This window comes from Accipiter gentilis, chromosome 9 (assembly GCF_929443795.1).
Source record: "Accipiter gentilis chromosome 9, bAccGen1.1, whole genome shotgun sequence".
NCBI lineage: Eukaryota > Metazoa > Chordata > Aves > Accipitriformes > Accipitridae > Astur > Astur gentilis.
Window position 1 is genome coordinate 12,957,960 of NC_064888.1, and position 144,179 is coordinate 13,102,138.

Below are 144,179 nucleotides of genomic sequence, written 5' to 3' on the forward strand. Positions count from 1 at the left end.
AGGTTTTTGAATTTACAGAATCACACTTTGGTTGATCTCTCAAAACATGGAGTTGGATGCAGCCACAGATAGATGATGACAGACTACAGCAAGGCAAAGCCAACATAAAACTTCACTTTTGCAGCCTCTGTTCTTATCAGTGGGGAACTAAGCTATGATACTACTCTTCCTGACCTCAAAACAAAAGTAAGACCTTCTACAAAGCAAGATCTGATATGAATACTTTATACTTTCATTAGACTAGATGATATTTCTCTTGATTGGTTTACACTGTGAGCATTAAATGGATTCTCTTCTACTCTTATTTCTTCCCAATCCAAACACTCAATAAGGTGATTGAGAAAAGAGAACAATTTCTCAGTGGTGCAATGAAGATAATACTCTCCTGCATGGAAAATTCTGTTAAGTCTGCACATGGAAAAACCTCTAAGTGCTGTGATTTATCTATAATGATTACCTAATTTATGTAATGAAATGGTAAATCTTATTACCTTTATGCGCTTTTTTGTTGAGTTTAAGCGGTATTGAGCAGCAGACTTTAATGGTCTGACCTAAGGGTGAAAAAAAATACATTACCACTGCAGACAGATAATGCAAATAGCTGTATGTACACACCAAATGGGTTAGAGTCCACAGGCATTTTGATTACCGTATTTACCATTGAAATCCTTGAACAGAGATCTGTGAAACCAAGGATCATCGTGACTGATTTTTACATCTGTGCATAGCTTTGTCGCTAGCATAGAACAGGAATTCATTTGTTCTTTTCCATCATTACTAGTAGATATGCCAGATACATTGTGAAGATTTTTACCCTTTGAAATGTTGCATGTTGGCAGGCAATACAAGCAGCAAATTCCAGCTGTCTTAACCCAAGAAAGAGACTGTGCACTCTTTTTATAGCTACATCACTTAATGAAAATATAAAAGATTATCATGAGGAAAAAAGAGTATCTCTGTGTCCATATGCACAGGAGTGTAGAATAAATTGCTTTGGACAGGCAAAGCCATTTAATTATTCCCTCCCTACTAGACCTAAATAAGCGAGCTGTTGATTGCACTTGGCACATTATGGGCTGGACACATTAAAGGGAGAAGAAAGGTTGACTCTGGAGCATAAGTGGAGCAGAAAGGACAGAGGTAGGTGATTTCTCATCAACAAAATCTCACGTAGGCTCAATATTTCTGGAAATCCCTGTGGCACAGTTCTACAGCCAGGGCTATTGATGGTGGCTGCTCTAGCATCCAAGAGGATTGAGGTATCTTGCCATCATCATTTCATTCTGATGTAATAGGTTTCACATAAAAAGTACATTCGTCTTGCACACCCAGGCACTTCTACTTTCCTATCAGTGTGTTTATGGATAAGGGATAGTGTCTTTTGCACAGTTCTCCCCCATCTTCTGACCCACTGAAGCACCAAAGCCCTAGGATGCACATTAACAAAAGCAAACATTATTATAGGATCCCATGTGTATTCACTTGGGTTTTATCTGGTGTTGCCGTCTCCTGTCCTTCCTGGACAGGCTTCTGCTATGCTCCTGAAGACACATCTTGATATTCTCTAACTCCCTTTGTGCTGTTCCTCAAGTTTCCCTCAAGGGGCCTGGGAAGCCTGAATAAATAGAATTAGAAAATGCAAAGGGAGCAGAAGAAATTCAGGTACTTACATGATGACGTTACTCTAGTGTTCACTCCCCCTCCCCACAGCTCTGGCAAACAGTTCTACTACTCAGAACAGACTCTGGTAAATGAGAAAACTGGGCAGCTGACATGACCAGTTTGAAAGACAGCTTCCACATGTTTCTCCACACTCATTTTTACACATACAGTGATTCTTACAAGGTTTCTAGAAAATACGAAGCATGGCAAATCTACTGCTCCTGACCTTTGGACATGTAGCTTATTTGTTTTTCCTTATCTCATATTCATTCTCTACATCTTGTGTAAAATAAACACCATGGAGCAATCATGGTGGGTCTCCAAGGTTTACAATATCAAACATCAAATCTGAAGAGGTAACTCCAAAACCTCTGTTTTTAAAATTTAAAAACTGCTCTGTGAATTTGTGTGCTTTGGAATACTGCAAAATGGTAACTGGGTGCCACAAGGTAATACAGTAATTAAACTGTGGAATATCGGTGGTAAAAAAAAAAGTCAAGACTGATTGAAGGTCAGAAGATTTACTTTCACCTGTTTCACTATCCTATAAACAACTTCTCATTTACTTCAGTTCTGGTGACCTGACTTTCATATTTCCTTTCTCCATAAGGGTAGAAACTTTTCCATTAACATGTTTCTCGCTATTCAGAAAATACAGTATTTTTATATTGGCAGATGGTTATCTACTGGAAAAATATAATAGGAATTTTTTTCAGAGGAGCAGGTTTCAGAACACAGATTAAGGTAAAAATTAATCATGCTGTACTACATGTAACAGGCAGTAACAGAGAGGAAACACTACTGAACAAACCAAAGTATTGACATGCAACCACATGCTGCAGTCTAAGTCCTTTGCTAAATTCATTCTCTCCTTTCCAGTTGTCAAGCTCTGTTTGTTTTCTTTAACTGAAATCAACATAGAGAGAATAAGAATAATAGGAGAAGAAAGGAGACAATCACATTAGAAGAATATACTGTACCTTCTGCAGTAAAGGCACTGAGACACAAAAGAAAGACAAAGAAAAAGCCACATAGTGCCAGGAGCTTCATCCTTCCAACTAGTCACGAGAAGACTTCAAGGAGGCTGAAGCAGCATTCCCATCTGCCTCCAGCACAACCTTACCTTTTTATAAGGTAGCCAGAAAGGAATGCTGTGTTCAGAATGGGTGGAGATTTGGCCTTTGTATTGCACTTCAAGGGATGAAAAAAACCTGCCCTTCCTATTACAAGAAGCAGTTTAATCAAAATCAGGCAGCAGTTAGCCGCATTAGAGAGTGTCCCACCAGCTAAAAAGGAGCACCTGGCTTTGAGTATTAGAACATACAGGGATGCTCCGATGCAGTGTTTGTCCTGTGGTTCACAGCAGCCTCCTTAGGTGACGTTGTGTGCTCCTTTGGCTGCTTGGAAAGGCAGAGTACAGCTGAAATGAAGCTGTGTGGACAGCGAACTGAAAAGGCAAACCAAACCCAGAGCATTTAAATCAAAGCAATTGCCAATGTATTGTTAACATGATTAACAAGACAGCTGGTTAAGCAGCAGATTTCTGAGTTAATAATAAACTTCTCGGTATCTATTATATCTGGATAATTAAGCCTGTTACAGAGATTCCAGTTAACAATCAAGATTAAGAAGTCCATCAAATTCAACACAGTGTCAAGGTTCAGAGAGCATACATTAAAAAAAAAAAAAAAAGTCCTTCAAGCAGGAAGGAGCTGAGTCTTTTGAATAAGGCAAAAGTTTAGGTTTGGCAGCATCTAATTCTCACAGCTTATTCTGGTAAGATTTGGGTCTCAAATACCAACATATGCTGTAAGCTATGTAGCCTTAAGAGCTGGGAGCAGTACCTGGAAGCTGCGGGGGCTTGGAATTGGCAGCAGGACAAGCAGCTTCCCTCCAGTGCACATACATTGTCCTCCTCCTTCCACCCCCAAATCTCAAAGGTGTCGTATTTCAGGTTTTGGATTTGGCTTGTTTCTTGCGCTGGATCAGCAGCCTTCCGAATCAGGTCACCCCTTCATCTACTAATTTTAGCCCCGAAAACTTATTTCTACGTTCCTACCTAGCAATATCCAAATATTGAGAAGATTGCTAGTGCCTGACAGACTTTTCTTGCCAAGGCTGACATTAGCAAGGCGCTAGAATCAAATCACTGACAACACTTGCTACAGATAGTGTTATCTTCAAAGTACTTTATGAATAGCCCTGCCTCATCACTGGCACACCTCAATCGTTCAGACTGTAGTAAGGTCTTTAGTTCGCATCACTGCTAAGCTTCTCAGAAGCTACTTTTACAGTTCAGTTGATGCAGAGAAAAATGAATGGGACGACAGAGCACTGATGCTACTTTTATGATCTCAGGGTTCTTTTGAATAGTTGAAACGTATGGATGTAAGCCCTCATCTTTTACTTTTAAAATCAACATTTTTGCCCGTTAACACAGAATCAATCCTTTAATACGTAGGGAAGTTCTATACTCCTCTCTAAAAGGGGAACAGTCATTACTATTACCAAAGTAGATTTTGTCAGTTAAGTGTTTTATAAAAAGAACTAGTTACATAAAATATATAAACTAGAACTACTTATGTAAAGTGGAAGCAGTATAGGAAGGACTTTTTAACACAGAAATGTCTCTGCAGTCCATTTTATTAAGTGAATCAAATTTACGGCTTCAGTGTACCAACAAAAGTACTACATTCCTTTGGATGAACTCTAAATGGAGAGGAAAGTGTGGCTCACATAGCTTTGAGCACAGAATGAAATCTAAACTGGTAATGGTGGAATCTCTTCAGCCTGGCTTTCCTGAAATAATCCTTTCCATTCCATTAGCAACTTTCCATTTTAGCAGACCAATCTTGATTTTTCTACCAAAGAATTTCAAACTTGCATTTGTGTCAGTTACATAGCACAGCCCATCCTACTCCAATTCTGGAAAACCTTTGACTGTATTTCTGTCCAGTCTTGCTCAGGAAAGCGCTCACTTCATTTTAACAAGGCAAGTATAGGCTGTTAACCTACACCAAGATCTCAAGATGAAAATTCTCACTTTTCTAGGCTAAGTGATACTCTTGTAAAGATGTGGTAGTTATCCCTTAACTCCTGTGCTACCTGACAGCAAAGCTGAAGATGAGAGGGGGCATGGGGAAGAAAATTGGATTTTTATATAGGACATAAGACTTTACAAACTATTTTCATTCTTCCACATATTAAGGCAAATTTTATTAATTAAATAGAAGAAAAGCAGGCTAGATGGTAATTCACTGTCAGCAAAGCTACTCCAAAACATAAGAAGGAAAGGTACAGGCAAGGAAGTTGTGCTGAAGGTCTAGCACAGTGTACAGTCCTTGCAATTATCTCCTTACTGGTGACTAAAACCAACAGAAACAAAAGAGTTTCCTGCTGTTTTTGTTACATCTTTTCTTTCAAAATATCCAGTGAGAGAGTTTGAGCAGTGACAATCTCGCTGCATATACCAAATACCTGCACAGATAGCATAGAACAAGTAGACATGATGTTTTTCAAGGAAAACAAACAAAGAAAAAACAACCTAAACTGAGCATGTAAAACAGAGCTGGGAAATTTAATGGGCTAGTCAGCCTAGTCAATAAGGCACATGAAAGGATAGGTAGGAGAGTCATTTTTTCTGCGATATTCAATCAGGCTGCCTCAATAGTGGTTTCAGTGAAGCAAGTACCTATCTCATTTAGTGACCACAGTATTTTATCTCCATTACACTTTCTGAGAAAGTTCTAGGCAAGCTCATATATACATGATGACATTGCAAAATATAGGAAACAATTATCATTGCAAAGGGAGCCTAGATAAAAGCAGTTAATAGAGATTCTCTGTATGGCTCTGATAATTAAGAAAGTAAAAAATGATATATGCCTAATTCCACAGAACTCAACCCACTGCACTTTTAAATCTTGGACCAAATAACACTCAACCTTTGAAGTCTTTAATTGTTCTATGTATTTAAGCCTGTGAAAACCTAGAAATTAAAATATCCTAAATTTTGGTCTCAATAAAGTCAGTGAGGCTTTTTCTACCAGGTTGAAATTCTCCATTATGTTTTTGGTGGTGGGTTTGCTTTTTTGGGGGGGGTGGGTGGGTGGGTTTTTTTGAATCCCAGGTCCTACTGAAATGTCTGGGAAAGACGGGGAAACAGGGGATGCATGTGTGGAGTCTGAAAGCAAGAAAGGAAAAAACATGTTACTTTCCCCATAATGTGTTTTAAGACGTATCACTACATATGCTTCTAGTTGAATTAATTTGGCTTTTTTACAGACAAAAATTGTACAATGAACATGATTGAAAGATTTTTTTCCAAAAGCTGTATTGCTTTGGTTTTCCTGAAGGAAAAAGAAAGAAAAGGTATTGCTTTACTGACAAGTCAATTTTGTGACTTGGCATAACCATATATAGGTGGCAACCACGTAAACAGAATGTTTTAACGGTAACCCAGAAAAAAACCCCTGGTTTGTAATCAAAAGACGCTGTCTATCTAATGATAAATGGTTAAAGCTCTCATGACAAAAAAATCTCGTTACTTATTCTGACTGTAGTCTTACCTGTGAGTCACAGCCCAGCCAGAGGTGATACTGCTCAGTTTGGGGTTAAACATGATACACTGTCCTTTAAGGAGAACCATTACTGGACAGCTTTACTAGGCAAGCCTCCTTACTGTGTATAAACCATGCATACCTTACTAAGGACTGCGCCCTTGAAGAGGAGCTAAAGGCTGATAAAAGGAAACATCCTACCCCAGAAGGTGCCGAAGGCTGGACGATCACCAAAGCAGCACGAACTGGGGGAAAGGTAAAGGCGGCGGTGGCAGGGAGAAATCACAACCTCCCACTCAATCCAACAGCAAGGAGCATGCGTGCCAACGTACACAGCAAGCGAGACTAATTTAAATGTACCTGGCCAACAGTAGATGAGAGGGTGACTACTAACGAACAAATGTAAATTGAGGCAGGTTTTTACTAATCATGTAACAGGATAAATACGTTGTAGTTCTTTGGTGTGGTGTGCCAGCCCTGCGGAGTCATCACCACCTGGCACCCATCTCTGCACAGTTGTGAAAGAAACAAGTATCTCCGCTCTGCGTGTAACACTGGCTTATTGCACACCAGGTACTGAACTCTGCTTGTGGGACGACATGACCATTTTGAAGCTTTTTACTCCTCCAAACAATTTTAATTTCACTGATTTTAAGGTGGTTATTTCTGAAACTTATACTGAAGGTCTTCTCATGCTCTCTGTTAACAAGGAACTAGCATCTCCCTCCCCCCAAGAATGACTCTGTTGATATTAGGATATCTTTGTTGATAACAGAAGAATAAAAAAGGAAAATCACATGACTGAGTGCATCTCATCTCTGCCTCCTAAAATGGCAGCTGCCTCACCCAACTGGCTTTCTTCCTTAAACATAAAGGCGAACTAGAAATGAAAAAAATCTCATAAAAGGCACATATTAACTCAAACCTACTAAGACTTTATACCTACAGAATTTTTCATGTCTTTTTAGCATTGACTAGAACCCTCACCTTCTCTTCCTGTGTGCACAATAAGAAATAAAAAATGAAGACAGAAGAGGAGGAAGGTAACCAGGTAAGGTGGGAAATGAGTTGCACAAGAGAACCATTTCCAGCTACATTCATTTATTTAAACTGGAAAAGTGTTGGAATGTTAAAGGCACTACAGCTGCTGCCAACACTCACCTCAAAAAAAAGAAACATTTTTTTCCTGAAACATTCATAACAGAATACTGGCAACAGGAGTGTTTACAAAGACTTACTTTCCTAAATATAGATAACTGCATTGTAACTTTACTATCCACCCCAAGCAAGAAAGCAGCATGTCCTACTTGGACACCCCATTTGTTTTCTTCTTGGGAGAGGCAGGCTGCTACTTGGTCTCCTCTGTTACAACAACCCAAGCCCTCCAGCTATTGTGATGGGAAATAAGGCAAACCTGTATACTTCTCACCACACACCCAAATACCCCACAGAGGGGAAATAGAGCAGGCGGTGGGAAGCTCTGCTGTCTGCCCAGGGGAATAGTTTTAAATGGTTTACACTTCTGCCTTTCAGCCTGCTCTCGTATTTCTCATTCTGAGTTTGGAGAAGCCAAACCAACCACTTGCTTAAAAGCTATTGTGCCAAAAAAAGCATAAAGGAGTTCGCCAGATGAGTCTGAAGTATTGCCCACAAACCTCAAAGTCTGCTTGCTACCAAGGGAGGCTGCCACTGCCTCCACAGCTTTGGCTGAGCAAACAGGAAGATGTCGTTACCTGCAGAGTGGTTTCGGCCCTCAGATGAGAGAGGATCAGTGGTTGCTACTCTAGAGCGTGGCAAAACAGTCACTTCTCTATTTTCTCTTCTCCAGTGTGCACAGCATCTGCAGCCTAGATACTCTCATCCATTCTGCTGAAGACACATCACCTTCTGCAAGAGAAACTATCCTTGGTCTTATGTTGATTCTTAATTTCACATAATCTGCCTGTAACCTTTGCCATTGCTGGCTGCCTGTGTCCCCTACTCAGCATGTCTGTGCCAGCAATTTCGCTCATTTAGGTTAGCTTTTTAAGTATCTCCTCACTTGGTGTTCATAGTCACCTCCAGTTTCTGCCCTTGAGTCTGTTCTCTTTTCATACTGTTTTTTTCCCTTTTGCCACTCCCATGCCTTTTTCTCTGTCATCCAGTTCTGCCCCAGTTTCCTTTTCCCTTTATTACGACTGGGTAATAGGTGAACAATATTTTTTTTGTTTCAACTGTTTAACTGTTTTGGTGTTGTTGTTTGGGTTTTTTTTCCATTTAAGCTATTTTTTTCCAAGGCATGAGTCTGCTTTTTGGCAGAAATATTTTGACTTTTCAATGAAATACATACGCATGAGAACCTAAGTGTGTTTGGTTTTTTTTTTTTAACCAGCCTCAAATCATATACATGTTTGGACTCCACCGTCATTCCTCATGGGAGAGAGAGATCAAGCATAAAATTTCCCACTCATCACATGGGCTAAATTGTCCATTCAGGATGATCTCACATAATACATTGCAGCTAGAAACCTGCTGATGCATGCACCAAGCTGAAACAAGTTAGCTTTTGAAATCTTGGAAGTTGGATCTCTCCACTGGGAGACAGAAGGGTTTGTCTCACCATCCCCAGTCTCCCCACTGAGCTGAAGTCACTCTCGCCCACTGCTGGGAAGCCCACACCCTCCCTGGCCGCAGCGGCAGCCCCGTTTCGGTTTCACAGCACACCCGTGCTGCCTGGCCTGTTCATCACAACATTCACCTTGCTGGAGCCATGCCAAGTCTCATCAACTGCCTTCCTGAACCCATGTATTCCCAGACTACTTCCCCATCACTCCTCTTGACTGCAGTTTTCCATTCCCTTCCTTTTTTGTTTAAGCAAGCCTTGCGTTCTGTATATACCAACAAATACATCCACAAACTTCAGTGACATGTCTAATTATGGCTGGAAGGCTCAAGTTAATGTAGGTTTTGGTTTACTTCTTTTTTTGTTGCTATCTACTGAAGTGTTTGTTAAAATCCCTTGCTTTTCAAAGGGGCCTTTTAGCAGGACAAACTCACTAAGAAACACTACAGCTACAGCAAAAGTTGAGCCTGTAATTAAATTAGCATCTCATAGACTGGGACTACAATAAATGGACTGCAGTATGCCCCCACACACTATGGGAGACATCGACTTAAAGTGCTTCAAATAATCAATTTTAAATTATGATTTTAAAAAGCAGATTTTATTATCAGCTTTTAATCTTGCTTTACATTTGTACATGTTTATTATTTCTCTAAGGAAAGGTTCAAAGTTGGTTGATATAACCATAATCGTCACGTCAATTTTTACAAAATATGGCCTTTGCCTACAAGGCACTACTACTTTTAGCATACCTGAAGGAGGTACAAATACTTCTTTTCACATTCACGGAGGTCAGTACATGCTTATTCTGCTTTCAGTATTTGTAATTTTGATACACTAGGTTCACCTACCAGAGAATTAGGTAAGTTTTTAATTTGTGATTTTTGCAAGGCTCACTTAACTCCTGCCTATACAGCTGACTCTCTCCCCGTTTCCCTGGCATTCACAAATTCCTTGCTGTTGTGGTAGGATGAGTTATTCTTTGATGTCACTGGCTCTACCCTTCCTTCCTCCCTCCACTGCTAAGATCCTACGCAGGTGTTGGCTATCCATTACCTAGGCTAAGATAAACGCCTGCCTTTACCACACGGGCTGATTTTTCTTCCTTCCAATATTTATCCTTGCTGCTCCTTCTTAAGTCACAGAATAGTGGTAGCAGGGGGGTTCTTGACTCCATCTTTGTCAGAGCTCTTTACTCTGCCTTCTGCCCTTGACTGTGTTGCCTTCTTTCCCAAAGGGCACACACTCAGTTGGCTGTCAACCACGCTGTACCCAGTCCCGTAACCACTGCTCTTGAAAGCAGGTTTGGTTATTTCTCAGGCCTGCTAATTTTCTATTTCCTTCCTTTTCAGCACTACAGCCAGTGCTTCTGAGTTGTTACCTACATGTATATAAAAAGGACAACCGTCACACGTGATTATGACCATAAAATGCTGTGGGATTTTTTGCAGGTCCAGGCATGACTCAATGATACGTAAACAGGATTTGGCTAAAAATTCCCCACCTTTTACAGGAATTCCTTATTTTGTTACGTGTGCCAAAGAACATTAAATACAGGGCATATGTTTATCCTGCAATTAAATTAAAATCTGATCCTAAATATTGGCTACAGCTGATGTTTCTAAGGATTTCCATGATGTTTCAAGTAATTCTACTTTAAATCATGATCTAAATAAGCAGTTGCGTAATTTTTAATAAAGTGAAGAACACTTATTAAAAAGTGTTCTTCACAGTCAGCTGGTATAAGCAAGAAGGCCAGACCTGACTCATGTACGTTATCTGAGTTTGCACAGCAGAATACAAGCTGAAATTTAGATCTCACCTTATGAAAACATTTAATATAATCAGCTTTGTAATTTTCATCCAACTTGCCCCACCTCTAACATTGCTGGAAGCTGTGAGGTAGTATGTACTGGCCTTCACAAAACCTATATAATAGTACACCCATAAAACAGTAACACTGGGCATGCCTGGTGTCTTTATACAACTTGACTTGCTCTCCAAAAGACAAAGACAATTCCTCCCTATTTCTGCTGACATTAAACAGCAGGACAATTTTTTTTAACTCTTCAATATTTGAAAAGAATTTGGTAAGGCAGCTTATTTTGTCTTTGATAAATGATCTTCAGTTTATAGCAAACTTAGAATTTAGAAATAGTTGCCATAAATTCACTTTGAATTTTGAAATGGACTCATTTTGGGGAAAAAAAAAGAAAAGAAAAGAAAAGAAAAGTGCATTTAAATAACCCTTCCACGTAGTAATTAAGAACTGGATTTTTCTTTCAACATTCAACCACCTCAGTAACCTTTAGTAATTGTAATAAAGTGGAGACAGGTTCTTACAACACAGGAAATAGAGTACATCAATCTATGGCAATCCTCAGTGAGGATGGCTGTTCGGACCTGTAATCTGGCACTGGAAGGCCAGTTGCTACAAAGGCAAGTAACCAGCTGGCACAAGGCTCCGAGATCAGTCACTAACACAGCATTGACCCGTTCCCATTTTACCAAGCAAGAACAGACTCTGAACACAAGTATAACACGGAACTGACAAACTCTAGAAACACAAACATCTCATTCATACATACCCAGCATGTCTCAGCATGACGACTTTTAGATCTAACCACCTCTCCTTTGCCAATGACAAATGGGAATAGGTTCAGAAAGACAGGCTACCTTTGTTAATTCCTTCACTCAGTTTTGATGCCATTCGGTCTGCTCTTGCAGACATCATCATTAAGCTTCCGAACAAATCTTTAGCACTACTGTAATGCGTTTCTTTTTACTAACTTGTACACAGGAGCTAAGCTTTAACTGAAAGATAGCGTTTTATGGTTTTTTTGTATGAATGAACAGTCTTGTAATATATTACGTATTCCTACTTCTTGCAAGTGGTCCTAACACCAAAAAGAATTACTGGAAATCTGTCTTTTAACTACCACCATTTTATTTAGAGAAATAGCACAAAAACATCATCTTCTTGGAAGCTGAGTTAGCCAACAAGGAAATTGCCTGGGGCGGAGGAGGTGGGAGGGGAAGCTTCTGACCACTATCAGGGAAAAAACCAGAATTAAATATTTAACTGGAAAATCCAAGATTAAGTGTAACTTCCATGAAAAATACTAGTTATACATTTTTCTAAGTTGTACAGTGGTCTAGGTATCTATGGAAGTACCAGACTTCTTCCTAGACATTAACTCACCACCACTGTGCTGGTGAGATAGCAAAGACACAGCAATTCTCTTGTATCAAGGTAATGGCTTTTGACTTATACATCTTCATTTACTGAGCGCAAGCCTAAAATCACTGCACCACCCTATCTAGACTGGACACAGGATGTTACGCATCTACCACCACTACCAATTCACCTTATTCTTGACTGCAGTGATGATCCGTCCAGAGATGACGACCATTTTTTCCTCCCAAGCAGCACAATACATCCTCATCTGTCACCATCTTTTCTAAGAAAAATGATGCAACAAAAAACCCCAAACTGCAAAACCAAACAAGAACAACTGCATTTCTTAAAGCAATACATCTCTTCAGGATTTCTGAAGAACTTACAAGAGCAAGAGTAACTTATCAGATTCCTCCCCCGCACAAGACAACGTAAGGAAACAAAATTCCAGATATGTTTGCAAATTCTATTTGAGCCCCAAGGGAGTGAGAAGAAATACAAGCTGAGCTGAAATGCAAACAGCTCACTCTCCTATCATTTATGTCTCTTACAGAGACAGATTCAGACAAAACTTGGGCTCTTAATAAAAGCTTCAGCAGAGTTCTCCTATCCCATCAAATTTCTAGCTAAAAGTAAAACCATTGTTGATGAAGTACATGTTTGTTCTTCCACTCCTTCCTAGTCACATAAATACAACTGAGGTGACAATAAATGCTTTAGGGGACAGACTGTGTTCATTGCATTGAAATGGTGCTCAGTGAACTGGATCATGGGATTTTGGCTCACACAAGCTCACAGAAGTAGTCAACACTGAATCAAACGATGGAACATTCTCCTCAGACAAATACCTCTGTCGGAGCTGGCAGGAAGAAAAGTTGAAACTCATACCATCATAGAAATGCAGACAGCCTTAGCCTCTAAAAATCTCAGTTCAAGTTCTGGACTCCATATTACCAACTTATTTTGGTTGTGTTAAGTGATCAGCATATCCACAATGTACAGAAGAACAAGAAAGAGGCCACAGTGGCCAAGTAACAGCATTTATACCCACTCAGAAGAACAAACTCCCTCTGTTATCCCTGCAACCACCTCCTGTCAGGTAAGTATAGACAGGGTTTATCTACATTTCTAAGAAAGAGATCAATCACAAAATCTTTCCAGATGGCCTAGAGGCTGACAGCTGCACAGTATTTTCTGCTTTGGAGGCTTGCCAGCTGAATTAAATGCCTTATCTATTCAGTAAAAAGAAGAGTGAGATGCCTGCCCAGACATCTGTCATTGTACCCACTTCCTCATACTAAGTTTTCTGGAACTAAGCATTGGGCAACCAGACTAGTTATTTTGTAGGAAAGACCCAATAGTGTCTTGTATTCTTCTGTCATCTTTCTGAAAGAAGGAAAAAGAAAGCAAAAGAGCTTTCTCAAGAAGCAGCAGCTGAGAGTGAAAGGACAAATCTTTCAGAGCCATGGTAAGTGGCAAGAGGGATAACCCTCCCTGTTTAGGCACCTGTGTTTTTCCCCACTCTGGGGGAAAAGGTGACATGCAGCAGGAACAGATCTGCTTCTGTAATGAGAAGGTTACACAGCTCCTCTCACTACTCCATCAGAGAGGTGTAAGCTCTGGCAGATGAGCTGTCAAAAACAACTTTCCTAAATCACATCTTGTTTGAAACAGAGGACCGGACTACCAAAGGAAGAAAACATTTCCCTCACGCATAGCACACTTAGCACTGCATCCAATGTAAATATTGTTGGACTGAAGCCTTGCCTTGTTTCAGTACACTCTCTGTTTAGATGTCTACAGCTATCAGATAAACTGGCCCTCATCACATCTAAGGCCTTGAAAGGCCAGAGGGAGAAATCACAAAGAAACCGGGGGAAAGGGGACACATCTGTTATTCTGTCTTCACTGCATTGCCTGCCGGAGGAAAGTTAAAAACAAACAAAATAGATACAGCTGCAAGCCCCACCTTAATAGACCAAGGCTCTCCAGAAGAGTGACCTGTGAAGAGACAGCAGAGTGAACAACACAGAGCTTAGAGACCACAAAGACCACACACGAGACGCAGGGGCACAGCCGCCAGCTCTGAAAAAGCTCTGTGAAAGATGTTTTAAACCCTGCACCAGGTCTGTCTCCTAAGTGATTATAAACTCACCATAAACTGCTAGGAGAAATTACAATCTCAGTCTTGCTCTTCATTTTGGTCTTTGCTAGTTACTATATCCGAGACGCTGTCACTACTGCCCCTAATATTGTGAGCACAACTACAGCCTGCAGTTTCTACACTACATACCCTTCCCCTTTGAAAACAGAGGCCAGTTGTCCTGCTTTCAGCTGGGATAGAGTTAATCGTCTTCCTAGTAGCTGGTACGGTGCTATGTTTTGAGTTCAGTACACAAAGAATGTTGATAACACTGATGTTTTCAGTCCTTGCTAAGTAGTGTTTAGACTATAGTCAAGGATAGTCAAGCAAGAAAAAGCTGGAGGGGCACAAGAAGTTGGCACAGGACACAGCCAGGGCAGCTGACCCAAACTGGCCAACGGGGTATTCCATACCATGGGATGTCATGCCCAGTATATAAACCGGGGGCAATGGAGGGCAGGGAATCGCCGCGCAGGGACCAGCTGGGTGTCGATTGGCAGGTGGTGAGCAATTGCCCCGCACATCATTTGTACATTCCAATCCTTTTATTATTGCTGTTGTCGTTTTATTAGTGTTATCATTACCATTATTAGTTTCTTCTTTTCTGTTCTATTAAACCATTCTTCTCTCAAACCATGAGTTTCACTTCTTTTCCTGATTTTCTCCCCCATCCCACTGGGGGAGCAGCTGTGTGGTGCTTAGTTGCTGGCTGGGGTTAAACCACAACACCAGCACATACTCCCAGAGAACCATGCTGGTTCACCATTAACTTAGTCTAGGTTGAATTAAATTAACTTTGTATCCTGAAAGTTCTTAATGCTCCCTGTCTTCTCACAGCTCAAAAGTTAATTTCATTTATCTCTAAATTTAACAAGATGATTTACTCCACCTGTTTTATTTTCCTTATGCCACAAGCAGCTGCTTCAACCTGGTTAGAAAAAATTCTCATATACCAAATGTAGATTCTTCTTAGAATTGCATGAGCTTTTAACTAAATATTAATCAATCTTATGTTAGCATACCACCTCCAGAAATGACGACTCTATGAAGACTGCAATTTTAAGAATTTATCTAGTTTCCTTCTGGCAAAAAGACACTCTGGAGCATACCTTAATTTAACAGTAAGAACTCAAACTACTTTTTTCAAGATTTCAAAAGACCTCCTTTGTGGCTTTTGAACTTAAGTATTAGTAATGCAAATCAAAGGATGCATTCCCTTATTCTCCTGGATGATTCAGAAATACTTACCTCTGCACTCCAATTCCTTCCCAGGCCCCAACTCAGCCTGGCAAACAGCAACTGCTTTTTTTTCAACTGCAAAGACATAGTACAACATTTGCTGCTCCTTTCATAAAATTAATGCCTTAAAGGACACTATTGTACAAATGACTCAAACTTCCAGCTGATAAAGTCACAGGTTAGCAGGCTACATAGTAATCTGTGTTTTCATTCATCTCCTGTCTCCAAGTGTTCACCTGACACACTTCTGTCTTGCAATTTTGTATATTCTTCAACTTTATTTGTTAAAGACACTTCCTTCTTCAGGGTGAGTCTGAAGATGACCCTAGTTCATTGTTTCTAGTCCTCCATTTCCAGTTTGCTTAAGAACACTTTCTGCCTTCCCACTTCTCACGCTATCCGAGGTGGCATTTATACTGAATTTTAGCTAATTCCCTGAACCACAGGTGGAACCTGAGGAGGAAATAGCTTCTTAATCCCTGTGTGTGCTGGAAATACTACACTTTCAGCTGGCATTTTTTTGGTGGAGCTCTTTGTCTCTATTTGTCCTGGTTTCAGCTGGGATAGAGCTAACTGTCTTCCTAGTAGCTGGTACAGTGCTATGTTTTGGGTTCAGCATGCGAAGAATGTTGATAACACACTGATGTTTTCAGTTGTTGCTCAGTAGTGTTTAGACTAAAGTCAAGGATTTTTCAGCTTCTCATGCCCAGCCAGGGCACAAGGAGTTGGCACAGGACACAACCAGGGCACCTGACCCAAACTGGCCAACGGTGTATTCCATACGATGTGACATCCCATCTAGTATAGGAACTGGGAAGTCGGGGGGGTGGGAAGGGAATCGCCACTCAGGGTCTGGCTGGGTGTCAGTCGGCAGGTGGTGAGCAATTGCCCTGCGCATCATTTGTACATTCCAATCCTTTTATTACTTGCTGTTGTCATTTTATTAGTGTTATCATTATCATTATTAGTTTCTTCTCTTCTGTTCTATTAAACCGTTCTTATCCCAACCCAGGAGTTTTACTTTTTTTCCGATTTCCTCCCCCATCCCACTGGATGGGGGGTGGGGAGTGAGTGAGCGCTGCGTGGTGCTTAGTTGCTGGTTGGGGTTAAACCACGACACTATTGTACTTACACATTCTCTGCCAAGGAAAGTACTCCTGCCACCCAACACCCACATCTGTCCCACTGCCCCAGTTAGATGCCACCAAAGCACACACGCCAATATGAAAGGGCACACAGGCAAAATATCAACCATGTTGCTCTTGAAGCAATTCCTGCTTCCTTGGACTACCTAACCAACATGGAAACATGGCACACACCTCTGTCCACCTTTATCAGTATGAGTGACCAATGTGCTTGTATTCACTGCAGCCACCAAACTAGATTCTCAATTTTACTATACAACAAAGAAAACAAAACCAATAAAACCTTTTCCACCTCACCCCCAGTTTATTCCCTTGTAATTCATGGATGCAACTATAGTCCAAGTGACAGACTTGCTTCAGTTGACCGAGGAAATAAGACTCTCAAGTGCCACTACTGTGTAATTACTAAACCGACTTTGATATCTCAAGCCTAAAAAAGGCCATAACGTGACTGTCCAGCCCAATCTCCTGCATAATTTCTACCAAAATATTGCTCCCAGGAACCACTGCACTATAGCAGGAGATCCAAAACTGACTTGAGGACTTCAAGAGAACTAACCACAAGCCCCATTAACACCTATGGCAAATTTTGAAATTTCCCCCCTGGAACTGTGTTCCTGGGTTCTACCCTGTTTTATCATTATTCTAATAGGATCATGTTTCTGGCTAATGAAACTTATTCCCTTTTTTTTTCCCTGCTATGCTTACATAGAAATACATATTTCTCCTGTATTTCTTCTCAGTTAAGTGGCTGCTTAAGCTTCTTCACGCTAAACAATACTAAACTTCTTAAATCTCACTTGAAAACATGAAAATTGTGTTTTCCTTACGTACAAGTTTATTTACTTGTGTATTGGTTTTATTTGGCAAGGTTTTTGGTAGCGGGGGGGGGGAGTTACAGGGGTGGCTTCTGTAAGAAACTGCTGGAAGTTTCCCCTGTGTTCGAGAGAGAGCGAGCCCATATTAGCCGGCTCTGAGACGGACCCGCTGCCGGCCAAGGCCGAGCCAATCAGTGATAGTGGTAACGCCTCTGTGATAACATTTTTAAGAAGGAAAAAAGTTGAGACGGGGAGAAACTGCCGCCGGAGTGAGGAGTGAGAACATGTAAGAGAAACAAGCCTGCGGACACCAAGGTCAGTGAAGAAGGAGGGGGAGGAGATGCTCCAGGCGCCGGAGCGAAGATTCCCCTGCAGCCCGTGGGGAAGACCCTGGTGAGGCAGGCTGTCCCCCTGCAGCCCAGGGAGGTCCACGGTGGAGCAGATCTCCACCCGTAGCCCGTGGAGGACCCCACGCCGGAGCAGGTGGGTGCCCAAAGGAGGCTGTGACCCCGTGGGAACCCCACGCTGGAGCAGGCTCCTGGCAGGACCTGCGGATCTGTGGAGAGAGGAGCCCACGGAGCAGGTTTTCTGGCAGGACTTGTGACCCCGTGGGGGACCCGCGCTGGAGCAGTGTGCTCCTGAAGGACTGCACACCGTGGAATGGACCCATGCTGGAGCAGTTCGTGAAGAACTGCAGCCCGTGGGAATGGCCCACGTTGGAGGAGTTCGTGGAGGACTGTCTCCCGTGGGTGGGACCCCACGCTGGAGCAGGGGAAGAGTGTGATCAGCCCTCGTCCTGAGGAGGTGAAGCGGCAAAAAATAACGTGTGATGACCATAAACCCCATCCCTGTCCCCCTGTGCCGCTGGGGGGGCTTGGTGGTGAAATCCGGGAGGGTAGTTGTGCCCGGGAAGAAGGGAGGGGTGGTGGGAGGGTGTTCTGAGATTTCATTTTATTTCTCATTACCTTGCTCTGGTTGATTTGTAATAAATTGAGTTAATTTTGCAAACTGAGTCTGTTTTGCCCGTGACAGTAATAGTGAATGATCTCTCCTGTCCTTATCTCGACCCGCGAGCCTTTTGTTATATTTTCTCTCCCCTATCCAGCTGAGGATGGGGGAGTGATAGAACGGCTTTGGTGGGCACCTGGTGTTTAACCAGGGTCAACCCATCACAACTTGAAAGAAGAAACCATGAAAAATCTGATCTTGATTTTGTGACTGATTTCTCTCACTCCCTTTAAAAGTAGTTATCTAAAAATATCCAGCAAAATTCTGTCGTGTCTTTACTAAAAGTCAGTAAGGGAATTGAGTTATGTATAACCCTCTTCAACCTGACCCAATAATGAATCTAAAGAGGAAAAAAAGAGCCTCTTGTAACCAATCGTCAAAGACATGGTGAGCCCACTAAGGAGAGGGCAAAATACAGTCAGCAAAATAAATTAAAGTAACATTCCTTATTCGGGGGGGGGGGTGGGGGGGGAAAGCTTTACTCCTCAGCTAGTTTTGGATTTCTATGAGTTTATACCCTCCTAATAACAACCATTTTCCCTTCCTAGTTTACAGAAATGCATGAAACAGGGCATTAGGAATTAGAGGGTCTAACCACAGGGTTGATGAGCTTTTACAGATCTGAAATTTAGGATATAAAGCACCCAATTTCCTTCTGAAAGTATTCAGTGTTTAGGAGGACACAAACCAAAAATGTTCTTCCTCAGCTGTATTTGGTCTCAAAGCTGCTGAGCAAGACATACGTAATGGACCGTAGTACCTACTTAAAAGAATCTCTCAGGTTTTACAATTAGGCCTCTTCAATTGAGGAAATGAAACCCCAAAATAAATTACTTACAGTAACATCACCTTAATAAGTTCTATTGATAAATCTAAACAATTTTTTTAGTTCTAGAAAGTTTTCAAGTTGTCTGTTTACATTCCAAGAGTAGCCTGACAGTAAGCCAGCACAAGCTCTCAAGACAATGCTCTCCCTGAAAAAAAGGGGCACCTGCTCTTATGCCTATCAAACTACCACATTTTAGATTTTCAACCCTCCCCAAATTAGAGCCATCTTAATTAAGATAAATCTTAATGCTTCACTTAAGACTTCAAATGTAAAGAAACAACTCTTAATCTTGTTTTCCTTTTCTTGGAGACACACACTGGATAGCACTAACAGATTATTTTCCTACTGATACAATCTCATCCACAGGAGTCAACCCACATCTTTTCAGAAGACTGAGCACAAATGAATGCTCATGCCTCCTCAGGCATTATTTTGCCTTTTTTTTCTTAAAAGGTTATTAAAGCTTCCTGCAGCGTGTTGTGTTCTACACCTTACTGTTTCAAGCAATCCAGGATCCCTCTCTTGGTTCATAGCCAACCTCTAAAACTTTGTCCTCAGAATCTAGACAAAAAGAAAAGTTGGGCAAAATTCCTTTATTACAGGCACAAATACTAGAATTTTGTTGCAAGAGAGCTCCCTGTAGATTTCAGGATTTGAGGACAAGCACGCTGTTGTGTTCAGCTACAGCAGTATGCAGAAATTGATTAAGCATATGAAATTGCTTAGAAAGTTAAAACCCTCTAAACAGGCTACTTACACTTGACATGACCCAGAGACATCTTCCATCTACGTACTAGATCTTCCTTCAGCTGTAATAGTGCCAGAAACTGACTGTGCTGTATAATCATTAAGCACAAAGGAGTTGCAACAAGGCTCTTCACAATCCAGTTTCTTCCCTATGATTGAAGAGGCTAAAAATATCGCAGCATGACAGACATAAAAGCAGCACCGGCTGTAGTCAGTAGCCAACACGTTACCCTAACACAACCACTTGAAGCAAGTGTAGACAAGGATCTTCCATCTGGGAAACATCCCAAAAAAGATTATTTCCAGTTTCACTGGCTAGCATCTTTGCAGGTTTTTTTACAGAGGAATACACATTCTCTTACAAAGAAAACCGTAGCCAAAAAAATATTTGTAGTACTCTTCACCAAGTTATTAGTGCAGGGGTACTAAAATATTTCTGTTAACACAGGGAAAATGAGAGTAGCCAACTTGCGAGGCTAGAATTTTATTGTTCCATAAGTCAATACATAAACTTAGCATATTTACCAGAAATTGAAAGTTTGAGTTGTTGACATTAGCTCAAAACTTCCTTGTGCCCAAGGACTCACCTTTTATTCCAACATATAACAATAGAGTTTGGGAAGTACAAATTTCTTAATGTTAAATCAATTTCACTGATAGTGAACATTTCTTTTAGACCAAGCTAAAACATACCAATTTGGAAAACAATTAGAAACAGACTAAAGCATACAACAGTATGGTAAATTTATGATACTTAGGTTTACAGCAGACCATCCTCAATTCCTTCTTTCTGTGCCAACTGTACAAGCTTCTAAGAGGTGAGCACTAGCTCTTCTGAAGAAGAGAGCTTCATCTGCAATACTGAAACGTAGTCACTGGAAGACAGACACATGTCTATAGCTATTCAACAGTTTGATAGACCTAGTATCGAAAGAACCTAGCTATTACATCCAGTCAACATTGAAGCAAGGAGTTTTCATGTGCACTCCAGAAAGAGACTGAAGTTCATATGGGACAAATGCTGCATAGTTTCCTCATCTTGTCCCCTTTATACTTTTTGGTCACCTCACCTGTCAAATCCAATGCATTTCTGACAATTGCTTAAATCTTTCTGAAATTTCTGCCCAGATAGAAGTCATTACTGCATTTAGTGCCATATCCGACTTGTTCAGTTCTTCTTAATGTGTCACCAAAATATCATTTATGCAACCTTAACTGAAAACTGATGCATCTCAACAGCATTTCATGAAGTAGCTTGTGTCCCTATCTGCATATGGGATACCAGTTTAGAAATTACTTCCTTTACTATGAAGTAGCAGTAAAAAAAGAAAGAGCTGAAATGCTGTCAAACCCATTCAAAGGCAGATAGACTATTTTACCCATGTATTAAAAATAATTTACTTTCCTCAAATAATATACAATCAGAAGCAGTTCACACTATTTTAAACACAGAGCTGGAAAGCATTTGAAGAAAAACTATGAAATCTGAATCACATTGCACTGAAACAATATGCCGATATCCTTTAAACTTCTGATTTGCAGCACAACTTCTTGTAACCATGAATTTTTACTTCAAATGTGCACTAGTTAGACTGTCAGACAGCTGCAAACAGGAGTCTAGGTTTACTTTCTCCTGCCACCTCCACCACCTGCCAGCATAGTGGCCACCCGAATGAAGATGTTCAGTGTATCTGTGTAGATACCCATGCACCTAGGAAACAGGAAATCGAAGTTAGTACTGTTGAACAGAAAGAGTATTATTTGGTGTTTCACACTATTATGCTTCATTTTTAAAAGCCTACATGAAGCACTTGTAACAAAACCCAACTATGACCATCCTCAGTGCTTGGTATGTCAAAAACCCCCTGTATTTTTGTGACACCATCTCTGCCAGCAGGAACTATTTACAGAAGTCATAACAGACAGTATGCTGTTCTCATACAGTAGCCCTCTGCTTTTACGCTGTACTTTTATCTGTTTATCTCCAAGAATTTTAGAGGTGGTCAGTGTTATTCTATTTTAACTGTAAGAAACTAGAATCAAGAAGGTAAACAATTCACTTAAGATCACAGGCAACATTTACAAGCAAGTTACTTGTTAATCAGACTTGGTCTTTACTGAGAGTCAATTAATCCTTCTTTCCCTACCTATCACACTGTTGAAGCTTTTTTGTTTAGTGATAAAGACTAGTGAATATTAAGCAACTATGAAAGAGTTAACATTTTTTGTCTCAGCTGATATTGACAGGTATTTTCAATAAGCAGCTATAAATTCTCCCAGAAATGCTTTAGAAAACAAAAATACTTTTTAGAAAGTACTGCTGGAAGCATGTGACACCACAAGTGCAATCCTGTTTCTCTCATTTCAGGCAGATACTTTCAGTTTTAGCTCCACTAGCTATTTTCACATTGTATTTTTAAACCCTGTGATTCTTCACATTTAACAACAATACACTTTTGAACAGTAAACCAAAGGTCTGGCTGTTTTTAAAGCATACTTCAATATAGCTTGAAGTAAATTATTACACAGACACCGAGATCAGCTGTGTTAACACAGAATACTTACGCATTGATTGGATCATATTTTGTTACTCCATAATATGGAATAGTTTCTGCACGCTTGATAACATGCTGCGTATCATAGAGAAGGAACATGCCGAAGAGTACCAATCCACCATAAACGGCTACTGAATATAAGCCAGCACCAAAAGCAGAAGTAGGAGGCAAGAACATGGATCCTGGAGAGGAATGTACAATAGTGTTAAAGAAGGCTACTATGTGCATCTCCTACTCTGAATTGGGTCAAATTTCAGTTACTGTAGCACATGTTTTTCAGTGAGTATTCAATTCTCAGCTTGTAGTGCATTTTTGATACCAAGAGCTTTAATACACGAGCTGAAGATGTCACATATACAATCTGATCCAGTAGTTTTGAACACTCTAGGGAAATCATGTGTACTTTTCTCATGTGAAAGTACTTCTGTCCCTAGGACTACAACAATGCCTAGAAACATGTAAGGGAGAAGAACAAGTGGATCGAGAACTATGATAATGTTTATTGTCTTCCCTAGACACTAACTAAAAATACAAGCCACCACACTATTGGCCATTTGTCCAATTAACACTTGCCAGAACTGTAAATTCATGTTTGTTTTCACGAACAAGTTTAAGAGTATTTTCTGCTGTGCTAGAGTTGCAAGGGCTTTTTAAGGCAAATCTTAACTGGACAGATGAGCCTGCAATTAAATGCAAGCTGCATTTTAGCAGCTTAAGTTTATAACCTACTTTATCTGACAGTATTAAAACAGTACTTTACCAATTGAAGAGGCGAGAACAAAGCCTAAGCCTATTCCAAGTGGTCCTCCCATGTTCAGAAATTTTTCACTTGGAGCACACATAGCCACAGTCGAGAGCCCTCCAACGATTCCAGCAGTATACCAAGCAGCTCTGATCAGCAAAGGACCACCCAAGAAGGCTAGAGGAGCCACCACTGCACCCATGACACCTAGTCAAAGGAAAAAAAAAACACCACCTGTAAGATTTGGAACAGTTCTGGTAAAAACACCACCCGGCAAAACAAATTTTTTTTTTTTCCTCCAGTCAAATAACATGGCTCAAACTGATCTACTTATGTGACAAAATACCAATACACTTGATTGTGCACCTATCTAGAAGGGAGCTGTAGTGGTTTTATCCCAGCTGGCAACTAGCTACTATGATGAAAATTAACTCTATCCCAGCCAAAACCAGCACAGAGCACAATAAATTGGCAACCTTAAATTCCATGACCTACTTTATCTAGCTCTGGAGAGTACTTCAGGAAGCTGGTCTTTGGAAGACTAACAAAAGTCAACACATTGATCTGTTCAAAACAGAGCTGGTAAGAGATATTTAGCATGGACTAATCAACTACATAATAGCCATAGGAGCACTCAACAATGAAAAGCAGGACAGATTTTCTGCTACATAACTAGTTAGGCAAGTAAGTTAAACTTTTTGGTAGAGTTTCATTGGTATGAAACCTCTATTTAGCCCATTAATATCACATTAGGTTGTTTAACTTAATAACAATCGCTAAAATAACCACAATTTCTTCTTGGTGGAAATGTTAGCTTGAGAGGCAAATAAAACTTCCATGACTAACATCTACATGTTTTTCCTGAACCATAAATTGTTTCTGCCAAAACAGTTTTGAAAAGTCATAGCCATTGTTATTTGAAGTAGGTATGAGTGAGAAACCGATCTGTACCCACAGCTTACATACCTGATGGGAACATGTATTCAAGAAGCTGCAGTTTAATACTAAAATCTCATTTTTTCTAGTCAAGTTTTCAAATACTTTCCTACCCTGTACAACTGCGGAAGGGTTAATCATAGGCAATAGTGCTTATGCAAGATATAGTGGCAGAAAACAGTCACGAATCCAAAGCAGCTATGAAACCAATTAGTTTTATCCAATGTGGATATACATATCTCAAGTTTAACTTGAGCACGACTTTTAGAAGATTATGAGAAATATTAAGAGTTATGTTAAGAATACTTGAGAAATATTCCTGACATTCAGGAGTTCTCATTGGTCTCTGAAAAATACAAGCTCTCCTACAGGAGTATGTAAAAATTTACCTTAAAGTGAAAGTTTTGTTAAGGTAAGAATCTGGTCACGCCGAAGCACCGACATCTCTATAATGAACAATAAAACCACATACCTGAATGCATCATCCAAGCCAAATGTTTAGCTGCTGGACTATTTTCATAGGATATGGATCTGACCAACATGCCAGCACCAATCATAGCTGCAAAAGTTGCACCTATTGCCTGTAAAAACAGCATTACAGAGCTCAAGTTCGCATTAGGACATATGGTGTCTGTTCTAACCCCCTACTCTAAAAGTCAACAGTGCAATTCTGAAAAGAGCAACCTAATCCCTAACTGGAGCATTTGTCAATTTTACTCTTGTAAGGTTACAGTCAAATCTTTGCAGATCCTAGCTTGTAAACTGAGATCATTTTACTTTCACTCAGTCTTCCAGGAATCGAAGTTTAGCAGTAAGATGGCAACAATCTTTTAGCTGTGTAAGGCAAGAGAAGGAAAACACATGGTTCTGCCCCCTACTCTAATCCTCATTAAGGTACCTGAAATGTCAGCCTTACTTTTTTCCTGTACATTTCTCCACCCAAAGCCAATACTGGCTTTTGCTACCAATGTTTTTTAAAAATCTCATTGCCTCTTCTTACTGATGATTCCAAGCAGAATCACCCAGCAGCTAGCAAACTGGTCAGAAATGTACAACTCTGGTTTATCATCAAGGATGCATTATTAAATTAATCTCCCTAAAATTATGTAGGTGTTGGCATTTAACTATTATCATATTCCACTTAACATACTGAATATGTACTAAGCAGACACCTTTTGTTAGCAGTTTGCCTGGATGTTTTGTCTACCAATATCATTTCAGCCTTGGCAAACAGGAAACTGCTCTCAAAAGAGCTATACAGAAGAGCACAGGGAGGAGTAAGAACACATAGGGACCTCAGTTTCCATTTTTAGAAAGCATTAGAAATAGTGTCATTAGCCTCAGATGGCTATTTGTATGAGGTTCTTACTTGCATATAGCTGGTAAGGATAACATAGCATTTTTTTGCTCATGTAGTTTAACTTTGACAAACTACCAAAGAAGTATAGAACATACATGTCAGCATGTAATTAGAATCACCAAATCTTAAATCACAAAACATCATTAGGATACTTACGTAGTCTGTATGGATAAGGACAATACTGTAAGTGAAGTTTTGCCTTACTTTTCACCAAGTAGTCTACATTTCACATTTTTATATCAACCATCTCGTCTGGGGTCTTCTCAGTAAATGTTTTTATTTTTTTAACAGAAGCTTACCAGCCAGGAGCCTCTTGTCATAAGGCTCATGAGTGCCGGAGATCTGCTTACTGCTACAGCAGACAGTGCCGTCAAGCCAATGCTTCCCGCAAAGTACATGTAAGTAGAGTGAATTCTGTCTTTCACATATTGTGGCCAAATACTGAAAAATAAGCAGTCATACACAGCTGTGCAATTAGCAATATCAGAATGAAGACCAACTAAAAACACAATCAAGCTGTTAAATATATTAATAGCTATGGATATAAGGGAGGTTTCATAACAATGGTATGGTCTAGCAACTTCTGCCATGAGTTTACCTCACAACAGGGAGATGAACTTTCAAATCATGCTGGTCTAACATAATATAACCCTCTAGAAACACTGCAAATTAAAATAATGCCAATTATAGTTCAATTCTAAGAAGGAAGCATACATGGGAAACAGAATAATGAAGGCTTTTCAACTATGGAAAAAATAGAGAATGGTGCATATCTAACAAACTGGTTTAAGGAAAAATGTCTACAGAATGTGTACTGGGCAGTAAGTAGCCTGCTGAGCAGCTCACAAATTGCTGAGTCACAGTGCACATGACTACCTGACATCACAAGACATGAATGTCATTTTGAGAGCTCTAACAACAGCAACAGACCTGGATGTGAATGAGAGTTTCTGCAGTATGATTTGGTCATACTACGGACAGGAAGCTTTCCCAGCTAACCCCGAACTTAAACATAGTGCACACATTTTCTCCCACTTTACAATTTTGACCCATTACTTCAAGGCTCGTGGAGAAAAAAAATTAGATAGCTGTACCAATGAAAAGCTTCTCATAGATACAACTAGCAAGCATCCAATATGAATGTGGATTGTCATTTCCAAATATAAATGCAGAGTAAAGCAAAGCAAAACATCTCCAGCACTCATTTCTTCTCCCAAGCCCATGCTTATCACTAACCACCTTTTAAGTCTAAGTAACTATATGGTTCTGCCATCACAGCCAGGTTCTTGTTGGCCAAAAAGCAATACATCAAACTTTTAAGCAAAACATTTATTGGAGCAGAACTTATACCCAGATAAGTAGCATGTTCAAAGCAGATTCTCTTTCCAACACGCTGTGTTAAAGTTTAATGAACAGTCTCACAGGAATACCAGGCAAAGTACCCTTAACAATACATTTTACAGAAGACTATGCTTCATAAATTATCTGTGCCACACCTTGTAAGACATATTTATATACTCTTCACAAAAGAATTTCAAATTTTCAAAACCAAGGAACTCACTTAAGTCAATATCCATTTAAGCTAGGATAATTTAAATTTTGCTTTCAGTTATACACTTTAACATCCTGCACTGAGGCAAGAGCTTTCTGTTCAAAGCTTAAAAACCCCACAACTGCGTGTACACTGGGCGATACCCGCTAAAGAAGAGTTGGTAAGAGGAGGGAGATTCGCTTAATATACTCTTTACTTAAAACAGTAAGCTATCTTACTTACACAGCTCTTTCAATAGCTCCAATCTCACTGGACATGCCCATTCCATAGTAACAGAGGGCCCCCAGGCCAACAGCAGCCCCTCCAGCAACAATAAATTTCCCCAGGCGATCAGCTATATAAAGAAAAACAAACAACAGAACAATCCACACTCTCATGAATGCTTTTCTTGGAGAGTTAATAACATCCTCACACGAGTGTTGTTTTATTTGCACTAGCTGATCCATACTAGGCTTCTCTCTTAAAGCTCCACTTAACTTCGAGTCACTGCATTACCAGTTCTCAATAAGCTACATGTGAAAAACTCTAGATTCAGCCTACCAACACAATATAGCTTCATAAAACAGAGTAAGAAATAAGAGACCAGCTAGTAACATGCCACATTTACTGACCTTCATTACAGTGACAGTAATCCCAACACAAAACTAGTTAACAGGTTCTCCAACAGAAGAGTTTACCTGTCAGCTGGTTTAGTGTACCATTTCACCATCCAACCTGCTATAAACCAGGAGAAAAACTAGCCACTGTGTCCTTTTGTCTCATTCATGTGCCCTTAATGCTTGCTCCTTCAAGAGCTCTTTGGTAGCAATTAGATCCAAATCAGTTCAAAAAGGCATTTCCAAAGCTCATGGGCAACAACATATGATTTACTATGTGTCTAGTGTCTGATTTTTAGACATACTGCCTGTGTGCTACATATCAGATTACTGCTACAAATATAAGTATCAATCATAAAATATTGTTATAACTGAAGTAAGAGCAACTGAGATCAAATACCTTCAGTTATATAAGTCTCTTTAAGGCTATACTTTTTCCTAATGTGTTATAGCCAAGACACTATCTAGCCAATCTACATATATTCCATCTGTCAATTCAATGCTATTATAGCACATTTACAAGTCTGTTCTACTGAACACTGCTATCTAAAAAATCCCTTTGTAATCCACTGAAATGACGAGCCACACTAGATGTACTAGCAGGCACAGTAAGCGAATGCCTTACCTAACTGTAGCACCAGAAACTTATTTTTGCAAACTGTACATGCTGTAGAAAAATCCTTCCTTTAAACAGTAAGCAAAGTAGATATAGCAATGCAAGTGTTAGTATATTTTTTAATATCTACAACCAAGTCTCCATTAAGAGACAACCATTTTTGACTCAATAGTTCTCAACAGCAGCTTGAAGTAGAGATGAGAGATTTCTCTATACTGTAACATATTTGCAGCTTTAAACTTTACAAGGAAAGACAAGCACGGAAACTGTCTCCAGTTGTTTGAAGGAGATCACTAAGCAAACTTGCACATGAAACAACATTCTCAGTCTCTTTAATAGTTTGAAGGAAACCGATTCATTCAAGGAAGTCTTAAGTCAAGCTTCAAAGATTCTCACTATTTAAAGCAGAGCTACTCTACCTTTCAGTGCCGTTTCTGCAGATGGCTCAAATGCGGCTTCTTTAATTTCCTGGCCAATTTTTCCACGCCTTACACCTGTTCTTACTCTGGTGGCATAACACTGTTAGATTCAGAAATAACATAAAGATTCAATGAAATAAAATAGAAGACATTTCTCAACAATTTACTTGCTACACATAAAATTGCTACATAGTCTCTTATTTATCTGTGCTCACCTCCCAAACACATGAAGCAGTTGTGCTTAAGGAAAACAACTGAACATTAAAGTTTAGAAAGTTTTGTGAGCAACATCCACATGTTCTAGAAGTATAGAACCAATTCAGTGAATTTCAGAAGCTGAAGTTTTCAGTGTGCATTTCTTCTACTCTAGTCCCACTGTACTAAACAAGGCCGTAAGACTTTTTGTTTTTAAATGTAAAAACACTCTTTATTTTGTAAAAAAATTATTTTGCTTTCTATGTAAAAATACTCTTTCTATGTAAAAATACTCTTTATGTAAACACTTCTATGTAAAAAAATATTCTTGCACAATACTTATACTCTACAGACACTAAGTTTGGAAAAGCAGCACAAGTTCTTTGCTTTCAACTCTAGACTTGATTTATGATTTAGAGAACAAACCTTGAATGAAGGCCTATAAACTTAAGATTTTTAAGGCTGTCAGCTCTAAATAAATATAGCATGCTGCTCAAAGTCTTAGTAAGCTGCAAGAGCAACACAGAATAAACTTGTATATAAGTTCAGAAACAACTTTTGAAGTTTCCTTACCATTTTTTCCAGGAATTTCTAAATTATTATACAGGCACCTGAGCAACCAAGGGCTCACTCAAAGCTGTTTGTTTAACACTAAAAGCTGAAATCTACAAGCACTGCTATCATCAGCCATTAGAGCAATAAAATTCAGGAAGTTTACCATAGTGCTTCAGTTTTGTTGTGTTTTGAATCTAACAAAATCTAGGCCCAACACTGTAATTATGTAGGTCTCCTCACAGATATAAAACCACCAACCCCCCCCAAACAAACCACACAAAACAAGAAAACACACACACACGAAAAAACCCCAACACACCTACAAAGTTAGGATGCTTAAAACAGTTTTCTATGCTTAAGAGGAAAACACAAAGGAGGTGAAGAATTTGCCATTGGCACTTTCACCAAGATGATGACAAAAGAGCAACGCCTCCTAACAGTTATGAGTTACCTGGGCAGAAAGCAAAAATAAAACATCTTCTCTCAATGAAGAATAAACAGTGTCTTAGAATAATGACAGTTCAGTTTTTATGCTTGCTAGTAAGACCCATGATAACCTGGGCTACAGCTCTAAACATATATTGGGACTAAAGCCTTTGAAAATAAAATTTTTAGCTTAATATTATATTTAAGACTCAAACTCGGAAACAGGGAGCTAGGAGGAGGTCAGACAAGAATTTCTGCTCCTCCCACCTTACATAGTAAGGCTTATCCATCACCAGCTCCCTCCTTTAAGTTCTTTTTTCCAGTAATTTCAATGAGAAAATAGTAATTGGAACAGAAGATATTATTTCAATTGCCCTTAAAAAACCCTGTTTTTTGGTCGAGTAACACTCTTTGTTCAGTAAATTAGAGCAGGTACCTCAAACAAGCAGAAGGCTCGCGATAATTCAAAACAGATACTCCGTGCAAAGCGATTCTTTTGGCAAAACACTCAACCCTTAAAAAATATCAGCAGTCAGAACCATTAGAAAGAGAATTATCTTACCTGATTAGGCTGCCACAGCCTGTATGCTTTTATATTGGAGTTCCTCACAGCTGGGGAAGCCTGAGTAATGGTGGGGCGGATAGCCTGGCATGATAATGCCCGCAGGCATACTAGCCTTGCGGCCAGCATGGTTGCTTAGACAGTTTAATACACTGTGTTCCTGCAAGTGCACGAGAAAATATGCTTTACTGTTTTGTTAGGTGGTTTTCAGACAACAAGGTACCCTTACTACTTACTCTCAATTATACTACAACCTGTAATAGAAATGGTGTTATCACTAGAGTACTGTAGTAAGAGCCAGAACCTTCTTGAATACACAGTTTAACTCTGTTCTATTTATATTTGTCTCCCACCTCCATCAGAGACTTCCCTCTCCCAACTTACCGGAAAACAGGACATACCACTTTTCATGCATAAAAATTACATCAAGACCCTTCATGTACTCAGGTTTGAGGTGCTCTAGCAACTAACTTTCATTTTGAGACATAACACTGCACAAGTACTCTACCTGGCAAATAGGTGTTCAAAAAGATGCTCCAAATTTCCATAAACGTCAGCTAAGTATAAAGCCAAATGAGTAAATAACATAACGTACATGGTAAAAAAAGTTTTAGAGACGTTTTAAGCTATCCTTTGAAGAATTAATTAGCTTTATAGACATAGCGTTCAGTCAAGGTCACAGCCCAGAACACAAGTTCGGGTCATCTTGTGCAGCTTTGACCAGAGAACAATGATGCCATTCACGGGCAAATCGGCAGCATAAGCAGGCACAAGCCTGTGTATTCCATAGGTAGTATTAAAACCGCTAGCTTACTTCCACAAATAGCGCACGTGTTACACATAAAAAACCCCAAGTCCTTGTAGTTACACATACTTTAATTATGACTATATTCAACCTCTGATATCACAAGACACCCCAACTATCAATATGTTTTTTCAAACAACTGTTCATAGCTTACAGGCACAGTGTCTAATAAAATTTAAGAGCATTTTAAATAAAGGTAACTTTAAACATGCGTGAGAAACGAGCACCCAGAGCACCAGACAGCTAGCATTAACCACAAGGAGGTGAAAGTGAGAAAATAATCCTGCTGCTAGAAAAAAATCACTTTGCTGTGAAGCTCAATTATTAAATCTCTCTTTTTTTTAAGTGGAAGTACTTTCAGAGACACATCCTGTTTCCGCCACTAAACCCCACTCTTCCACTGGGATGACACAATTTGCAGGAATTTACAGCGAGTTTAAGGCGTTTTGTTTCCAAACTGGTATTTGAAGCAAGACAACTTCAAGCGACAGACTAAGAAGAAGGATGAGCACCAGCAGAGCGTTAAAAAGAAAACAAGCCACCATTAACATTCCAGCATATTAACTGGCAAACCCAGCAGCACGGAAACACTGCGAAGTCCCTGCTGCACGGAAGCACGAGAAAACCCATTCCAGCCCAGGCAGGGCGGCGGGGGGCCCTGTGGGGGCAGGGAGGCGCCCAGCTCCGGCCTGGCCTGGCCTGGGCCGGGCCGGGCCGCGCCGCGGGCCCTCGCTCGCTTTCGGCCCGGGCCCTGTCGCCGGTCGGAACCCGAGCCCGGACCCTGCCGCCGGTCGGCGTCCCCCCGGGCCCAGCACGGCGCCCCGCGGCCGCCCCGCTCACCTGCCTGGCCTCCTGCTGCCCGCCCGGCCCCGCTCCAGCGCTGTACGCGCAGCTAGGGAACGACGCCGCAGGAGCAGAAGTGACGTCAGGCCGCTCCCGGTGACTGGCTCGCTCACCCCACGTGACTCCGGGGCACGCCAGCGCCATTGGCTCGAGGAGGCCGGGTGAAGCGACGCTCCGCGCTCCCCGCGATGGGCGCGGGAGCCATCTTTAGTAAGGGCAGGGAAGCTTCTGGAAGCCCGCTCAGGCCGGGCTCTGCCTTACGCGGGTCTACTCAGGCGCTGCCGGCGGCGCAGCTGCCGCTCCCGCCGGGAGGCGGAGGTGAGCCGCCCTCCTCGCCGCAGGGCGGACGGCGCTGCCCAGCAGCCATTTCACCCGCCGCCGCGCAGCCCCCGCGGCGCCATTTCGAGCGAGGGGGCCGGCCGGGTCGCACGGCCCGGGCCCCTGCGGGGCGGCGGGGGCCACCCCCCGCGGGGCGACCTGCAGCCGGCCGGCCCGGCCTCTGCGGATGACCGTCGCCAAGTCGCAGCTCCCCTGGCGATTTTAACCGCCGTGCACCCAGGTAGGGAGCCAGGTGCCCGGTCCTGGACCGCCCCTGCCGGTCAGGGAGCGCTGCCTCGCCTGCCCGGAGGCGGCGTGGCCGGCCCGGGCCGCGGGGCCTGCGTGCCTCCCTCCCGGCCTGCGAGGCGGCTGCTCCTGCTTGCCAGCAGGTGGCACGAGCTGTGTGAAAATGCCCGAGCGCGGCCTCCCGAAGTTAACTTCGCCTCCGTGGAGTATAACAATCCATCTTGTTCTCTGCGCTCTCCCCCTCCATTTTGTCAGCCGCTCCGATTGCTGACGCAGGGTTTAAAATGGCAGGGAGGAGAGGTTTGGCAGCCCGCACCCAAGGCTGCGGTGGCCGCAGCGACAGCGGCTCGACTGCGGTGGTCGAAGGTGTGCCAGACTGCTGACAGCGTCTGTGGCCTGCGTCTCCGTGCCTCGGCCCTGCTTGTGGCCTTTTTGTCACCCTTGCCGTTTACCGCACGTGAATTTAAGCCTTGCCCTTCTCGGGGTGTCAGAAAGTTCAAGACCCTTCCCTTTGTGGCAGAGCAGTCTAGTCTGAACTGGGAGGTATATCTCCCCCATTGTTAACTTCTCCTTGGGGTTATACCTCTCTTCCATGTGGATATTACCTCCTTTAAGGCAGGTACTGATGTGCCAGAAAAGCACAAAACACAGTATTGTGTACATAAGTGACAGGAATGGATTCTTCCAGTCCTAATCCTAGCCTTGCCCTGAGAAGGCACTCCAGCCCTTCCAGGGGCTAAACAGTCCCCTTTTGGCTAAACTAATTGTTGGCAGCTTCTTTCCAGCCTCACTCCAAGTGGAGCTCTGAGCTTTTTTCCAAGTTTAACCCTAACCCTAAACCGAGCCCTAGGAAAGACACAGCAGCACTTCCCGGGACTATCAGTTCCTCAGGGGGATGTCCTTTTTGCAGCCCGTTTGTTTCCTTTGGCAGCTCAACTCCAACTGGAACTCGGGCTTTTCCTTTCCACCAGCCCTAACCCTAAGCCTAGGCTGAGCCAAAGGATCGTGACATGGCTTAGTCCAGAGCCTTAATATTACTCGGAGAAGAATTCTTTTGGTGGCCTATTTCTTCTTTGCCAGCCCCATCCCAGCTGCACATCAGGCTTTCTTGTTCTCTCCGTGCTAGGGCTAATCCTAACGCTAGGTTTGAGCTGTGAGCCAGGCACTGCTGAGAAACGCAGTATTCTTCAGAGGAGAACTCTTTTGGCAGCCCTGTGTTTGCTTTGGCAGCCCCTTTCCAGCCCCACTCTAGCTACAGCTCTGTAGTTTCTTTCAGCCTTAACGCTACGTATGGGCATGGCTCTTCACAGCCAACTAACACAGACTGAGAGCCTTGAGCAGGATCAAAGACAAATATAACAACAACAACAAAAAAGGTGTTGAATATAGAATGAAGTACAGAAATAGAATGAGAGTTACAGATATACTTTTGAGGACTGTGAGATTAGCCTTTCTATATCTTGGAGCCTCCTTGTTTCAACTGTAAGAAAGGAAATATAGTGAACTGCTAGTTCGCAAAATGAAAGTCAGATAAGAGAGATCAGGTGTAGGAGAGGTCTGAAAGTGCGCCAGCACATAGGATCTTGAAGAATTTGAATTAGAAGAATGAAGCAGAAGAACGCATGACAGAAGGGTGGAAATTCCATCAGAGGGGGCCAAATCTAATGGGATTCAAGGTCTGATTCTTACTTACTCTGGCACTTGTTTCCTTTCCTTTGGAGTAAATGGAAATCCAGAGCTTTGAAGTCTATTGCCCTGAGGTCTCCTACAACGGAAGAAAAAAATGCCAGTTTCAGGCCACAAATATGTTGTTTATTTAGAGACTTCTAGTGTTTATTTCAGAGTTTGTAACACTCTATAATTGTTAGGTACTAAAGAATTCATTATAATAATATTTAAATTTATAATTCAGTTATTAACAGTCATAATTTATGCAAGGAATCAAACTTATCTCTTTTTACTACAGCATGTAATCATGTAAAAAAATCTCCTGGGACTTTCAAGTGAGATCCTCAATCCAGCTCTGTCCCAAATTGTTTCTTAAATAGATAGTTTTGCCAGAAGCAACCCAAATCCACACAGCGCCCACACTGAAGCAAATTCAGCTGTTGAGGCTTTTTCACAGAAACTTGCCTGCTAGCAGATACTCCCTTTCTGCTAGATGGTCAACACATGTAAATGCTCTAGCTAGTGAAATTGGTGCATGAGTGGGAAAACAGTGGCCTCTTATGTAAGCAAGTCCCAAAGCATCTGAGAGTTTTGAGGTAAAACCAGCAGGTTGGATCCTCTCTGTTGGCACCGCTGTAACATGACTGTTTCTTTCAGACAGGAAGGCGATAGCTTCAGTCACTGTGCCACCTGGTATTACTGCAGAGCTTCAAAGCAGCTGGCTGTGCTTTTGCAATAGTTCAAGCTCATGCTGACAAAAGCATGGATAACAGCATGGTTGCGAGGCTCATTGGTGAGATGGCAGCCAAATGCACACATAAAAATTTGCTTTTTAACTCTGATGTGCTCTTCCTTCATGGGATTGTGTTCAAATGCACTGTGCATCCAACACCTGGATCTGGGTCCAGTGCTGTTTAGCATCTTCGTTCATGACCTGGATGATGGGACAGAGAGGCCCCTCAGGTTTGCAAAATTGGGAGGGGGTGGGTGATACACCAGATGGTTGTGCTGCCACACAGAGGGACGTCGATTGGCTGAAGAATTGAGCAAACAGGAATGTCATGTAATTCAACAAAAGGGAGTGCAAAGCCCTGCACCTGGGGAGGAACAACCCCATCCACCAGCACAGGCTGGGGCCACCCAGCTGCAAAGTGGATTGGCAGAAAAGGCCCTGGGCATCCTGGTGAACACAAGTTGAACGTGAACCTCAAATGTGCCCTTGCGGCCAGCAGTATCACAGGTTGCGTTAGGCAGAGCATTGCTACTAAGTCAAGGGAGGTGATCCTTTCCCTCTGCTCGGCGCTGGTGAGGCCACACCTGGAGTACTGAGTCCAGTACTCTCCAGTACAAGAATGATACAGGCATACTGGAGAGAGTCCAGCAAACGGTCACAGAGGTGATTAAGAGACTGGAGCATCTTTCACATGAGGACAGGCTGAGACAGAGGTGGGACTGTTCAATTTGGAGAAGAGAGGGTTTAGGGGATCTTATCGATGTGTATGAATACCTGAAGATGGGGAGTAAAGGAGAAGGAACCAGACTTTTCTCGGTGATTTCCAGTGAAAGGACAAGAGGCAATGGACGCAAATTGAAGTATGAGACGTTTTGTTTAAACATAAGAACAGTGGAACAGGTTGCTCCAAGCATTGTGGAGTCTCCATCTGTGGAGATTTTCAAAAGCTTGACTGGACACAGTCCTGAGCCACCTGCTTACGGAGGGGGTGTCCTGGTTTCAGCTGGGATAGAGCTAACTGTCTTCCTAGTAGCTGGTACAGTGCTATGTTTTGAGTTCAGCATGCGAAGAATGTTGATAACACCGATGTTTTCAGTTGTTTCTCAGTAGTGTTTAGACTATAGTGAAGGATTTTTCAGCTTCTCATGGCCAGCCAGGGCACAAGAAGTTGGCACAGGACACAACCAAGGCACCTGACCCAAACTGGCCAATGGGTTTTATTTCTCCAACTCCCCCTCTCCTCCCCCTGCCCTCACAGTCCCGCTCCTCTGCGAGGAGGCTGTAACCGCTCGGCTTTCTCTACCAGTTTCTCTGCTATCATCCGCGCTTTTCTCGTCGTGAGAGCAGGCTGTGGCAAGGATCTCTATCTAGAGCGCACTTTGCTGTCTGGAGTTGTCTCTCTTTTTCCATACCATGGGACGTCCCATCTAGTTTAGGAACTGGAAATTGGGGGGGGGGGGGGCAGGGAATCGCTGCTCGGGGACTGGCGGGCTGTCGGTCGGCGGGTGGTGAGCTATTGCCCTGTGCATCATTTGTACATTCCAATCCTTTTATTACTACTGTTGTCATTTTATTAGTGTTATCATTATCATTATAGTTTCTTCTGTTCTATTAAACCGTTCTTATCTCAACCCAGGAGTTTTACTTTTTTTTTCCCGATTTCCTCCCCCATCCCACTGGATGGGGGAAGTGAGTGAGCGGCTGCGTGGTACTTAGTTGCTGGCTGGGGTTAAACCACGACAGGGGGATTGGCCTAGATGATCTCCAGAGGTCCCTGCCAACCTCAGCTGTTCTATGAGTCTGTGAAGTAATAACGTAACGATTCCTGAAGGATCTGAAGCACTTTTGGTTTTTCAGGACTGATACGCACCAATAAGAGGTGTTTGGAAAACAGTAAACATTTTATCCAGGTGGTATGTAAAAAAAGATGGTATTTCCAAGGAAACAAAAATAATAAAAAAGAAGAAACACAAAGATAATGTTTTTTGAAAATAGGTGAACAATCCCTCAGAAATCAAAAGTGTAAACCGGAAAACTTGTACTGACATCATCTTTTCCTACAATTTTGATTTCAATAGGCCATGTTTTCACCTATAACATGTTTTGCATTTGCTGGAAATCTTACAGTTCTCTAGGCAGGATCAAGTATAGTTTAATATTAAAGGGTTAATGTCTAATTAGAAATTTTGCACTATCGGAAAACAGCACTGTGAAGCAACTTGAGTATCCCGAAGGGATATGTGAAGTTGGCATGGCAGACAGTGGGGCAGGCTCCAAGCCCTGCCTCTCTGCCAGGTAGGAGCCCAGTGAGGGAGCAGCCCTTGGCCAGCTTTCCAGCTAGTTCCCAGGAGTGAAAATTCCCATAAACGGCTGCTGCCAGGGCATAAAGGATGGTGGTCTCTGGCTGCCGTGCCCAAGGAGGAAAGCTGATCTGACTGCCTGACTCCCAGAGAGACTACCCCAAGCTCCCCTCAAGTCTCATATGAGAAACGTCATGTATTTTCAAACAATAAAGTCTGTTCTTACAGATAAATGGTTTCTTAAGGGATTTTGTTGTCTTGCCATGAAAGTGAGGATCACGAGCAATGCAGTCATTTTCCAGGAGATACCACGTGACATATTTTCAGCCGTGTGTTCTGCCTTGCCAGCCACCTGAAATGGGACAGTAAAAAACTCTTTATGTTTAGCCCAGTGCAATCTTGGAAAGCCGCATGAGCCACAACAAGCCCATTATTGTGTTAATAAATAGGGTGAGTGTCAATTTTGAAGCTTAAGCTTTTAACTCTGCAGCACTGGCGTCCTGCTACAGAAAAAGACATCTCTGTCAGTTGTTCACATGGCTGTGTTCATCGGCAGAAAATAAATAAATTTGTGGTTAGCACAATTTCTCCTTAGGGTAAACTTTGCTATTGAAGTTTTTCAAATTAGAGCTGAAGAAAAATATTTTGAAGGTTTTCTGGCTGTGCTGACTCTCTAGCACTCCAGATATCTCTCCCAGCAGATTACAGGGGACTTTTGGACTGTTCCTGCTATTCATGTGACGAACGCATACTCATTAAGCATCATGTTCTTATTTTAGATTAGCTATCATAAAACAGTGCAGTGTGGAGGGAATTTGGGGAGACAGTACTCATGTGTTTCTCAAAGCCTGGCAAGAAAAAAATGCCATTAAACAGCATATTACTTTACCATGGATGAATAAAGTATTTGGATATAGCTCCTTCCATGCAGGAATCTGAGCGGCAAGAGCAGGCTGGGATGTGCCAAAAATGAAGCAGTGTCAATATTTTCTACAGCTGTGAGAATTTTTGGGGTCTTGATTTATTTGGCCAGATGTCAAAACATTTCAGACAGTTGCATCATTACAGTGGTACTGAACTGCACTGACACTGAGATTAGTGTCTTCACTCATTCCTGTTACAAAGTTTGCACCTCATTAGTTTTAAGAAGCATTGTACTGAAATGTGGACTGCAGCTTGTGTATTTTCAGGACTTGCATGTATATTTACATTAAGCAAAAGTAACTTCAATGTAGTAATACTGTATCTGGAATTGGAGAAAAAGCTTGTGTGTGTTTGTGAGGAAATTCCCTACGCGCTGTCATAACAAGCATCATCTATAAGGAATCTCACGTTTTATATATATTGCTAAAATAAAATGAATGCATTGTGGCAGGCACTTCTGGTGTAAAGTAATGTCTTCTGGATTGTTTAAGATATGGCTGGATTTTTGTGTGTGTAAAAAATGGTGTTTTGAGAACAGCGAAAATAGTCAGCCTACTATAGTTACTGTAGAGATTTTTAAAATGAATTTATATATACATTGTATAAAAAAATGATTTAAGAATAGAAAACAAACAATATATCTGTTTGCAACCTCTGAAACAGCCTGGGAAACAAAACAATACATCTCAAAGAACAAAAATAGCAGCTTTGTTTTAAACGTGTATTTTCATACTGCTAGAGGTGCTCTGCCTGTCGTCAGTACTTTTCGTGAAAAACAATGCTGTGAGTACACATACAAGTTTGCTCTGCGAGTACTCTGCAAACTTCAGACTTGCTGAGAAAAAAGTCTTCCCGGTAGAATTTATGGAAACGTGCATGTCATAGAGTTTTATGGGGGGAACAGGTTCTTGTTGGGTTTTTTTTCAGTCAATACTGTGTTTTCCTTCTTGGGCGTACTGAAGAAAGGAGTGTTGTATCAAGCTATAGAGATAAAGAAGCTTTTGCTTTTCAAAGCCCTAAGGGGGGAAAAAAACACCCTCTAAATGGCCAGATGGTCTACTGAGAAATTCCTGCATCCATTTTTTTGATCATTCAGTTTAGGCTCTATTTTGTAGAAATGACTTTTGTATTTTATATTATCTGAGAGGAAACATCACCCAGAATGTATTCAACTTTTATTGTAGGTTGGGTTCCCTACGGCCATACCAATAATCCTGATGAACTCCCGTCTCTAATATGCATCTGTTTGCTTAGAGAAGAGGCACAGCTACCTTCGCTACAGCATTCTTAGCAGTACCCCCTTGTTTGACCTTGCACAGCCGTTTCCTCTTTCTTACTCTGGGTCTTTCCCTGGTCACTGCAAGTGCCCAGGCCTTTTCTCGCTGCTCCTGACATTCACCCAGGCTTCCCCCTTGGTCACAGTTGTAACACTTTTCGGTCTGCTTCCAAGCCTGCTGTGTTGTATCCTTGCTTTCTCCCTGACCTTCATCCGTCCCTTCCCCCTTCTCTTCCCTCTCCTATACCAGCTGCGCAATGTAATCAACTCTTGGTTAAGGGCAGTTGCAATCCCTCCCTTTATTTTCTTAACAAAAAGTCCTCTTACTTTTTTCAGACATTAAACAGGGATTTTGATACTAAAGAGCATTTTCTTTCAAGACATATCGTGGGATTCATTCTGCTCTAGACAGGCTGTAGCCATTTAAACAAATCTTTTTGCCCTGCCAAATGTTAATGCTAAACTTTATCAACTACTAAAATAAACTTCAAAAATCAGAAGTTTGATATCAAGTCTTATATTTTCTGTTAATTATGTATTTTACATGTCATTTGGAAAATGAGTGCTAAAGCATTCATTTCTATTCCTAAATTTAACCAAGGTTAAAATACATGAAGGTATATAGATTCGGATGTCAAATTCCCAGCTCGGTAAATTGCTTAAGCTTGTAAGTAATGATGATACTACTTGGAACAGTGCTCAAATGTATTTAACTGAACGCACATGCTCAGAACCGTTGCGTTAGTTACTCAGGAATAGTGCTTTTGTTACTCAAGTGCTCAGAGATACATGAAGATGAGTTCTTTGGTGAACACGGACCTGACATTGTGTGGTTATAAATGAATACATAAGGTAGAACATTTTGTTCGCTGAAGATTCTATTTGAATAAATTGTACATAAAAGGGTATTTCTTTTTCCTGATCAATGTTTTAGGGTCTATAGCATGAATTACTATTTACATCGGATGATTAAAAAAAAAAAAGCTAAAACAGTTTAGAAGTATTTTTCGATTAAAGGGTGAAATCTACATTTACAGCATGAGACCTCTCAACCTTCAAGAAATTGCTATTCATTTTGTTTAAATACAACAAATACTCATTTTCCTAAATGTCTGTGAACTCTACTGCAGCAAAAAATGACCTGGGGCTTTTTCTAAAATTGCTGTTTATGCTCTCTAATTACTCTTAACATGCTGGGCACTGTTTTTCTGCAGCATCTTGGAAAAAAAAAACCAACCTCTTTGAAATTCAGTAAGCTTTGATTTAAAGTGATTGGTTTCCACCTGGATGGAGTGAAATTTTCTTCTTGGGAAGTTTATTAGTACATTAAAAGATGCAAATTAATTCATAATTCTTTCAGCTCATTCTCTTGGGAACAATTACACAAGGAAATTATTAATGTACAAGAAAACAACAGTTAAAAATCTCAGAGGGCACAGGGGTGTGGAATATATGAAAACATTTAGACCTAGCTAATAGCAGAACTCAGTTATAATAATAACAGTTCATAAACCACTTTTAATTTTTCTTTATTTGTAAACTGATAGCAGCCACATGGTGCAAACAAGGAATCAAAGATCCTGGCAAAATGAGTTTACAGTTAAAGGCCCTTTTCTCAACAAAGTGCTGCAGAAACACATTATGAAGGGTTGAACACATGCTACCAGGGCTTCTAGGATCACAGCCAAATGTAAGGCTTCAATCAGTTCACCAGTTTCAGTGTCTCTGATGTATACCATTCCTTGATGATTGCATACAAGACTATCACTTCAATGTAAGCCTCTGCAGTCTGATAAGCAAGCCCAATATTTTCATCTGGAGAATGAAAACCCCTCAGGATCCAGTTAATATTTGATGAAAAAACAACAAACAGATTTGCTTTTTGGGCTTTTTTGAGGCACTTACTTTTTTCTCCTTTTAGTTAAGGTGTTAAACAAGTCAGCCACTTTCCATTTTTCTTTTCATAATTTATCCGGCTTTTAATGTTACATATCTGATGAAAATTTCAAATATTTTTACAATCAGAGTCATAACACAGGCTATCACCAGGATACCTGTAACTACTCTTGGCTCTTTAGCTCTTACCTCTTTTAGCTAGTTTGTTCTCTGCTGGTTTACAAAATCCCCATGAACTGGGAGGAAAGAAGATGCCAAGAAATCAGAAGAACATTTCTGAGTGAGAATACTGACAAGGGGCCATTATGGTTAAACAGTTTTCAAATGCAAATTTAACTATGAAAACGCAAGCACAAGTTCTTTTTGCTGAGTACAGGAGAATAACCGTTATTTTTCATGTCGCATTTATTTTTGCCTTTAAAAAAAAAGCCTGAACCAACACTATAGAAAATTTCAGAGGAAGGCTACGCTATATGAAGAGGTCTGTGATATGCTGTGGGCAATAAGAGGGTGAGGCCAGATCAGGCTTTTTATAACAACAATTTTCATTCTGTAAGACTACTTCAGGCTGTTAAATGTGAAACAAGCTGATGGCATCAATTTGATTCTGAAGAGTTATATGCTTACATGAGAAAGCTCTGATTTAACTTAACTTGGAATGGCATTTCTCCAACTTTAAGGACAAAATGGACAGAGATATTCCATGTCACCATTGTAATGATTTCTTGTAAGGCTAGCACCAAGGTTCAATAGCTGAGATGCCTCAGCTGTTGCCTCTGTGATATGCCTCTTTGGCAGCAAACCAACAATGTCAGCCTAGCATAAATGTAAGTGCCGGATCCATTTTTTTTCCTTTGAAGTGCACAATCTTAAAGGATCACGGTAAAGCCCTGGAGAAGACAATATTTGAGTTAAATATCATCATTGTTCTTGAGAAATTACTTTAGCAGCTATTCTAATTAATCATGGTCATTCCCTATCTATATAGACAGCAGATGGAGAAAAGAAGTGTCATGTAAGGACAGTCTTTCAGAAGGAGTTTCTCTCCTTTAGATGCAAGCATAGAGGCCTGGGTTAATATAAGAACTCAGGCTGCAGATAAAAAAGGTGAGAGCTCCTCTAAATACCAGGTTTGGTTACTGTATTTCTGGGATTTAGCCCTTCGCATTGTAGTCATTCAGAAACCAGCTGCTGATTACTACCAAAGCAAAATCTGTGATATAAATGTGTGAAATTATGAAACACTGAAAGAAATCACTTTGAAAATGCAGCGATGCTTCATTGATCCAGCAAATTCACTTAGGCCGCTGAAGTGTTCCTATCCCCATTATCAAAGCATTGCTCATATACCAGAGGTGGCCAGGTGAGACATACCTCAGGTGGTGCAGTTTCCTTCCCAGTAGCCAGAAAGCAAATGAACTGCAATTTTGAATCTCAGCATGAAAAATAATCTTCTTTTCTTTGAAATGGATACTGTTTCACCTGTGATCATAAATGAGAATGAATGGTGAGCAAGTGCCATAAAACTAAACTTTGGTTTAGTTTTAAAGATATTTATGGGAAGTCTCACTTATTGCTAAATGATGGAGAACAGTTATAATCTGTTATAGTTAATTTACTACTACGTAAGTAAAAATGTGCTAAGAGCAGCACACTTGTTAAATTAAAGCTCACTTAATGATTACACAGCACTTGGGAATAGCATCCAGTTAAAAGAGTAAGCAGCAAATGGATGTTTTCTTTAGAATCATTCATTTTGGGAAAATAAGACGACTGAAGGCCTTTACATTTTTGCTGATTATAAAAAGAAACAAAATATCAGAAAGTAGATTAGGAGGGATTTCTTCTCATGGTGAATATTGGAGTACTTACTACAGCTGATAGGACTTTCCTGAGAAGGCTACTGGCTCTAATTCTCCACCCCATTACAGCAGGTTGAGCTGAAGTCAGTACTGTTATCTTGCTGTATCACTCTCACAACAGACTGAAAAAAACCAGATAAAATACTGGTCTGGATACTACCTAGTATCTAGCTTCTTTGTTGCTTTTTTTTTTTTGTCACCACAGTATCTGAAAATGTGATGTAGTAAATCAATAGTAATAGCAAAATCCCAAGCCTCAGATAACAGCTAGTGTTTTCCTCTTTATGGGAGTGAGGATTTTAGATGAATCAGGGTTATTTTTTGAGTAGGGAGTAACGTTGGTAATCCTGGGGTAGTGAGGAGAATGGTGAGGATAAGCAAATAGTGAAGACATGGTACTGTAACACCCTTTCTGATGGAAAGGTGTTCTCCAAGGGTTAGGCTTTGGCATGTTTCATCAAGAAGCTGGGAGGTGATCTGTCTGATCTCTTCTGAAAGGTGGTCAATAGAAAACACTTCTTGCCTTCATTCTCGTGCTTCAACCTGGGGTTTTCACTTTTGTTCAGATATTTCAGACCCAAACATACTAAGAAAAAAGGATATTGAGGCTAGAGCTCTAATTTAAGAGTTAAAAATTTCAAAGTATTTCTGTGGCATAGTTAGATATATTGGAAAAAATCTTTTAGTTTTGAGATGAATCACAAAATTAATTGCTAAAGTTACATTTAAACCCAACCCAATCATTAATAAGTATGAAAATAGCTGTACCCTCATTTCTCTTCTTTTCCATGATGTAGCTGTTTGATAAAATGTGGCATTTTCGCATTCATTAAGTACTTTTGTGAAAGAACTTGATTAAAAAAAAACCCAACAACTTAAATGTGAAAAATCCTCTACAGCAATCCCAATATACCAATTTTAGATCATTTTTTGTCACCATCTTTCCATATAGGAGCTTTATAAAAGTATTGCTTCAGTAGTTCAGGGGCCATGTTGCGGCCACCCTGCATACCAGCATGAATGGATAGCAATGGTTCAAAGCTTGGTCCCTTCTGGATGTCTTTGATAGAACCTGCTGTACAACAGCTTTGTGCTAAAACAATGGCAAGGATCATTTGGGGCTAGCAACCTTTCATGTGCTAATGCAGGATGAAAAAGGCTGATAGCTGCGGAGCTTACCACATCCTCTTAAGGCATGGCAGAATAGCTCCATAGTAGAGGCACCGTGGAGGACTGGGATGGGTCCCCACTGTGGATGACAAGCCAGCTAAGTAATCCCAACTCAGAGCCATGAACCAATGCTTCCTTTTTGTCTTTGGCTGTCAGAAAGCCCCTTCCTGCACATCCAAGCTCCAAATGGAGCAATGACAACATGCAAAATAGATCTTGACTCACTTTGCATATGCATGTCTCCAGTACTGATGGTGATGCTACAGCATCAGATCGTTATTTTTCTTTTTATACACATGCTGTAATTGCGTGATATTGGCCAAGGACAGTTACAAATGTAGATGTATTCGCTCATTTTTTAATGATGCTTGCATAATTGGTGGCATATGGGATCTTAATGAAGACTACATGCAGTATGCTGTTTGTCTAATAAGAAATTTAAAGTACATCTTGTTGTGATTTGTAGTATGATCACTAAGAAGGCTGGAATTAGTGAAATTACTATATGATTAAGAGAAAGGCATTTTAGCGTTTTTTACTCATTAATAATAGAAGACTATCTGTATGTCGAGCAAGATCGAATAAAAGTTTATGTTTCTTTTCATAGAGAGACCATAGGTAAGGAGTCCAAAAAGTACTCATCACTGATCAAAATGAGAGCTACTAAAAGTCAAGAAATCATTGTCTTGCAGAGAGAAAAACCTTTAATCCATGATAAATCATAAATATTGAAAACTTGCGCTAGTTGTTCAAAGAAGAGTTCTTAATGGTGTCTGCTTATGCAGGAGCCATGCAAATCTGTGTGTGAAAGAAAACACTTTGCAGAATTTTCTCCTCATACGTTGTAGGTATATGCTGGCTGTATTTGTTATATTCAGAAGTTCTTTCAACTCACTGCAAACTTCTGTGTATAAAATAAGGCCCAGGGGAGACAGAGACCCTTATTCTCCTGTCTCAAGTCCTATGACTTTTTACCCTTCTTCAAGTTTACTGGCTATAAAAATTTTGCCTTGGTGGTGAGTGATAAGGAAGAGACAGTGTTTAATAGCACAGCCTGGCAGATGCACACCCTCAGAAACAGGAGTCTGGAAAATGTCTTCTGTGTATTTTCAGCTGTTGTCATTATTTACATCTTTCTTAGCACTCCTGAAAGGACAGGCTGGAATGCCAGCCTTCCTTCAGCAACAACAGTGCAGAGTTCTCACAGTCATTTGATGGCCTTATCTTCTTTCAGAGTTGTTCCAAAATAAACCTCTAAGTTAGCCCCACAGAAGTTTTTAGAACTCCGTTTTAGATTAAGATACAAGGAAAAAAAACATGGGAAGAGCATTTGAAAACATAAATGATTTTTGAGTCCTACCTGTTGAAAAGCACTTTGCTGGAAATCATTACAATTTGGCAAAAAAGTTTTAACTGGTCAGAGACCACGTACACATAACTTGAAGCGGAAAGAGCTTTTTTGATTATATAGAGGGGTCTATATTTATTTGGTTTATGATGGAAAGTAAGTCTCAGCTGTAACTGTGGAGCAAACAAAACCTCCACATAATAATGCTGCTATGTAATTTATTAATCTAAAATGTTCCAGCTTCCTACAGATACACGTAAAATCATATTGGTGAATGCACAGGGTCTGAAGGGCATATTATATAGAAAAGCAGTAGAAGCTGCTGCCCACGAAGACATAACGTAACTAGATAATTTTACAAGTGCTTAATAGTATTTCTTTGTAAAAGGCAAACTCTGCTCTGCAATTTAGATCTTACAAATCATTCAGCAGGCACCCAGGATAGTTGAGATATCCTAGTAAAAAAATAAACACAGAAAAATTGACATACAGTGCCCGTATTTTCGAACATGAAGTAAATGTCAACACGCAACTTCTACATAAGCTATCTATACCTTCTGCATCTGTTCTATAAAACAAATCTGTTTTCCTAAAACCTTGATCTACCCTTTCAGCAAAACACCACAATAGACTGGTGTTGTGGGTTTGTGTGGCGGGGTTTTTTGGTAGCGGGGGAAGGGCTGCAGGGGCGGCTCCTGTGAGAAGCTGCTAGAAGCTTCCCCAGCTCCAAGTCAGACCCGCCGCTGGCCAAGGCCGAGCCCATCGGTGACGGTGGTATCACCTTCAGGACAACGTGTTTAAGAAGGGAGCCTGCAGTGAGTAGTGGGATCGGAACGCGAGAGGAACCCCTGTGCAGATACCAAGGTCAGTGCAGGAGGAGGGGGAGGAGGTGTGCCGCAGGAGGGGATGCCCCTGCAGCCCGTGGGGAGACCAGACAGCAGGCTGTCCCCCTCAGCCCACAGAGGGGAGCAGGGGAGCAGATGCCCACCTGCAGCCCGGGGAGAGAGGAGCCCACGCCAGAGCAGGGGGACCGATGCCCCCCAAGATGGCCGGGACTCCATGGGAAAGCCCGCGCTGGAGCAGGCTGTGACTGAAGGACTGCAGCCCGGGGGAGGGACTCATGCTGGAGAAGTTTGTGAAGGACTGTCTCCCGTGGGAGGGACCCCACGCTGGAGCAGGGGACGAGCGAGGAGTTCTCCCCCTGAGGAGGAAGGAGCGGCAGAGACAACGCGTGACGCGCTGACCCCAACCCCCATTCCCCGTCCTGCTGCACTGCTGGGGGCGAGGAGGGAGAGAAATCGGGAACGGAGTTGAGCCGGGAGGGAGAGAGGGGTGGGGGGAAGGTGTTTCAAGGTTTGGTTTTACTTCGCAGTATCCTTGTTTTGGTTTGATTGGTAGTAAATTAAATTGATTTTGGTTCTTCCCCCAAGGTGAGTCTGTCTCCTGCTCATGACCATAAGTGGTGAGTGATCCCTCCCTGTCCTTGTCTCAACCCACGAGCCCTTCGTTGTATTTTCTCCTCATCCCACGATGGCCGGCGGGAGGACTGAGCGAGTGGCTTCGTGGTGCTTTGTTACCGGCTGGGCTTAAACCTCGACAACTGGCAAAGGTCAAAAGCACATTTGGGTAACCATCTTATACAGGTTTACTGAATTTTAGCCCAGAAAGAACTTGTGCACAGCACAGGCCCTAAGGTCTCAAATGATTTCTGCATCAACTATGGAACTTGTGATCGAGGTGAAATCTCAGGATTTTCCTTTAGAAGACACCCATTCTGTAAAGGGCAGAAGACTACATGCAGGTTGAATCTGGTTCTGTGGCTAAAATCATAACGATGAAAAACATATGGGTCATTTCCAGTCTGCATGTCTCTAGTTTGCACAGGGGATGCAAAACCCATGCTCCCACCAGAGCACCTCTGCCTTGGACTCTTTCCCTATTCCCGTTTGCCCAGGGAACCTTCTAAGTACTTGATGCTGTATCTTCAGGACCTCATGGTGTAATATAGAGTAATTCTGCAGAAAGCTGCTGAAATTTTGGGGGGCAGCAACAAGGATCTTGATTTCTATTACAGTCTTATAGAGTAACACTGAGAAACTCACTCAAGGGTGGGAGTTACCAAAGGAACCCAAAGGAATTAGAAGCTGCTAAAAATCAAGGACAACTGGTTATATCTGCTTCCTTTGTCTGCCTCTGTCTCACTGTCTACCACAGCAAAAATGGGGATTTAGTGATACTTCCTTTTAGCATGAACAGAAATAGTTGATTGTAAAAACAAACCCAATGAAATATTCAGTTATAAAATGGTCAATTCACTAAATAATGGATTCAACTGGCTCTAGTAGTTGATCTTTGCAAAATTCCTTGGAGGTGAAGTGCAAACTATATTTTTTCAATGGTGTATTCCTGGGGAAAGACTGCTATGAGAACTCTATATTTCACAATGAAAGCAGCTCATTTTTTAGCTTTAATTATGCATATTCTTCAGTAGGTGGCCTTCTTCCTTCTTAGTAGGTACTGAATCAATACCCTGGCATAGTGCTAATGGGCACTGTGCTACTTGAGGTGCCATCTTTCAGAAGAGAGGCTGAAAGCAAGGTCTCGTCTCTTTGTGATTTTGATGGCTCTTATGGCATTTTTTCCCCCCCCTTTTTTTTTTTTAATAATAAAGTGCGTTGGCCATGATCCAAGTTAGGTAATTACATTCTGTCTCCCTAAATTTTGCTTTGTGCAGTTTTAATTTAATATGGTGCTCTTCTTCTCTTCCTGCCCTAAGTTGTTTTGTGTCATTGCTGGGCACTATTAAATAACCTCATATTTCCCTGGAGACAGCTGCATTTAAGCTGTGGGTAAGGCAAAGCCTGCACATGGAATTTGTGAACCGTTCCCAGAGACGGAAACACAAGCTCACTTGCAATTATTACATGACAGTATTTACCTGGACAAACTCCAGCTTTTCTGCTCCCCTCCGGTAGTTTACTTTCATTTGGAATTTTAACTACCCAAATGAAAACAGCAGCTGTAGGGAACACCGTCCCTTCCCAAGAGGTCACAAGGCTCACGCTTGGGTGGACTTTTTCGTCAGGCAAAGTAGTTTTATCCTCTGTCCGAGGATACAAGCGGCCTTCCTCTACAACATGTGGTCTTTAGCCACAGACTGCAGACGGATGTTGGGGCAGAGTTACCCTGTCGCAGTCAGGCAGCTGTCTTCCCCCTATCTCGTCCCTCTTGGAGGGTCAGTTTGTCCTCCCAGGGCAACTGATCGGGGCCATGCCATGAGCTCAGTCCTGCTCAGCCTTCAGTATTCATGGAATATGCACAGAGCTAGCCCTCCAACAGACAAATTCAAACAGGCTGTACATGAGGCTAGAAATGAAGCTAACTTGGGCACATTTCTGGATTTAGTTTACAAAGTGACCTTGTTGACGGTCTTAATTGTACCTAAACTCAACACATTGAAGTTTAGTATTATGAGTCTGAGAAGATAGAAGAGCAGCGCTGAGATGAGTAGCTGCTACTAGGATATAACAGGTAGGCTGGGCTGAGTGACCCCAGAGCAGCAGGGGCCAGACACCGATGTGCATTGCTGTGGGTGGTTCCCACCAGGACCATTTATATATAATAGTTCTGTTGACTGCAGAGCCTGTAAGAAAGCCTGGCAGCTGCCCAGGAAAGGCTCTGGATCGGAGCCTCCTGGAAACAGGAGAACAAGTCCACTTTTGGCATCACACGGAGAGGGGCAAGTCCAACTCCTTCTTGAAATGGTTTGACAGAGGCACTGACAGGGGTCATGGTACAGCTGTTGGGTTTACACTTGTGACAAGGACACTAGCTAGAGCTCCCCATGTGCTATTGCCTACGCTTCTCTCAAATTCTGCATATTGAATGCTTCTAGAAAACACAGTATCTGGAAGTAAAAACATCTAGGAGGCATCTACACTAGATACTATTAATCCAGAGAAGCAAAAGGCTTAAATCTAACATGATTTTTCATTGCCACGAAGCCCTTCTTGTGCAGTCACTGCTGCTCAGGACTGAAGTCAGTCAGTTGAGCATCACCGTCATGAGCTTTTCCAATTGTACATGCATGCTTTTAGGTGTTATAAGGGAGAGGGGCTTAAAAAGGGATCGTATTACAACACAAAGCACTAGTGATCTTATGGCACAAATCCTTCTGAGGGTGTTGTCGTGGTCTAACCCCAGCCAGTAACTAAGCACCACGCAGCCACCCACTCACTCACTCCTGCCCCCTCCCCGCAGTGGGATGGGGGAGAGAATCGGGGGGGGGGGGGGAGGGGGAGTAAAATTCATACGTTTACATAAAGACAGTTTAATAGGACAGAAAGGAAGACTATCATAATGATAATAATTAAAAAATGACATAATAATAAAAGAATTGGAATATACAAAACAAGTGATGAACAAAGCAATTGCTCACCACTCACTGACCGATGCCCTGTTAGTTCCCAAGCAGTGATCCGCACACCCCCAGCCCAACTACCCCCAGTTTATATATTGGGCATGATGTCCCATGGTATGGAATACCCCGTTGGCCAGTTTGGGTTTGCCCTGGCTGTGTCCCCTCCCAACTTCTTGTGCCCCTCCAGCCTTCTTGCTGGCTGGGCATGAGAAGCTGAAAAATCCTTGACTTAGTATAAACGCTACTTAGCAACACGCTGGTGTTTTCAGTTGTTACCAACATTCTTCTCATACGGAATCCAAAACGTAACACTATAACAGCTACTGGAAAGAAAATTAACTCTATCCCAGCTGAAACCAGGGCAGGTGTAAATCAAGGTAGGCTTCATCAGCTTGATTGAAAAGTATGCTAAAAGTAAATATTAAAACTATAAAACTAGGCTTATGGCTAGACCTTAATATATTTTTTTTTAAAAATCATGTATTTGAAGTCTTAGCGTGAAAATAAAATCATAGGAGCAAAACTCTATTGCTATAAATCAAGAAGACTCCACCAATTTTCCAATTTACTGTATTTGAGTAATCTTAACTATGTATTATCTTAGTTTTAAAACATTGCCAGAACTTCAGGCTTTGAGGCTTTTCATACTGATAGTGTTGTTGCTCTTGCCTCCGCCTTTTTTTTTCTTTTTGAAATACAGCATGCTTTTATTGTTTAATTCAAAGCTGTTCAACCTTTCTGTCTGCTATCCAAAGACATTTTGCATGTAAAAACCAATAATTTGGTCCCCAAATCACCAACATCTGCTTATTTATTCCAAGATCCAACAGTAAAGGGAGTCTTTATTAAGCCCTCAATGGGAGTCATGTGACAGTACAATGAACTCAGTTTTCATTTTCCTGATAAAAATGAGACAGTTTCTTTACTGGTCCCTATTATTATTTTGTGATGTTCTGCAACAAGAATATTAAAAGAACCTTTCATTTCTTGAGACCCTTCCCCTTCACCCTATCATGGCTGTTAGCTTTATGAGGTATGTAGTGTGTGTCTGGCATGAATTACATGTCTTTATATTCATGCTTTTATTTATTCAGTATCTGAGGGGGAAGGTGAGCTGTTAAGTATGTTGTTTTTTCAAATTGCTGAGCTATCCTTAGTGTGACCCTCAGGAAAAAAAACCAAAGCACTGCATTACCAGGGTTTTAGTGGGGCAACAAAAACCAAACAGCTGAAGAAAAAATGAAGCCAGTCATTTCTCGTAGAGAGTAGAGATTAAATAATTGAAGAAACCTGCCTTGTGTAAGTATCAGCAGCAAGAAAAGACTCAAATAGGTTTTAAACTTGCATGAAGTTTCTCATAAACTATGATCCCGAGGGACTTTGACAATAAAAAAAAACCCTACTCTTCTCTGTTCAAAGAAGAGCATGTGGGAAAGAGGAAAGTTGTTAAGCTGAGATCCTGCTTCAGGTGGATCACTTTTCCTTCTAATGAGGACACGTACTGATTGCAGTGCAGCACAAAGGCAGACTTCTGTTGCTCTCGGAGTTCACTTTTGACCCTTAAAATACAGTGTGTGGGGGTAGGAAGTTGATTTTTACTTCAGAATGTTTTTTAAAAATCTCATTGTTGCAGTCAAAACTATCCTGACACACTTTTACAGACAGAGCTCATTGGACTACAAAGATACACCTTTTTTTTTTTGTAACTTGGATTCGAAAGATATTTTATTGGCTTTTATTGAGCTGTATGGTAAGTGCTCTGAGTTCATAGCACCAAACTCTGACATATCCTGTACTAAAACTACAGATAAAATTCCTAGCGTTTACTGTTACAGTTATATATACAGTTACTCTAGAGGGCAAATTAAGAAAAGCTAGGTCATTAACATGTATAGTAGTAACTATTTTTAATACAATTATACAGATGTTCTGTCCATAAAATTGTTCAAGTTTGTAGGGTTATGAGATTTTGCACTGCTTATCCTATTTGCCACTACAGCCCAATATTGAGACATCATGATACACTAGCATGAATGCAAGAGGGGGAAAATTGAAGAGCATTTTCAAAGCTGACGCTGACTGATAGAAGGGGCTTTATTCCTGCCCAGCACATGAGTTGGGATTTGTCTATCCAAATTACAGGTCTACAAAACAAATACCTGCATCTGAACTCTGGCTAGGCTCCCTTTTCAGTCAAGGAGAGAAATAAACGTTTCTAGATTTATCTCCTCCTAAGGTAGAAACTGAATAAGCACAGATGGGTTACACTGTAGAAATAGCTACATTTATCCCTTGACTATGCGGGAGCATAGACCACTAGCTCTGAGAGATGCATCCAGCCCTCAGTCTCTAGCTGAGTTCTTCATCACCTAGAAATTGGTGGCACCCAGCCACTGCTCTTTCTAGCTCATGCTAAATGCAGCTTCTCTTTAGCCCTATATAAAACTACGGAGTATGAAGGCAGCTAGGCGGTATCTGAGTACAAATGAGGAGGAAACCAGACAAATCTATACAAAATGCAACACATGCTCCAGAAAGATGACACACTTTACATCATCCAGGTAGTGGGTACTTCAGTTAATTTGCAGGGAAAATGGTGTACAAAGAGACCACATGTGTAGACCAATTAGAGTGAAATCTTGATTCAACTGAAATCAAATGCAAAACATGCAATCCTGAGCAGACTCAGGACTTCAGCCTTTGTCTGAAGAAATGGCACATTTCTAATACAACTACCATAAAAGAAAAAACTCTGGGATGCTTTTCAAGGAATGTTAAGAAGCTTAAGCCCACCTTGATGAGCTTGATTCAAAATATAACAGGGATCACGCGTTGAGGCAAATGAGCTATCCCAGGACTGGACTCAGTCTTGGGCTCTCAGAAGGATGATGAGTTTGAACGTTCCAGTGAGAAAAGAGCAGCAAACAGCTCCCCCTTCTATCTCTGTAATGCACAGAGAGAAAACAAATTGTTATTTTTGTACTACCTCCCAAGGAAAGCAGTAGCTGCTTTTTTATTTAGACTACATTGTTCAAGACTATCCACAGTGTTCCTGCTTTGGCGAGAAATCAGTCACTGCTTATCAACATTTGGACAATTCTGTCGGAATCTAATAATAGCCAGCAGTGGTGGGCAGCACAAAAGAAAAATCAGGTCGTGTGATTTTACCTAGCCAGCTAATTCTGAGCTCTGCAACAGTCAGCGGGAACAACTTTTAAGTGGTGTGTGTGAATATGAACGTCAAAGATATCTGATCTACATGCAAACTGTAGCCTGACACACAAAAACCGTATAACCTTTAACTCCCTGAAATACCTGTCAGCCAGCTGTGCTAGGGAAGAATCTACATGCAGTGCCTGTGATATGTTATCCTGTTTTCAGGCCATCCAGGGTTTGTATCTTTTTTTCTTAAACATTAGAAAATGAATTGGCTGCAACCACAGCATTCATGTAAAAGCAATGTATCTGATATGAGTGATACAGATAACGCCACCTTTCATCGAAAGATCCCAGGGGTACTATGCATCTTATTCACAATAGTTCCAGTCCTGTAACATATTCTTGCTTAAATTTATACACAAGCTGCTCCACTGAAATCTAATCCTATGCGTAAGCCCTCTCAGGATCAGAGACGAGTACTGCACAAGAATTATGCTTGTCTCTGCTGATAACAAAACTCTCTGTAGGGCAAAAGACAAAAAGAAAGCCCATTAACTGTTTGAATTCCTTGAGGAGTTCTGGATGTCCGATCTGGGTTTTGTCCAGACCACAGGACAAACTACTCTGGCTGATAATACTACAAGATATTTAATGACAGAAGAGAAACAGGATTTTGTGCATCTGAGAGGCTGAATACTCTGCTGGAAAGGTCTGAGCTTTTAAATGAACTTTCTCAACTGGATGACTAATTCTTAGCAAAGCCAGAAAAAACCACTACAATACAAATGAAGCATTAGAGTGGGAGAAAGAGTGCCTGATGTTCTGACAGATGCCATTTTTATACATTGTCCCCAGTGACCTCAGAGACAGAAAACTATGTAATGTGCCACCATGAAATTAAATAACCCCACCTTCCCCCAGACTGTTTTACTAACCTGCTGGGTCACAATGTCTGTAGAGGTGAAGCCAGAAGCAATATAGAACCTTTTATCTTAGTAAAGAAGAATAACTGCTCTTGTAAACATATAAATAATGAAAAAGCTTTGAATCCCATTCTTATACAGACTGTCAGATAGCACGGGTTGCCAAGTTGTGATTCCATAAAAAATACTTATCTAGAATGTGCCATAAATGTAAGAGCAGTCTAAACCTGATCGCATAGCCTGTCTCATCACACAATTGAGGTGTAGATCTGAATTTCACCAGACTCTAGAATTTGGGGTTTAGTCAACGTCTGCTATCAGCAGGAGAGGACAAATTTCAGAGTTAATTTTAAATGTTAGTGCTCTTTATGCTCAGATCTAGCAACTGCCACATGGAGTCAGACCAATGGTCCATCCTGCCTCTCTACTAGCCATGGTCTCTTGGCAGTATAGCTCCAATGTAAATAGTGAGGAGTGATGAAAAGCAAATTTCAGATATAACTGTCTCTGAACTTTGGGGAAGTTCCAAACCTGTATTTGGACTCAGATGTGACTCTGTGCCAACATCCCACCAAAGCTAAACTTAGCCTGGGATTGGTATGGTGATTGCTTTGAGAAATTACCAAAATGCAGTTCTGCTTGCAATTTCTCTTGCAACAGCCTTCCTTACTGAGCTTCTAAAAAAAATCATACTTCTAAATATACAAAATAATAAACATGTGATAGAAACATTACTCATGTGCATCCTTTTCCCCTTCCCATGCATACACCTTACAACAGTTTGCGAGAAGCATGGAAATATTCTTGTGATTATTGTAACACGCTATAGCGAAGGCGAGTCCTTTGCAGTGTAAATCCCATACAGCAAACTTGAGATGCAGTGTGCCCTTCTGTTCCACTCACACGAAAGGAGGGGTGTTCTCACCCACCTTATAATTCAGTTCAGGTAGTGCCTCTTAAATAATACACACTCCCTTCTCAGAAGGCAGTCATTTATCAGTGTTATCAGATAACTGCTTATTTTGAGCTGTTAAGGGAAATACCATTGTCTGCCAAGTGTAGTAAAGCTCCTGCCTTCCGTACAAGTGGAATTCAGAAAATCAAAATCTGGGGGAAGAGATCAAACCTCTAATGGTGTTCAGGGGAAACTTTTTACTGTCTTTCCAGAACCAATGAAAGAGCCTGGACTGTGCCATTTGGCAGCTTAACCTCAGAGAAGTGCAAAGTAAAAAAAATAAAATAATATTTGAAACCCAAGTAAGTTCAAACACATCCTACTGCCAAATCCTCTTCAGTTGGAATAAGTCTTAGATAACAAATCCAAGCTCTAGTTTTAGTCTGCATACACTACAAAAAACCCCCAACCCAACCTGTTGATGTGGAAATCTTTAAACAGCACTAAGTGAAAAATTGTATCAATATTTTACTGAAAGTCTAGACCCACTTTTATGTCACCTAGAGATATTTTAAAACACTGGGACTTAAGTGGTGAGAGAATAAATGGACCATAATTTAATTTCTCCACCTATCTAGTTGCATTTCAGAAAATTAAACTGTCCTGTTTTACAGTGATGGTTTTATGATCCTGTGTTTCCACAAACTCAAAAGTCTCCTGTGTCCTTGGAAGAGATGAAAGCAACGCTTGCTCATCACCCAGCCAGTGACGTGGACACACTCAGCAAACACTCAAACCTGTTAGTGTTCTGCTGCAAGACTAGTGCCCTCTCCACGCAGGTACACGTGCAGACATTCACAAAAGACATGGGACAGAGGTGCTACTCAGCTCAGGCCCAGCCTGGCAAACCAGGAGAAGCCTGAGCTGACCCCACACCTCTGGCTCATTCAGCAGTCAGAAATCAGGCATCTGAAAGTCACCCTGGCTCTCCGGCCCCCTCTCCCAGCCTGATACAGCACACCTTGTAGAGAAGGTGTGTGCCAATTACAGAGGAAAGCTATCTGCTAGATGGGTCCCAAACCTGTAGCCCAAGAAGTCCCAAGGGTAATGGCCAACATGCTGGCTCCATCTTCAGCAAGTCCACTCCCTGCTGGCACAATGGGGGGCAATGGAGTCCCTACTTTCCCAGCACCTCTACTCGCAGTATTATCCTGTTCCTCCCCCTTTGTCTTGCTAGGGAAGGTGGGAGAAGCCAAGAGCTGGCAGCTTCCCACCAGAAAGACCCCAGTGTGCAAGGAGGCAGTACTGAACAAGTCTCAGAGGTCCATGGAAGCAGAAGCAGGTCCTTCCACCTCCAGCCCGAGGCTGGAAGACCCATGTCTCCCTGTGCTCTACCCTCGGAAACATTTACCCCATTCCACTTCGCCCAGCAGAGCCTGTTCTCTCAGTACTCTGTTGTGACACTTCCCACATGACCACGAGTGCCTTCAGAAGCCAGAGGGCAACAGAGGATCAAGCCTGCCACAATTTTTTTTTTTCCATCCTGCAAAGTCTTTTAAATTGTTCTGCATTTTAATAGTCCACACCCCTGTCTTGTGCCCCACTTTCAGACTTGAATCCTTCCGATTCCTCCCATCAAATTGACAAGATGAAGGGTTCTTTTTCTTAAATATACCTTTTAACAAAACCTATATGGAATATGCTCAGTTGTGTCAGTGATCTGGAAAATATGCTTTGTCTTTCTTCCAGAGAACACGCACATTTCCCTTAAGCTTTCATAATTATTTCTGATCTCGATGGTTTCACTTTGTCAGCCCAGCTGATACCAACCAGATGAGAGAAATGATTTGAGGGTGGATTTTTGTCTTGGAGGGAGCAGAGGAGAAAAACAGCAACAAAATTCTAGTAATTTCTCATTTCATTGTAAAGACATGTCATGGGTATTTGCATATTCTGGCTGTGAAGGAAACAGAGCTATAATCAGATGACATGGCAAGAAAGGCTTGAAATGCTATTCAAGACTTAAGGTGTAAGTGCTTATTAAACAACAAACCTTTTGTATGAAGAATGCTCAAAGGAAAGCATCATATTAGCTACCTTGTTCAGTAACTTGAGCCTATTCTCACAAATACCATAAAGACTGGGATACTGAACATAACAAGTTTATAGGTGTGAAGTGTGTGTACACTACAGTGAATATGTAACTGACCTATTAGTTTAGCTTGCAATCCTGGCAGATAAAAGGCTAGTTCCTGTAGAGCTCACGGCATGCTGAGAGCTGCTTTCAGCATTTCATTCTGCCCCATCGCTGCATCCATCAGCTGGCCTCAGAATGGAAGGGAAGATGAGATAGGAATTATCAAGATACAGCTTGTAATGGCTGAGTCATAACACTAAACACCTCTAACTCAAACTAACAGGGTCATTTAGGAGGTATGACTTGCTGTGACACCTGCTGAAGAAGAGAGGAAACTCTGGATACTTAACATTTTAGAATAAAACTCAGTTTCCCTTCAGCTGCGTTTAGCGTCTGAACAAACTCCAGGGCACAAATTCCAGTGCCAATTTAATACAGACATCTATTTGCAGAGACCCATTAACGTTGTGCAAAACTGCTTAAAAAAAGGTTAAAGTCCTGGCAGAAAGCAGCAATAGCAACTATCGATTCAACTCTAGAAACTCTCCAGCGCTTACCCTGAGACTCGCCAGCCGAGGAAACATTGAAGTGTTGAGCAGAGTTTTAAGCAGACATCAAAGCACAGAGCAGCCCGTGGCACAGAGGGACTGCAGGCACAGACAGGTCAGCAGCCTGTCCCTGCCGTCACCACTGTGTCCCCTGCGGTGCCAACTGATGCGGTCTGCAGGGGCAAAGCTGCTGGCATCCCAGCTGACTGCTCTCCACTAAATCAAATCTGCTTATATACCTCCCTTAACTACATGCTTGTAATCCCTGTCTTGTAATTCCTTTGGATGTGAGGTTTAATTTTGACTGCTACTCCCTTTGTAAATACTTGGGCCCATTTAAATAAAAAAAAAAGAAAAAAAGGTGAAACAGAGAGAAAAGTAAGCGCCAAAAGGATTTTCTGCTCATTCATAACAGCAGTGGCTTTTGAAATGGGTTGGAAGAAACTCAGGAAAAACCTCCTAATTCAATTAAAAGTTATCCAGAAACAAACAAAAGCAAAAATGTGAACCTGGAGAGACACAGGCATTGTACAAGTTTTGATCAGTTGCTGGCCTTGATGGCCCAGGCTTACCTTTTATTACCTGCATACAGCATATAATAGAGATCTCCAAGTTCTTTCACTAAGATTAAGAGCAGACATTATTTTAGAAGAAGTTAATGAAACGCTTTGAGGGTGTGATTTGGTATGAAATGTTTTTCATCTCCAAAAGATCTCAAAGCACTTCGCCATTCAAATGAAGTGATACAGATGGCTCGCACTGCTTAGCTGTAACCAGCTGAGGAATGGACTGCAAGAAACATTTAATAGTTCCCCTTTAACTCTACATAAATCTTTAGAAAAGTAATTGCAGGATACCTCTCTCAGTTGAAAGGGGAAAGGGTATGTGGGTGGAAAGAATTTAATTATCTGAGTTGCAATTTGACATGGGGAATGTATCACACTTTCTTATTGTATGATAACATTCAGCTGCTCTGAGTGGAGTTCTGCACACAGCATATACAGCAAGCAGTCTAAAGGGCTAGAGCCTGAAATTACTACCTGTTCTGAAGAGATTCCTGCAGCAGGAAGACTGGTTCGTAATTAACACAACTTAGCACACTTGAAATCCCTAATTATTTGAGGGGCATGGGAGGAACACTAGGGGCCTCAAACCTTTGCCTGAAGAGCAGATGAGATGGTACAAGAGCTGTGTGCCCCCAGTCTGCTCCCTGGCACTCCCACTGCAAAGGCACTAGTGAAACAGCTCCTTAGTAGGAGTCATGAAAAGCTCAGACGTGGAGGACCCTGATCACTGAAGGGCTCTCGGAGAAGCAGAGGTAGGTTCTCAAGCTGAGGTGTAGCTGCTCCTTATCTGCTGCCTGGAGGTACCAACAGGTGTCACTACAAATTCACCAGCTATATTAATTCCTTTTATATTTACTCTCCCCACCTCCCCCCCAGAGTCCTAACTGGAGACAGTGGCGGGCAGTGAGTTGAACCTGCAGTATTTATAGTGCTAGAATTGAAGTATAATGATGATGCAAAGGATCTTGAAAGATCACTAGGTTTAAGTTCCTGCCCCCAGACAGGCCTAACTACATCTTATAGCATTTTGGTGAAAATTAATCCAAACTGTTCTTAATGCCCTTCAGACCTGGTGAGAGAAGTCTTTCTCAGCATCCTCGCTGTCAGAAAGTGTTTCCTCCTCTTAATCCAAATCTTGTTCCTGTCTGCTGTAAAAATGAGGATGTACATACTAAGTGTGTCCAGTTTGGACTAATGTTTTCTTTAGAAGATTGGAAGGAATAGGTGTTGGCTGGGTCTGCACTTATGGTAAGAGGCAAGAAAAAGCGGTGTTGGGAAAAGAAGGGAATGCAGCTGAAGCATCAAGAGAAAAAAAAAAGGTTTTTCATGAGTGATATTTTGTAGAGTAAATGAATGCAGATTTGATGAGGAGCATAAGTAACATCCTGCAGGGTCAGCAGGGAAACCCTAATTAGGCAGGATGCCCTTCCTCAATATTAATTAGAGTTATATGCTTGATTGAATAGGTACAATTCTTCCTAATACTGCAGGAGGCCAACAGGAGGCCTGCAGCATACAACCAACCTATTTCTCCCTCTCTCTAGCACATACAGACACATACCAGGTGTTGCTGTACAGGCTCTCTTATGTATATGCATCCTCATGCACGCGTACGCACGCGTACTTATAACCCCTGGGACCCTTCCATCTGCTTCCTGTCCTTTCACAACAGATACTATTTATTTGATGCCCTGATTCAGAAGAAAGCAGGGTTTTAACACCCTTCTCTAGATGAGGAAGAGACTGTCTAGCATGCCATGGTCAGTTGACAAAAGAAGGAAAACGGAGTAATGGGTATGCGCAAGTTAATAGCTCACACCGTTTCATAACACACATCTCCGCGCAGATGCCACAGGTTATTATGCAACTGAGGGTAGTGCTTCTGGGAGCACTCACAAAATACAACTTTTATCTCGTTGCTTCCAGCCCATGTCTGGTAATGTATAATGTTAACAGCATCCACACAGATGAACAAAGATTGGATGTGCGCTGCATACGCATGCCTGGTGAAATACACATTTTGCTGCACACTTGAGATATGTTAGAAAAGAAAGGAAGACCTTCGCCTCTTAAAAAAAGGCCCTAAACTACACATACCAAGGTGCTACCTATAAGCAACAAAACCTCCTTGCTAGATAAGAAGAGCTGGCTACTTAAGGAGTTCCTGTGTGTCCCTTTAGGCAAGTAGCCTTCAGATTGATACAAGATAGGTTATGAATATGGGGTGGCAGCTGCTTGACATGCAACTGGCTTCATACAGCAAGGTTATGGCTTCATATGCCAAAAAACTTCAGTAATGCGACAGCTGTGATAAGCAGGAGACTCACTGTGTGATGGTACAGTTAACTCAGAATCCATTGTAAGTGGGGCCAACATTATCATAAAGATAGATGTCAGCGTGCTTAGGAAAAATAAGCAAGATATCAAAATTAATTTTTGGTGCATTTGGTTTCCTGTACACTTGTCACATTCTTCCATGTGCACTTTGTATGTGTTCCAGCCATACTCAGTTGCTCCACAAGGCACCTTTCAAATGTGCAGTGAGCTTATCCCATTTTATTGCCCACAGATTACAGACACACTCTTGCAGCTTAAAATGCACTAAGCATATTGTGAATAGCATCCAAAAATTTGGTGAGAAAATGGGAGAAACAAAGGAGTTTTGAGGCAGATATACAACAAGACAAAACATCCGTGGAGGAGCTAAAACACAGCAGTGAGAAAATGAACCACTGATATTTTCCAAGGATAGTCGCACATGGAGGGACTGCTACAACTACTTTGTTAGCTTTGTTTTTGTTCTTCAGACTTATGAAAATGAGAACAGTGCCCAACAGGAACAATTCTGCAAAACAGACCAACATAGTTTTGTAAGTAAATTCCATTTGTGAAGATGGCTTTAGGTGCATTGAAATAAATCATTGTTGTAGTCTTATCAACAAATGTATGCAACGTAACAGGCTTACAGTGGCTACAAAACTGAGAGATCTTACTATCTTGTCGTGGTGTAACCCCAGCCAGCAACTAAGCACCACGCAGCCGCTCACTCACTCCCCCCCCCATCCAGTGGGATGGGGGGCAAAATTAGGAAAAAAAGAAGTAAAACTCACGGGTTGAGATAAGAACGATTTAATAGAACAGAGAAGAAGAAACTAATAGTGATAATGATAACACTAATAAAATGACAACAGTAGTAATAAAAGGATTGGAATGTACAAATGATGCGCAGGGCAATTGCTCACCACCCGCTGACTGACACGCAGCCAGTCCCCGAGCGGCAATTCCCCGCCCCCACTTCCCAGTTACTACACTAGATGGGACATCCCATGGTATGGAATACACCGTTAGCCAGTTTGGGTCAGGTGCCCTGGCTGTGTCCTGTGCCAACTTCGTGTGCCCCTCCAGCTTTCTCGCTGGCTGGGCATGAGAAGCTGAAAAATCCTTGACTTTAGACTAAACACTACAGAGCAACAACTGAAAACATCAGTGTGTTATCAACATTCTTCTCACACTGAACTCAAAACACAGCACCATACCAGCTACTAGGAAGACAGTTAACTCTACCCCAGCTGAAACCAGGACATATCTATAAAGAATTCCTCATTATGTGTCAATGTAAGGAAGTGCAGACAGGCATGTGAGCTGAACAGAGGAAGGAAATCAAAGGAGCAGAGCTAAATATTCAAATGGTACAATTTGATAAAGGACATCAAGAAACATACAGTCAAAAAACTGACTCACAGTCATTCCTGATACCAAGAACTGGTGGTGGTCATACATTTTTACTGTTGTTTTCTTAATGATAAAAATGCTGGCTTTTAATCTGAAATTTCAACGTTGCACTGCTCTCCACCACTTTTTCTAAATTTTCTATGGGAAGTGATTTTGTGATGCAGCTTGTATCACTTTATATAAAAATACTGAAAAATTGAAAAATCTATCTTATGAAATATCAAGCAGCTTTGCCAGTGTACAAAGAAAACAATTTATTTGGAAAATGGGAAGTGTTTTAATAGCATCTATCCATAATGCTTCATAAATAAAAATGCGTCATTTGACATATCATCAGTTTGTGTTAGTACACAGTGTCACGAACTAGAAAAAGCAATCCATCGAATTGAAAAAAAAAATCTCAAAATAAGAAAGAATTCTAAAGTAAGTTTTACTAAAAGAAACCCCACCTTTTTGTAGCTTGTCTTTCACTTGTATTTCTCCAAAATAGATGAAAAATATGCATGTAAACTGCCAGCATTTCACGCATCAGCAATTCTTAACTTTGGTTGGCTTTCTTAAACAAAACCATGAGAAATGAAGGAAGAACAGACTTTCGCTTCTGTTTTACTTTAAAAAATGTAGTCTGTTGTGTCTCTTAGTATCAAATTCCTAAAAAGTAATCACCCTGTCACATGGCTTTCTATAAAATTACTCACAGAATTACATGGTCACAAATATCAATACATAGAGGAGCTTAATTTTATGTTTGTGACACAAACATTTTCTAAAATAAATTTCTAAAATATGTTCTTACAGCTTTATACCTATGACCAATACTAAAAGTGCTGGTTTGGCATGACTAAGAATGTTGCAGTGTATTGTTGTTAGCATATATGATCTAGTAATTGAATATCCTAAAGCATGTTGTGTATGGTAAGCTTTTAAGGGTGGACTAAATTCAGGGACATTTTGTATTCGTTCCAGTTAGAACTAGTGAGTGCATAATAATTTCAGATTACTTAAACCCAAGAAAACTGTATCATGTCCATCTTCTGTATTTCAGTAGATCAGAAAAAATATTAAGACACGCCCCCCCCCCCCCCCCCGACTTATATCTGTAAATATGCCCCTTGTAAAAGTGAAACAAGGATGCTGCGGTTACAGAATTGTCAGCTACCAACAGTGTTGGCCCACGCTCTGTTTTTGGCTTGGCAGAAGTCAGTAGGAACCTGTTGTCTCTTAAAAAAACCTCCACGCGGAAAGAAATGTTCTCAGTCTAGCTCCTAACAGCCCTCAGTGTCAAAACCTGCCTTTAGTGGTAATCTGCATCAGTAGAGACAATAAGCACTGAGCTCGGTCTGGGATGTAACAAGTTCATGAATCCCCAGGAGAAGTCCCTGAGGAGCAACAGCACTGAACCTCACTGGGAGCACAGTAAAGACAGCAGCTTTGCCCTTTGCAGGCAGGATTTGACTGCTGCTTTGGCTCCTCGATGGGCTCTAAATTCTTGCAGGAAGCAGTTGCCCACGTAACGCTGCTCTCCAGGACCTTGGACAGCAGCTTCTCTCAGGCTGTGTTGAAATTAAATAGTAATAAAAAAGTAATCTCTGAAAGTGGATACCAGTTTGAGTCAGAAAAGCCCTTGCCAAAATACGCTTTCAGAGCAGGCACAGCACATAAATTATTGAAAAGCTTTGTTTCTACATGGTGTGCCAAGTTGGCAGAAATGCAAATTTAAAATTTAGAAGCGATTGCTAAGGAGCTGGGCAAGAAGAAGAAACTAGAAAGAGAGGAAGGAATTAACAGCATTTATTTCTTTTAAAGAATAAATCTTGAGCTAGTTCTCTTTTTCATGGCAATCTTACATTATTTATCTGCCTTTCTAGGTCAGAAAATAGGAGTACATTTTATATGTGACACTTTCTTGTAATCCAGTGGTACAAACCGGACTCTCACAGAATGCTGCAATATTTTACTCTGCTGTCCTGATGCGTAGGGGGATGCATTTTAGGGTCCTTTGTGGTTCATGTGCTGATATTGTGCCTGGTGAGATCCTCATGTCTTTTTGAGAAGGGGAAAATAAGAGAGCACAAAAATAATACAGGAGTAAAACTAAGTAACACAGCCGCTATATCAAGAATATTAGAGATACTTCCCTAGGGAGAACTGGACTGATTTTTCATCCTTTTTAGAGTCTGCCGTCTTTTTCAAAGTCTCTGTTCATCCACAGAACTTAAAGGAAAAGGCACTAAGGCTATCAGGATGCACTACAGTAAATTCTGACCCACTACTGGGAGAAGGGGGAGCGGAAGTGGGGCTGACAGCTGTAATTAAAAAAAAAAAAAGCCACTACACTTCTATAATAAAAAAAAAGCAACTGAGCAACATCTGACTGCTGCAGAGAAGTCATCTGATTAACATGAAAAAAATTTCCAAGAATCTTCACCTGCTACCCTCAATCCTTTGTTCTTATTACTCCTTTCCATACAAAGAGAAATAAAAGTAGGCAGCATTTTCCACCTTGTAGGGAAAAAACTTGTAGCTCAGACTTCAAGAGCTGGTAATGCTTTTGTACTTAAGAAGACCACAGCCAGATATCATTCTCATGTTTTATCACCATGTATCACAGCAACTTCTGCAAGGCTAAATCCAGGATGCTGGCCCTGAACAATTAATGACAGTTTTCCATGTGTTCACACTGTAAGCAGAATGTGGGAGAGCAAAACTTACATTAATGACGTGCTACTGGTAGGTCATGAACATTAAGATATTTCTGCAACATCACACAAAAAAAAGCCTATGGCGGCACCATGACCTCAATTCAGGTATGCAAGCCTGTGTCAAAAGAAAAAAAAAAAAATAAAAAAAAAATCCAAGCTCAGGTAACTCCTTTCACCACTGCCCAAGGAAGATTAATTTTCATCCTTATATAGAGTTTCACCACAGAAGGACAGCCATATTTTGAGCAAATTAAAGAGTAAGTTCTCGCACAGGATTCAGATGTATAAATAGTTAGGGGTATGGTTTTAATATAATTCTCAGTGCATACCAGCAAGGCTTGCTGTCAGTACCCTGTACTACAGCTTCCTTCCCCATCTTTCCACTCTATGGATCCACTGAAGTGAGATAAATAAGTTCCTGGCTCAGGCATGAAATATGTCTTGAATCCATTAGTGGCTATGCCTGAAGAGTTTGCCAAGAGGTAAGTATTAGGCTAAAAGTAATAGCAGATGCTAAATCCAACATAGGATTCAGCTTGTGAGGCAAGTACTGTAGTGGCACTGTAGCCGTCTGACTTCAGATGAGGCAGAAACTTAACAGAAAAAGCAATTTGTCAATGAAACAGTCACTATTTGCAAAGTTGCTTAAAGAAAGCTCTGTCAGTGAGGTCATCTGTGTTTGACCTCACCACAGCAGGTGTTCATATTGCAACGGATAGTATCAAGATTTTTTGTTTTAACAGATGCTAAGTCCATTTAGCTTTTAGATAGTAAGTATGAAGCCTCCAGCAATATATAGAAAGCTCCTTCACATGTCAGTTTGTTTTAAGTATTTGTAAAATTCTGATCCTGTAAGGAGGGTAACAGGTCAGTATAACACTCTAAATAAATTAATAAATAAAATAGCAATAATAAAACAAGCTGCCTGGTTCCATGCTTCCAGGACTGTGTGAATTACATGATTACCATGTCAAATGGAAGGAAGAATTAAAACTGGACCCACAAAATCCCCAGTGAAGAGCTGGCTGAAACCCAAACAGTTATGAATTTTATGGCCTGAGGTTTATTCACCCAGTTACACTTTCAATTTTTGACACACGAACAGCAGAGCTTAAGAACGTGAGCCAGAAACGTTGGCATTACTGCAGCAGTCCGTCCTCTCTCCCCAGTTGCTCAAGTTCTGCTTGTCTTGATACAGACTGGAGAGAGCAACTCTGTCTCCCCTGTGCACCTGAAGAGACAGACAAGCAAAATATTAAACAGCTACAGATGCTGAAAGAACAGCAACTGTTCAGTCAGCTCTTTGGGTTTTTTTTTTTTACCCAAAGCCTTGCTTGTAGGACAAAACTGATGAGAATGTCTGATGATTATTTAAAAAAAAAAAAAAAACAACAAAGGAAATCTGTCTGATAGGAGCACGGCTAAAGCTTAATCTATTTATGTAACAAAGCAGAGGCAAACTGCTGTTAATATGCTAGAGAGGCATAGAAATTTCTGCTAATCTATCATCAGGGGACAAGCTGCTATTCTGGCACAGTGAGGGCTCACATCAAACTACCAGTCTGGCAACCCTTTTTGCTCAAATCCCTCACATCCCCTGTTCTTCCTAAGACGGGCACTCCTCACTGTTACCACTCCCAAATGGCTGACATACCAGAGCAGAGCATGTCCTATTTCCCTTTTTTTCTTTCTCAAGTATGGAGCTACAGCACAAGACTTCTCCTTTGCAGTCAGTGCGTGCATGGGGCATGGTTTCATCACAGCAGGAGAAGCTTCTCCCTACCAGGCTGGGTGAGAGAGGGCATGGAAGAGCTACGTTGTTGGTAGGAGTTGGTGCTTATTGCTAGATTTACCTTGACAGGGCTCTCTTGTCCAGTCTTCCTCTACCTATGACCAACTTGGTAGTTGCCTTGTTTCATCCTATTCAAGTAGGCAATGCCAACAAAGCTTCACGGCACAGACTCAACAGTCAGCGGGGAAAACAGCAAAGCTCTACAAGGTTCTGCCAATGGAGTGATACCACAGCACTTCTCTGTATAGAAAGACCAGCATTCTTTCAATGGGGAGACCACGCCAAACTAAAGAAAACTCCTCCCTTTAAACACATCACGCTGAAGGACTAGGCTTAACACGAAAGTTCATAAAGTGCCGAGGTTCCAGGTCACAACGTTCATTTTCCCCGTGAGCTAAGCACCTTGGGAGAACACACAGAGTTTTATTGCAATTCACAGATCTCCATTGCTGACCACAAGAACAGAAAGGGAAAGAAAAAGGGTTTCTTTCCCTATTACACTTAGACTGCCCCACACTGCAGGCACTGAGCTTGTTCCTTCCAACAGCAGTGTACTTCTTCAGTGCTGTTCCAATTAAACAGGCCAAAAAGAGTTACAGAAGTGCCATCCCCTAACCAGGTTTACCAGATGCAGTGAAACCCGCCTACGTGTCTGTCACTTCACAACACAGTCCCTGCATTACGGCTCCTCCAGAATGCAAGATAACAGCTAGCAGAAAGGTCTAGAAGTTTTCAATGCCATTTTTCAGGCCTAAGAGATGCAAAGGAGCTAGGTGAGAGTCCACCTGGGTGTCTTGACAAAGACGTAGGCAAGAAAACTTTCCAAAGGTCTGTTCAGCCAGTAGAAGTCAACACACCACAGGTCATGATGAGAAAAGGAGAAAGGGAGAAGCCACAGAAGAACAAGCTATCACACAGACCGCAATAACTTTAACTTGGGGAATAAAATGGAGCCCCTCATCCCACCACAGGTTGCCCCCTTTGCATTTTCTTACCTTCATAGCCATGCTTTATAGGTGTGTTCCCTGGACACGTAGTAACTGTGTGACTGAATTAGCAACTGTGTGAAGTACACATTAAGGGATGTGATTGTCAGGTCATCTGCTGTGACTCCATGGCTGTTGAATGCAGTACAGCCAGGGAACATAGACAAATCCATGTTCTCCTAGAAAAGTTAAAGCCCATCAGTAGCTTTTTTCCAGCATCATTTGCAGCTGATGTCCCCTGTCTAGGTGGTGCCATCTGTTAACCATGTCGCATCCATGATCTCTTGAAGGAGGCTAAAAGGACTAAACCATTTCAAAAGTAGAGTAATATTGATACTGGAAGGAGACCACTGCAGTGCACTGACATCCTATATCCAAGTGACTTCACTTTCAGAGTGATGGCAATGAGCAGTGGGGTTGCCATGCAACTGTTCAGCTTGGCAATCCCTCAACATGTTTCCAGTCTCATGATCTGCATTGTTCCAATAAGACATTCACCTGCGTTGCCCCTGCTGAACTACATTGTTAGATTTGATATGCTGCTCCACTTTTACAACGTGGTGCCGTGGGAGTACTCGAAAAGAGTAGACAACCACCAAATTCAAAGCAAGTGCTGCTCTGCACTTCTCCTGGGAAGAAGTGAATGGTTATCTCCCCTTCCGTTCTTCTCCCCTACCTCCCACCAAGCTTTCTACTAAACACAGTTACATGCAGCATTTGACAACAGAGCTGATAAATTATGTGCTGCTTGAATTGAAAATGTGAAGGATAATAGGGATAAATATCAATGCATTCACAGATGACACAAATCCATTTCATCACTTTCAAGGCTTTTTGGTTTTACTAAGGGATGACTTGCATGAACTAATTCCTCAGTGCATTGTCTTAGAAAAAAAAAATCTCTAGAAGAATAACGGACTATGCCTAAGAGGTGGCTGACAGAAAAGAGGAAAAAGAAAAACAATGAAAAACCCACAAACCCCAAAGGGAAACATTTTAGGGGCATGAAAATCTCTCAACTGAGAAGTTTAGTTGAAAATTTTCCAGTTTCACTGAAACTGGAAATTGAGTCTGGCTTTCAGGTAACTACAATTTATTCCCATCTGACTAAGATTTATGTGCTGCCGGAAGTACTTTCTTATGACTTATCTATAATAATTACAGGTGAACACTTCTGCAACAAGATGAGTCTTATTGTTGGCTTCCATTAAACACGGAAGTCAGTCATCTAAAAGCTGTGGCAGACTGCTGTCTCTTGTCAACACCATCACTTCCGAGGGAAATAGCAATTTGGGTAATCCATAACCCTTAGTTAAAAACTCTAATGTAGCTCTATTGTCATTCCCTGGTATTGAACCAGTAATTTTCCCAGAAATCCCTCCAGTGTAAAAAACAGAGAGAAATCTCACTTTAGCTATAGATGTTGCCAGTGGAAAACTTCAGAGAACACATGCTATCAGAGAGAATGCTCTGAGATCAAACCTCTGACTTCAAACTGAGGGGTGCAGGGGGTTTCATCACTGCTTTGAGCTTGGTTTAAAGTCCTCCACATTTTTTCCTCCATTTGTACGTGAAGAGCTCTGGACAGTACTCTGCAGGCTCTCACAGATGTCCTGTGCAATTCTCAGCTATTGTGTTGACCTTTGAAATTTAAAGCATCAAAGAGCAGCTTTCAGTTGCTAGCACTAGACACTGCCTGAACCTCTAAGAAATGGAACAACAACCTGCCTAAGCACTATATTGCATCGACAGACCTGTAAGTTGTGACTTTTTAGGATACTCTCCACACGCAATCCACCAGGATACACATTCAGGACCGCTTTTAGAAAGTTAAACAGCCCAGAGAGGTGTCAGTGGGATGCTGCCATCAGAAAAAGGAGACAGACTATGTGGCTGAAGGAAATGCAGATGTTTCTAAATGGCACAAGTTTGCATTTCCATTTTTTCGCCATGTCTGAAGTTCCTGCTTCCAACTGAGGTTCATGCTGTTCCAGTGTAATGTGTGGGGAACATGCACATAGCAGGGGATGGAAAGAGATGGGGAAAGAACCACAGAGTCACCCATCTTTCCTGCACCCTCTCGGATGGAAACGCACACTCTCTCCACATGCTTCTCCTGCCCTCTCAACACAGACATTGCTGTTGTGCCTCTTAATCCCTCTCCAGGCTTTCTGATCTCCTGGTGTACTTGAGGGCCTCCCCATGTCTTTGGGGGCCTGCTGTGAACTCTGATATGATTTGCTGCCACCCCTCCCCAGCTTTCTTCAGCTGCAGCAGCAGACCACACAACTCCTGAAAGAGAAGCTGCTCTTCACTACTAGTCACTCAGAGGCAGGAAAACGATTGCAACTACAGAGAAGTTGCATACATTCATGTATTTTTAACAGGACTCGGATACAGGTGGGCTTTAGGCTATGGACCATGGAGCCATTTCTGGTGCTAGCCCTTGCGGTTTGGGCTGCAAGTGGGAACGCAGGACCAGTCAACAAGCAACTGCATCTCAGAATCCTTTTAAGGATGAGAATTGGGTTCAAAAGGAACCACCGTCACAAGTGCTTGATTTCACAGATGCAACTAATCCTGTTGCACTGGCAGATTTCCTTTGGACTACTTGGCCTTCCTTGGCTGACTCTCCTCAGCAAGGAGGTCCTGACGTACTGTTCGTCAGAAACACGCAGCTGCAGCGCAGGACCCGAGGGTGGCCCCTCCTGACACACAATGGTCTGGCACTGGCACAGGTAACATCCGAAGAGCAACTGTAGAGAACCTGTCCTGTGAAAACCGCCCACAGTTATTCTTCAGGGCCCCACTTCCAAGATGAACGAAGCCAAAGCCACGCAGCTAGGCCACTGCTCAGTGCGGCAGTGATCTATGCCGTGGTATTTGTAGCAACTCGGAACATAAGGCAGTGCAACTGGGGGACGGAGAGGAACTCTGTGTGCCTTGCTGAACAGCTCAGAGAAATGGGAGCTGAAACAAGAGCCAAGCCAAATGGTTCTTTCTCTGCGACTCATATGACAAGCAAATATTTTGATGTCAGGAAAAAGCTGATGTTTTGCTGCCTAGAGGCAACCAGTTGCTTTCTATTAACATGTCATTTTGTATTGAGTCCTGTGCAAACTGGAACAAGACAGTTCCAGACATCTTGAAGAAAAAAGTGGAAGCATTGAAAAAATTTATATACCTATGCTAGCTATGTGCTGATCCAAACTAAACTGTATTTACATCTTCAAGAGTGAAAAATTTATTGTTTGTATCATTTGTCACAAAAAAAAAATACCATGAGGTATATTTATGGCATGAATTCTTTAGTTTTGAATAAATGACAAACATTCTTAGTATTAGAGATGGAGCTGAGCTGCATAATAAGGCATTAAAGTGCACTTTTGCCTGTTGACATCTCTTTTTAAGGATAGAAATTAAAATGTTGAAAATAAAAAGCATCAATATTCTTGAAGGTTATATCCAAATGGCTCAGTAACAGTATGTAAATAGAGAATTAATGTCATAATGTAGATAAACTGTCACATTTCTAGAGGAAAAAGCTTGGAAAGCAAATATGACGTGTGTGTTTGTTCATTAGTACTAAATTAGCACAGCACAATATTAAGGACCAACAGTAATGCTGAATATAAATTGAAGACTATGTTTGCAGGTGTATCTGTACTTATATATATCAAGAGTAATTGCTAATATGATAACTGTTGAAATAAAGACTGCTGAAATGCTTCTAGGATTTAACTGAAGCAGTAATACCACCATTTTAAATGTTGCTTCAAAATCTCTTTCACTATTTATTTCTGAGAAAAAAAGATATCTGAACATAAAAGTTTGATTTAAATCTTTCCTCAAATTTCCAGTTTTTCTTTACTGAGCTGGGGGAGGGTAAAGAAGGAAAAAGGGACATTTGCTGGAAGTTTCTGCATTTCTTAGTTGTATTTATTAAGAAGTGAAAGGCACCTAGGTGTTCACAGGTACCATGTGCAATAAAGGCTTGTTGAATGCACGGGATAACTTATGGACTATAGGAAGCAGCTGACACCTGACAGATATAAAGGCAGGTAATGATCCACACTGACAAGCGCTCACCAAATCTCTTCTAACCAATGCAGGGGCCAGCAATACAAACCGTGTCACCAAAAAGCCTGTCCTCAGGAGATCTGCAGCTCAGCTGTGCAGACCCAGATCACCTGCCTGTGCCTCAGCAGTTGTATCCTCGGACTGCTGAAACTCCCAGTGCTGTTGTCATTGCACCAGATCACACAGCGCCTTGGATTTTGATTTTGCTTTTCATTTGCAAGCAAGAGTTTTTTCCTTCTTCTGTATCATTCACAAAACCTTTGTATTACATAGCCATACCCTATGTGTTAAGGATTATTTAACCCTTAAGCCATACACACACTGCACAATATACTTTTGATATTTGTCTGATAAAGTGCTAAATAGAAATGACGGGAAACTACGTGACACAAGAATCCCCCCTCACTGTTTTGCACTAGCATTCACCATTGCATCAGACAATGCAGAAATAACCACAAACGGTTAAAGAGAAACAAGCCACATGCCTCTCAAACATCTGAACAGACACTTATTTTCCAGACCCTACATGCAGCCTATTATCTGATTCACCTTGCTGGTCTGCTGTAGGATGTTTTGATGCCATTTAAACATTTTACCATAGCTGGCAGCAGCACACTTCCAATGCAAGTGACCCCAGAAATAGCTATGGACAAAATACAGAGAAGTAAAGAATATTTTTGACTCTTATGAGTTAAGTAATACAGTCTGGCAGAGAGATGGTGATAGTACTTCAACAAGGAAGATCAGAACACAATTATGCATGGCCAGAAATCTCTTCAGTAATGATCCATCATGCTGTCCCTGGCTGCTTTACATGCAGAAAGATCATCTGCTTTAATCTTCCTAGTCTCCAGATCCACACAGAGCATCATATATTATGCAAAAAGGTACTTTGGGTGGCAGTATTGAGTTCACCATTGCAGCAGGCTTTATTGTAAGGGTTTGGGGTTTTTTTTGTGGTGTTCCCCCCCCTCCCAAGTCTACACTAGACATCCCCTTTCAGAAAACTGTTTTGAAGTCTTTCTGTCCCAAAGGAGAGGGTTCTTGCTACTACTGTTTCTCCTTATATCGTGCAGCCTGCACACACACAGAGATCCTCGTTCCCCCACGCTCACATACATGCCTCTGTCCATCATTGCCTGTCTGCTGTGCTGCAGACCCGGTGAGATCCTTCAGTGCAGAAAAGCAACCAGCATGATGCAGACTTTTTCATTCCCTCCTGGTTGAATGATTTAATCAATTCACCCAAGATGTCACTTGAATTTTATTTTTTTTAATTTTTTTTTTTTTTTAAATTAATCTCTTATGGACTCAGTGCATTGTGTGGTAAAGAAAAGCAGTGTCCTTTAGCAGAATTCAGGAGGTTTTCACCACTGAACAAGATGCATTTTCTGCAGACAAGTATTCTTGACAGCACTCTATGCTATACTCTACGGGGGGTGGGGCGGCAGGGGGAAGACAGTCTTGGGCTCATTACAGGCTTCTCTCTCACCCCGAGTCCTGTAGCTGCTGCTGCAGAAGGTCAGGAAGCAGAAGCCCGTCTGCTCCCGGCAGACGTGGGGACAGATCCTCACGTGGAGTAAACGGACACAGTTCCCTGGGAGTAAAAGGCATTGCACCGTGCTACACCGGTGAGCAGCTGCCCTAAATTCTTGCTTCTTTTTCTTCTGAGCCACATAAATTTTGTTGACATATCCCTAAAATTGCTTGTGAGAGCGGAGTGCGGCTTCATTTACTTCCACAGAGTTGCCCCAGATTTTCAAGGAGAGGAATCCATGCCCACTTCCTCACTGGCTTGAATATTTTTTTGCCTGTACAGAACGGCTATGAACTCCCCCGTGTGTGTAAATGAAACAATCTACCTTTGCACCCACACAGGATAAATGGAAGTGACTTGCCAGGGGCCAAAGCAGCGTGGAGCCGGGCTCAGAGCCATGCATGCTGAAACGCAGCCTCTGCCAGCCTTCCTACCTGCCTCCTTCAACAAGGACAGCTTGACTCAAGAGCTGATTTTTTTTTGTTGTTATATTAGCAAGGAGCTAAAGGCTCCTGAGAGACTGTTTATAGAAAGTGCTTTTGAATGTATGCTTCAGCATAGATAGCTCCCATTTAAAACTGAAGATGGACCTTTTATCAAAAGATGTGACAGGCTATCTTAAGGGTAACTGTCACAGGTGGAGGTATAAAAAGAAGAAAAAACCCTTTTCTTTATTGTTTCAGTTTTCTTGTAATTTTACCAAGCATTTAGAGGGTGAGATAATGTCAGATACATCTGTCTTTGGCATTTTTAGGTATGTATCACCTTGGAATCTAAGTGCTCAGGCAATATGTGATAACATACTTCCATCTCCTCAAGTTTCTCTCTCATCTTTCTTTTTTTTTAATCTCAAATGAGTTCAAGTAACTTCTGATTTTGCATTTATCTAGATCTGAGGTACAGAAGAAAAGGTAGGCTTCTATAATTTAGCAATTGGTAATACCTTTACAAGTATAGTTCAAATGAGCAACTGAATTAGGAACCAAGGAACCAAATGCTTATAATTTTCTGAGTATAAGAAAGCATTTCAAATGATCACATCACTGTCAGTTTGCTTGTGTATCCTCTGTTCATCAAAAGGAGTATCTGGAAGCCTAGCTGTCCTTAAAATTATACAGAATAATAAGTCCACCTGCACATAATGATCAAATGTCAGTATAAGATCACAACCAGAAGGGTTATTGTGCCGTCACACAAGGACCTGTCTGACTCCTATACAAAAAGAAAAATTAACAGGCCTCCCAGAACAAATTCACCCCCACCATGCCATAACATACCAAAACCCAGCAATGCTGCTGAGAGGCAGAAGAAAATCTACTAGAGGATTACGTTCCCTAGACCTGAAAACTCTGCCCCCAGGATGCTGCACAGCAGGACAGGCAATAGCTTGTGCTTTAATAGAGACAGAGATCTCTGATGACTGTCATTCAAAAGGAGATCAGAGTATGTTCAGCTAGTCCTTTTCAGGTGAGCACATGCAAGCTCTTCCAACTCACTAGAAGCTGTGCAGAGACTCAGTTGGATATATCGTCTTAAATTTGGTGTTCTGCTAATACAACAGCATGGCTGCCAACTGGCTCAGAGCATGGGTCAAGCCTGCTCACATCAAACAGAAATGAAATAACTTAAAGCAGACAAGAAACAAATGGCCCAGATATGAACATGTCTTTGAAATCTGCAGTGTTTGAGTTTTAGACCTTAACTTGGCCTATCAAAACATAAATAACACTTGGTACCTTTGGTTTGGATCCAAACCATCCTAAAGTACACAGATTTTGAGCAGGATTTTGAAATGGAAGTCTCCTTTAGCAACTGAGTAAGCTAGCTAACATATACATGTAATCATCAGGGCAGGGACACCACCAGGTGACGACCATAGGTCCTTTCCAGACATATTGACTGTGATTTTCTTCATCACTGAATTCTACATTCCCCATTTCTTTGATTAGGTACAGCTGTTACTGCACAATTTGTCTGGCTTTATCATCCCTCCCGTGTTTGATAAAATGGCTGCCCTGCAGAAAGCATATAAAAAGTAACATATTTGTGATGCTGATAACATCTTTATTTGAAAATCAGCCTCTAGCCAGAGAAGTGCTGGTCTCTAGTAAGTTTTAAACCTCAGTGATTTATTTCCATCTCTTGCCTAAAGCATTTAGCCTTGCCTTATTTGCAGGACAAAGGCTTCAGTAAACTCTTGAGGAGTACCCTGGGTGAGGAAATGAGAAGAAACTCACTTCTTCAGAGTCTCCAGTTCAGGTGCATTGCTGTTTCCCTCTTCCCTTTTCCCAGGGACCACATCCGCTTATGGGCTGACTCGGTCCCTACCTTCTGGGCAGAGCACTTAGCAGTGTTACACCTGTGTAACAACAGGGTATGAGCAAAACCTAAGACTGTAGTTCCAGACCTAATCTTCCTCAAAAAAAAAAAAAAAAAAAAAAAAAAAAAAAAAAAATTACTGAACACCACCTTCTGCACAGAGGAGGCAAATGTTTTAGTTTTCAAAGAAAATGAAAATTCCACAGAGTGATTTGAATTTGCCCCTCCAGATCTCTGAGAACAGCCAACTCATGTGACACCCAGTGTCACAGGACAGACGCAAAGCACTGGCTGAACCAGGGAGCTGGAAAGGGGAGTAGAAGAGCTTTAACCCCAAACAATCAATGCAGATGACTGTTTCTGCCATTAAACTCAGTAACAATGTGCAACAGCAAAAGCTGAAGTTAATTTTAGGTCAGTTATGAATATAGTATGAAACAGAAGTACGTTTGGATGTACTACACAAAAGGGAAAGTAGAGATACTTAAGTGGGTATGCCTGTTCTCTCCCTGTATTAATGATACATCATAAGATCCAAGTTTCAATGTTCAAAGAGAAAGAGGTAATTCTTTTAAAAGATGTTAGATGGTACTAAACCTAGTCCATCTCAAAACTTCAAGTGTTTCTCCCCAAGGAGACAAACATAAAAAACTCAAGGAGAGTGCAGTAAACACCCCTCAGAATGAGCAGAAAGCCACGCTATTACTAAGAGAGTGAAGTGCCATACTTAATATATTGTGCAAACTTAAAAACTACAAGACACTGGGCTGATGCGTGAGCCTTCTTCCCCGCCCCAAGGAGGGGCCGTCCCCATTTTTGTTCTCTCAAACACAGTAAAGAACTGGGATTTCCCATCGATGTTTGCCTGTGGCACACTGCGTGCTTAGCTGGCGTGACAGCTCACATGGTAAAATCCCTAAGGTGGACAAAGGGTTACTGCAGTAATGTGCATGTTTGTATTATACTTGGCTTAATATGGGCCATGTTCTTTGGCCTGAGAAAAAGAAGTAATGGATTAAAAAAAGGAAGCATATTGATGAAGCACTTCATTTACCCCAAGCCTCACTGTATTCACTCAAGGCCCAGACTAGCATGTTGCCACCTTTAGGTCAGTTCTCATCACAGAGTGTATTAAGTATACACTACCTTAGATATTTCATCAGCACTTAACTGGGAAAACACTTCCATCATGATATGGAAGAATCACAAGCTGAGTGCTGTTAAGAACTCTGGTCAACATGGAGCACATGATGGTGTGTCCAGTTTCACAAGAAGTCAAAAGTATGCATTACACGCCTGAACCCTGATATCAGCCTTCATTTTACTATTCCATACATTCATGATTTAATTGAGGTACTTCTCCTTTAGAGGCTAGGGCAAGTGAGATCATAACAAGCCTAGACAATAGCAGGAGATTAGTAACCTTTGCATCTGCCCAGACAGCAATACAGGTCATATATACAGTGAAAAAACAAAACAGGCAGCAAGACTTGTTCTGTTCGACTAAATGAAGGATTGGATCCATTATGCTTCTGGTGTTTACCTAGCTAGATCGCATGTATATGATATTTTACACACTATCTGGTTCACCACTTGGAAGCTGCTCTCCTCTAGGAAAAAAGTATCTTCTCTGTCTTACACTATTTGTACTGATGGGGTCAGATGTTAAAACACTCATGCTAGAGTGCTGGCTGCTTGACGTACATTCTTTATGGATACCATCTTTCCAACAGCCAGGGCTCGATAAAGGTCAGTTGACCTTCCCGAGAACAGTTCAAGCAGCAGAGGTAGCAAAGAGAAACAAACCCACACAAATTCACAATTCTTTTACTAGAGTCATTTGTCAGGACATACAATACTGTTTGTTGGGAGGAAACGCTTCCCCTGCAAAAGCTCTCAAAGCTCTAGGAAACCACCGTTCTGGGGGAGGAAGGTTGTTTACAAAGCATTACTACCAGGCAAGGATTGCATAGGCATGTAAGGATGTACATATGAAATCTGCTTCCTACCTGGAGCGGAACAAGAACCTGAGGAGAACGACTGTGTGAGTTTAGCTCTCAAGAACAGAAGAGAGGTGCAGCTTGCTCAGCGCTCTGGAGACAAAGCCAGTCTTCTCTGCATACACCTGTCCAGAGCCGGCCAAGATCAGTGCAGAGACTCCCATTGACTGTGGGAGGCTGTAACCCATGGATCCAAATGAACATCGCACTTCACGAGATGCATCATTTAATGTTTTACTGCAATATAAACAGTAAAATAAAAAGCACTAACAGAGTAAGTTAATTCTACTTTTAGAAACAATCGCTTTCATGCAACAGCAATTACCCATACCCGAAAGCTTCAAGTGCTGTTTGGGTGCATACCTAGTTTCTGTATACTAATGGTAATTTAATTCCCTCAGTCTGGCATTTGGATATCTTACTGAAGCACCCAGTTTTCAAGAGAGCTTTCTATCTGCTGAGGACAATGCGCCTCTTATATAAGCAGAATTTTTTTTGTAAAAGAAGTCTTGCTTTTTCTGCAGAGATTCACATGCCCATGTACATAAAGATCCAACCATATTATGGATGAGGAAGGCAAAGGGATGTACAGCTGTGGCACCACATCTGGATACATACACTGCAACAGACACATAAGAGGAGGGAGGAAAGCCCTCAAACTTTCTAGAATCTGCCCTGAACTAGCAAGACCATTCTATCCAGAGTTAGAGATTGCATGTACAGGCCTAACTAGGCAATGACACAAAGAAGTATCTAGGATACAGGAGTGTCTAGGAAAAAATCAGAAGCATTTACTAATTGCCAGTTAGACATGCAGGAGGCATGGCAGGGTCTTACTTGAGATCTCTCTCGATCATCTCACACCATCTTTCTAGCTTTTTTGGTGGAAAAGCTAAACTAGCTAAACTACAGTTTGGTCACTGAAGGGTGACAGAAGCCCAAACTATCATAATAGGCAAACATGCATTACAACAACTACAATAGCAAAAGACCACAATAATTGTTATTGCTATCATTATCACACAAAGTTGAGCACTCCGCCAGCATGGCAACAAAAAGTACGTTCTTTACAGGGCATTCTGTATGAAATCCTCACTGTGTTTTTCTTTTTCCATGTATGCCAGTAGAAAGTCAATAATGGTTTCAGTTAACAGCCTCTTGATTTGGGAGGGCAAAGCCTTAAAAACCTCCTTCCCATTTTGCCATATCCATTGGGACCAGGTTTCACTCTGTTCGAAACAACAAAGCACAATGGAGCATTTGTAAATGTACTCTATCTTTTGTAAATAAATCTGACAGCATTAGAGATAAATCCACAGTCCCTTGAGGGCGAGATCAGTGCACAGTTGCATGCTTGTATGAGTGTACACCTACCATTAGTCTGAAAAGTCGGAACCTACTGACATAATGGGTAGTTGTGATCAAGGCAGAATAAAGCTTTCTACCCAGTTCCTAAATTTTTCTGTCACCATTAATCATCTCTGTTTGGAACAATGTTTCTTGTTTACTAGCAAACAACTGCCTGTAGACAGGCTAAATATTTCTCTATCAATGCTACAGTACACTCGTATCAGGATTCAAACCTGAACTGCCAGAGAGATGCTCTTTCTCCCTTCTCTCTCCCACAAACTCAATGTGCCTTCTGTAAAGCTGTCTTTCTCTGACATAGACCAGCAGGTCTTGTCTGCCTAAGGACCCTGTCCTAAGGGTCTCCCGTTTCCTTTACACAGGCTTGAATTAATGAGCCCCCTGCCCAACACTGGGCAAGCACAATTAATCAGCATCACTGGGGGTTGCCGACACCCGCTAAGGTGCACCGCCAAGGTCACAGCCCTGATGCGGAGAGAGAAAAGCACAGGGTGTCACTCTGGTGAAAGCCAGAGATCTGAAACTCTGCTTCTTGCAGGTGTTGTGCTGAAGGTATTTATCTTCCTGCTTTCACTGAACCGCGCTGATAAACAACACACCTTAGAGAGCTGGAGGAGGACAGCAGAAGAGTAAAACTGAAACAGAGTACAGCTGATGTTATAACGGCAACTCTCTGGCAGCTGCCTTCAGAGGTTAATTACCTTTCTAAAGAGTAACAATTCATCTTTTCACCCATACCATAATATCCTGCAGTGCTAATTCTCATTTTGAAGACAGGAAAACTAATGACAGAGAAAAGGTTTAATATATGTAACTCAAAAGAAAGAATAAATTTGCCATAACGGGGTATTAGACTCCATCAATAAAAACTCATACCAGAAGATCACAACTCAGAGTATTCCCAGAACATAAATAATTTCTAGGATACACCATCATTAGCAAAACCCATCAAGCTTTTGTTTCAATAAACAGCATCTGCCAGGAGCACCTTCTCTGAAACAGACAATATTAGACAAAATTTGGCCTCTCATTTATTAAAGAGGCAGGCTTCTGGGCTGGTGTCTCAGGAGTCTTCTGAAAGCTTTAAAAAACAAAAAGAGGCCTTTTGAAAGAGGCTCATCTCATTTGATGCAAGACTTTCCATCTTGAATACTCTAACAGGTGTTATGATAGCACTAACGTTCTGGACATGCTGAATATCATTTGACAAAAAGCACCCTTACTTACTCCCAAATCCTCCAGCTATACTAAACAACTACATAGCCACCTTCTCGTGCAGGGTTGCTTCTCTCATGACCAATTCCATAAGTTACTTAATTTTGTACTCGTTGCCTGATTAAAACACCCATTAGCTTCTCTTCTGCTCACCCTCACCCCAACTCTATTTGGTGGTGTTAAAAAAAAAGGCTAGCAGCCAAAACATAATGCACATCATGACACGAGGTTTCCTCAAGTCAAACATAGGCAGAATGATACCAGGTTTTCCCCCAAGCTTGTGGTTTTTTCCTCACTGTGCTGCTTTTGTGCTGTATAGCTTCATGGCCAAAGGGCATTGGTGTGTTTATCATAGAATGGTTTGGAAGGGACCTTAAAGATCACCTAGTTCCAACCCCCCTGCCATGGGCAGGGACACCTTCCACTAGACCAGGTTCCTCAAAGCCCCATCCAACCTGGACTTGAACACTGCCAGGGATGGGGCATCCACAACCTCTCTGGGCAACCTGTGCCAGTGCCTCACCACCCTCACAGGGAAGAATGTCTGCCTTACATCTAACCTAAATCTACCCTCTTTCAGTTTAAAGCCATTAGCCCCTGTCCTATCACTACATGCCCTTGTAAAAGCTCCCTCTTTGGCTTTCCTGTAGGCCCCCTTTAGGTACTGGAAGGCTGCTATAAGGTCTCCCCGGAGCCTTCTCTTCTCCAGGCTGAACAACCCCAACTCTCTCAGCCTGTCTGCATAGGAAAAGTGCTCCAGCCCTCTGACCATCTTTGTGGCCCTCCTCTGGACTCGCTCCAGCAGGTCCATGTCCTCCTTATGTTGGGCGCTCCAGAGCTGAAGGCAGTACTCCAGGTGGGGTCTCACGAGAGCAGAGTAGAGGGGGAGAATCACCTCCCTCGACCTGCTGGTCACGCTTCTTTTGATGCAGCCCAGGATACGGTTGGCTTTCTGGGCTGCAAACGCACATTGCCAGGTCATGTTGAGCTTCTCATCAACCAACACCCCCAAGTCCTTCTCCTCAGGGCTGTTTTTAATCCCTTCATCACCCAGCCTGTATTGATACCAGGGATTGCCCCGACCCAGGTGCAGGACCTTGCACTTGGCTTTCTGGAAGTTCGGGAGGTTCACATGGGCCTGCATGTCAAGGTCCCTCTGGATGGCATCCCTTCCCTCCAGCGTCTCGACCGCACCACACAGCTGGGTGTTGTTGGCAAACTTGCTGGGGGTGCACACAATTCCACTGCCCACGTCGCTGACAAAGATGTCAAACAGTGCCAGTCCCAATACTGACCCTTCAGGAATGCCACTCGTCACTGGACTCCACTTGGACATCGAGCCGTTGACCACAACTGTTTGAGTGCAACCATCCAGCCAATTCCTTATCCTCTGAGTGGTCCACCCGTCACATCCATGTCTCTCCAGTTTAGAGACAAGGATGTCATACGCGGACAGTGTCAAATGCTTTGCACGAGTCCAGGTAGATGACATCAGCTGCTCTTCCCTTATCCACCAACACTGTAACCCAATCATAGAAGGCCACCAAATTTGTCAAGCACGATTTGCCCTTAGTGAAGCTATGCTGGCTGTCACTAATAACCTCCTAATTTTCCATGTGCCTTAGCATAGTTTCTAGGAGCATCCACTGCATGATCTTGCTGGGCACAGAGGTGAGACTGACTGGCCTGTAGTTCCCTGGGTCTTCCTTTTTTCCCTTTTTTAAAAATGGGGGTTATGTTTCCCTTTTTCCAGTCAGTGGGAACTTCCCTGGACCGCCACAACTTCTCAAATATGATGGATAGTGGCTCAGTCACTTCATCCGCCAGTTCCCTCAGGACCCACAGATGCATCTCATCAGGTCCCATGGACTTGTGCACCTTCAGGTTCCTTAGATGGTCTCGAGCCTGATCTTCTCTTACAGCGGGAGGTTCTTCATTCTCCCAGTCCCTGCCTTTGCCTTCTGTGACTTGGGCAGTATGGCAGGAGCACTTGCCGATGAAGACTGAGGCAAAAAAGTTGTTGAGTACCTCAGCCTTCTCCATATCCCAGGTAAGCAGCTCTCCCATTTACTTCTGGAGAATCTTCCTATTTATTTTTTTTTTTTAATGTTTTTAAAGAGGCAGCTGAAAGATGAAGTCATCCTCAGAGCACCTTTGAAATACTTTTTTCAACTAACTCTAGCCATGCTGAAATAGCCATTGCAATACCACAAGCAGACTGCTTTACCTTTTCAGATGCTGGAGTGGCAGGAGCGAAATGTCCTCTAACTTATTGCTGAAAATGATAGAAAAGTCAATGCAAACTTAGTGAAGAGAGGGCAGTCCCATTACAAGAAAGTCATTTTCAGGCTCTCCTGTGGTACTAACTTCCAGAAAGCAAGAAACAGGATGTGGTGGGTAATGCCCTGACAATTGAAAAATGTTATGTCAAATATTCCCGTTAGAAATTTATTTTAAATTAAGTGTGATATATGTAGAGAAGCTGGAAAGGCCTGGTATCATATCCAAGTACTTCCCTGGATTTTTACAGTGAGCAGGTTAAGGCCAGACCTGTACCCCTGAGAAAACTGTGAGAAATGAGACAAAAAAACGCCAAAGCTGACCAATTCAGCAGTGCCTATTGATTTTCTCTGCCTCAGGATTTGTTGGTCCCTGCCAGGGGGACGTCAGCAGCGCCAGCCGATGGCAGTGCTATCCCATCAGCATTACCCAATGCCTCTCTGGCCTGCTGCTTCTGCACGCCTGGACCTGAATGACCAGATCACAACAGAGCCAACGGCACTGCGAAGAACAAAATCCAAACTCTCCAGATTTTGTAGTAACTAAGAAAGCTGATCCACAGCTCGTGTCTTTGCAAGATGCTTTTCTCTGCAATTTTCTTCCCTAAGCTTTAGGTACATGCACCGCTCAGAAGGACATTTCAGCCTCAGCACAGCAGCAAAGCTTGCCTTGGATGCTGCTTTCATAACATTTCAAGATGGTCTGACTTCCTTCATGGACGTGTGAATCAAGAGGCCTCCTTTCTGAGGCACAGGGAAACACCAGCAGAGACTTCTCCAGCATTAACTCTTTCTGATCTTGCACACACTCCAAAGATAACAGATAGGAGCTTTCATCCAGCTCTGCAAATGGATTAGCAAGCAGCAGTTCCTGAATATTTTAAATTCAAATGATATTGAACTCAGGTTAAACTCACTGCTGCAGAAAAAGTCAATAATGTTTTCCCATCTTGATTTTTCCTTCCTCTCTTCTCATTCCTCTCCTACAGCTGCTGCAGGGATACTGACTGCAGTTGGCAGTATAACCTTACTTATGACATGCTCAGGAACAGATGTTTTTCTTCACATCTACCCCTCCTCTCCTACCTTTGGAGCAGAATAATGAGATACTCTGCAGCTCTGGTTCAGAGCATGGTTATTAAACAGCTAGGGAAAATGATGCTGGCGTGGCAAACTGTGTATCGCTGAATCACTGCAAAACACGGTGATGAAAAAATAGATCTGCTCTGAAGGAGAAAAATGACCTGTTTTCAGTCAAGAGCTCTTTCCTGTTAACCAGCCCAGCCCATCAGCAAAGTATTAGACAGTGTACACAGCAATTTGTAGGCTGCATAGAGGGCAACAGTTTGTGCCTAGAAGCTGTCACATACCTCCCTGGGTGGATGTATCTACCTAAGGGCCATTCACATGATGAAGAATTTATGAGCTGTGATTATTAGGGATTTGTTGTTCTTTTTTTTCCCTGCTATGCTTTAGAGCAATGGAGCAAAATAATACAGAGTTTTCCCACAGTTTCCCTTGTGCAGGATGTTGATTAAAGCCCTGTAGCTCAGAGAAAGTCTTCCCAGGTCCTTCCTGTATGCCCATTCTTCACAGGCAGAGCACCACTTTCCAGAGACACTGGCTAATTGCTTTGCTCTGAAGATTAGTTTGCGTTCCATAGAAAAATACTGCATCAAAGGGAGGGAAAGGCCGACTTGCATAAGCCCCTACATATCTAGCCTGACCACACAAACTTTTGAGAAACATCTTATGTCTCCATCTCTGCTGTGAAAGGAAATCAATCACCTGCAGTAGCACCTTTTAGGTAGTTTTACGAGGTTCTGCGACATAGGAGATTTCTTTTTCTTGGGTGAAGGGTGACCTAATGGAAGCTGTCTTAGCAGAACCTCCGTGATGCCCCTTGACAGAAGCAAGCAGGAAATGGTGGGCTCCTGCTTCCTCACCACGATCACCTAGCAGGGAAACTTGAGAAGCCCATGAGCAGAAAAACATGGACCTTCCCATTCCTAGCATGCTGGCTGTGTCATTACTGCCAGGGAAAGCTGCTCAATGATGACATAGCATATAGGACCACAGGGCTTTTCCAGTTCTCACCCCTTTATGACGGACAGCCACAGACCTAGGTCTTTGTGTCCTGTGGCCCAGGACTGTGCTACTGACTGTAGCTTCTCTGGTCCCTAGGACTATCCAGGAGGGCAGGAAGGGAAGCTTGAAGAGCAAGTTGTAAACTTGAGTGAAGTAAGCAAATTAATTGGAAGATTTTTATCCCCACTCTCCTTCCTGTGACACCAATACACAACACAAAGAAGGATGTAGATGCAGGATGCCGGCATCAGTATGTTGTGTCTCTCTCACCTATTGTGGTCTCTATCACTGCATTTTCAAGGTGCCTCCTAACTACATGCACCTTCCCACCTGCAAGATAAGGGCAGCTCTGACAACAATAAGTGACTTGTTAAATGCCACACAGGAGGTCTGCATTACAGTCATGCTTTAGCCCCAAGACCATCCTTCCTTTCTGCGCTTAAAACATGAGCTGAATAGACTAAGTCTGCCTGTATCCTAGACAACAGCTTCAATAGACTACAGCTGCAGGCAGGAAAAGGCAGGGAGAGATGAAGCATAACTCAGACCTGTACCTAACTTAAAATGGATTTGGGCCAGCTCTCCTCTGCCTAAGACTTATCCAGTGCCTAATCAATCTGGGAGCATTTCTTTATTGGTTCATATATGGGTCTTTTATGCAACCCGCCAAGAACACCAGGCTATGTATCTCAGTTTAGGAGATTATAAATAAATAGAAGTGCCTCATTCTGCTCTTTCAGACAGAAAAAAAAACCCCAGAAGTAAGAATTAGTACTGTGCTGTGACAAGTTAGAAGCAAAAAGGAGTGCCTCCAAAACTAATTCCAAACAAAACCCTAAAACTCATTCTTAACCTAATAATTCAAAGAACATAAATTATCCCTTTTCCTTATCCCCACATTAACCACTAGACCACAAGGTTTATTTTGCAAGTTTCTTTTTTGTTTTCCTAGCATCTATATACACTGCAGGTATATTCTTCAGATGTTCTGTATGAGACTAAAAATGTGTGTTTCCCTAAGAACAGAGATCTTCACATGATTCCTTGACTCCAAGAATAAAGTTTAAGGAAAATTCTAAGACATGGAATAGAATCAAAGGAAGAGAACCACTGCTTTAGAATGGTCGTTATAAGAGATGAACTTGGAGATATGAAAGCAGAATCACTTCATAAATATGAACTTCTATTTAAGACATCCTCAAGGAAAAACCTAGGATATAGAACAAAAAGGCAACATTATTCTTCATTTGGAAGGGAAAACAGAAAAAAAATTCCAAAGTACTCCTTGAGCTGGTGTGGTAAAGGAGCTAAGTGTCACTGGAGTCATTTTACATTTGGACAGCATAACAGTCAATGGACAGACAGAAGTCTCTATAAAGGAGAAGTGTCAGAAACAAAAGGCAACTTTTCATCCCTTCCTATAACCATAAAGAGAAACACACTCTTCACTTGTCCTCTCCTTTGATTATTTTAGAAGGTGATAGGCTATAATGTTAAGGTTTTTTCTAGATGTCCATTTCATCACATTTATCATATTAAATATTCAGTTATGTCCCTTATATATATATCACCCCCCCCCCCCCCCCCCAAGGGCCCTGGTTGGGTTGTATTCTGTTGTTTAATAGCATACCAATTAAGGAGCCAACCATTCTCTCACCTTCATTTTCTTTCTCACATACCTTAATCTAGATTCAGTGTGTGTGGGAGTGTAAATAAGTGCTACTACTCCTTTGATAATCAGCAAATTGTTACCGCATTAGAAGCCACAGAAGGCATATTATTGGCTTACAAGGTAGATGCAATGGATAGCTATAAAAGGAAAGTAAACAATATGAACTTTCTTTTCAAACTCTATTATTAATTTGAGGAGTGAGGGAGGCAGACCACTTGAAGCTGCCAAAACAGAAGGGAGACTAATAGATTTGCTGAAACACATTTAGACATGAGGAAAAACAACACAGAAAAATGCAGGATGTCAGATGACCGGGGTGGGCAGGAGATCAAACAAACAAAAAAACCAACCCCCAAAAATCCAAACACAGAAACTCCAGCTACCAGAACAATAAGCTGGGCTCATAGATTTGCTGCAAAGAAGGTGCAGAGGCAGAACTGTATCTGGTCTAACATGCTTCTACGCTGAAGCCATCTGGGGAGCTGCATGCAGCACCAAGTCAGAAAAGAAAACTTCTAGGTTTCTGGTTTAGAGGCTGTAAATGGCACCTAACTCCATGTTGTGCTGAACCGCCCAGGTGGAAGTAAATGCACACTTCATCTGAAATGCTTTTAATTTGGCAGCACCCCTCTGCCAGTGCCAGAGTGAAGATCGGAGTTACTTTGTGTCCTGATTTCAGCTGGAACAAAGTTAATTTTCTTCTTAGTAGCTGGTATAGTGCTGTGGTTTGGATTTAGGATGAGAATCATGTTGATAACACACTGTTTCCGTTGTTCCTAAGCAGTGTTTATACTAAGTCAAGGACTTTTCAGCTTCTCCTACTGCCCTGCCAGCAGAGACTGGGAGTGCACAAGAAACTGAGAGGGGACACAGCCAGGACAGCTGACCCAAATGAGCCAAAGGGATATTCCGTAACATGACATCATGCCCAGTATATGAACTGGGGGGGGTCGCCAGCCGGCACTGCAGCTCAGGGCTGGGCTGGGCACTACTCAGCGGGTGGTGAGCAGTTGCATTGTGCATCACTTATTTTGTATATTCTGTTATTATTCTCCCTTCCTTTTCTGACCTATTAAACTGTCTTTATCTCAGCCCATGAGGTTTTGGGGTTTTTTTCTGATTCTCTCCCCCATCCCACTGAGGTGGGGGAAAGAGCGAGCGCCTGCATGGTGCTTAATTGCCAGTTGGGGTTAAACTATGACACTGCTAGTTCATGAGGTCCTTCCTATGGGAAGGAAGAATTCCAGATGATCCGTTCTGGGTGTAATTTGCTCATTATTTTACATGTGATTCTTCTGCAAGGAGGGCAATTCTAAGCTTACAAACACAACTGTTGTCAGCTTGAGTGTCTGCTGAGGATGCAATACAATGTTGTGTTACTCTGGGTTCTGCCATGTAACTTGGCTTGCTGTCACAAAGGCAGCGTTCAGAGCACTCTTTTGTAACAAGGCAGTTGCTTGCACTGCACCTAAAAACCTTAATGCTGTAACGAAGTGGGAGACAAGGAAATACTTGACCCTAGTGCTCAGTTGAGCTAGACACTGTATTTTTTCCTTAATGTCAGAACCCGCATTCACATTTGTCTAGCCCTACCTGTAGGTGCCAGACTCTTATTAAACTTTGTCCAAACTCTCTGTCATTTTAAGTTGAACAATGATCTTAAATCATCAGCTGCCCCAATGAACTGTGTACAAATTCAGACACGCTTTGTAAATGGTAGCTTTATGACAACAGCTCCTCTCTTGCCTTTCTTTTTGACTGTTCACATGACAAGCTCCACTTAGCTGAGGGTGAGGGTTTCACAGAAGTACATGCACCTGTCATTTAAAAATCCTGCTATGAGGACAGAGTTGGACTTCAACACCAGCTCTAAAAGTCAAGTTACACCATGTGCTGCTCCAGGCAAGCTTAAATCATCAGCCTCGCATAAAGAAGATGTGAAAGAGGAAGCCCTTGCAGTGCTGGCCCAGACCCAGGCCTCCTCCTTCTCCTCACAATTCTTCTCACCATGGGGCCACTACTGATCCTGCTGGCCTGTACGCTCCATGGGCACTGTGAGGGCAATGGTGCAACCACAAATGGCCTTGCTGTCTCCCGCTGCATGTCTAAGGTAAGAGGTACCATCTATTCAGAGCGAGGTACTAGCTGTTGTAGGCATGCCAACTTCTTTCCCTGCTGGGGAAGGCTTGGTATGTTAAATCCAGGCACAAGTACAGAACTTTGTGGCACCTCCTGTCGTTCTTCTCCGGTGCCAAGTGCATCATCTTGGCAACCTCGCAGCGACACTGCCTGGTCAGCGTCCCCCGGACTGCAGGGGTGCCACGCGTGCTCTGAGATAGGAGGCTGAGCAGCAACTCGCACAGGTCACACGGGTGTGCCATTCGCACACTCACTCTTACTCCCTGATTGTGATCTTGCATCGACTGACTGTTTGCAATGCAGCAATAATTGCCTGAAGCTGTGGAGTTATACCACTGTATTTAGGAGAAGTGTGCTCTGAAAGTCTACCCTCTCACCTCCCTGTTTTAACAGAAAGAGCCAAGGTGTAATTGTTTGTGATGGTACTTCTGGGTGATTTAACACTGGATGCAGTAAAACACACCAAGCTTTTTTGCAGAGGACAAACTGGCTTTGTCTGAAGAACACAGAGTGCGCAACCCAATATGTCATTTTCCTCTCTAATTTCTAGGAACACATCAGAAAAAAGGAAACAAAAAAATTAAAAAAATCCCTAGCCATTGTCAGCATATCATCTGGTACAAAGGCAGAACAAAGCACACATTGTCCAGGAACGCGAATAAAATGCTCCGGAGACAAAACTCAAGTGCCTGTTGCATCCTCTTAGGCACGACTTCACTGCAGACCAGCTCAGTGCCTACCTGTCCACTGTGGACAATCAATCAGGCAGCTCCACTCCTGCCTCCATGAGGATCAGCTGCTCTCTCTACAGTATCTGTCATCTCCAACAATGAATGAGAAGAGGCCTCAGCAAAAATCACTTGGGGGCATGGATGCTCAGGATGTAATGGACCTGACAGCAAGCAGCTGCGCAGGCTCGATCCATATATTTTACTAGCACGTAAAACACAGGGTGAATTGTCTGGGATGTCTCATGAGGCATTTTACCAGCTAGAATTTCACTGAGCATGAGAAAGAAAGTAATAAGACAAATTTAAGAAAAAAAAACACAGTGCCCCCTCCCCCCCCCCCCCCCCCCCCCAAAAAAAAAGACAACAACCGAAACCAAACAACCTGGATAGAGAAAGGAACCTAGAATGAAATCCACTCTCCACAGATCATTTAAAAATGTCTCTAAAATATTGCCCAGTAATGTCACTTTTCCTCCTGCTATCTAGCTTAATGTCATTCTTCACCTGCAGCAGTTGCTGGGCATGCTCAGAGCACTCTGTGAGGACAGAGGACACTTTTCTATGACCCTGTAGGGTCTAGGAAAACACACAGTGTTTTCTGGTGCACTTCTTCAGAGGAAGAGGAAATTGATAGTACTCTTTTACAGAGCTGGTGAGGGCCCCGGGGACCACTGGTGTCTGCCAGAGCCCTGGCACGGCAGCGCTGTATCTCTCTGTTGACACAGTTTTGGAGTATGACTCCTTCTCCCTCATGTCATGTGGACACTAATATCTTACAACCTACGAAGCTGGCAGCTAGAAATCTCTCTGATATGTATTAGCTGAATAGCATGAATGAAGACCTAATCCAAAGCTACTGAAATCATTGGGAGTCTTTCCATGGTTTCTGCATATTTGGGAACAGACTTCTGATTAACACAAGTCCCCAGTCCTGCAATTATACTTTGGCAGAGATCTCCACAGATCCAGTGTCAATCCTGCTGCTGGGTAGTATTTCAGAAATAGTCTGAGTGGGAGTTTATGACTGAGACAAACCTTTATTGTAACCAAGAGATTAGTAAAGACTTTGTGAGGAAGTGAAAGGGATCTGTGCCTCAGTCCCTCTTTGCCTGCCCATGGAAGAGCAAGCTGTATTGCTCTGCTGGGTTGCTTGCAACAAGTTTAAAATGGAATTCTCCATTTCATTAAGCATCCAGTGCCCTTAAAATTGGCAGCTTCCTTTAATTTATGCCTGTTCTGTGATTAATGTGTCTGCTCACCATCCATGATGCCAACTTAGATTGGCAATGAATGTGTGAGCATTCCAGAGCAGTAGATTCTCAAATACTTTTTCCCTTCCTCATCTTCCTCACACTTACTACTATTGAACTGGATTAGACCTGAGAAAGGTGCACATCCAGTTTAAAGCATCCTGTCTTGAGAGCTCTGTATGCTCAGTCTTAGTCTGAAGTTCTTAAAAATGAAGTTAGATATACACTTTTGCTCTCCTTTTTTGCATATGCATGTCTCTGTAAGAGGATGGAATAGCACTTGCGGTTTTACTCTCTTCACTGCCAAATATGCAATGCTGAGGATGGGAGAGCATTCCTTCATCCTTCTTTATCCTCATGTAGAAGCTTCTCTAGAGGACTCAAATATGACATGCCAGATGAGACTTATTTCAGCAATAGGCCCTTGCCATAAACTGTCCATCAGCAGTAACGCCTGAACTGCCCAGAATCAAATTGTTGTAAGTCAGGGATCTTCACCTGTTATTTTATTGTTGATCCATAGAAAACTAACAGCATAAATGGGTGACTTTGAATTACCCAATAGGTAACACAAATCATTAGCTCTCAGGACTCTTTAAAAAGTGATTTCTATACTATTGGTAAAAGTGATGAGATCATTAATAATCTGCTTGAAACTCTCTTCCCTCCAAAAAGTCTCCCTAAATTTTGGAATCTTTCCCATCCATATCTGGTCATACTTCTCTTTTGATCTAAAGTACTGACACCAATTGTCAGAAGATAATTCTTCTTTTCTGCAAATACAACACTGTCTATTTCAGCAGTTTCCTTTGAGAGGAGCACTTTCTGTCTTTGTCTTTTAGCCAGCCTGACAGTCCCAAAATGCCTCTAGACTGGTTTTCATTTGCTTAATTACATGACTTGCCTACATTTTATAGTGTAGCTTTAGAAGAACACAGAGCCTGAGGAAAAAGCCCAGACTTGACTGCAGCTGTGAAAGCTCTCCTATTGACCACTGGTATGTCTTATCCCTCCATTGCATTTTCCTGGCAGTCACTCATCTTTCCTGCTCTTTTAGTCCTTTGTACGGTGAGCCTGGCAGCAACACTGCCAATTAGTGGATGTTACCATAGCCCTTTTTCCTCCTAGGTTTCAGTGAAAGAAAGAAAGAAAGAGAGAAAAAAAAAAACAACAAAAAATCAACCAAGGGTTAGCAGCCAGCCTGCACTTTCTTTTTCATATCTTATTGTGCACCATACATAACTACCTATACTTATGTTCTGCTGCTCAGCAACAACTTACAGCTTTCATCGCTGACTTGCCGCAAAGCTGTGTCATTTAATACCTTTGTCCCATTCTCCAAATGAGATGTCCAAATCCCCATTTTAAAAGCTCGTATCACCCTTCTCTCTTGCCTTGACAACCATCTCATTGCCCCCCCACCTTGTGCATTGTGACTACACCTATCTGCCTTCTTTTCACAGCTCTTAAGATGAGTCCTTGACAAATTAATCAGTGCCTTGTCCTTCCTGCACAAGTGACTGTCAACAAAGCAGATGGTGCTGTCCCTTACAACACCTTGTCTCTTACAGCTCTCTGAGTGTGTGTCCTCCAGTTTTCTGACAGGGGCTGCTGCATGGCTAATTTTTTTATTTTTATTTTTTTTAAAATAATACTGAAGACAACAGGCTGTTGCCACAGGACATTGCTTACCTGGCCACAAAGATGACAGTACACTAAAGTTGAAAGAAGTATGCAAATGAACAGAAATACATCAAGAACTCGGTCCTTCTGAAAAAGCCCGAGGACAATTAATGCTCTGTTGACATAGGAAAATTCTCAGATTATAAAGAATCCTGGGAAACAGGATTCATGAAGACTAGCGAATGCCCATGGACCCTGCTCAGACAGGTTTGACTTATAGGGTGAGAATATGGTCACCCTTCCCTGAAATGGCCTTTAGTTTTCTAACTGAACCTTGGAAATCTGGAGATCACAAAGCTTAAGCGTCTAAAATGACTCACGGTTACTATGACTTTCCCAGTTCACCAGGAACTCCAGCTCTTGCTTCCTGCCACATTCCCCAAACAGAATGAAAAGAGTTATGAACACAAAACCAGAAAGCTTTCCACCAGCTAACTTTCCCTTCCACAGTTCTGTTTGTTCCAGTATACCCCAAACTCCAGTTTCCAGGGCTAACTTTTGAAAATGGAATATATTAATGATAGATTTCATTTGGAAGAGTCATTCAAGCTGAAAACAGCAAATATCAACAGTTCATCTCACACACACCACTCCCAGCCCCGCCATTTTGATCAGCTGTTTCATAATAAAGAGACACTTAGATTTCAGTGGAAACTGCTGGAAAAAGAAACTAAGAATCCCTTTGGTGCAGAATACCTACTCCAAACCTGCACATCACATCCTCACACACCCACAGAGAAGCCTCAGTTGAAAAAAAACTCCACTGAGACCACCCACCCTACATCAGCCAACACCAGCTTATTCCACTGGTATAAGACATCAGAGCCATCAAAGAACTGTGCAGGAAAGACTCATTACTAATGCTCCTAGCTTAGGCTGATCAATCAATATCTGTGATAAGATCAGTGTCATCCATGAATGAGATTTCGACTGTGGCATGCATTAACAAGAAGCTGTAAAATGGTGGTATGAACTCAGTGTGTCACTGAAACACCTACAACCCATCGCTGAGCAGGCAAGGAAGAATGGAATAGACTTCACTATTTCTTTTACATGAATTTGAATGTAAGACAGGCTATACCATTTATAAAGCATATATCCATTTAATATGCTGATTTTGCTACAGCATTGCTGCCTATGTAGAAAGGGCTTCAGGCATCTTTCCCTGCTCAGGGGGTCCTGCTACATAGCATTTCTAAGCTTCGTGATCCTGAACAACATTGATATACCCAAGCAGGGTGAACTAAGACCCGGTGTGCTGATCTAACGACTGTGGTGCTTAGGCTCACTGCCAGACCCACCCAAAGGCTTTTCAGCAACATAAGCAAAACTAAACTTTGGAGTGACAAAGCCGGGATAGAGAGGCAGAAACAGCCACAGAGAGTCTGGTAGGCTGCTCTTGCCACCAGAGAAAGAAGAGGTGCAATGGTAAGCTGTGCTTATGGAAAGAAAGGGAGCTCTTCTCTCCTATTAATATATATCAATGGCTGCTCTCAAACACCTCAGCTTCTCCCTTAATAGCTGCAACTAGCCTTACTTTGTGGGGCTACAGGTCATGGTCTTTTTCCTTCTACTAACAATATGCTGCCCTAGATGATGGTTGGTTTCGGCTATGCATAGGGCCAGCTACCCTGATGCTGCTTTTACTCTGGAACCAGCCTTCTGTTTGGGGATGGACTTTGAGCTGGGAAAAAACCCAAAACAAAAACAACCTTAGGACAGGCTGCAAAACTTCTTTAAGTCATAACTGAAGTCTTAGCCCCTTTTCCCCTCCTGCTCAGCTAAAGCCCTAGAGTGGACACAACACCTAAGAGACCTGAGTCCTGGGGGAATGGCCCAATAATTCTTGACTTCAGTGAGACAGATCTGCTAGAGTAGCTATTGCTAATCAGGGAACCGGGGCCAGATCTAGAAAAAAAGAAAAAAAGTAGTATTTCCAATGAACAGCAGTACCTTCCGTGCAAATATAACATTCCTCCTCTGCCCCCCAATTCTTCTGATACATACACCCCCTCTTCCCCTTTATGTTGTATTCAAGCGTCTTGACACTGTCTTGTATGAGTCAGCTTTCACCTCATTCTTTCAGCAATTCCTTGCAGTTCAAGAGGTCTTAAGTCAGCGACAGTGTTAGGCAGGGACAAATGCAAATGCCTAGGGCCAGACCTGCTTAGATTTCAGCATAAATATAAATCACCTCTGATTCTGTTTTTATTTGCTGCCTTAAGCTAGTCATTAACACATTGAAAACAATCTGGGTGCAATCATTTTCTTCTGATCCAGCTCCTTTCCCCTGTAATCAGCACTCCAGGAGAACATATGGGCTTCTTCTGTCACTTGGCTCCTGATTTACACCAGCGTAAATCTACTGAAGTCAACAGAATTCCCCAGGAGCCACACTTGGCTTTGTTGCATGTGAGCAACTGCTGAAATCAAATGAGCGCCTGAGCCCCAAAGAGGTCGCCTTGTGTGACTATTCCTCAACCCAGGGAGGATGCACCCGGTGATGAGAGGGTGCGAACACCTCCAACACACTGAGGGCTGGCAGAGCTGAAAATCCACTTCCACGTGTAAGAGCTTAAATTGTCAAGCGGCCACCAAGTGCTTCAGAAAGCTGAACACCACATCTAGTTTGGGAGGAAGAACTTCGAGAGGCCCTTTTCAATTTTCAAGTGCGTATGTTTGTGCTTGGGGGGGGAAGGTTAAACATTTTTCAGGGTATGTTAGGTGAGGAAGAAATTATCGGGAGAACAACAAAGACAGAAAGCTTTGCAGAAGTGCACTGTAAGTTTAAAATGCAGGTTAGTCAGTGCTGTCCCTGAGAACAGCTTTCTCATCTAGTGTTCATTATTAGTGTTAATTCAGGTTTCAGCTGCACAGTCAATCAGTTCAAATAGTCTCTGGCAGGGATTTCTGCCAAGCTCCTCCTTCACAGGCAATTCCTACTCCGCTTCCCTGTTTACACCAGGTTTATTTATACTCATCTCCTACAGTCAGCAGATCCAAGCCAGCTAATAAAAGCTAAGGGTCATTTCACCTTATCCTCACTGATTTGTGAATTCAGTTTGATGAGCGTATACCTTGCTTATCCCATGGCTGTTAGGTCTGTGCGAGTGTCTAAGGGAAACAGAAAACTATGTTTTCATTGCTGCGTGAGTTACCAGAACTTAGGTTCAGATTTGCAGATGTAAGAAGTGCCATACACTCCACTAATCTCAAGCAGCAGGATAGCAAAAGCGGTAAGAGTAGCTCTCAGCATCCTATTACCAACAGCAGGACAAGCTCAGGGAGTCTCTCTCTGACCCTTGGGCTGTGCTGAGGGTTTATCATGGGAAATGGACACATCCCAACAGATCCCATCCCCTCAGAAGAAAACAGGGCTTAGGAACCACCCTGAGAAGACAGCCATCTTCCCAACCAGGCTCTTCATCCAGGCACGTGGCCTTGCTGTCCAGACCCAGTAATAGATTGCTCTTTACTGCAACCCTTAAAATTCTGCAGGGACCTGGGAGTCATACGCAGTTCTTCATACCTCCCCACCTCATCAAATCAGATCTATGGTTTGTGCCACTTTTCACGCTCAGATGGGTCAGAAAGTTGAGAAACTACACGCACAGTCTTACAGGCAGTAAGCCACATACATTCCTCATGCCTGGACTTCAGGGCTAGGCAGCCTATATCTGCTGACTGCTGCTGAAGGGCTGAGTGGCAGACAGGCAGCAAAATGGTGTGAGTGGCATACTTTAGCCAAAGACCAATGGAGCAGATGGTAGGTTTTAGCCAAGGACCATTGGGCACAGCTTTTCACTTAGCAAAGGCACCACAGGGTCTTTGCTATCTGTGCAGGGCACCACCTGAACCAAGCAGTATCAGAGGGAGCGAGCAAAAAAGGTTACAGTTAGAGGTGTCTCAAAGTGATCTCCTGAACCAGACTTTTGACAGATGTAAATCAGCAGAGCTCCTTTGAAGCCAATCAATGCTTATTGATATAAGCAGTAGAGCCAACCTCCTCTTTTCTGGGAGAAGGTCCTGAATGCCACTTTTCCCTCTGGGGAAACTAGATTTACAAATGCTTACAAATCTAAGTTATTGTGATAGAGATTTTGTAAACTGTGAACAAAAGCTGATTTACTCATCGCCACCCCCCTGCTGACCTTATTGAAATATCCTCCTGGTGAAAATAAATTCTTCATTTTTAAAACAGAATATTTAATTATCATCCATATTGATTTAAAGGTATCTCAGATTGCATTTATGTTACTCAGAAAAACTACGAGACAGGAGTGATCCCTCCTGCAGTAAGCACACCCACACTGTGCAGGCATTTCTGACTGGGCAGGTTTTCCCACTGAAGGGCTTTTCCTCACGAAGACAAACCAAATGCTTGCTGGATAGCACGCGTATTATCCCAGGGGATATTTAGCTTCAAAATGCTGCCTTGCCATCTCTCTTGGGTAGTAATTACAGTTGTGGCAAGATCTTAGTCTAATCCCCCCTCCTTTTTCTTTTTTTTTTTTTTCTTTTGACATGATATGAAGGGACTTGGAGATGTGTGTGGATGACAGAGCTGTGGGCTGTCGCAAGCCTTCAGGGATGGAGCACAAAGCTGGTGGAACTCCCTTCCACGGGCTCTGTTGCTCCTCTACGCAGAAGCAGAGCATGTGCCCTTCACCCGTGCGCTCGTCCGAAGGAGCAGCTAACCAGGCGGCAGCAGGGCGGCCGCCTCTCCCCAAGGTGGCTCTCGCATGCCCAACGCTGCAGCTGCCTGATGTGCTCCGAGTACATCCCCCAGCTCTCTGTAGCAAGGTGGGAAGGCACAGAGGCCTCATTCCAATGCATCTAGTTCGAAAAGAGTCGTCTTTAACCCCTAGATAAGTTTTTGATTTATTATAAGCTATTTATTTGTTATGCTTTTTTAATGATAGACTGGATGCTCCAGCAACAATACTTCCTACCACATTAAGCAGGAAGTCACTGTGCTAGACCATGATAAAGTAGCAAGGAAGAGATATATAGATTTTCACTTCAGCGAAAAAAAAAATAAAAATCTGTACTGGCATGCATTTTCCTTCTCTCCTGTCATTTGATGATTTTACACGGTTGGTCATTAACTTACCGGCTGGATGTGTTCACATCAAACAGGAAAAAAACCCCAAACCAAATCTAAAAAGGAAGACTCCTTTGTCCCTGCCTAATGTGATGAATATGTAAAATCCACTTGGACCAAGTCAGCCCACTGCATTCCCACACATCTGCATGTTTATTGGCTTGTCAGCACTCAACCAAGGAGCCTGCTGATGAGTGCCTGGGAGACATGTTAAGTGAAAATGAGACCCCTGTCCTTATGCATTTCTAGCTAAATATGCAATACCTTAACCATTATAGGTAACAGGGGAAGAATGACTGGCTCCCTAGGACAAAAGTAAATCTTCTTTCATATTAATAAGCTGCCAGGAAAGAAACTGTTTTCTCAGTAAATTATACAGCTATCTTGATACAGGAAGGCTGGCTGCTTGTCTAAATACAAGGATGTTAAAAGCAGGGATCACAGTGTAAAATGTTGATAAGAATAAGCAGAACATATCTGAGGTAGGAGTACATCTACCTTCACATAGAAATACTGGAAAATAAAAGTGATTAAAAGTTGCAAACCTGCTGCTTTGGAATTACCGCTTTGGAACTATCATCTATAAAAGGCCAGCTGAAGGAAAATAATAATATTTGTCCACCTCAAGATTCCCTGATGATCACTCTGGACTTTGTGGGAGAAGAGATTCCCGCCCAGTTCATGCAACAACTGCAGAATCAGGGGTACTCACAACGCTGAAGAAAACACTTGTGATTGACACAGCCCTTAAGAACTAATGGGGAATGAGAGCATTCCAGAGAGCGTTTCTCTGTCAGAAAACTGTGTCTTTTGTTCACCATCCAAAACCGAGCAATGATACTACCAATTCATGAGTGTCCCCCCTTTTGCCAGTTTTCTGCTTTACTACACCAGCAATTTCCTCACCTAATCCACTGGAAGCGGGAAATTAAATTCTCACACACACTTGTTAAATCACCATGAAAAAGTAATGCTGTAAATATTATTTGAGGCATCTTTTCCCCATGCCCTCTTTCAGAAAGGGGGGGAAAAAAAAAAAAAAGTCAAAGTCAACAACTAACCAAAATAACACGAGGAAAGAATCTGGAGATCTTTGAACCACCTCAGTCTGAGGGAATTAACTAACGTATCTATTAACGTTCCTGTCCTCTAATTTTTGTTTAATTGAAGACCCAGCCATGAAATAGAAAGATTAATAGAAGCTGGTGCTACAGGCTTTGTAGCCACTGTGGGCAAAAAAGTATTAGCAGTCTCCCAAGGAAACTGCTCTCATCACACAGCCATGTATTTAGAATCAGGTGTTCCAGAATTTCTAGAAAACCATTTGAACTGCCAGATAATTTTTTCAAGCAAAACTGTGTTTTCTCTTCATTCCTATGAGACCTTTATGCGCTTGTATTTAAGAATCCATTAGCAGGACAAATAAAATAGAAAGATAAGTATTTTGACAGTAAGAAAGAGCTGTGAAAGACACGTACTACTTCTTCATACAGTCAGCAGAAGACTTTCAAGTGAACAGAAGCCTTACCCTGCAACTCACGCATATTCAGGAAACATAGCCACTCATACCTCTCTCTCCATTGCAGGCCCTCACATTTTTCTGTGCAGAGCTTCTCCCAGATTTCTGCGCTACACCAGATCCAGTGGCTCTCGTGACACCCAGCATGGGTCAACTCTGCTTTTACACAATACAAGCAAACCCTCATTAATAGAGCAGGTAAAAAGAAAGACACAGTGCGCTCCTGAAGTATCCAGCTCTTCAAGGCAGTTCTGTTTTAGGAGATAAATATGCAATCTGCTAGGGTTTTTTTAGGAATCAATATTTACTTAAGAGCAACAATAGCTCTTCCAGGGCCTTTTAAGTTTATCATACCACTGTGATGCTAATCTCTCTTACTCTCTTAATGAAAATAAATTACCTCCCCTGAAGGATCAATCTTTTGGGCATTATTCTGATTTTGTTTACACTACTTTATTCCAGCAGCTGCAGCTAATGGAGTGTCTGCTGATTTACACCCACGATCAGAATAAGCTGCTTTCCATTCACAGCAAGCACAGTGCATGTGGCATCACTGGAGTCCAAGCGATTTGGAATACAGCTGAGAGTACTCTCAGAGTCTTTCACTTTTTTGAACTTTTATATCATGCTGCTTCTGCTCACATAAGACAGAAAATGAAAGCACAGTGTACTTGTGTAGCGTAACTAAGCAACAGGGCACAGCAGGGAGACCCAGTTATCTGGTGCTAATCATAGCCCAGGGACGCGAAGCTCATGAATTAAGGGCCATTTTAACATTTATCATTTTTTTCATTTAAAGGTAAAAATAAATTATTTCTATAAACTGCTTTGATCCCTGGTAAATGCCTTCTGACATTAAATCCACTCCATCTGGCTCTCAGAGATTAGTATACCGCATACCTAACTGCCACTCAAAATGCTCAGTCCAGAGCACTGGGGGGTCCAGATCACCAACCCATTTCAAATATCCCAGTCCAGAGTCACCTCCTCCCAGACCTGGTCTGTGTCGTAAGGTCTTCATCTGTCACTTCTGTAAGTCCACGACTCCTGCGCTAGCCCCAGAGGGCAGTCAGAGAGCTCCCGACACGGTGTAGGACTGATGGGAGGCTGCCTGCGTGCCCACAAGGATTCCGAGTTTAAAGGTCCCCAAGCAGTAATTAAAATGGCAATATGTAATTCATGACAGTCTGCTAAAAGCCGCATTTCAGCTCTGCTGGAGATAGGAGTAGCCCAGAATTCCCATAGCAGGAACGGCACATCTCTCCCCACACCCAAAAAGTGCAAACAAAAGCATGCATGAGGAAGTGCTAAATTAGTTCTGAACTCTTTTGGGCTTAGCTCAAAATGGTACCATCCTATCTTCTCATCACAAATGCCTGGACCGCAAGGAACTCGGGGAAATGATGGCCTCACTCATTTCAATGGCACTATCACCAAAGTAGTATCAGACACACAGTGGCTGCAGGTGAGAGCATCAAGCCTGAAACACTCCAATTAGTGCCGTAATTCAGAACTTATACTTAACCATTCTGTGGGTGAACATATCATATGAAAACTATTTGGCTTTTTACTTTATCCGACCCCAAGGCAGGGGCTAAATGAACTAGTTAATGTCTATATTCACCTACTAGACTGTTTCTGTGAATATTTTGGTTTATTCAGGCCATTGCAGTCACAACTAGTCATTCCAGCAAGGCAGTAGGAAAAAGCACAGAGGCAACACTGGGTGCTGTGTGTAAGATCAGTGACCAAGATTGTTTGGTGACTGGACACTAGCAGCAGCAGATGGCAGCTATGTGAAATGGAAGTATTAATCTTTGAGCTCAGTTATTAAGGATAGGAATGCCTACTGTTGAGCACATGCCCACTCATGCAGCCAAAAGGGTTGTTGCATAGGCAATGCCAGAAGGCAATTATGGCAATTAAGTGGTCTTTCTGACCCATTTTAAATGAACTAATAGCAGGGATTATTATCAGCTTGTATTTTGTTCCAGTGATGATCTGGATCTTCCTGCACTGAGGATTCAGCACAAGCTGTGCAAGCACAGAGATAATTTTTGTCTAATTTGGCATGGTGCTGAGCTACGGGAGAGGAACAGGGAACTGCAGGGCTGGTAAGGAACAAAGACACGATCCCAGGCCCATGGGTGACCAAGGCTCACAAACTAATAGCACAGTTATCTGCAAGGGCTGTTTGTTTTCAGGACCATATAAGTAATGGTAATACCAGCAGTTCATGGTTGCTGCTTCAACTCAGTGCCTGATTTCTTGTGACATGTGGAATAAGGCAAGGGAACGCAGCAGTGTATAATTATCCTTCTCAATTCAAACACTGCCCTCCCAGGCAAGAGCTGAATCTTTCTGTTGGGAGGTAGGCTTTTTTGTTAGCAGTGGATACCCTGAAAGTACAGACACCCAGAAGCAGAAAGCAGAGCTCATTTGAGCCAAGAGGGCAAATGACCCGCTGCAGTTAGAACCCGTTAAAAATGTAAAAGCGGTATTTTGCACATTACTTAAAGCAAAGAGGAAATAAGATTTCCACTTGGAGAATGGCACAGGAAAACAGAGTTTAACGCTGATGGCAGGGAAAGCAAGTCTAGAGGGTTCACGGGAAGCCAGCAGAAGGAAAGGGACTCTCTGACAGGGAGGGGGTTCCTCTCTGATCAACCACGCGTCTGAAGTGAGCACAGGAGGCATGTGCCTCCCACAAGTCTCTTGTAATTTCAGCAGTGGCAAAGTCATTAACCATGCTGGGGAAAAAAAGGCAAATACATGTTTTTGATATTTGGTCTGCTCATTCTCAGCAGCTCTGTCACTCAGCTTTCAAGAACACAGGGAATACAAGTAGTTCTCACCAGTGATTTTACTAAGAGATCTCTCGGCATTTCAAGAAGCTTGCCTTTTATTTTTTTTTGATGTGTGAAGCACTTTTGCCTCTTAGCTCCAACGGAAGGATCTATCTTTGCTCCTCAGCAGAAAAATCAGGTTATGCCCACTTGAATGGAGGCTAAACAGCAAGTCATTGAGACGCAAGGTCTCAGTTAGTCAGCTGCTGTGGTGGACATATAGAAAAGGACTACCAGCCTGATGGTCAGGGCACCCTCCTGGGAGGTGAAGAAGCCAAGAGGCCAGCTCTCTCCCCAGCACACCATGGCTCCTGCTTATAACCACAGGGTGCTACAGAAAAGGTCAATCCTTTCTGGAGCCTTGAGACACAAAGCTCTGCTTGCTCCTCTACCATTGCTGCTCACAAGGCTGTTAGTGGACACCTCCTTTAGGCTGATGTTACAATGGAACTTGCTGTATATACTGACTGCTATTAAATCACACTGAACGGAGAACCTGCCAGTAAATCAGGAGGAAGATCTTGGGAGTACCTAGGTATGGTCTTCGGTTTTTCAGATTATGCAGCTCCACTTTATGGATACACAAATTGCAGAGTGTGAGTCATTAATATCCAATTTGGGGAAGTCACTGGAATGTAACTGCTGTGTAGGCAAATGAAAATATAAAGCTATCAGCAATATATTAATTTTGTAGTGCTCCACACGGAATGAGGAGCAGTAGTTTATAGCTACAAAACTTCCTTGCCTAGAGGGGCAGCCTTCCTTTTATCTAGATTAATTCCTAAGAAAAGCCTAATACTATCTGGCACTTTTCAGATCAAAGTAATTTGCTTATTTGGAAAACTGAAGACAGTTTCCTAGTAGTGGCAAGTGAAAAGACAGCCTGAGGAACTGAGGTACCAAATCCAACTGCTCCACATGTCACTTTGCATTTCTCTGGAGAGCACTGTCACTTAAATCCCACTGTTCACTATCTCAGATACCATTCATGTTGTGCAAGGTACAGAAAAGACTTAAGAGACAAAATTCCTCCTGTTGCTTTGTGAGCCATTGTTCCTGAAAACTATTGGTCTTCCTCCAGGGTGGGGATAGCAAAGATTATTTTTTGACCGAGAAAGATTGATCTGATACGAACAAGTATCCCAGTATAGTCAGGGAACAACTAGAGATGCCAAGAGGAGCCTTGCTTTGATTATATTTCATGGATCTGTACAAACGATGGGTCAGGCAATGTCTTACTGAACAGGAAAATTAAAAGATTCTCCAAGGAAATATGAACTGAAATGCAATTGGGCTTTTTGCTTTTAATATCCTAGTGTTTGCCATCTGTTATTTGATGTTCTGAATTCTTATTTAAACCCTGTTTGACAAACAGAGCTTGATAGGAGAAAAATTAGAAGTTCAAAATGAACACATAAGCTCTTGTAGATGTCACATCTGTGCATCTTCATCTACACTGATCTTACCTAGTGGAGCACAAACCTGAGGTTGTCATAAAAAACCTCATGAAGTGCAATATCCCACCTGAAGGGACGCTTTTGCTTACAAATATTTTCCTGACATTCCAGAAGAAATCATTAAACTGTTTTACTTCTCATCCTAAAACATTGCAGAGGGAAGTTGTTTCCTTCTGAGTCTTCACCATGCTGCACTTCAAGGATATTTCAGGAGCGCTTTATGCAGGCTTAAAAACATCTTCTAAGTATAGATACTGCGCTCAGAGTCTCCAGAGGAAACGGATGGCCTTAACATCCCTTGGTTCACCTGGAGAAGTGGTTCCACTCAATAACTCACAGAGGGAAGCCTGATTTTTTGTGTTAAGATTTCTTTGGGCCACATTTATTCCTTTCTGTACCTTTGAGTAAGGTTATTTTCTTATGCAAAAGGTGCCTGGAAATTCTGTCACAATATTGAAAATGAAGCATGATGCCAATGCAAAGTAAGAGTTTAGAGTAGTCTGGGAGTATGGGCAGAGATGGGAAAAGATCCCGGGTGAAAGCAGATCATTGGTAATGAGTGTCCACTATTGATCTAAAAGTTGTGAGTAGATTTGTATGTAACAGATTTGCATTATTTTGTGAGTAAATCTGTTTTCAGACTAGCCCTACCCATCAAAAAATCTCCATCTGTTTGTTCTCTATAGATCCCATTAGCTCTTTTCCACTAGTAACATGACATTCACTTTTCAATTATACCAAATTAATACAGGTTTATTACAGTGTTTCCATACAGTCTGATTACATGGTATCTACTACAAACACATACTTTTCTCCACTAATTCTTTGCCCACTGTACATCAAAAGAATAAACCAAAATCCTGTCTGTATTAAAAAAATCAACATCTTTCAGTACATACTGGTTTCTGCATAAGCACCGTCCAGACTCAGCTGATACGGCACATTTGAAAAGTATTGGCCAGCATACACAGAAGACCAGAAGTTTTCACTGCGGCTTTGCACACACTATACCTAGAGAGGCTGGTGTTTAAGAATGTATTATTCTGGTCATCAGGTCCCCTTAGGTCACCGCAAGAGATTATTCTGTTTTAACAGAGATCCTATCTTCCTTGTTTAAATGGGATTTAGTAATCCCAACCATCTTCTGCAAAGGGACAGATGCTTCATTCTTGCTTTCCCAACAGCTTAGTATCTCCATGAAATCCACTGTTTGTAGGGGAGAGGGGCAGTTTGTCATCAGCTGCTTCCTCTCCTTTCCCATGCCAGCTCTTGTTCTTGTTTTCCTTCTCACCTTCCTTCCACTATTTTCTGCTGGCACCAGGAAGAAAGAGGATTACCCTTAAGAGAGGTCTAATGGCACGAACAGACTATACATTGGCCTGTGATGTGAAGAATTGCAGTATTTCTTCTTTGATCTTGCTTTTTGAAATACTTAAGTAGTCCTTGCACAAGGTTTGGTGCCAGCCTCCCCACCTCCAAGCACGGCAGCACCCAGGCAAGAGAACCCCAGACTGGGCTGGGAAAATGTGGGGGAGTGGGGTTTTTTGTTGGTGGTGTTTTTTTTAACCCAGTCATAACTCCCTCACTGACTACCACATGGTCATGGCGTTTCACCCCGTTTCTCACTTTCTCATTTGACAGTAGGACAGGTAAGAAGGAAGAGCATCTCTCTCCCTCACTTTCTACATGTGTGCACAGCTCTGATTGCAGATGGGAATCTGTACGTATTCCTCCATTGTGCACTATTCTTCCTGTCCTATGTGGACATACGCAAGCTGAGGATGGAGTTAAAAAGTTCAGTTTAAAGTTGTTTTTTAGAGGATAGCTGTGGAGTAGATAATAGAAATTCTTTCATGTGACTTTTTCTCAGTGCTATTTGGAAAGAAATACACGTCCTTCACATGCATGCTATTTACACTGCTTAGGTGTCTAGTGACACTATTACTCTCTGGTATAGTCAGTGCACGGTAGTAGAAATTTTCTCTTTAAGTAACTGCCCCACAAATTTCTGTGGCAGTGGAATCCTATGGCTTATGTGAAATATTAATAACATCTCAAGAATGGAAAAGATTAAAAAAACCCCACATCAAGTAGCTAAGAACCTACTTATTTTTTTGGTTCTTGTTTCAGGAAGATGTAACTCAGATTTATTTTAAATTAATACTCGGGTGCTTCATACTTCACTAAAAAGTACCAGGTTCTTCAAGAGAGCTGCCACATGGTGATTGTTCCTTTGAGATGGTCACATCTAAGCAGAGCTTGGCAGCCATCCCAAAGACTATTTTTATGCAGTGATGCAGTGTTATCATTAACCATCGCACAGTAAAAGCGTAAAAAAATCCTAGTCTGGCACATAAGAATCCCATTTTGGAAAAGCCCCAGTAACAGCTGTTTAGCAATGGTATTAATGCAAAAAAACCCCCACCAAACCCCCCCCCCCAAAACCCAAACCCATATGAATACCTAACTGTGGAGCTGGAAGCACAAGCGAAGTCACCAATCCTGTATGATGAGATTAATGCTCCCTCTGAAGGGAGCTGTGCATTTTTCTTACTTCATCTCCATTGTCTGTCTTTTATATTGGCTTAAAAAAATAATTTAAAAGCATTACTTTGAGGCAAAGTAAAGCTGCAACAAAATAAGAAAACCAGCTATTACCTTTTGTGAGAGTGAAATGGAATCTAACTAACTAACAAAACCACACACAAGAGATGACCTTGTTTGTCTTCCTTGTTTCTCCAACTTTGTCTGACTTAAGGAGTATGAAAATCAAATTATTTTTGCCTGGTAACAAATAACTGACACCAGAAATCCTACGAGGGCTGTGAATGTCAAGGGAAATTGATAATGGACTGTATGAATTTCCCTAGCGGAACAGCACATCAATGACTCACTCAAATTGTCATCCAAGACCCCTAAAATTCAGACCAGCGGTAAACACTCTCACTCCCCCTCTCCAAGTAAGCTTGTTTGTGATTAGGTCCTCATTGCCCTTTCATCAACTTTGGGCTGACAGCCAGCCAGGTATAATCCAGTTAGTAACAGTAGAGGTCCGTCCATACCTCAGACTTCACCCTTAGTTGGGCATGCCCTACTCATGCCCCTAAATACAAGTCCTGGACTTTACAGAGGGAAATGGTATCGTTATGTCTTTTCATCGCTATCACTAACGCCAGCAGGATTTGTGCAAAGTTCTATGTGAAAAGAGAGCAAACAAATGGTGTAGGGAAAAATAATTTCTACCACGCATTTGCTACATAAGCTAAGAGGAAAGTATCTACTTTCTTTATATCCACTGCATTTGGCCAAGAGATTTCCAAATGTAAGTGAGCAAATCAGCCCCAGTGTGATCTGTTTGCAGATTTAAACCTTATTGATCTCCATGAAACCAGATACTGATTTTAGCAGTATCCTTGTCAGAGAGCTTCACAGGTTCAAGTGAGATCACAAATGAGACCTGCATTTCCCAGAGCTGCCAGGGTTTGAATTAGCAAGGAACATAAACGCCAGTCGCAGTGACTTACATCCCATGGCAGACCAGAGGCAGAATCTGTGCTCCAGGCTGAGTCGTCGTGCAGCCCTCAAGGCCACCGTCCCTCCAGGAGGGCAGAGGCTGGATGTGAGGCCCAGAAGCTGTATGAATTGCACACACTCAGCTGTTTGACTTGTTCTGGAGTTGCTGAGCTGTGCTGGGAGGAAGCTCCTCAGCCCCGTGTCAGGCAGCCTCCATGAGGCACATCGCATTTTCACTGGTGACTAGACTTCCCCCTCCTCCACAGCCACACTCAAGAGAGCAGAGTTTCTGCTCCCTGAGGAACGCAGACCTTGCGTCCGTGACCACACCAGTCAGTGAGCAGGTAGAACTGGCTGCATTCAGTTCTCAGAGGACGATGTGCCTTCAATGACACAACCAGGACCATAATTTTCATAAAAAGCAGCAGCCCTCAGTCCAGCTAGGGAAGAAAATCTGAACATAAAACTAAGTTTTCTTTTAGGAATAATCTCAATATTCTGTATTTGCTCAAATCCCTGGAAAAGCTCACCCTGCTGCTTTCATTTCCTACATGCCTACTGTGCATGCCTGCCACAGCCAAGAGAACACACTCACTACTTTATCTCCTGCTTGCAGTTCAGGATCAAGAGTTACATTTTCCACCTACCTACTTATGTATTCAAGCAGCTTCTTAATTTTTATCAGTTGTTCCTGTGCACTCGGAAGTTGGGGATACTTTCAGTAGTTCTCCCAGCCCAAAATAAGCATCTAGATTATGAAAAGACATTAGTGTGCTTTGAAATTCAGACTCTTAGAGTAATACATCAACCACAATAAGGGTTTCTTTGCTTTTCAGTATTCTGCCACAATGACTTTAATATTCCTTTGATACTATGACTGACTAGATATTTGCCAGAGTGTTGGATACAGCCTCCAATGTAAATTGGGAGGAGGAAGAGGCTGTGTAGGCAGCCACACAGGCTACAAAGCATGTCAAGCAACTTTGGACCAACGTACCTGCTGGTACACTGGGGAGGTCTAAACCTCCTTCACACCCCTCCTACTCTTCTAGCTTTTCAAGATATATCCTTCTGATGAGCTCTGAGGGTAATGTTACAGAACACTGCAAAATAATATTCTGGGCTATTTCTGCAGTCCTTGTAATAAATGATGGATTAACAGGTAGCCCAGGAAGAGCCATTACAAAGGATTCAGCACCTGTATATGAGAATGCCAAAGCCCTGTTTTAACTTTCCTTTCACCTGGAAAGGCAGATGCAAGTAACGCTGGGCAAGGCTGCTAGATGTCTTCATCTTGATTACTGTGAGATTCCCAATGCTGCACCTCACGAAGAGCATAATGCAATATGTATGTACCATACACATGCACAGCACCTAATTATAGTGGCACTTCTCGTTAATACTTTCAGACCCTGTAGGTTATTTTCTGTGGGATTCTGCTTACAAATTCCCTTCCTCCTCAGCAGTGTCCTCTTATGCTGACAAGAGCTGAGAAAAGCTCCTGCTGTGTGCAGAATGCTAATAATTGCCTGAGTTATCAATCAAAACAGATGCAGACAAAAGTAATCAGCATCATCAGAACAACTCTATGATGCAGCAAGGAGGTATTTTGAGCTCTGCCCAAATGAATGGGCCAAACTGAGCGCTAGCGAGTGCCTGAGAATTACACTAATGTGATGTGACACTTGCTTTAAGCCAAGTCCTTCTGTTAACAAGTTTCAGAGTTCTCACAGCAAAGTCGCAGCTACTGTTTAAGGTTCAGAAAAACTGCAGATGGCAGGTCAGAATAATAGCAAAAGTAAAAAGAAATAACAGTGAAATGCCAGGGAAAAGGAAATCAGAGCAAGAGAAGTATAACTTTCTAGGGGTTTTGCATTCAAAAGAGTCTATAGGAGTGTGTTTCTGCAGACGTATCTCAAGGAAGCTGACTCAGTTACTCATCTGGACCAACACTTCACTTCAAACATGTCATCTCTCCTCATGCTTTACTGCTTTGCATGTTGTAGCAATTCTTTTCTGTATGCAGTAAGGGAAGACTCATATCTTCCAACTAGTCATTTAAACAAGCCATCTTTTAACAGGAGCCATCAGCCATTTAGAGAGCATCACATCAATTTGGGCAGTGCAAAGATCTTCAGGAGTCAGATCTCAGAGGCATCAAGCAAAATGAAAATAAGTTTATTTAACTATTCATTGCCTTCCTTAAACATTCTGTGTTTTGTTGTCTCAGATTACAGCATTTTGCTTTGGCAAGGGCCACTACACAGTACTAGTCTCATCAGGTAGTAATTTATCTGTTTTGTCCCAGACATAGTTGCATTCATGTTTATGGACTTAAAAATAAAATAGTTAATTCAAGTCTGTGTTAGCTTAGTTGATTCAGTAGAATTGGCTCTCAAAAAACACAAGCTGTTCCCAGGCTGGCTGTTAAAAACTTTAGCAACCCCTGAGCCCCACTGCTGCCTCTCCCTGGTGGCCATGCAGGCCATGCTGGCCATGGCTGGCTGGACCACTGTTCCCCCAGTCTGTAGAGCTTCTCAGGCTTCAGCCTGAGTGCCTCCTGTGTCAGGAGCAAGTGAGGGAAGAGCAGAAATAGTCCTTGCTGATCTCGGTCTCCCTATTGCCGTCACAAAGTTCCTTGTCCTGCCTCAGTATCATTAATTTCACAGCTCTTTTCTCGTTAAATGTGTAAAATGGTTTTTAAAGCCATTTTTTTAGGATTAACCCCCTCCAACTTTAATGGAAACCTATAACTAACAACAGGATTCTTACACATTTGGGTACTGCATCTCTAGAGAGCTTGAGGATTTAGCTAGACACTGTCAAGGTATCCAAAATCCTCTTCCCTTTGTATCATTTATAATAGCTCCTAGTAAGCCTGTAAAGGAAATTTTCTTTCTCATTTCAGACTGGATTCTTTCCCTACGTAAGTAACATCACTGACATCAATAGGTTTACCTATTGGGGTAACCATCTCTTCAGGCACGGTATCCTATTTTAATCTCCTCTACCCTCTCCAAATTACTTATTCACCTTTGTTAGTGCAAGACCACTCTCACCGATATAATGACACCATAGAAAAAAAAAGAGTAATTTAATGCCTGTGTGCTTGCAAGTGTACATATACACACACAAATAAAAGTAAAGAAATGCTACCAAAAATAGGCATAGAATTTAGATACAAAGAGTGGAAAAAATTTACACTGGTCCCACTAAGCCTAAGTATCCTGCTTTAGTCATGACTTGTAGGTAACAAATACCAGTAAGAGTATTTTGCTCTTACTGTAAAAAGTCACCAGGGTGGTTTTTTTGTTATTTGGGTTTTTTACATATGGTACTCCAGCTGGCATGACATTCAGAGCCTAGCAGCTGAATTGAAAGGGGGACAGGAAAGACAGGTACAATATGTCAGGCCCCTGATGACAAATACATGAAATTTAAAGAAAAGCAAATTCGTACATTTTATAAAAGCTAAGTGCAGCTCTGCCTAGTGTCACATGAAACTGTACATTTGCATTTTCCCATTTGCAGATATCGTCGCTTCTGCACTCATTTAGTGGGTACAACCAGCATATGACAAGTACAGACAGCAACAAGCTGGTCTACAGATTTTCCCAGGCTTCTGCGAAAATCTGGAACCATGAAGTACAAATCAAGCAAAGGCAAAAGAGCCTGAGAAACCAATGCAAGGCTAAGCAAGCTGTTTAATGTGCAGTTTCCAATTCCCTGCTCTGCCTATTGGAAAGGGTCCAGCAGCCATGCCCCCCACCAGCAAGGTTGGCTGCCTTGCAGGAACATGACAGATGACTCCATTTTGCAATGCAATGCTGAGGAAATGTCTTTATAGGCCCTGAAGAACCTTAAACACTAGGGCTTGCCTTCAGCCAAGCAAGCGAAAGTCCTTCTAATTACACGTATCTCCATTTAGTCTCCACCTCACCACCTGTAAAGAAAGAGTGACTAGGAAATGCCCTATCACTTTAAAGGAACATTTGCTTTTTATATCATTAATTCATTTAGTTAGTTATTCACACAGCACTTAGAAGACATAAAGATATAAGACCTTAAGGACGTTTGTCATTATAAAGTGTAATATAAAGGTGACACCAGTTGCATTCAGTTTAGCATTTGCCAAATACTTCTGCCTTAAACAGGTGCTAGAGGTGCATGTACTGTCCCATTTGTCCAGCCAAAATGGAAGAGTGACTCTACAGTCATGCTACTGCACACGTTCATGGAAATAACTCCATTTAGGATAATAATCTGACCTGACTGGCAAGGGGGGTGCAACAGGTCCAAAAGGAACTGTGACCCTGCTGTGCAGGAGAGGCCTGAGGAAGATCTCCTTGAATCCTCCTTCACAGTGAAAAAGCCTGTCACTGCTTTCAACATGCAGTGTCTTGGGCATCTCAAGGATTTGCGGTGGTCACCAAAGGTGCTTGTGGAAAATGGTCCTTTTCTGAGCAATGTTAACTCAACAAAAGAAAACAAAAACCAAACAAAAACCCAAAAGCAAAGACAACCCCTTAAAACACTACAGCTCACCTTTAAGAATAAAAAAAGATTTTGATTTTGCAGTAATTCAGAGTGAAACGGTAAAGAAGCATCATTTTGTGTCTTAGTTTCTCAGTTTCTGTTTCAGACATTTAAGCATTTTTAGTACCCAAACCGTGAATTTTAATATGTCCAAGTAGGTGTGTCATGTTTAGGTGATTTTAAGTCTAAACTGTTAGACTTACACTATTTATACTATAAATCTCAGATCTTGACTATCAAGTACAACCATCAAAGTGCTACTAACATATCTCATTCAGTGGATAGCTTAAAAAATAACTTGTGTTAGCTTCCAAGAGCTTCAAAATTACTTGGGCAATTTCTGGACCAACAGGAAAAAGGCAAAAATTGTCAGATAAATGATTCATTGTGAGTAATTCCCCTTGTTCTGCCAGAAATACAGTGGCAAAAAAAAAATATCCCCTCATGCAGAAATCTTATGTGCTGCCCAGGTTGTGCTCTAACATGCAACACTATTTGTCTGATAGTTTTCATGGGCACTAAATGAATTCGGAAGTGGAAAGGAAAAGAGAAAGGAGGTGACTTCTGACAAGTTTTGGAAGCCAAAAAACCAGAGAAAAATAGCTCTCTAGTATGTGTAAAAGAATATCTGTTATTTCAAGATTACCAATCCCAAAACAGACTAAAAATATAAATGTCTTCTTGTTATATTTTGAATATGAGAAGGAACAATCCATGACATTCTTGATTCACACAGTAATCCCGCTTTACCCTCACAATTACAGTCAGAAAATAAATTATGCATAGCTAAAATGTACACAGGAAAACATCCAAGGGTAAGGAGGTATTATTTATTGCAGTCATCAGGCAGGCTATGGGTGCAAGCCAATGATATTGCACAAAAGACGTCTCCGTTAATGAGCAAAATCACAAATGCCACCTCTGCTTGGGGTCTCTCTAACTGGAACGACCAGCTTGGACATTTTTAGGTAGTTGCCAACCTGCTCTCCCCTGCCAAGACACAAACCCTTCTGGCTGCACAGAAAAGCAGAACTTAAGAGGAGCCCCTGGGTCTTTGAATCAGCCGCAGCTAAGCAAAGCATGCCATGATCCTGACTGCTGATGTAGGCACCTGTATCTCTAAAAAAAGTCACCCTTTCGGTACATCACCTGTGGAGGAAGGGACTGTCCGCTGCAGCAGAGAGCACGGTAGGACCTTCTTCCTCCCCTGCCAAGAACACCCCATGCTCATTTTCTCCTTCTCCAGGCAGCTTTTGTTCTTGTAGCTGCTACTCCTCCAGCAGTCAGTTCTTAGAGGGCCTGAGCTGTATTTTTCCCTGGTTCGTACCTCTCATATAAAGACTTGAGCTACAGCACAGTCATAAGGGATAGACAAAAACAACAGAAACGAACCTTGCTCTAATATCATAGGGTATTTATAGGGGATATATTGGAGAAAGACAGTCTATAGCAGCTGCTTTATTCAGTGCTACGTTGCCAGACCATCACAGTGTGTAGCCCCACTGATGTGACATTAGAATTACCCCGAATTTTCACAGGTGCTTCTGAAAGCCTAATCTAACCAGAGCTCAGCTGGCCCCACCGCCTGCACCCTCAACTCACCTCTCCTGCCCCTCAAGAGGGAAAACCACAAGCACAAACAACTTCTTTTCAATTGCCTTGCAAGGAAGGGGCTCCTCAGAGAGAACAGAGCCCATTGTAGCCACTGGCAAGCTTGCACATCAGCACTCTGGCTTCTCAGGGTCCACCTGTCCTGAAGATCAGGAATTCCCCATTTTTTTCCTGCCTTGAAAAAAACCCAACCCTCCACATGCTGAAATTTAAGAGCATATACATTCATCCCATTTTCCTTCATATACATAATTGCCCAACTAGGTTAGGAAAACAGATCACGTTGAATGAGATGCGTTCATTGGAGTGCCCTAAAGAACAAGCCACGGGCTTTGTTCACATAGATCCTCACAGATTTTGCTTCCAAGAAAGATGCACTCTGTTTGTGTAAACGGGAAAGCTAGTCCCCAAGTCACATGAAACATGCAAGTAAGTGACATTCCGGGAAGTTTAAACCACTATTAACATTCGTGGCTCACCCTAACACAAAGTGGTAAGCAAGATATAAGTATTAAATCAGTCTAGGAACCACAAAACATCATTAAACCAGAACAAGCATTAAATTCCCTAATTTTCTGCTTTTTGTTATAAGATGTTACTTTCCTTCAAAGTTGAAAAGTGTAGTAGCTCTTTGAAGTCCTGACAGTCATTATTCTTAAAAAATTCTCTGCTCCTTTTTCTAATTGCTTTTTTATTCATGAAAAGTCAATTAAAACCCCACAGATTGCATTAGCAGTATTTCTAGGTTATCTGGCTAGTACAGGGAAACGGTTTGGATATTGTGTCACTCTCTTTTATTACTTGCCTGCCATCCATTGTTCAAAAAATAAAGTCCATTAAGCCCAACAATTCAAAGGAGCAACAATTGTGGGTATCAATCTTTCTGTCCTCATCATCCCACCTTATCTTTTATGTATCATTAAATCTTCCACGCCTTTAACATGTAGGCACACTATTACAGACAAACTACAGCATAAAAGTAATGCTTCTGAAATAAAAGCATTACAGTGGCTATTCCCACCAAATTTTTTTCTTTTTTCTAACAAAGCTGAAAATTCTTGAGGAGAACAGCATTTTTCACCTCAATACTTTCTGATAGTCAAAACAGTATAATTTCGTTAAAGGGTTTCCGTGAAACTTTTATCAGCATCTCCATGAAGAAGCGACGGAAGAATTCAATCCTAGATGTTTCTTCTGGGAGATGTGTAGGCATGAAAAAAAAAACCAACCTAAAATAATTTTTAAAAGCTTGTTTTTGTGCACAGCTGGAATAATTAATTTCATGACTGTTAATTTCTGAAGAATTTTTTTTTAAAAGAGATTAAAGTATTACCAAAGAACATGTTTTTGATGAAGATGTTCCTTCCAGCTGGTTGTGAGCACATAAAGGAAGCCGATAAAAGTATTTTCCCAGTTTGTTTCCCATTTTAATTGGAACAACCGACTTGATCCAGAGGCAAAAATGAAATTTATCCTGCCCAAAGGAGTTCGTGATCTATGGCTCCATCTACTAAGAAACATTACCTAAAAAGTTTCAAGACACAAGGTTTAATAAAATAGATCCTCTGAACATTTCACTGGTGAACAAAATACATTCAACATTAGCAAAATGTAGTGAACACAAGAAAAGATATTTTCTTAATGAAACCTACTGATTTTCTTATTCTAATTTCTTCAAAATTTGTATCAATCTCAACTTGAAATAAAAATAAACACCATTAAAAGCACACCATATAAAGAAATACTATGTTTCAGGCCAAATGAATTTTGAAACACTTTTTATGTGGAAAAGGTTTGAAAACATTCCTTGATGTTTTCTGAATGAGCATCTATTATTTAGACATATACACAATGAATTTTCTCAGATTTAGGTAGCCTCAAGTGAATGTATACAATCCCAGAGTACAAGTTAGTAAATAAAGAAAATATGACTGAAGGGAGGAACTGGACAATCCTTTTCCAGCAAAAAAAACCCAGCAAAGTTTACTCTAATACATTTTTAGGACATAGCAGGCAAATAGGGACTATCTCTGCTTTCAGACATGATTCAAGTAAATTGTTTCCACTAGTGGAGGAAGGGGAGAAGAAATTTCCTTAACGTGTTTAAAATAATTTATTTCTTTAAAAAGTTCGGTTTGCGTGGTGCTTTCCATTTTAAAAGTGATCTGTTTCAAGAAAGGAGAAAAAATGGCAGTACTACACTTCAGCTTTCACACTTTCCAATAGCGCCAGAGCAATTTTGTACCTTTTGGAAAGGCAGATGCTGATGGTATTGTCTCCACGCTGAAAAGGGCTTTTCCACAGAGGCCTCTCAGGATGAACATGTTACACGAGGCAAAAGAGAGGCTAGAGCACCACTGCTGATGGTTTCACTCTTGCAAGCATGAGTTTCTGCCACGAGTCAGATTTTGCTGCAGGTGAAAGCCTCTGAAGAATAGCAGGCTTCCCAGGGTGCTCTCTGACCACCTCATTTTAGCACAGGTGACTATCTGTAATTAAAACAAGGACAATTAAAATGTCCACTTAGGATGTGGCCTAATTCCTCCTCCACCGAGACCTGATGCGAGGGCCTGGGCATCTGCTGCCTCCCAGAAGCTCTGTAACGCTGATGTCAAAACCAAGATGCTGGTGTGAAGAAGCAAAAATGTGATAATCAATTTGAATTACTGCCTAAAGCTTGTCATTTCTACTCCCAGTCTTGCAGAGAAATCCACGTAGTCAGACTTCACACCTTAAGGAGAACTCCTTGCAAGAGGGGTGAATTAATTCCTGCCACTCTCTGTTCTCTAAGCCCCGGTGAGTAACATCCTTCCCTTTATTCATGACTCCAGAGACTCTTTTTTGCCAACTCTCTTCAACAATACATTTTAAGACATCCAAACAAGTATCCACGCTTTCATCCCACCCCATTTAAAGCCAGATGCTACTTCTAAACTCCCCTTAATCTGTTGTGCAGGGAGGTGTCCGCGAGCATCTCCTCTTCTGCAGGACGGCTGCAGCCCGTCAGCGCGGCGCTGCGAGGAGCGCACCGTGCAGCGCAGCACCGCACCGCAGCACTGCACCGCACCGCAGCACTGCACTGCAGCACTGCACTGAACCGCCGCACTGCACCGCAGCAGCGCACCGCACCGCAGCACTGCACCGCACCGCAGCACTGCACCGCCCCGCGCAGCCATGCAGCGCAGCACCGCACCGCCTGCCTGGGACTCTCCGGCAGCGGTGCCAGGTTTGCAGAGCAGCACGCAGCAAACGAACAGACACACCGGCTTTCCATTCAGTAGGGGCTTCTATGCCGCAGCAACAAGCTATATTTGCGAGTCAGACTCTGCCCTCCGAGTTGTATATTTCATTACCTTTTGTTGTCACTCTTTTACTCCCACGGACAAGCTGGAAAATAACAGGGGAATTTCCTCCAGCCTGTGCTATATTTAGGGCTCATGTGCTGGCGACATCAGCTGTTAGCTGAGGCCACCTAATTTTGTGCTGCATAATGTCCTTACAGCAGAGGAATGGGATCCACTCAGAATTCCTTGTAGTGCTCTTACAAATTTCATTTGCTTGTAAATTTAGGCAAGCAGCGGATGTACTAGATGCCAAAGTGCTCTGTGTCACTGTGTATCTGCTCTACAATCAACGGCAGAGGTGTCCATTTCTGCCTGCCCAGGCTCAGTTAAAAAAGAGAAATCAAATGTGGTTTTGCCATTATCTCCCCCAACTCTCCCCCTACTCATTAAACAAATGTGAGTTTTAGCCACAACATAGACACAAACTACAGATGTAGCAGTTTTGCTGTTTCTCAAAAAAGCAGTTTTGCAGCCGCGCCTTGGAATAGCCGCTCTTGCTTATGAGCATGGCAGAGTAAATAAGCCAGCTGTTTTGATGACGATTTTCAGTTCCCTACAAAACCCAGTTTGCTGGGCTGGCAAAATCCACGTCACATATCTCCGATGTGCTTTTCCTTTCCTTCATGGCTTTTCAATGTGCCCTGCAGTGCCGGGCGAGCTGTAGCAAGCACTCCCCTGCAGCTCCGTTTCCTGATAAAGGCTATTTACACCACACCGAGCGGGCAGGTAACAGGGGTTCCAGGCTTGCCCACAAGCTCCTGGAAAACAGCTGCTTTTTTTTAGGGCAGCAAAATAAATGCCCTGCTTAGCTACAGCAACCGTGTACACAGCAAATGCAAGACATCCTAGTGCCGAGGTAGGATATGGGCTTGAAGCTTTCACAGAGGTGGGATCTTCTCTTCTGCCCCTCTAAAAGCCTTGCGGCACTGTGCAGAACTATCTGCTCCCTCTGAAAGCATGTAGCAGAGGCAGTGCTGTGCCACACCAAGGGATATAGGGTCCCAGCTCCCACTTAGCCCAGCCCTCAGTGGCAACTAAGAGCTTCAACAGCTGTCTCTGAGTTTCCTCCTACCCACGTTTCATACCATTTTTCTTCCAATCGTGCTCCCTTGCCCATGGATCAACAGCCCTCAGACTTATTTTACCAAAGCAGGAATGCTGGTTTCATAGGGTTTTTAGAAACCAGTTCTATTAGTGTCTTAGGGACATTAAATCCTATGTGTTTCTGCTACGCTAGGACCTTCAGAGAAGCAACTGTACTTATTAGTGTTGCCTATGCCTTCAGCTTCCCCATTATCAAGTAGGAGATCAATTAGCACAGATTTTTGTCACTTTCCAAAATTCATAGATCACAGCAGTTTATTCTATTAGATATCAGTACTCTAACCTTTGCATTACAGCCTAAAGGATGGGCTTTATGCAGTCACAATAAAGATAAACGACAGCTATATTTGTTACTGTAGTTGAGATTTTGAGGAAAACTTTGTTGCAAAATGGCATCCGCAGAAAATCTGCAATAAACCAGATGTATTCTTGAAGACAGATACAGATATAGATAAGGATATATTCATATCAAGTAGATCCTCTGATGAAGTCAGTAAAGATGGTATCAGTCAGAGAAGAACTTGTGCTTTTGTGCTGAAGAGATGAGTAAGGAATTTGTAGATCAGGGAAATGAGGAGTGAATAACAATGAGTCCAGCTGGGAGCCACAAAGAGCAGTCGTTACAGAAATGGTCTCTTTGTGGCTCTGTCAGTCAAGGTCATAAGAAGCTCTGCTTTACGGTTCCTGAGCTTAAGAAACACATCACTGACCACTCCCTTGCAAGGAGGAACAGCTACAAAACCTAAATCAAAATGGTGGGAAAAGAGCAAAAAAGAACCAGGAGTGAGACTGGTTCGGAAAGGCTTCCGCTGTAGAACGCAGGGAGCAGAAAGCCCCAGGCGGTGTGCGCTGTCCTGGGAAAAGATGAGGTGGCCAACAGAGGTGTCTGGGGGTGGGCTGTGCAGTCCCATCACTGTCTCATACGCTCTGCAAGAAGTGCCAGCCTAGCCTTCCTGGAGAAAGAAAACTGCTTCTTTCTGCAGAGAGAACAATAACTTCTGTGCAATTCTCAAGTCTTAAAACTCTGACCCAGTCCTAGACATGCCTGGGAAGTTCACAGCCTCCAAGTCTTTTTAAACCCTGGCTGTTCTAGGAAACAATGATTTGTCCTTATGGGTGCCACAACCAACTATGGCCTGTGTGATAAAACCCTTTGTCCAACAGAAGATACAGGATGTAATTCATGTCAGGCAATGAACACCTGCAAAGTTATGTCTGCTATGGTGTTGGCACTAATTCGAGCTGTTTTTTTAACTGTGACCTATGGGTGAAAAGCTCCCATACTCTGAGCTATCCATTTGCTCAGATTCAATATTTTAAGTTCCCCATGGTCTTAGTGTTCGTGCAATATTTAATGGATGTGTACAGTGCTTTGCGGATCACAGTGTATCATGTATTTCCGCAGAAATGCTGTCAACCATGACCACATGAAAGATCTAATGCCATGCTTGTAAAGTGCACGTTTCTATTGCACATAATTAGTTATAAAACAACATGTCTTACCGCAGACAGACTAAGAGTGCTGCAACCCCTCTGAAGCATTTACTGCAGTTTAAGTCTATCTGAGTATTGTGGAGTCACCACCGCCAAACTGACAGGTCATTGCTTGACATTTTGTTTAAGTCTTACATACCAATAAAGGACTTCTAATAAGTCACACCAACATCCATTTCTAGCTCACAAGAAAGGGGTTAACAACTACAGTTGCATTATGGTTACATTTTTACCACAAATCAAGTAGGCTGTTGTTCCCATTCAAATTAGTAGGAATTCAGACATTGACTTAAACTAGAAGCAGAATCAGGAAATGCAGATTTTTAGCAGAAAACAAAATCTCTCCAAAAGCAATTTTAAGGTGCTGTGATTATTCCTTCATGTTCTTATACCCTTTTTGATTATGATCATCACTAACTCTGGGCAGCTGAAACAGGATTTGTTCAACATCTTCTGTTGTACAAATCTTTGGAGGAAATACAGGACTTGGAATAATTTTTTTATTTTATTGTACTGAAAAGTGTGTGCTTCCATGAAAAGTTTAGATTTCCAGTAAAAGCTATTTTGCCCAAACCAAATCTTTTCAGCCAGACACCTTCAAATTTTTGTTGTTACTCTTTTTGTTGGGACTGACCAAACCAAGTTAGCATATTTATCCAGTGAAATTAAACTACAAAATTCTGTTAGTATGTGCAAAAAGATCCTCTGAAAAACCCCCAGGTTTTGTTTGGGTTTTGTCACTATATAGACAACCCCCCATATAGATGCATTTAATTCCTTTCTACGGGGCACTGTGTCAAATGATAGTCCTACTGCTGACATACCTTTCCCTGTATCTATGCTCGGTTTTGTGTTTCACTATTTTTAATTAGCCATAAAAATTACACATGTTTTTGTAGCAAGAATAATTTGGTTGTGGCTTCCAGGAAAGACAGCCTATGACTATCATCACAAAATAAATAGTGCCTGGGTAATGAAAATGTATAGCTCTGTGGGTGAGGCATGCCATTACATAGCATTACAGAGAATTTGCGTGAATCGGCACACATCAATCAGCCATGGGGGATGCCTTGATAATGCTGACAAGAGGCTGCCCACAAATGCTGCTTGTATCACGTGGCTGGGCAGGGATGAACTGTGGGGGGGGTAAGTAATGAAAAGGAAAGGGAGGGAAGAGCTACAGCTCCTTCACTGTTGTCCCTGTAAATCCACCTTTATATTAGTTCCCAAATCAACACAGTAGCTGTAATTGAAATTATTTTTAATTTGTCACCTAAGTTCAGTTATGCTAAAAAACCTGTTCTTAGTCTTAAGTACTGACAGGTGGTTGCTGCAGTGAAGTAGTACCTTGTAGGCAAGAGGGCAACCAGTGTAGAATGAATTTCTCTGTCTCTGGACTGAAGGGACAAAATCCTTTCTTCCAGCAGGATTTAGCTGTCTATGGGTAATATTTTACTCTCTGTGCTCCATGCAGAGAAAATATGAAGCAGCATTAATTCCCCCTGCTGCTTTATCTATGTGCAGACTCCATTTTCAAAGTGCAAAGCAGCACACAAAAGAAAAAAACAGGGAGCAGCAAAACTCTTGGAGTTAGTAAAGAATGTGGTGGCAGAAAGAAAGGAAAAATCAAAATCTTCATTACATCCCATTATGACAAAAACCTCTTACACTGGTTGCTTGGGAAAAACCTCACTAAACAAAAACCACTGGCTTGATACAGTCACAGAAAGAAATTCCCACAGCACGCGTGCTATAACAAACCCAATTTTTATACAGTACAGGAACGTTAATAGTACACTTAGTGAAAATGTATACATTGCATTTGGCCACAGTATTTTCTGCAGTACATGACAGGGTACTAATCTACCTCTTGTAACAGCAAGTGCTAAACACAGAAGAAGATTTTTGTTACCCAAAGCCACTGCAATAGCTAATAACACAGCAGAAGTATGAATACTGATGCAAATCTTAACTGTAAGAAGCTATTTCCAGTCTGCAAAAGGGACTGAAGTACAGAAGAGCTAACGAGGGTCATTACTGGGATGTCATGCTAGCCTTCTGCTAATCTTCTCGCAAAGCTTTGTCAGACAGGTTTTTCTATTAGACAGCTGGCTCATCTGGCAGGCTAAACCAGAATTCAGCTCCTGCTTTCAGTATTGTGAGTTCAGATCCTGGTTTCCTGTATGGAAAGATCCCTCTGAGGATCTTTCCAAAGGAAGTGAGCACATAATCCCCCAGGACGTTCCCACAGCCGTCCCCTGCTCAGGCCTTCCAGCACTCTGGGCAAGAGGACGGGGTGTGCGTAAGGAATCACAGACCAGCTATGCTTATTATAGCATAAACATCCCCCAGATTTGCTGCTAGGGGTCCCAGCAGCAACTCTGTTCGAACTGGCAGTAGGGAGGACAAAACTGTCTTGACAGAGTTTAGGAGCATGTCAGCTCCCATCCACTGGAGCCCAGTCAAGTGACGTAAACCTTTCCTAACTTCTTAGAGAAGCTATGTCCTCAGACATAAAGTACCCGCAGAAGCATACCCATAGGATGATGGCTATTTGATGACTATTAGCAATGACGCCGTTTGATGTTAAATAAAACTTAGGCCATATAAAACATGGTCATATAGTTGTGGAAACTGAGATCTCTTCCCCCTCAAGTAAAGGATTATGTAATTAATGCAAGCACTAATTAAAATTTAAATAATTGATAATATTATTACTAAAGAACCATATATAGCAATGTCAAGATGCCTAGAAAAATCTGGCAGTAATTGAATTAACCATGTCTAAGGAGTAGCACTAAGCAATCTTCTGACATGCATACCCAAAACAAAAAATGCCTGGCCCAACAACATCTGTAACAGAGGAATTGGCGCAAGAAAGAACAGAATAATGTTAAATAAAAAATAGGGTCACAGGGCCTGAAGTTCTTCATCAGAAGAGCCACAAGCAACTCAGCTGCATGAAATGAAGGTAGCAATTTGTGCCATGCAAAGCAGTGGAACAGGTGAGGACCATAATGAGAGGAAAGAACTTTTTATAACATTTGAAATGGAAAGGGAACTTTAGCTGTGGATTTCAAATGAGCGTAAAAGCACTCTGTCCATTACTTCAGGTCTTTAATTGTCAGGTAGTGCTGACAACCAGCCTACACAGCAACAAGGTAGAGCTAATGCCTGAATCATCTGGAGGAAGGGAGGACACAGCAACAGACAGAGGGAAATAACCAACAGGATGTTGGCTTGGTGTGTCTGTTAATGAGAGGCCAAAGCAGAGAAATTCCACAAGCCTCATGTTGTTTGAAGACCACTTCAATACTGGCCAAAAGCTAAGAACACTCACTGGCCCCCAAAGCTCTTGTGTCTCTCTGAACGCTTTGCCTCTGTTCAGGAATTACTTACTTCACCTGCTTTGCATCCAACGGTTTCTTTCCTCTTTTCTAACATCAGAAATCTGACGGTGAAACCTCTTTCACTTGTCTGCAAGGCTCTTTCCCTGTCTGACATTCGTAAGTGATTATAGATGGAATGAAAGCTCTTAGGAGTGGGGAGAGGTGCAAAAAATTCTGTTATTGGTGATTATCAGGAACAATTTACATGGGAAGTTCGAGCAGTGCTGTTTAAGCCCAGGCTCCTGTTGCTATTAAAAAAGAATAAATATTTAATAAGCTTCTGTTTTCATTAATGGTATGACATTAAGGCTGCTTGCCACCAGGTGAATACTAATAGACAATCTTTAAGCAAATGAGGCCCTCTTTCTGTTAATTTTAATATATGACAGAATAAAGCATGCTATCTTATTTTTCTATTTTGCTAAGCAGAAGCTTCACTGCAGACTCCTTGCTTCAGCAATTGAAAGCATTTAGTTTTACTTGGTACCCTTTCCCTTTATGGTTTTCTTTGGAGGAAAATGTTTTATGATAAAGAATGAAAAGAAACATCATGGCAAAATAATTAACTGCTCAGAAAGCTTCTTTCAGTTTAAATATTCCACTACAGCATGTGAACTGAGGGAGAACCAGAGAAATGAGCCCAGCTCAAAGCAAACATGAGGCTGACAGGTGAAGCTTGATGGTGTGGCTATATGAACATGCTACCGTGAGAAAAGCTGAAGGGGAGATTTCCAGCATATGAACTGAACCGTGGGATGTGCCTGTGTGCACGCCTCCTCTGCTGGTAAATGTGCAGCTTGCCTCAAGGTGAAGATGGATCTTGCGATTTCCAATATACAGAGAGTCACTTGGCTGAAAGAGGTACCTGAAGGCAAATAATGAGGTAAATCAGAAGAAGCTTATGAGGGACTCCTCCCAAGGTCTGTTGATGACAGGAGGTACGAATATACTTGTTTGGAAATCTAATATTGGAACTGAGTTCCTTGTGATTGGCCTGAAGCAGGAATCGGACTCTAAGCACTGAATGGGTGCAGAGAGGATCTCTGAATGGCTATGTATGAATTACAGGGTAGGGAAGATGGAATAAGGATGCAAACAGGAATGAAACACAGTCAACTGATGGTTTGGACAAAAACCCTCTGCAGCAGCAGTTGTTGAGAACAAAGAAAACAGTGTTGCAGCAAGCAAAGATACAAAGGCAGTGACAGAACCTAGAAAGCTTTTCAGTTGTTAGGATGCACACAGTGGGCCATATCTTAAAGATCTTAGAAAATAAATACGTGCAGTTTATAGAAATATCCAGTATAAAGTTATGTCTAATTAAGGTTTAAGTAAAAGGCAGGATATCGGTATTTTCCACAGTAAAATGGGGTAGTAAGGAAGGCTTAACAAAAGATTAAGAGCTCTCTGTTAGCCATCATCAGCCAGAGCTGATGGATAAGACACCCACAAGGGATAGTAGATTTTAATTTGGACTGAATGAATCATACATATCATGGTGGTCAGTCTCAGTCATCTGCACAGGTACTGTAACTGAATTTATATTTGTAGAGGGGCAAAAAGTGAATCAAAGTCAGAACCCAATGAAATCTGTGATAATTTGGGTGGATTTAGCGGCACTTCTGTATTGTGCAAAACCGCTATCATCCTGAGCTAAAACGCCATTTTAGAAGGCAGAATTAGTATGAGCACAGCTAAATTAATTGGGATGACAGAAAACATATGATGAGGTTTTTTTCAATTTTGAGTGTACTTACAATCTCGTTTTACCCGATCCCTTCCTCATAGTTGCATTATCTAAGTGCATTATTCGAAAGTCAAAACAGAATAATAAATTATAATTACTTAAAGCACCTAGAATTTTTTTCAAATGCACATATTCCAGAAACAATTATATTTTGCTTTAAAAGCAAGAACACTCTGTCCTCTGCTTATTATTGGTGCTCAGAGCACAACAACCATATTTTATTCAGGATACTTTCTGTCCCAGATAGGTGCCTGGCAAATTGCTCTGAACATTTTCTAGTGCAATTATGGACAGATTGCTTAAAGGTTAAGTCCAATAAATGGAACGGCATTGTGACATGGTTTGTGCTTATTTATAAGAAAATATAAACATCTTTAACCCCCCCCCCATTTAACGGTGAGCAAAGTCCTACATAGTACTATGTAGTTGTTATCAACAGCTAGTTATATTTTTCTAAATACTTTTTCTAATAAAGCTAAAAGGAACAAGCCAAAAATGAGCGACTACAGAACAATGACAATTACTGACATTTTAAATTCTACAGCACTGGTTGGTATCTTACAGCCTTTTTAATTACAGATGTTGTTTTTCGTGTTTAATTCTACTCAGTATTAATTCCTTGATCTAGCTGACCACTAAACTGCATCTGTTGGCAGACAGAAGAGGCTGTACAGAGTGGGAAAGAGCAGCGGGAATAGAGAGACAGATTTTTTTGGTAGGACTGAAAGCTTAAAATACTTCCCATAAAGTTCAGGAGCTTTCTCTTCTCCTCACATTACAGAAGCCATGAGGTCCAACAGAGCAACAGGACATGGATTTAGCTAGTTTGTTTCTTTGAACTTGGCTTGTGACCACGTGCTTTCCTTCTCCTTCAATATTGCATAGGGCCAACCGCCACTTAGAAAAATCATTGCACTGGGCTTTAACGGATGCCCTTCTAATTTTTGAAGAGGATCCTATTGATTCAGTTACAGCTCCAGTGCAAAATGTAATAAAAGACTTGTATGATTTTTCTTTGTAATACACTAACTTAAGAGATTTTCTGCATGCTGGGGATCCATTACTGTTTACAAATAAGTCAAAGCCTCAGAGGGAAGTTTCCCCTCAAATTCCACAAGTGTGCTGACATAGAAGGCTGTTCAGGTGGCGGTCTGAATGTCTGGCTTAAGTTTCAAAAGGAAATACACTTGAACAGACATAATTTGACAGATCCTTGCCCTATTCCCTTGAAGTTTAACTGGAAACTACAGTAGGTGTCTTTAGATAAACACACAAATTAGAAGTGGAATGATAATTCAGTTTTACAGTACCATAGATAACAATCACACTCAGTTTAAGAGGAAAAGCCTCAAAAGAACGTAACACTGCTCATTCTGCATTAATGAACAAGTACAGTGCATTGAGACCCTGCTTCATTTTCACTTACAGTAGCTATCAGAATCTGAACCCAGACCCACACAACCTGAGAGATCCGAACACAAAGTTAATCTGACACTTTGCTTCCCCCCAAAAAAATTTTGCATTTTGTCCAAAGCTTCAGAGGTTGCCCTACCAGTTTTGTTCTATGTTTCAAAAGTCCTTCAGAATTTTTGCAAGCAAAACTTTACCGCAGCATTCAAAGCTTCTGTTAATTTCCAGAGCTGATCAGGAGGGAAGCTGGCCCTGCAGGTATTAACTGGCAATTTGGATTAAAATGCCTCATTTAAAAAAATTACTCCATGGATGAATGGTTACCTTGCAGGAAGACAAAAATAAACTGAAGGACCATTGAGCTGGCATATGTTTGTGACGTGCAATAGAAGATCCCTGGGAATAATTGCAAAAAAAAAAAAAAAAAAAAAAAGGGGCAAAAAGAAACCTACTTTGCCAAACAGGCATATCCATGGTTTAATTCCAGGGTAGATTTGGCCCAGAGTCTTTCCTTGTTACTGGAGAGAGCTGTGAGATTCTGTGCTTTTATTTTAAATGTATAGCCGTCAGGACAAGGGCTGGAGACCATTGTAACATGAAAATTAAAAGTGAAGCAAAGAAAGAATAACATTCAGAGGGTATGATTTTCCTTATTCTAATACAGTTTCCCCTTTTCACTACAGAAGCGAGGTACAAGATGAGGGAGTGACAAAAGGCAGACTGCTTTTCAACAAGTTTACAACTTAAGTACACAAGGCACACAAAATGGAAAAGGGAATACTTCATTCCTGTTTTGCAGGATGGTTAACTCAGGGACTAACAGATTTGGTGATTTTTTTCAGAGGGAGCCTGTGCTTTACAGAAGGAAAATATTCTAGAAATCTCATGCTCATCCTCTCTTTCTCCATGATTAATAATATTATCCTGTTAAAAATTTAAAAATTGCTTTTCAAGAGCACCTGCAAAATATCCTGGCTTCCTCCTATTTCTTTTAACACACACATGAAAGGAAACAGTTTCAACACCGAAATGACAATGAAATGCTATACCAAGAAGGGCTGGTGGGAACTAATTACAGAGCTACCCTGTAGTTATCTTTTGTTAGACTTGTCAGATGTACAGTTGCAGGGCTCACGGGTCAAGTAAAACCCCATAATGTCATTTCAAATCTGCATCTTACCAGAGTCCTGCTCCCCAAAAGTAGCTTCCTAAGCAAGTTAGTTGCTCAGAGACTTGATTCATGGAGAAGGATATCTTGGTGTGGCATAACCCATGGGTGTGCTGTTAAAAAACAGTGCCCGGTCTAGCCCTGCTGTGTTACAGGAAGTTCTGCAACTTTTACAATAAATGCTTCTCAAAGCACTAACTTGGCTGTAGTCACATACATTTTTTGCCTTAATTAAAAAAAAAAAAAAAAAAAAAAAAGAGAGAGAAGTACTCTGTTTTTAAGGCCGATCTATTTTAAACTACAATCTCCCGTGCTTGCTGGAAAGGCAACTACTAGCTCATTTGGAAGGTCTAACAAGAGCATGGAAAAAATTTCCCAGGCTTCCCAACACAATTAATCCCTACCGAATCCTCCTGATTAGCTTATTTTTGTCAGGTAATTAAAATCTTTAGCAAATTACTCACGTGCTTAGGTTATTAATGTCATTGATTTCAAAACTGCCAAATAATACTAAAAAGATGCCACAGGAGTAGGTGGATGACAAGGAGATAGTGGAAAAGCAAATGGCTGACAGCTTCTGAAGGGAATATGCAGAGGGTTGAGTGCTACAGACAGGAAACTGTGGATAAAGGATGGAAGGATAACCAGGGAAAAAAACTGCAGAAGAAGAAAGGGACACAGTGGAGGAAACTGGAGAGGAAAGAGAAAACATGACGTGGAAAGGGAGTAAAATAATAAGAAAATAAGGTTATTTCTAGTAGCCATGCCCATACTAGCCATTAGAACAAAAGGTGTTCCTTCAAGCTCCGCAACTTCACATTAGTCATGCCCATTTTTAAACAGGAGGCCCTATTTTCCTTTTTCCCACCCTCACTTACTCTTCTCCACTCAAAGTGATGCTTCTCCAGGCTGGGACTGCCTCTTTACGGTGCTCACAGAGGCCTCAATCTCAGTCAATGCCTCTGAATGCTACTGGGAGACAAATTACAGTAAGCAGGAGAGAAAGACAAGAGACAACTCCAAGTTCCAGGGTTTTTTCACATCCATGTATATCATCTATCTTTTTTAATGACACATTCATTCATTAGATAGGAATTTGAGAAAAAGAAATGCTCCTGCTCTTTTTAAAGATGTTTGCACAACATCTTTTTTCTTTGGCCATTTCATTGCTCTGTTTACGGTTCTTTTGCCAGCTATAAAACTCAAACTTTTAAAATAAAACACTTGAGGTCCAGCAAAGGGTTTTTTATCTCCTTAATGAATACAAATGTCTCTAATCCACTTTACAAAACTTAAAATAAAGCCCATAAATGTACTGTGGCTGTTTGATGATGTTTGTCTCCTTTATTAGGCAGGTAATACAGCACTGCAATTTTTTTTCACCTCAGGTTTTAAACTCCTCTCTCTGGACCTTAACTGGGGATTGCAGTCCTCCTCCCTCTCCTTCCTGCCTTGCAGACTTTCACGAAGCTGGATGCTTTGGCAAATAGTTTGAGAGCCATGTTTTCAGATGGGAAGCACTGTCAAAATCGGGAGTGTATGTCACTGAGCAATACTGCTGCTGTGCCCGACAGCATTAGGAACGTACAGGATATTCGCATCCTACAAGATCCCAAAGCAGGCACGTCCTGAGCTGCAGCAGAATGCTTACAGGCAGCTTTTGCTCTTCACCAAGCCTTGGCCTTATCTGTGCAAAGCCCTGTGTCACAAAACATATAGCATAAAATCTAAGTCAATGCTGGTTACCTGGAGTCCGTAAGCCACACTCTCTGGTGGCCCAGGCTTGGCCTCTTATGGTGGCAGTGAGGAACTTGCTGTGATTATCTCCGTGCTTCACGAGGGCTCTCACACCTCTCTGTGGAATGAAACAACACATTCATCTTAATAGGCAGGAACTTCGGTACTATGATGCTTCTTTTATGTCTGATCTTAAGCTTCCCACTGTAAATCAGAGGCTCTATTTTGAAATATTTTTCTCTGAAAAAAGTGGACAACAAAAAAATCATGATTTCTCATATGAGTTGGAAAGACAGAATGCCCCCTCCCCCCAAGCTTATTTGATTGCCTTTATTTTTCCCTCAGAAAACAGATCAGAGATGTACTGCAAAAAAATGCAAATCCAAGGTGGCAGATTAGCAATATTCTCTGCCAAAACTAGCTAACTTTGAGTTCAGGAGGAGGTTATGGTTCTGTGGTTTTGCGGCATGCTGCAAATGCTGTGCACGTGTCCACACCTCACCCGCCTGGGCAGCCAGCTCACATTTTGCTCCAGAACTGACTTGTGGGGGCATCGCTCATCTCCTGTCCCACTCAACAAGGAAAAAATCCTGCGTGCCACTGGAGCCAGGACCTAAGTAACAGGGCTCCATTACAATTGCAGCATGTATGTTGAAAGCCAGCCTGAAGCCAGCACATTTTTCTGATTTAAAGAAATGTTGACTCCTATCTTGAGGGCAGAGGCAACACACAGTAAGTACCACCAAATGAATTATTAATTGCTCAGGTAAAAGAAGGAGGCCAATTCGATCTTGAATTCCACCAGGATCCCCCAGGGCTCTCTATAAGATGGACGTCAGATTTTGGAGCACTAATATATTTGCAAAACTAACCAAAGTGAAATTTAACTGTAAAAATATGGTTGCAAAGATAAATTTCATGCTGTGAGATGCAAACACCGGTAATTATTTTACTGCCTACTTGAAAGCGGTGTTTCTGTGATACAAAACAATCAGGAGCAACATTTTAGTCAACCAGAAATGAGGGAACTGTCAGCAATACCTAAGCCAAGAGAAATGGAGAAAGACATTATATTTTGCCAGTGCCTGTGAACCAGGTGGGGGCAGTGTGATATTTTTAGGTTTAGTCTTAACATGCATTTCATCAATCTGCCAGAGAACTCTTGAGTTTTTCTTCTCCCTCTTTGATTTACTCCCCTCCACAGAATCACTGTGTACATGTTTTAGCTGCCTTGGAGACAAAGTCACACAACTGAGAAATGGTATATTGCCTAGGAAAGGTAGTGCATCAGGAAAGTTAATGTATCTAACACCCTGCTGAATATTTGATTACAGGTTACAAATGTGCAGTGACACTAGGCCAAAGTTTACTGATGGGTCCTGCCCACGGTGTGTTCTCTCCTATTTCCCTAGAGCCGATCCACAGCTTTAGCACTGCAGTACTGTCCATGCAGTTGAAAACAGAAATCTGATCATTCTCTTCCTCACAAATTAGAAACACCACAATTTGTTACACTCAATTTTAGTAGATTTTTCATGTTTGCTGACAACAACTTCCACATGCAGGAAACTAAAGACGAAAAGAGAATTCTGAGTGCGATACCTTATCACACTCATGCTATTTGTATGCTATTCCTACTGTTTTTACCTCCTCCTTGCTGGGTGTGAGCTTGCTAAAGCTTCTTCAGTTGACCTCTGGTAGGTGCTATGCAAGCATAAAGATGATTTGTACGTGGTTCAGGAAAGAAGCAAGCACACACTCTGCAAATCGTTGTTAGTTCTCCCCGCTTCATGGAATCATAGAAAATTTCAGGATCTTCTGTGTTGGCTTCCAGCATACACTGGGTGCAATGAAAGATGCCAGAAAAGAAAAACTAACCATTGACAATCCAAATGGAGAAGATGGAGCATTTTTATTCAAGTCTGTCACCAATGGCAGGCGAGCTACAGAGAAATACATTTTGCAGCAAGATTCCTTGTTCATCATCAGAAGACAATAACCTTTCCCCATTTCTTGTCGCAGAGCTGTGGCCTGTTAGGCAATGACTGAATTAGCATGCTATCAAAGTAGCTTCCATTTTCCAACATTAACTTTTTTTCATTAAAACAACACAAAACAATACCAAAATCAAAAGGAGTAACTGTTTTGCCATTAGTCAATGGTGATCAAAAGACTGAATATGTCTCGAGTTCCTGGTGATCAGTGGGTTAGCCACGCCAATCACCTCAAGCTACTTCACAGCAATTCAGTTTGCAACTATACCAGGTTCATGGTCTCATTTTTGTGAATAGAGGTTACTGCTCTGTATATTGCCAGTCCAGTATCTTTCAGCAGCATTAAATTCATTTGAAAAGAAAATATTTTACACTGTAACTAAGTACCTGATAGCAACAGCTATGTGGAAGGAAGGGAAGATTAAGAAAAATCAAAAGACTTTATACATAAATGATCAAGAAGAAACATACTGCACAACATGAGAGATTTTGCCTCTAGAGCCAAAATAATTTTTGAGAAGAGGTAAAACATCACAGAAGCATTCCCAAGAGGGTAAAAGGAACTGTAGCAGGCAGACGGGATTGTAAATAATCTCACTGACATATTTGAAGAAGAGAGGTGAAATTTGGCTCCCAGTCACACAGAGAAAACCCCAGTCCACAGACCTCTGCTCTATCCCAGAATCCAGAAGGATGAGGTGCAAACAGGACCAATGAGTAAGAAAAGGAGAGAGGGGGAACTTTGTATGAAAAAGATTTGCTCTGTGTCTGGAGAGGCTCTATATTCATCAGAATAGCACAATCAGAATCACATCTCATGACAGCAGAAGTAATAACAGAGAGAAGATTTTGCCACACAGCAAAAATGAGGAGGCCTCTCTATCATCCCTGGCCCAGTGGGAAAAGTCAAATCTTTCAACTAGCAGTGAAATTCAACTCAATTAAAGAAGAACCCTAGGCACCAGCAATGTCTGTGTTCTGGAAGTTATCATCAGAGAATTACTGGGTTTTCAGGTACTTCTCAAGCACTCTTTGCTTATTGTGGAGAATTAGACTATTTGCATGCTCTTCTGTGTACCTCTAGCATTTACTAAGCAATTACAACTATTAACATGATACAATACACTGCTTCAGCGCTCCAGTTTCTTAGAGAGCTCACAAAGGATTTTCCCTCTCCTTGTGCCTTAGAACAAAGTGATATTCCAAGGTGACACACCAGACACTTGTTCTGACTGTTATATCTTATGGAAATGTCTTAAGACAGACAGGCTGCTAATCTGGGAAAAGGAAAAGAACTCACCCAATAAAACCTTTGCTTTTTTTTTCTCTTCCTCTGCAGCACAGCCACCTTGTTGCTGATAACTCTCAGGTGGCAAGAATTCTGGGTCTTTGGTTCCTATTGGCATCTCCTGTGCAGACATACTGAGGCAACTACTGAAATGTGTTAAATATTAAGTAGCAAAGATTCCAGAAAACCATCAGTGTTTTCTTAGAGGTTTAGGAAAGAAGAACTGCCACCTGGCCAGCAGAGAACTTTCAAAGACATACAGATCTTCCTCAGTTAAAAAAATCTAATAAGAGCTCATATTTTTTTTTCTTACAAAGAGAAGATTTGTCAATAGCATACTTTTAGGACTCCTAGCATTATAAGACAGCCCTAAGCAAAACCTGCAACTGGTGTTACCACTCATCACCTGGTGAGGCCCTTCTCATATGGCAGACAGATATGTCTGACCTTTAATGGGACCATTCTGTAAGTCTTCTGGCCATTTTAACCAGACAACTTTACAACCTGCAATGAAAGCTTCTATCAAACTGTCCATTTGAATAATCCTAGCTAACACTTACCTACATATTTTGAAGTATAGCATAGAAAAAAAAAGGTATGAGTTACAGTAAAATAGTAGTTGTAAAGGATAAAGTTGGTTTATCACTCTCACGATGAGAGTGATAAACCAACTGTTATTGCTTGATACTTCTTCCCAGGAAAAAATAACTCCTTCTCATATTATCTTGAGCACTTCATTTAATAAAACAAGTAACTAAAAGTGGATTCATCTGCTGTTATAGTTACCAAACACCCCACATATAAATCACTAATCTCTCTTAATACAGCAAGAACACAGGTAAATTTATATTGACCTAATCTCATAGGACTAATGATAATTAATAATAATAAAACAATTGCCATGAATATTAAGATGTATTCTGTGCTTTTCATTGTCAGTTTCCTGATCTTCATTCTTTTCTGAACTTAGTATTCTATTCATCAATGGGAATTTTGACCAAATGGAATTTTGATTTGGTAAAAATGGAAAATGACTCACCTTTGGGAAGATGAATGAGGAAGAGCAGAATAAATTGGATAGTGTATTTTTTGAAGAATTAAAACTTCATCTGTAGTAATAGCTTGTAATAACAAGTGTTGACTTCACACTAGGATAGATTCAGTAATTTACCTTCTTGTTCTGTGGTTTGTTTTAGGTTATTGGACCTGGAGAGACTCAAGCAAGCATTCAAACTACTACCATCATTTCTGTTGTTCCCACAAAATCAGATTTCAGAGTTTGAATTAAATCCAAAATTGCCTCCTTAGTGTTGGTGGGGTAAAAACTCACTTTAGTCTGTGAGATGCAGAAGCACTGATGTTGAGAAAACAAAACAAAACCAAACCCACTTATATGAACAGATGAGAAATGCAGCATGACAGAATTTCTGTAGTACTATGTGGGAGGAATTAAAAGTAAGGACATTTCCATAACAGCCATGGAAACTCCTGACCATAAACTGAACTGAAAATACCAGGCAACCTTCCCAAAGTGAAAGCAGTTTACCTACCACCCCCAGTACAGGCGGGAGCTACTGCATGGCAGGAGTTGCATTACATCAGTTCATCACTGAAAGCAGAGAAATATCTCCCAGACATTACCACTGGGGAAGACGTTAGGCTGCCAACCAGATTTTGGCAGAGTTTGTTATGAAAAAACCAAAAGCTTTCCTTTTTGGAGTGGATATTTTGTCATTGTGATTGGGCCCAGAATTCCTGGGAAGGGGGGGGGGGAGGAATTTTGCCCTTTTATTAGCTCCAGATCAGTTGCTTGTGATGGTGACAGCCACACCACAACCAATGCTATGTCTGCTGAAGACAGCTGTGACTCCTTTCCCTCCTTCTCTCTCCCTCCCCAAAGGTAATTTTCAGTGCAGGTAGTGATGTGAATAAGGTGAACGAACAGTCTTTTTATGGATCATTTGTCATAGTTATGCCAAAGCAAGGAAACATCCAACTGCAGTTAAAGAAAGGTAAGAACTTTGGGAGGAAGCTTTAACACTTCTTCTACCTATTCACTGCATTGCATTCTACCTTTCCAGAGTGGGATTTAAAAAAAATAAACATTCTTGAACTATTTCAAGACTCCTTACACCTCCAGGTGATGTATTTATTCCTACTAGAGCTAAAATGGAAAATAACAGACAAGGCTTTCAGTTTCTTGGAGCAAGGGCCACATATTGGAAGATAGTAAGCACAGCGTTAACATCAAAAATTACTGTAAATTGAGTACCTAGCTGTAATTTTAATTTTATTCTTTCCCGATAGATATTAGCTTGAATTTGATTACATTTTATGTGTACTAAAGTGGAGTTAGAGAGACTAAATATGCAGCTCCCTGAAGGAAGCACACAACAGTTAGGATAGGGAATGGGTTATTGAGGTTGCAGGTATCCATCAGCTAAGACCACACCAGGAAAGTAACAAATGAGTCAGGGTTTCTGTCCGTTTCTGATTGTACCATTGATTCCCTATATGACTTTTAAAAAGTAATTTACAATGTGGGTTTTTGGTAAGAATTTCAGTGCGTGCACACTTGAAGATCCTCAAAGTTTGGACATCAGTGCAAGTAATTAGTTTGTCGTTACTGGAACTGGCAACTAACTTAGGAGATAAACCAAAAAGATGTCAAATTTAGCACATCATTGCCATTAGAGTGCAGTCCTTTTCAGAACAGACCTTCTCAGAGACGTAGCTTGTTCATCTGTTTTTTAGTGTTCCATCGTGAGGAAGAATAGTAATATCTCCTCTATGGATAAAAAGCAGGAGCAGCAAGTTACTGTGTCAAGTCCCAGCAGTCCTCAGTGCTGGGAACCAAGAAGGGTATAGCCAAAACCTGCTTGTCCACTTGCAGCTCTGACCTGACAGACCAGCCCTCACTCATCCCAGGCAGCCAGAGGCCAAGCGAGCATAAAATTGTCTTTGCACTTAGCCATGCATTTTACAATTGTGGAATTTTTATGTGTTTGCTTGCAATATACCAAGTGGTACCACCTAGATAAATAATTCTAAAACATCTCAGATGCTTTTTATTGTAAGAAACATCTATTATTTCCAGTGGAAATCTATGGCCTGCTCCAAATACCTTGTGCCTTCTCACTACTGAAGAAGCAGCAAAACTACATATTAATGGTCTGAGCAACTGAAAACATGGCCTGCAGAATTTCAACCTAAGCAACCCAGCACAATGAATACTCAAAACATCTGTTTTGATGCTTCTATTGACCAGGGACCAGATCTTTTTCATGAAGGCTCACCTGGCTCTGAGTATCCTACCCGAGGAGGATACCCAGTCATCCCATTTAGATGACTCAACATTAGAAAAAAGAATCTCTGCCATCTCTGCATGAAATGGGGTAAGAGCCCATTCAAGGAGATGTAATGGGAAGTGAAAGAGGGAAGAAAAGAAGTGAAATGAAATACGTATTAGAGTAGCAGGTGGATCATCTTTCCAGGACACGGTCCCTGATCGGTGTGAAAGAATGCTCAGTCATGGCTTTCTCTAGGTTTGCTTTATTAACAACTCAGAGCTGGGTCACCACCGCACCGAATGGCAACCTTCCAAAAATTTCTCAGTCTTATATACCTTTTTACCACCTATTAGCCCAGTCCCAAGACTTTGTAATTTTTTCAGTTGATCGCAGTTCCCATGTCGTTACTATTCGTCATCATCTTATCTCATGAATTCTTCTTTTTTTCCATCCGGTCATCATCTGGTGGGTTTCGAAGTCCATCTTGGGTCAGTCATCGTCTCATCCCCTTTACTTTGAAGTCTCATACCTACACAATTCTGAAAAAAACTCTCTGGTTGTTCCATTAACGATTTCACATTTATCTCTAAGATCTACATATTTTAATCACTCCCCAGCTACGCACCTGTATCTTGGTGATTTTTCACCTTTTGTTTGATCTGTCTCTACTGATTAGCTTGACTCGGTTTTAATCCAGTCCTGGATTGGGGCTATATGGGGAGGGGGCAGGCTGAGAACGCTGTTCATAGCCTGTTGAACAGCTCTGTTGCCATGAATAACCTTAACCCATTCTATATTAATTTCTAACAGTCTTATAGTCCTAAATTTTCTAAAATCTTCTACAATCAGTTTTTGAACTCCACTGCTCCACTTTCAGGATGTGGTTCAGTTCTGCTCTCATCTTTAGAGCCTGGCTGCTTCTCCTTTGTGAGGGGAAACACTATGCAGTGCACAGAATGAAGTGCACGTGAGATAAAAAAAAAAATAAATCAATGATCCAAGCTCTGCATTTAACCATGACCATGTTTAGTCATAAGCTGAAAAAGTTGAGCACAATCTGGATCCAATTTTTCTTTAATTCAAACTCCAAGCTTAGATTTAGCCTGTACACAACATCCTTGCCTGCGCATAATTTCCTAGTACGGTTCATCTGGCAGCGATCGTTTTGTCCACACTATTGTGCTCTACACTGTTAAACACCTGCTACAGCCCTCTCTTGGGGGTGACTGCATTTCTGCGGTGGGTGAAGTGATTCCCCTATCTAGGGTAATCTGTAATCAGCTGTTCCTCTTTTGGAATGAAAGGTGAGATAAAAATGTAAGTAGTATTAAAGTGCCTGTCTTTTACTTACTCTTGCAACATAGGAAAACATGTTTTCTTACAATACATTCCATCTACGGAAAAAGCACTTTCGAAGACATCTTTTACTTTGCTGCTGACACATATTAGTATCTAAAGCAGAAAAGACCTCTGTTATTAATTTTTAAATAATGAAAATACTATTCCTTTTCAAACCTGTCACCTGCTATAGATCTTAATAAGTTTCAGTCCCATTATGGCAATGCCTGCTGCAGTGAAACAGGGTTTGGAAAGAATTTGTCACCCAGGGAAAAATTATTTTCTTTTCAGTGGGATCCACAGCATTAAAAAAAATTATAGCAGCATATGCTCTCTGATATATTTTATTAAATGTTAAATGTTAGAAATGTACATAAACCAAATTCTGGATAGTCTTCAGCTTCCCATTAAAGTTCTGCCTTGGAAGCATTACTAGGGCAGGCTGCCAGATACAAAGAGAGTAGATACACTGTTAGGAAGGACACAATTTTTTATGTCTTTTCCCTTTACAAAGTGGTTGCAGTCAAATGATGTGTGGCTGCTGGCACTTAAACAAACAATAAAGCAGACACTAGGGAGTTTTCTTTTTGTTCTAAATCATCTTGCCCTCTCTCCTTCTCTAGTTAGACATGAACATTGACATGGCAGATACACCTCTGAGAGTCCCCTGACTTCTGGTCTCATTTGTGGATGATTTTTCCGTCTTTTAAATTTCTTGATCATTTCAAAAACATCCTACCAGAAAAATCAGGTATTTGCATGGATGTTGGTTGCTTTGCTGGAAGTTTCCTGTGATGCTCGTGGGTCCTCTTCACCCATCTTCCTCACCCAGCTCATTGTCTTGCAATTGACAATATCCAAATTTTTTTGGCAAATCTGAAACACACACTCCCAAGAGAGACAGAAGGATGGCATCTCTGAGACTACAATGAATATTTGAAATCCTATTGCCTGTCATCACAGAACAACATTGAGGGTAGAACAGAAAATAAAACTACCATTCTCCATTGTGCCAGTGGCTGGCAGAGTAATCCTGGATAAACCATCCAATTTCACTCAAGTCATCTTTCTTAGGCCATGAAATAGAAGTGATAATTCCCATATTTTTCAGCCCATTTTGAAACTATAAGATCAAAGATGCTCTCAGTGTACATTAACAATTGAAAACCTTAAGTCAATTAAACATAAGCCGCAAAATATCTTTGCCATAAAAAGCTTGTTGGAATATAGGAAATAGGCTGAAACTTAAAGTGTTTCCAGCTCTAATGAAAAATGCCAATATCCCAGGTGTCCTGGGGGGGTAGATGCGCCTGGGAATAGTAAGATACTTTTGTTGCTGGGGCTCTCCTAGCTGAGATCTCAGACAAAGTGCCTGAGATGGGCAAACACCTAAATAGGGAACCAGACGTTGGTGTTATGACATACATTATACAACCTCTGTCAAATTGGCATATTTGGATAAAAAAGAAAAGGATCAGAAACCCCACTCTTGTAGTCAGTATCAGTCATAGTCAGTCATTAAATGAATTGACAAAAGGAACCAGCAGCCCTGTCACATCACTGTGAGCCATGTTTGCACTACAGCATTACTTCATTGTAGGCTGAAGTGAAGGGTAAGGTGATTGGAAAGATGTTAATCAAATCCGATGCACGCTATTCTGATCCATTCTTTTTGGTGAAGTATCTCACTCTCCTTTTTGATCTGACAACTGTTGAAAACAACAGTGTGTAACGAAATGTCTAAAAAAGGTGAAAACAACTGTGCAAGCAAAGACACTGAAGAGCAATGTCCTTCCTTGCAAGACCAATGTGCACATTAACCCTATTGCCTTCCTTTAAATAATGACTTAAATAATTTGTTCGATGCTTTCTTCTCCTCCCATCTTTTAATTTTATAATTATTTTTTTATTAACCATTTTTAAAAAGATCCTAAAGTACCAGCAACTGCTGCCTCCAGCCCTCTGAAGAAGGATGGCAAGACACGTGATGCCGCTGTGCAACAGCACGACCCTTTCAGGCACCAGGACTCTCCTAATGAGCAGTACCAGGCACCAACATCTGCCTCTCTAGATCGAGAAACAGAAGGTAAAAATCTGTTACTGAAGAATTCTTTGTTCCAGATGGCAAAGCAGCACCTCCTTCCTCCTCCCAGAGACTGAGCCGGCCAAGAGAGGCAGCACCCATGACGCAGGCTGGTTTCTTAAAGGAGGCAGGACTTCAAAAGCAGCCACATAAGAGGAACAAGGACCAGAAGGCCTAGTCTGCTTATGGCACTGCTGGCTCTGTTTCTGCCATTGCTCCAGTGAGCTAAATGCCTTCTCTATTCCCCCTGGTCCCCTGCAAAAGCTCCTCTCCCCGGGTGAACTCCCTCTTCTTTCTTCCCGGCACGTAGCCTCCCTCAGACAAGCAACGCCCCGCAACGACTGCCGTCCTTACTGCTGCCGACCAGATGGCTCTGTATTAGCATGAACACCTTTGCTGCCATTGCTGCAGTTCTCTGACCTCACATTTCTCCTTGACAGGGTGGTAGCAGAGCCAGGGCCTCCTCCTTGCTGCGAATACACGCTCAGCACTTCAGTAGCTGTTGGTGCATGCCGAGGAATTTCCAGCCCTATGAGCACTTCTCTCTCCAGAGTACCCCATGTTCAGAGCATGGTCTGCAAGCAAAGCATTTCCAGTCAAGCCACTTCTCTGCTGCAGATGCATCTATATGGCCATTTTTGCTCTTCTCTCATCCTCACTACTGCATTGATCACAGCATATTTCCTTCAAAGGAGATAATAGCTTAACAGCCTTCAAGCTAAGGGAGATATATGAGTCTGCATCTGCTGAAAATGTGGCCCTTTGTGAGGGAAAGTGAATTATCACAGATTCTTCTTTACCTCCAAATATCTCTTCTCACATGATGCAAGTTGTAAGCAGCAATATAGCATAGGTTTTCCCTAGCAGCTAAAACTATAACAAGTCTTAATTTCTTTGCCTAGTTGCCCTTATTGTTTGTGACTCATTACTAATCACAGTGTTTGGAAATAAAGTAGTCCTTAAAACTTATATGCAATACATAGACATGCCAAAATTGTAAATACACAATCACTTAAAATATACTCAGACATCTATACATCACAGGAGTAATACTGATCCCTAGGTAACTGTACAAATATATATTGCACCTCTGGAGATTGCATATGGCTCCAAATTCAGGCCCCAACAATATTTATACTCACAAATGGACTTTTGCTAAGAATCAGGGTAGATTGCCTATTTTGTACTAGAGGGTATGTCTATAAAGGAAGCTCAAATTTGCTTGCAAATTCTACCTCATGAAAATTTTGACCCACACAATATTTTATTCATAATCTATTTAATAGTAAAATGGTAAAAAAAAAAAAAAAAAAAAAAACCAGAAGAAAAAAAGCAGAAAAACTGTGATCCAGGAGAGAGGACCTGGTTTCATTTTTCATCTCCTCTCTATTTCCCAGCTCCTTTGCTTGCCTTCTTGTAGCACAGTAGCATTCATTGCTTTTCTGTACCTCATTTTCTATACCTTTTACACATACCACTCGCAGTGTACACTGGTATGAGTTTCACACCAGTAAGACTGAATGCAGTAAAAATTCCTTACTGCTGACTTACACCAGCATCAGATTCTTATCCCCAATTTATGTCCTGTTAAAGGTTACAAAGATGCAGACAAATACAGACATACTGCAATTTTCTGTGCTGATGGTAAAATAGAAGCAAAACAATTTTTTTATATGTGCAGGAAATGTGTCCTAAAGGATACTTTTACATTGATGCTTCACTGTTCTTTTAGGAGCTCTTTACCAATAACTTGCATTCCCTCTATTGCTCAGTTGGGCTCTATTAAAAAATAAATATCTAGGTACTGCAAAGTGTGGTTTTGTATTTAACAATACTGGATTTTAATTATCTCTTCCTCTATTCCCCTTAATTTTAACTATCTTTTGTTTATCTTGATAAATTAACTGTTCTTTTCTCCACTTACATGTTATCTCTCCAGCTAATCATTATTATGCACTATTTTCTACTTGTACTAAAGCTACCTTTTTGACTTCCCCTGTTACTAATTACTTTTAAACTCTCTCCTGCTGAACATTTCTTCTCCAATACGATCCGGCTTAACACTCTGAGCAAGCAACTGGGTACCATAACTGAGATGAGGCTGCATTTTGTCCCTCAGAGAGACAAAATACCTTCCCAAATTTCTGGTCTGACCTTTAAAAGAAAGTTTGCTGGAAAATAAAGGCATGGGCTATGAATTACACACAAATTTATACACAAGATGACTTGCCTCATCTGTACAATATGGCTTCCCAGTTGGCTTGGCAGCAGCCTGAAAATGAAGAACAAGAACAGCATCTGGACATCTTTTTAGTATCATCAGTAAAAGCACTTCTCTGCAGATGGAGGGCTCAGGGGCTCCATCTCAGCAGGGCTGACCTCACTCAGCAGCTGAGAGCTAGCTCATCCCACAGAAATGAATTTTACTCTCTGTAGTTTGGAGAAGCATGACACTGAGTTGCTCCTGCTCCCAGCCATGCTCCTTCTCTGCCCAAAGCCACCATGAGCCAACCCCTACAAAGTTCAAAGGATTGGAGCGCCATTGTCCTTCCTCTTAATAACAGCTTTGGGTCACTTTGATGGGTTTTCAGCTTCTCTGTGCTTAAATTAAAGTTTCCCAACAGATTGGTGAAGTGTAGCATTTCCTCTGCTCAGCTCTTCTGAAATAAAGAAAAATATCAGTGACCTTACTTTCCTTATAAGCTAATTTCTCTATATGCATTTGCATATATTACCGCTGTCCACAGGCATGCCTAGCCTTTACTTCTTTTGCTCTTTTCTACCTGAGTAAACTTCTCAGAATCTCCACTTCCCATCTGTACCTTGCTACAGTCCCTAGTAACCCCACTGCACTCCTTCAAGATGTAAATGAGACTATTAACCTTTCTATCGCTTGATCAAGCAGGTCTGGACACTGTATGTTCACAATTAGTGCCAGGGACATTCCTGAGGGAAGTGCAAAATTAAGTGGAGCAAAAGGCAAGTGCATACTATATACACTTTCCCAAGGTGATGTTTGTATGTACTTGAAGCAACTACTGTAGATGGATAGTGTACATTTTGCCAGCTTGGAAAGAAACTACAGGAAACAAGCAGAACATTACACTGTAGCTTCATGAGAGCTGATTGTCACAGGTGGGACTGGAAAGATGGCAGAGAAAATCATTTGAGATCAGCTTACAGAGAAAAACAATTACCCCTCATATTAGACTTGGATCAGCCTTGACTCTGCAGAGGCTAGAGCCATTGCTAGTCAACTGAGTCAGCAATGGCAGAAGTGAAAATGGTAAGTCAGGGTACAGCAAGCACTATTCAAGCTGTGCAGCTGTTCCAGGTGGGGGTTTAAAGCGCAGCCTATGGAAAATTACAATACTGCAGACACATGCTCAGCAGGCTCCAAACACACAGGGAAAACTGCTACCACTGTGTCTCCACTCAGTATATTGGAAATGATGCCAGTTGTCCTGCAAGAGAAATGCAGTGCAAATACTGCATGAAATTGGACATTTCGTGAGAATATGTCCTAGTGCTCTAAATGAACAATAGGTATGTGAAATTACTTGTGCCAGAGAATCCTGTTATGAGTGCTGATAGAAATAGCCCTAGATTAACTGTGCACAAAGCTACCTATACTGTTAATGTTGCTGCTGTATCAGGAGAGCCACAAGCCATTGAATTGATGCCAGTCATGAGCTTTGCAGCCTCTATACTACCCGAATCTGCTTATTTGCAAAAACATTGGAATTTTGCCAGTTACAGACCTGAGATTATGCCTAGTGAGCCAGCTATGGCATGGAGCTCTTCTGCTTTGTTACGTGCTTGTAAGTACGACTTCGGGTTCTGCAGCTGTTGAACACACTGCTGTATTTAGCAGTAATGCTAAAGGCAGACAGTTTCCTGTACTGAATATGTAAATAATAAATAGGTATATTACTTCAGCACCAAATATTAGTACACCACAGGCTCCAGTTTTACCTATTTTGATTCTGAGAGTACTGAGAAAGTATCGTGCAAAACATTTGCTTCCAGAACTTGAAACAAACATCCAGAATGACATTACCAAAGAAAGCGGAACTTCTAACTGGTACTTATCAATAGTGGTGACAAGGAAGAATACTGGAGAGATTTATCTTTGCATGGACTTGAGAGCTAATCTAGTTTATAATGATTGATAGTCATCACCTGAACACTGAGAAGCTGTGTTTGCAGAACTCAGTGGTATAAAGGGCCTCTCTACCCTTGTTCTACAGTATGGATGAAGAATACTACAGGAGGAGAACAGTGGCCTTACAATAGTTAATACATGCTGGATTTTTACCCCCATTTTATACATGTGCATTAGTAGGCATGTATCTACACCCATTTCTTGTTACAGAAAGATGACCATGATTCTCGGCTATCAGCTTTGCAGTTATAGTGGAATGGAAGAGCAGAAGCTGAGTTTCAACAAATTCCCCTTCAGCAGACAGGGAATGTCTTTGTGTTTTCCTGGGCACATCAACTTTCTCCACTGAGACTGAAATCTGACCTAGACAATGCCATTCTGCTTAAGGAAGTCCCATCACCACAAGCTCCACATTTCTAACTCTTGCATCACGGTATGAGGCATTGTACCTTGACTGTGCTTTCTTGGTAGAAGCATTACAAGCACTAATTTACAGAATCTCATGCTTGTTTTTGAAAATGCTGCATTGGTAGTTTCAAGATGCCTTGCAGAGGGATCTAGATAGATTGGAGCATTGGGCAATGATTAATGGGATGAAATTTAACAAGTCAAAATGCCAGATTCTACATCTAGGATGAAGTAATGCTAGGTGCAAGTATAAACTGGGAGAGGAGTCGCTGGAGAGCAGCCCTGCAGAAAGGGATCTGGGCATCCTGGTTGACAGCAGGCTCAATATGAGTCAAACGTGTGCCCTGGCCGCCAAGAGGGCAAACCGAATCCCGGGGTGCATCAAACACAGCATAACTAGCTAGTCAAAAGAGGTGATTATCCCGTTGTATTTAGTGTTGGTGCCGCCTCACCCTGAGTACTGTGGGCAGTTCTGGGCCCCGCAATTTAAGAAGGATGTTCAGGTCCTTGAATGTGTCCAGAGGAAGGCAATGAAACTGGTGAAAGGACTAGAAGGCATGTCCTGTGAGGAGCGGCTAAGGACGTTGGGCTTGTCTAGTTTGGAGAAAAGGAGGCTGAGGGGTGACCTCATTGCTCTCTACAGCTTCCTGAGAAGGGGAAGGGGAGAGGGAGGTGCTGATCTCTTCTCCCTGGTATCCAGCGATGGGACGCGTGGGAATGGTTCAAAGCAGTGCCAGGGGAGGTTCAGGCTGGACATTAGGAAGCATTTCTTTATCAAGAGAGTGGTCAAACACCGGAACAGTCTTCCTAGAGAGGTGGTCAATGCCCCAAGCTTGTCAGAGTTTAAGAGGCATTTGGACAACTCCCTTAACAACATGCTTTAACTTTTGGTCAGCCCTGAATTGGTCAGGCAGTTGGACTAGATGATCTTTGTAGGTCTCCTCCAGCTGAAATTTCTGTTCTGTTCTATTCCATATGAAAGTCAGTTTTGAAAATGTAGTGAAAGTGCTTGGGTTACCTACAGTTGTGACTACAAATGCTGCAGGATTATGGAACTGATATATTGTCTACCCTGTCTCAAAAGCAGACACCACTGTATTTGCATACTTAGATAACATGCATATTTGAATACTTACATAAAGTTACGGAATGCATGTACTACAGAAAAATGCAGAAGTAATGTTTGGGACCTTAAATTCAAATACCTTACAGATCACCACTCTTTGATCAATCAGAAATGACTCGGGTAGGCGGGGATGTGAATTGTCTGATGGTCAGCAAACGGACCTGTATGGAAGGAACCAAAAATGTGATGACTTTCCTTGTTTGCTCTACTGGTCACTAAAGGCCTGGAGACATGATGACTTGGTATCATCAGTGGCAGAATTACCAATACACTACCACAGCTGCAGGAGAGTGATTTAAAGGTGTTTGCTTAGTGGATAAGATAAAAAAACCCAGCTTACTTTATGTCCTTGGCAATCCTGAATGATACTGCTCCTAAGGGTACTATTGCAACACTTTAGAATTCAGAATGAAATTTCCATATAAGATATGTGATTTAAAGTGATTGACTTACT

General features: G+C 41.7%; 1 protein-coding gene and 1 long non-coding RNA gene across 3 annotated transcripts; both read right to left on the reverse strand.

The window, feature by feature from the left end:
- Positions 1-20,398: 20,398 nt before the first annotated feature.
- On the reverse strand, positions 20,399-32,195 carry GHITM (growth hormone inducible transmembrane protein). Its single transcript, XM_049809709.1, has 9 exons — positions 32,090-32,195; positions 30,445-30,604; positions 28,707-28,806; positions 27,298-27,409; positions 25,823-25,964; positions 24,636-24,744; positions 23,246-23,434; positions 22,496-22,667; positions 20,399-21,641 (listed from the first exon to the last, which is right to left on the reverse strand). Exons 2-9 carry the CDS (start codon positions 30,571-30,573, stop codon positions 21,554-21,556), a joined length of 1,041 nt encoding a protein of 346 aa, XP_049665666.1. The 5' UTR covers positions 30,574-30,604; positions 32,090-32,195; the 3' UTR covers positions 20,399-21,553.
- Positions 32,196-34,429: 2,234 nt separating this feature from the next.
- LOC126042536 (uncharacterized) lies at positions 34,430-116,104 on the reverse strand. 2 transcript variants are annotated; one of them, XR_007507212.1, is made up of 5 exons: positions 115,994-116,104; positions 114,886-115,129; positions 77,639-77,866; positions 37,584-37,709; positions 34,430-35,358 (listed from the first exon to the last, which is right to left on the reverse strand). It is a non-coding gene; the product is annotated as an uncharacterized LOC126042536 (long non-coding RNA). The 2 variants fall into 2 exon arrangements; XR_007507211.1 differs by lacking the exon at positions 34,430-35,358 and having other exon boundaries at positions 36,805-37,709.
- Positions 116,105-144,179: the final 28,075 nt, after the last annotated feature.

Bases quoted from the DNA above. Each gene is read 5' to 3' on its own strand.
- GHITM (XM_049809709.1), bottom strand. From the start codon at position 30,573: ATGCTGGCCGCAAGGCTAGTATGCCTGCGGGCATTATCATGCCAGGCT. The intron at 24,745-25,822 runs GTAAGCTTCTGT...CTGTTTTTACAG, and splicing joins TGACAAGAGGCTCCTGGCTG to GCAATAGGTGCAACTTTTGC. The intron at 22,668-23,245 runs GTAAAGTACTGT...ATTCCTCTCCAG, and splicing joins TGTTCTCGCCTCTTCAATTG to GATCCATGTTCTTGCCTCCT.